The following is a 113,552-nucleotide window of genomic DNA, read 5'->3' as shown; positions in this document are numbered from 1 at the left end:
GTGAAGAGTGAGGAAAGGTTTAGGTCTGGGTATTTTCAATTAGATCCAGACTTTCCCCCTTTTCCTACAGGGCAGCTGGGCAGAGCTGGGTGGGTCTCACATCTCCAGGGAAATCAAGGAAGTCCCTGACTGCTGTGGCCTAAGGCCCTTTCCGGGGTGAGGCCCACACCCTAAAGTAACCAAGCCCAGAGTGAGCTCTGATTACTCATCATCCAGGAAATTGCCCTCTGTCTTGCAGAGATCCTGATGAAACTGGCCTGGGATGGGCGGCCTGGGTCCCCACCCCTAGGTGATCTAACAGGGGCTGGATAGCTTGTGGGAGAGTCAGGGATGTCCTGCCCGGGTCCTAGGGCCAGGAAAGCAGGGAGGGGGCAGGACTGTCTGCTTTCACAGTAGCTTAAGAAATGGGGAATGAAGCCTGGAATCTCTGTTTCCCAACAGAGTCACAGCAGTCACTCATCCCAGCATCTTCCACTTTAGGACTCCCAGGCAGCCTCAAAAATGCACAGAGGAAGGCAGGGGAACCGCCCTGCTTGGCGCCCAGGCTCAGTTATGGCAAAGGAGTTGCGCAAGGTCACACAGCCAGCCAGAAGCAGAAGCAAGATGGAATTATTGGAGGGGGCATGACTTTTACTCTACCCTTCAAGGTTCTTTTGGTTGGTCTAAAAATTAAATTGACATAAGCAAGATTAACAAGAGAAAAACAAATTTAATTCATACTTATGGGAGTTCGTAGAAATAAGAATCTCAGAGAAGTGACCAAAGTAGGCAGCTTTTATACCTTTTAGACAAAGAAACATAAATCTGTGAAGAATTGCTAGGACAAAGAAAACACGTTTCGGAGCTTCAGTTAGTAAGGAATTCTAAAGAGAATCTGGGCTTGGTAGCAAATTAGTAAAAGTAACAAGGTGTGTTTATATAGGCTTTGGCCCTGAATTCCATTCTCTGGTGATAAGGATGTCTCTTCACCTCCCGATAATCTTTCACTTAAGAGATTTATTTCTGGCTTTCACGGGTACAAAGCAAGGTCAGAGTGTCCTTTTTGTACTGGCTGTTTCTTAAATAACTTTAATTCAAAATAATCAGTATGCCAACCAAAATAGCATATTTTGGAGCCAGCCTGCCCTGAACTCCATCAGAATCCAGGTTTCACTCCCCACTCAGAGTTATTTTTTGTTTTCCCACCACATTGTCAGTTTCTTAAGGAGCAACACTTTTTTTTTTTTAAAGATGTATTTATTTATTTGAGCAAGAGAGAGAGAGAGAGAGAGAGAGAAAGTGCACTCGCCAGTGGGACAAGGGGCAAAGGGAGAGGGAGAAAGGATCTCAAGCAGGTCCTGCTGAGTGAGGAGCCCTATGCATGAGGGGGGTTGGTGTTCGATCTCACAACCCTGAGATCATGACCTGAGCTGAAATCAAGAGTCTGGCGCTTTACTGACTGTGCCACCCAGGCGTCCCAAGGATTGATACTCTTGTCCTGTGTCCTTGACTGCCCTTTCACTTCCACCAGGGCCCAGACTCCGGATCTAGTTCCCCAGCATTCTATGGCGGCCAGCAGATGGTCTTGGTCATCTCTATTAACAGTAAGGGCAATGCAGTGTGTGGGAGGAGCTGTTCAACTCACTGCTATTTCTTAAAGGGACCCAGCAATAGAGGCCACAAGGAAAGAGACCTATGTTGCCTAATCCAACCCCCACCTGGTGTTGGATGCCCTCTACAATATTCCTGCCTTGTGGCTGGCTGGCCGCCTTCTGTTCCCACACACTACCATTGGCCGACTGTTTCAAGTCTGCTGTTTCATTTCTGGAGTAAGGTGTAAAAAAGATTTTCTTTATCTTGATTGGAAACTATGTCCTTGTGCCTTGCTCCCACAGATCCTGGATCTGTTCTTTATCATCTACACAAAATACGCCTTCCCTCAGTTCTAACTCAGATCTGCAGGGAGTTGAAGATAGACTCATGTCCCCAGAAATGGATTCAAGTCTTGGTTTCATTCCTCTAGTTATATTTGTTTTATTTATTTTATTTTATTTTTTAAAGATTTTATTTATCTATTTGAGAGAGAGATAGAGAGCACAAATGGGAGGGAGGGCAGAGGGAGAGGGAGAGGCAGACTTCCTGCTGAGCAGGGAGCCCTACGTGGGACTCAATCCCAGGATCCTGGGATCATGACCGGAACTGAAGGCAGACACCCAACCTACTGAGCCACCTAGGCACTCCTAGTTATATTTGGTTTTAATTTCCTATAAAAATTATGTATTTATTTTGCTTTTATAATTTTTAAAAATAAACTCTTTATATTAAAAATTTGTATTAAGGTATAATTTCATATAGGAAGATGGACAAATCTAATTGTATTGCTCAATTTTTCCATATGTCTAAACCCATAAAACCTACACCCAGTTGAAGATAGAGAACATTTCTATCTCCTTTGAAGGTTCCCTGTGTCCTGTTCAATCAATACCCAATTCACCAGAGGTAACCACTATTCTGATTTCTATTACCATAGATTAGTTTTGCTTATTCTTGAACTTCTTATGAAGGGAATCATTTGTGTATTCTTTTGTGTCTGGCTTCTTTGTCTTAGCACAATGTTTTTGAGATTCATCTAAGTTGTTCTGTAGATTAGCATCTTTTTCATCTTGATTATTGCTGGTAAAATTCCATTTTACAAATATATCACAAACTGTTGTATTCTCCTTTTGTATGTTTGGAGTTTGTCCAGTTCTTGGCTATTATGAATAAAGTTGCTGTGAACATTCTTGTACAAGTCTTCTGATGGCCATTTAAACTAATTGTTCTTGGATACATGTCTGGATGTGGAATTGGTGCATCATGGTAGTTTATGTTTGGCCCATAAGAAACTGCCAAATAGCAACGTATGAGAGTTCCAATTGCTCCACATCTCCAGCAGTCCTTGATAATGAGTTTTTTAAAAAGTCATCTAAGAGGGTGCCTGGGTGGCTCAGTGGGGTAAGCCTCTGCCTTCAGTTCGGGTCATGGTCTCAGGGCCCTGGGATGGAGCTCCGAATCAGGCTCTCTGCTCAGTGAGGAGCCTGCTTCCCCCTTTCTCTCTGCCTGCCGCTTTGCCTACTTGTGATCTCTCTCTGTCAAATAAATAAATAAAATCTTTAAAAAAAAAAAAAAAAAGGTCATCTAAGGAACCTAAGGAATGTTTTAAGTATCTCCTGGTCTGGGGTGCCTGGGTGGTTCAGTAGGTTAAAGCCTCTGCCTTCAGCTCAGGTCATGATCCTGGGGTCCTGGGATCGAGCCCCGCATCGAGCCCCGCATCGAGCCCCGCATCGAGCCCCGCATCGGGCTCTCTGCTCAGCAGGGATCCTGTTTCCCTTCCTCTCTCTGCCTGCTTCTCTGTCTACTTGTAATCTGTCTGTCAAATAAATAAATAAAATCTTAAAAAAGAAAAAGTATCTCCTGGTTTTAGTTTGCATATTTTGGATGAGATATCATCTTATTTTATATCTTATTTTATTATGAGATATTATTTTAAATACCCTTTCATATGTTTATTGGCCACTTGAATGTGTTCTTTTGTGAAATGCTTGTTTATATCTTTTGTTCATTTTTTAATTGAATGGGTTTGGTTTTGTTTTTGTATTGATTTGTGGGAGTTCTATGTTCTGGTTATGATTCGTCAGCCTATACCTTTCCTAGCTGCATTCCTTTTGTATGTGTGGTTTTTTTAAAAGATTTTATTTATTTGTTTGTTTGAGAGAGCACAAGCAGGGGAGCTGCAGGGAGAGGCAAAGGGAGAAGCAGGTTCCCCGATGAGCAGTGAGCCTGCCTCAGGGCTCAATCCCAGGACCCTGAGATCAAGACATGAGCTAAAATCAAGAATCAGATGCTTAACCGATTGAGCCACTCAGGAGCCCAGTACTGTATCTTTAAGCATTCCATTCTTTGACCATCACTACTTATCTTTGTGGCTCACTCTCTTTGGTATTCTGAATCCAGTAACTTTTCAATTTCTTCAGTTCATCCAGCCCATTAACCCTACTACCTACCTTTTTGTTACCCTTCACCTTGTCTATTTACCTTAGGGTCCATGGTCTCATAATTATCATTACTTTCTTGCTCCCTTTCTCCTTTATAGATCTTGCCTGGATATATTCCTATTTCTTTGTTTATAAGATTTTATTTATTTATTTGACACAGAGAGACACACACACTAAGAGAGGGAACACAAGCAGAGGGAGTGGGAGAGTAAGGAGCAGACTCCCACTGAGCAGGGAGCCCCACTCGGGGCTCTATCCCAGAACCCTGGGCTCATGACCTAAGCCGGAGGCAGCCGTTTAACAACTGAGCCACGCAGGCGCCCCTGGATATATTCCTATTTCAATCCAAATCTCCTCTCTTGTCTTCATTTCCTTTCTTGGTTAATGCCCCCTATTAGACAAAATGTCCCTTTTGATTTTAATCTAATTTAGTTTCATAATGGTTTACCATAAAGAATGTCAAACATACAAACAAATGTAGAGAAAACAGTACAATGCATCCCCTTATATCTATTACCAGGATTCAGCATTTAATAATATTGAATTTGCTTTATCTATCTCCTTCTCCCCCAGGTGCTTTATCTTCCCTCTTTCTCTTTTTCTTTTTTCCTTGCAGAAGTATTTTAAAGCAAATCCCAGACACCATGTCATTTCATGCCTATATACTTCAGTATGCATTTCTTAAAGACATGGGCCATTTTCTCATTTAACCATGATGCCATCACCATACTTAACAAAACTTAAAATCTTTCGTCTGTATCATTTAAAATCCAGTCTATAATTACACTTTCCCTTGTGTCTCAGATATGCCTTATTACACAGGGTTTGTCCAGATTTGGATCCAAACAAGGTCTACACATTACATTTTGTTGTCGTGCTTTTCAGTCCTTGTAATCTCTAGCAATCCTCCCCCTCCCTCTATTTTTTTCATTCTGCAGAAACCAACTCAATTGTCCTCAAGAATGTTCCACATTCTGGATTTACTCCCTTTTATAACAAATCTTTTGTATTTTGCCCTTTACTGTCCTAAAATGAAATTCAGAAATAATGTAACTAGTGTATTAGTTAGGGCCTGGCAGGAAACAGATGGCACACTCAAGCTGAGTCCAGCTGAAGCCAATTTAATGAAGGGATTATTGAAAAAGATGTGGGCAAAGTTAAAGGAACCAACAAGGAATGAGGAAGCACTGGAAGGATTTGTCTGCCATTCCTAGGTCTGAAGGGCCAAGATGAGGGAGTAGTATTTCCCTTTGGCTGAACTCAACAGGAAGCCACTGGGTAACAGAGCTGATTGATACCATTCATTGAAGTCTGCCTCCTGGGGCAGGAAGCAAGCCACAGAAGAGCTGAGAGTGGATCAGGTCTGGAGTGGCAAGTGGAGAATACTCCCTTTCACACCAATCTACACATCGTTTCAAAGTAATGAACCTAACTCCCTGTATTATAGGGAGAACCAAGACGAAAGTAGTGCATAAAAGTGTTATATATTTGAATACATACAAATTATGCACAACTTCACCAGAAGCCCTCATGTAACTATCAGATGCTTGCAGCCATTCCTAGAAACACTGCCTGCCAAAGCTGCACGTGCAGACCGATTGGGGAGAACTGGACTGCCATCTCGAATACAGACAGCAGCTGTTTTTTGCAGTTGATTTTCTTTCTTTCTTTCTTTTTTTTTTTTTTTTTTTAGATTTTGTTTATTTATTTGACAGACAGAGACCACAAGTAGACAGAGAGGCAGGCAGAGAGAGAGAGTAGGCTCCCTGCTGAGCGGAGAGCCCCATGCGGGGCTCGATGCGGGGCTTGATGTGGGGCTCGATCCCAGGACCCTGGGATCATAACTTGAGCTGAAGGCAGAGGCTTTAACCCACTGAGCCACCCAGGCACCCCTGCAGTTGATTTTCTAAACAAGACAAAGCCCCCTCTTCCATCAGTTAATTACACAGAAGTGGTGTTCCTGGGAAACTCCATAATTATTAAAACCATACACGTGGAAAAGAGGTTTAGCCTCTAGGTTGAGATAATTAATAAGTATAATTTCCATCAAATGAATATCTGATAGGCCGTTTGAAAATTATGTGGAACAATTTCTGCTGTGCTGGATTGTTCTGTTTATTGCAGGAGGCCTCAGAGCCCTGGTCCCATACACAGAAGCCTTGTAGTGGTCCCCACCCTAATCATCATGCCTCTTTTTATCTCCAAATACAGTCTCAACCTGAGGTACTGGGAAGTGGGCTTCAACTTATGAATTGGGGGGAACACAATTCAGCCCTAACAACATCTTTATTTATATGAGGGATAGTTCCGTTATGTTTAGGGGAACAGCAATGTTGTTTGAAAGTTAAATACAGATAGAAGAATACATATGAGTTGCAAAAGGGTCGGCCTTACCATATTGTCAGCTCAGCACCATTCTCACTACCTTCTATGATTTTCCCTATATTTGGGGGGCTGGAAGCCTCAAAACTACATTTCCCAGATTCCCTCGCCAGCAGGGTTCTAGGTTGTGTCTTGAAAATAAGAGGTGCTCATGCAAGTTTGGAAGGCAGAAGGAAAGGAGAGCCCATTATTACTCTATCAGTGGCAAACAGGCCTAGGGCTTTGGCAGACACCAGACAGAGGTTTGGGGTGAGGCTTTAGGAATCCTCCTGTGAATCACCCACTTTGGTGTTTCTGGTAGCTGAGATCACTGATGTTGGTTCCTTATGATTTCCTAAATATTAGCAGACATTTTCGGCTGCAGGATTCTTTGCAAAACACTTCTCTTGAGATAATGTAAGACCTTGTCTTACATTATCATTACTAAACCCTCCTCCTCTTCCTCAGTTGTACAGGCATGGCGGCCCATCTGGGCAGGCCAAGTTGAAGTAGCCTTGTTCTCCAACCAGGAGCAGATGCAGGGAGCTGCTTCCTAATTAGATCTTGTAATACCCTCAGGGCTTGGGTTCTAACATTTTCTCCAAGGAAACTGTAACAGGTGGTTGATTGAGGGACATTTGGGGTGATGGACCAAACACTGAACTTAGGATCAGAAGACTTCAGTTCTAGGCCCAGCCTTACTCTCTAATTGCACCATGGCCTTGGGCAATACCCTTGACTTCTTGGGTCTTAGTTTCCCCATGTATAAAACAGGAGAAAGGAGGAGACGAAAACAAAGATGAATAATAGCTAACATTTACACACTGTTTTCTATGTTCCAGTCATTCTTTCTTTTTTCTTTTTTTAGGATTTTATTTATTTATTTGACAGAGAGACACAGCGAGAGAGGGAACACAAGCAGGAAGAGTGGGAGAGGGAGAAGTAGGCTTTCCACTGAGCAGGGAGCTTCATGTGGGGCTTGGTCCCAGGACTCTGGGATCATGACCTGAGCTGAAGGCAGATGCTTAATGACTGAGCCACCTAGGTGCCCCTCCAGTCGTTATTTTTTTTAAATTTTTTTTTTTAATTTATTTGACAGAGATCACAAGTAGGCGGAGAGGCAGGCAGAGAGAGAGGAAGGAAAGCAGGCTCCCTGCTGAGTAGAGAGCCTGATGAGGGGCTCGATCCCAGGACCCTGGGATCATGACATGAGCCGAAAGCAGAGGCTTTAACCCACTGAGCCACCCAGGCGCCCCTCCAGTCGTTATTTCTGAGGACTTTTCATATAACCACTCATTTAATCATCAAAAAATTTCATACAAGAGGGACGCCTGGGTGGCTCAGTTGGTTGAGCAGCTGCCTTCGGCTCGGGTCATGATCCCAGAGTCCTGGGATCGAGTCCCACATCGGGCTCCTTGTTTGGCGGGGAGCCTGCTTCTCCCTCTGCCTCTGCCTGCCATTCTGTCTGCCTGTGCTCGCTCGCTCTCCTCTCTCTCTGACAAATAAATAAAATCTTAAAAAAAAAAAAATTTCATACAAGAAAGGTACTACTTCTATCTTATAATGGGGAAAATAGATATTGAGAAACTTGTCCCAGTCACCCAGGAAGTCTTTGTTGGGGTTTTGGCCATTAAACTATTGGCCTCTTGTTATATGGAAATATGTGATAAATGATAATTTATTTATAGTTCCTTTAGTTTGGAAATGACTGGTTGGGATGTGGTGTCCTCTGCCTCAAGTTCTTTGGACTCCTTAAACAAAGTAGGAATTTACTGGATCCAGGAACTAAGAGCATTAGGAATCTCTTTCTATTTCTTCCTCACATAGGTCATTCTTCCTCTCTCTCAGCATCATTGCTCAGCTTTTTGTTCCACATAGCCGGTAGAAGACAGCTGGTGCCTGAGTGGCTCAGTTAGTTGGGCGACAGCCTTCAGCTCAGGTCATGATCCCTGGGTCCTGAGATCGAGGCCCACGACGGGGTCCCTGCTCTGTGGGGAGCCTGCTTCTCCCTCTTCCTCTGCCTGCCACACCCCCTGCTTGTGCTCTCTCTTTCTGTCAAATAAATAAATAAATAAAATCTTTAAAAAAAAAAAAAGATGGATGGCCAACACACAACTCAAGCATACTTCTCCGCTATTCAAAAGATCTCCCCCCGCCAAAAAAGATCTTCCCAGATTAAATAGGATACCTCCTGATTCTAATTATAGATTCCCGAGAGAGAGAGAGAGAGAGAGAGAGAGAGAGAGAGATCCTATTAGCCTGGCTAGAATCAGGGAGTGATTGTAGCATAAACTAGGTACATAGAACTGCGCACTTAGCAGTGAGGTGGCGGGACACCAGGGTGTGATACTTGACCGTAGACATATTTATATCCTAGATCATATTTTTCACCGGTTGAAGGACAGTAACATGTCTCTCTCCTTATGAGAAAACCTCTTCCTTCCCCAGGCATGGCAGCCAATCTCAGCCTTCCAGGGACAGCTTGGCTGTGGTGGAAAGAGCCCTCTGCCCAGTGAAGTCCTGGGACAGGCTGGACTTTTCGGCCCCCATTTAACTAGCTGCATGACTTCAGGCGAGTTATATAACCTCTCTGAGCCTCTGTGTATTCATTGCAGAAAAATCAGAAAGTGCAAACAATTGTGACTGGGAAAAGAAAACCACACTCTTTGTCCCTTCTTTCTTTCACCAGGCTCCTTTTTATGTAATGCGCACAAGCACAGACCGGAGGAGACTAAGGGTTTAGTTTCAAAGCTTTGGCAGGGCCTTTGTGTTTTTGTGCAGAAAAGGGAGAAGCTATGAAGAGGTACCTGACTCTTCAATGGGCCTGCTCATTATTCCCAGCAGGCCTAAGAGAACATGGTTTGGAAGGCCAAGGATCAAAGAAAGAAACAAAACTGTTCTGCATTGCAAATAGAAGTCCTCACTCCATTGCGAGAGAGGCAGCTTTGTAAATTATGGGGGTAGAGGGAGAGAGTAGCCAAGGCAGGAACAATTAGTGAAACCGAAGAAGAGTGCAGAACTGTATAAACCTCCAGGGGGAGGTAGGTAAGGAAATGTTATATAGGACAGGTATGGGAGGGGTCAGTTTTTCCTTCCTGTTGTGACACAGCCTAGGGCGTGAGGGCCCTCTCTAGCCCACAGGGCCTCTCAGAGGAAATTAGTAAATGGTGCCCCCTCTGCGTGGTTGCAGCTCTGTGCCAGTGTGCTGGGTTTGGTGACTGGAGCATGGACTGGGTCCCTTATGCCCTGAATGATCTCTAAGGCTATGCTCAGTGGCCCTGAGTGCCAGCCCTCACTGTAGACTAGGAGGCTGAGAGGAACATCTAAATAAGAGGAGTGGACCCAAACAGAGACAGAACAAGGGTGATGCCCAGCACTGTCCCCATCTCGTGACAAATCTGGTGAGATGAGAAAAAGAAAAGCCATGCACACAGGTTTTATATGTAGTCCAGATCCCTGCCTTCTGAAATTACTTAGAATTGCTTTCACCCTCCAATCCCACACCCTCTGGTGGAAATCCACAGACTCCTGAAGAATCCTGTGAATTCCCAGGGATTATGTTCTCATGCTATCTCTCTGGGTTCCAAGTATCACAAAAACTAGTCATGTTAAGTATTTGAGTATCAGGTGTTACAGAAGATTAAGGGTGCTGGGGAGCAGGGAGATGATGAAGACGTGTTTACGTTGAAGTGATGCACACTTAAACTTTGTATAAGGGAAAGTTCTAATGTTGAAATTCTTTTCAGTTATTTCTTTAGGTAGTCAATTTAAAATTTCTAAAAGAAGTCAATTTAATCACTTAATGACTAGGGAGATAGATTCATTCATTCATTCATTCATTTACGTTAAAGATTTATTTATTTATTTGAGAGAGAGAAAAAGAGAGGAGGAGAGGGGCAGAGGGAGAGGGAGAGAGAGAATCTCAAGCAGACTCCTCCAAATGCAGAGACAGATGTGGGGCTTGATCTCAGGACCCCAAGATCATGAGCTAAGCCAAAACCAAGAGACTGATGTTCAACAGACAGAGCTACCCAGGCGCCCCCATCTTCCAAGCTTTTAATTGTTTCTGCTTAGGATATTATCTCAAGCAAGGCTGGAATCTTTCAGTCCCAATCCAGATTCTTGGGGAAGGGATGATGTCCAAGTTCAGATCAGATCTCTATCCACTGGCTGCAGCCAGAGAAGTGAGACCACACAATATCAACCATACCTGCCCCTAGAACTAGAAGGTGGGCCTGGGAAGGGTAGAGTTCCCAGATAAGGGAGAGTTGACGGAGTCACTCAGGCACCCCGTGACTAGGGAGTTCTGATTGTTTTTTTGCTTTCAACCTTTGACCAAATTTATATGCTTGCAACTACATTAGAAGTTAAAAAATTATTTGGTTGAGGGGTGCCTGGGTGGCTTAGTGGGTTAAAGGCTCTGCCTTCGGCTCAGGTCATGATCCCAGGGTCCTGGGATCAAGCCCGCATCGGGCTCTCTGCTCAGCAGGGAGCCTGCTTCCTCTTCTCTCTCCCTCTCTCTGTCTCTCTGCCTGCTTGTGATCTCTGTCTATCAAATAAATAAATAAAATCTTTAAAAAAATTATTTGGTTGATTAATTATGCTACTGGATAAATATAGAAATAAAGATTGCAAAATGAAAAAAAAATAATAAACTCATGAAGAAAATTCTTATCAGTTCTCCTGCCATTCTTAGTGACCTTTAATCCCCATACACCCAATCCTCCAGAATTTTGTTGGTTCCCATCTCTCTTTTCTTATCTCCTTTGCCTTTGATACTCCAAATTTGTCTTCCTCTTTTATGCAGAGCAATTTCGTTCTCCTCAATTTTGAATATGCAATATGGATATCTAGATCCATTGAGTGGGAGTCTTATAGTTAATGGAATCCATCTTTCTTTCTTTCTTTCTTTTAAGATTTTAATTTTTAAGTAATCTCTCCACCCAAAATGGGGCTCGAACTCACGACCCCACGATCAAGAGTCACACACTCTACTGATCGAGCCAGCCAGGTGCCCTAGATCCATCTTTCTTATAATACCATTACATATGATACAATTATAAGAACCAGAGGGGGGGGGAAATGATAGCTTCATTTGACTATGCAGTTTCCTGGTGAACCCCCTGGACAATGTGATACTTTAAAAATAGGAGGCATAGGGGCGCCTGGGTGGCTCAGTGGGTTAAGCCGCTGCCTTCAGCTCGGGTCATGATCTCAGGGTCCTGGGATCGAGTCCCACATCGGGCTCTCTGCTCAGCAAGAAGCCTGCTTCCCTCTCTCTCTCTCTCTCTCTCTCTCTCTGCCTTCTTCTCCGTCTACTTGTGATCTCTCTCTGTCAAATAAATAAATAAAATCTTTAAAAAAAAAAAAATAGGAGGCATAGAACATTAAGTAAAGTTAGAAGCAAAGTGATTTTTTAGCCAGATTGAAAACTTGAGTTGTTACCTTGACCTCCACATTGCTGGGAAGTGCAGAATATTCTCATTAAGTATAGTCAGGAATATACTGATCTTAAATTAACTGGATCTTTAAATAGAAAGTAATGAGGGGTGCCTGGATAGCTGAGTTGATTAAGTGTCTGCCTTCCCCTCAGCTCATGACCAGAGTCAGGTTCCCCGCTCAGCGGGAATCTGCCCCTCCTTCCCCACTCATGCTCTCTCTATCTCTCTCTCATGCACTCTCTCTCAAATAAATAAATAAAATCTTTTAAAATAAATAAATAGAAAGTAATGAAATTTTTGATTTGCTACTCCCTGAAGAATGGAAGAGATACTGTTGGGTTTTGTTGGGTCTGAGGATCATATTGTTTTATGGGGTGCTATTAAAATGGTGGTTCTTAAACACTTAAAAAAATTATCATTAAAGATTAACTCAGCAAGACTTCAATGTCCTACTTTGGAGATGATGAAGCAGGAGGGTGCAACACCTGAGAAGTGCTAACACTCGTTCAGTTACTTTGTGCAATTTTGCCTCAAGATGTAGCTACCTAAGTCAGTGCAGATCCGGAGTGTTTTGATCATCCATGACTTGGGGGCAGAGATCAAAGCAACGAGTTTCACTTTTAGTCCAATGTATTTAATAAGTCAGAGAGTCTACTGTGTTCCAAGAAGTTGAAATACATCCTGCCAGGACTTTGGGGAGTCTCAGCTCTTATGTTAGATGGTACAGAGATGGGCCAAGTGGAACTACCTACTACAAACTAACTAGTCTCTTGCCATTCCGTGGAGAAGAGATGATTAAGCTGGTATATAGTTTCATGGTTAAGATACTTAAGATCATCTCTTTCAGTAGGGTCTCATGAAGGTCCATGCAATTGGCAGTTTGCCAGAATTCTACAGAAGGGCAAAAAGCAGTTAAAGCTGAGTCAAGGGTGTGGGTGTTGAGTGACTTGGAATGAGTAGGTTTCAGAAGGTTTCTCAGAGGGTTAGCAAAATAGAAAGTCCCAGGGACATAGCATTTGCTGCTCTTTTCTCCCAGCTCCTCATGTTATCCAAATCCTGAATCTCCTTTTTTCTGGTAGCTGTCACAAAACCTGGGAAGAGGTGTTATAAACTTGATTGCAAAGGTGGCGTTTTGTTTTGTTTTGTTTTGTTTTTAGGGGCGCCTGGGTGGCTCAGTGGGTTGAAGCCTCTGCCTTCGGCTCAGGTCATGATCCCGGGGTCCTGGGATCGAGCCCCGCGTCGGGCTCTCTGCTCAGAGGGGAGCCTGCTTCCCTTCCTCTCTCTCTCTGCCTGCCTCTCTGCCTACTTGTGATCTCAGTCTGTCAAATAAATAAATAAAATCTTAAAAAAAAAATTGTAAAAAAAATTTGTTTTGTTTTGTTTTATTCATTTATTTGACAGACAGAGATCACAAGTAGGCAGAAAGGCAGGCAGAGAGAGAGAGAGAGGCAGGAAGCAGGCTCCCTACTGAGCAGAGAGCCCAATGTGGGGCTTGATCCCAGGACCGTGGGATCATGACCCGAGTCGAAGGCAGAGGCTTTAAACCACTGAGCCACCTAGGCAGCCCCAAAGGTGGAGTTCTTTTTAAGAAAAATAATATGTGGGGCGCCTGGGTGGCTCAGTCTATGTGTGTCAGTGTTATCACTAGGTCAGCATAACCAAATTCTACTTCCTCTAGAGACTTTCAAGGTTTGAGAAAATGAATAAATATAAGAAGAAGTAAAACTCAAATGGCAACCATGTTTGCAGGCCAAACACTGGTAATCTAAAAGGCAAGACTCAAGGTCTAATTATCATCAACAAACAATTCTGAAAGAGAATCTTGTTAGAGGAAGGAAGTCTTCTATGTGCCTTTTCATTAATTAATTAATTAATTAATTAATGCAATAATCTCACATGCAAACAAAAAATGCACTCAATGCCTTCCAAAAGGAGAAACCTATGTCCATTTATGGCATTCATTCTTTCCCTGCTTGCATTCATGCATTCAACAAGGCATGTAATAAATGTCTATTATAGACCAGGCACAGTGCTAGATTGTGGGAACATAATGATGAACGAAACATCCTCCCTGTTTCTATGGAGCTTGCAGTCTAGTGGAGGAGATGGAAAAGTAAATACACAGGGACTTCCAACTTCAGCAATCTGAAACATTATATAAACTGAAAATGTTCGTATAATAAACACTTAGAAATGCTGACTAAAATTTAAGGAAACTCATAACTGAATTGGTAAGATGAAAGAGAAATCTCCAGGGTCCAAAGTGGAAAGAGAGCTGGAAACCAGAATAAAAGTTAAGAGTAGATGATGTAGATACCCTGTGGGAGGACTTAATCCCAGTAATAAAAAATATTGTAGGATCTACTCAGTGTGGCAGGGGACTATACAAGGGCACGAACACCTGGAGTTAAGAATCACTGGGTGCAACCTTGACGGCTGTCTACCACAACCCACCTGGCAAATCACTAGACCAACTGGTTGCTGGCCAACGACAAGAGAATATGGATGGGTAGGGGAGGAGAGAAGTCATAAAAACTATCATCAGCTCCATAAGTGAGGACTGTTGCTTCTACTTATTATTTCCTTCCTTGCTGTGTTATGTATATTTTCTCTTTTGTTGAGGTATAACTTTGTGAGATAATAGAATATATATATATATATATATATATATATATATATATATATATTCTGTCTCTGCTCCTGGTTCCTGGCACAGAGCTCCTAAAACCTTTCTAATTTCCGTAGTGATAAGAGCACTAGGAACATCTTTTGTTCTAGCATTTTGTCTTTTTTTTTTTTTAGAGATTTTATTTACTTATTTGACAGAGAGAAATCACAAGTAGGCAGAGAGGCAGGCAGAGAGAGAGAGGAGGAAGCAGGCTCCCTGTCAAGCAGAGAGCCTGATGCGGGACTCGATCCCAGGACTCTGAGATCATGACCTGAGCCGAAGGCAGAGGCTTAACCCACTGAGCCACCCAGGCGCCCCTAGCATTTTGTCTTTAACTCAAGTCCTGATGCAAAGTCCCCAAATCCCTTGGAATTTTGTGGGTGATAGCAGCATCTTTTGTTCTAATGAGGTGACTCTGGTGGGCTCCTGGCTGGCAGCTGGTTGTCAGAAAAACCGAGTCATGATTAGAAGCTTGGAATTTGGAGTGCCTGGGTGGCTCAGTCCGTTAAGCATATGCCTTCAGCTCGGGTCATGATCCCAGGGTCTGGTGATCAAGCCCCACATTGAGCTCCCTGTTCAGCCGGGAGCCTGCTTCTTCCTCTCCTTCTGCCCCTCTCTTCTGCTCCTGCACTCACTTGCCCTCTCTGTCTTTCTCTTAAATAAATAAATACAATCTTAAAAAAAAAAAAAACTGGAATTTTTACCAGAGAAGAGAGAGGGGCTAGGAATGGAATTGATAATTGATCATGCCTATGTGAGGAAGCCTCCATAAAAATCCCAATAGTGTAGGGTTCCAAGAGCTTTCAGGTTGGTGAACAGGTGGAGGTGTGGGGACAGTGGCGTGTCCAGAGAGGCATGGAAGCTCTGTACTCCTTCCCATATACCCTACCCCACACATATCTTCCATCTGGATGTTAATCTGTGTCCTTTACCACACCTTTTAAAATAAACTATTGCACAGCAAGTAGATGATTTTCCTGAGTCCTGTGAGCCACTCTAGCAAATTAACCAAACCTGAGGAGGGGATCATGGGAACCTTTGATTCACAACCAGTTAGACCCACAGGTGACAACCTGGGTTTGCTGTTGGCATCTGAAGTAAGGGTGGGAGGCAGTCTTGTAGGACTGAGCACTTAACTTGTGGGATCTGACACTATTTTTGGGTAGGAAGCATCAGAATGGAGTTAAATTGGAAGATCCTCGGCTAGTGTGGCAGAAAAACCCCCCATCTGGTGTCAGAAGTGCTGTGAGTATGGTAGTCATGTGAGAGTAAAGGGGGAAACACAGGAAGAAGATGAGGTTTTTCCTTCTTTAACTTACATCAACTGACATCCAGTAATATACAGAAAGTCAGATATATTTAAAAGTAGTTATCCTTCTCTTCCCTATTCCCTTCCCCTAGAATTGTGTACAGTGTTCGTTGGCAGTGTTTAAATTTGTCATTTTGTCCACAAGTTTCAAAGTATGGAAGGGGATCTTGATGGAACCAGAGAAGGAATGGATGCCATAACTGGACATGGGTTGCATCCAAAAGGAACTGAGTGTGTGTGTGTGTGTGTGTGTGTGTGTGTTTGCTTGCATGTGAGATAATTATATTATGTTAGGCAGAGGCATTTAAAAAATTGTGTATGGTATGAAAAAAAGTGGGAGGACGTTGCTTGGCAACCCCTGGTTGGAATGCAAGGACATCTGTTGTTTTTCTCTATCAGCATTCTAGCTCCTTCTTTTGGAGACTGTCTCCTCCCCCACTGCTTGCTGGCTTGGTGGGCTGGCAGTCACGGTTTTCTACCCTTCCCTAGTCAGAGCATGGCATCAAATCCCAACTAGGCCACTGGGAAGTGCTTTCTCTGGAAGGATATTTTAGTGGGAGACAGGAAGGACAGAAAACTCTTAGATCTGATTCATTCTGGGGCAGCATCCTCAATAGGCTTTCTATTAACTACATATCCAGAATTGCCCTGATTTCTAAGTATCTTGATACCTGGTTCCCTAGACTGTCTTTTCACATTTTCTTTCAATAAGTTCCTATATGTTCCCCCTTAAGTTAACCAGAGGCAGTCACAGTTGCTTGTAGACAAAGGACTTTAGTTAGTAGTTAATCCCTTAGCATTAAACTCAATTGGGAGGGACCCATAGCAAAAGGGCTCTAACCTCTGAAAGAGCACCAAAGATAGCAAAGAGAACCCCCGCCCGAGGTGATATTTAGTGATCTAGCTTTTTCACCACGTGCATAGAGTAATTTTCTCCCCACACTACTTCTATAGTACCTGGATGGGAATGGTCCCAGGAAGAGTACCAGTAGTTACTGAGACCTCATATTCAGAACCACGACCTAGGGCATAGCCTTACAGGTTTTGCACTACAAAAAAAAACTCCAGGGAGTGCCATTCACATTGATTGTGAAATGAATGGTGCCCTTGGCGTAGCACAGTTGGGTGACCTGGTACTCCCCTCTCATGGTCCCCGTTGCTGGATTCGGCTTTTTGTGCCAGCCTCATGCAGCCCTCTTCTCCAATTCCCCCTCAAGTGCACAGCGGAGCTTCTCTGCAGTCAGTTAGGGCCATACGGATCCATTAGCTAGCATTCAGATGTGTCTGCATCAAATAGTGGACAGAAATCAACACTGTTTCTCGGGAGGTTCTTTTTTTTTTTTTTTTTTTAAGAGTTTATTTATTTCACAGAGAGAGAGAGATCACAAGTAGGCAGAGAGGCAGGCAGAGAGAGAGGGGAGGGAAGCAGCTTCCCAACTGAGCAGAGAGCCCGATGCGGGGCTCCATCCCAGGACCCCGAGATCATGACCTGAGCCAAAGGCAGAGGCTTAACCCACTGAGCCACCCAGGCGCCCCTCTCGGGAGGTTCTTAAGAAATCAATGGATCTACGGAATGTTTGAGTCCCCTGCCCCCTCTTCATATGTTGAACCCCTAATCCCCAGTGTGGCTATATTTGGAGACAGACCCTTTAAGGAAATCATTAAAGTTAAATGAGGTCAGGAGGATGGTTTTCTGACCTGTTAGGATTAGTGTCCTTCTTTTTTTTTTTTTAAGATTTTATTTATTTATTTGACAGAGAGAGAGAGAGATCACAAGCAGGCAGAGAGGCAGGCAGAGAGAGGGGAGGCAGGCAGAGAGAGGGGAAACAGGCTCCCCGCCGAGCAGAGAGCCCGATGTGGGACTCGATCCCAGGACCTTGAGACCATGACCTGAGCCAAAGGCAGAGCCTTAACCCACTGAGCCACCCAGGCTCCCGGATTAGTGTCCTTCTAAGAAGAGACACCAGAGTACTCGCATTCTCTCCCCGCTCCAGCACCAAACAGCATGCACTGAGGAAAGGCCATATGAGGACGCGGCAAGAGGGTGGTTGTCTGCAAGCCAAGAAGAGAGTCTCAACGGAAACCGAATCAGTTGGCACCCTCAACTTAGATGTTTCAGCCTCCAGAACCGTGAGAAAAGTAATTTCTGTTTTTCAAGCCACCCCATCTATGGTATTTTGTTAAGGCAGCCTGAGCTGACTAAGCTTTAAATAAATGAGTGGAGGTGGAGAGAAGGGTATTAGGTATCCCACCTAGCCACCTTGCTACATAAAGAAGTTAAAATGAATTGATTGTCTTTTTGTTTGTTGTGGGGGAGAAGAGATGAATGAAAAACACGGGAGAGAATAGAACCAACTCTATATTTTGTTTTCTTCAACATATAATCCACAAATACCTCATCACTATAGAAAAGTAATTTCAGGGGCGCCTGGGTGGCTCAGTGGGTTAAGCCTCTGACTTTGGCTCAGGTCATGATCCCGGGGTCCTGGGATCGAGCCCCACATCGGGCTCTCTGCTCAGCGGGGAGCCTGCATCCCCCTCTCTCTCTGCCTGCTGCTCTGCCTGATTGTGATCTCTGTCTGTCAAATAAATAGATAAAATCTTAAAAAAAAAAAAGTAATTTCACACCACCACCACCATATACACACACACGCACATACACACACACATTAAAATAGAAAGAAATTAATCATTAGGGAAATGCAAATTGAAACCACAATGAAATACCACTTCGGACCCACTAGGATTGCCATAATCAAAGACAGACAGTAACAAGCTTTAGAGAGAATGTTGAGAAATTGGAACCCTGATACATTGTTGGTGGGAATACAAAATGATACAGCTACTGCTGAAAATAGTTTAGCAGTTGCTCAAAAAGTTAAACATAGAGTCCCCATATGACCCAGAAATTTTACTCCCAGGTATATACCCCAGGAAACTGAGAAAACATATGTTCACACAAAAACTTGTACATAATATCACTATGCATAATAGAAAGTGGAAACAACTCAAATGTCTATCAACTGATGAATACATAAACAAAATATGGCATATCCATAAATGAAATAGTATTCACACATAAAATGATTAAAATAGTGATATATGATGCAACATGGATAGACCTTGAAAATATTGTGCTTAGTGAAAGAAGCCAGGCCCCAAAGGCCACATACTATAGATTCCATTTATATGAAATGCACAGAATAGGAAAATTCATAGAGACAGAAAATAGATCAGTGGTTGTCATGCTGGGTGGGGGCTATGGGGAATAATGACTGCTAAAGACCATGGGGCTACTTTTTGAGGTGATGGAAATGTTCTGGGTGTGTGGTGGTGGTTGCAAGGACTGATAAATACATTTAAAATTACTGAATTTTGTATACTTAGAAGGATGAATTTTATAGTGTGTGAATTATATCTTTTTTTAAAAAAGATCTTATTCATTTGCTAGAGAGAGATCACAAGTTGGCAGAGAGGCAGGCAGAGAGAGGCGGGGAAGCAGGCTCTCTGCTGAGCAGGGAGCCTGATGAGGGGCTCGATCCCAGGACCCTGAGATCATGACCTGGCCGAAGGCAGAGGCTTAACCCACTGAGCCACCCAGGTGCCCCTGTGAATTATAACTTAATTAAGAAAACAAAAAAGAGGGGCGCCGGGGTGGCATCCAGCTATTGGTTTTGGCTCAAGTTGTGATCTCAGGGTCGTGGGATCCAGCTCTACTTCAGTCTCTGTGCTCAGGACAGAGCCAGCTTGGGATTCTCTCTCCCTCGCCTTCTGCCCCTCCCCCATGCACTCTCTCTCAAATAAATAAATAAATAAATCTTTTTTAAAAAAGGAAAGAAAGAAAACCAAAAAGGATAGCAAGCTGACTTCTATACTTCTACACCTTGGACAATCAGCTATCCGATAACACCATTCAAATTTGCATTTACTACACAAATGTTAAGTAAGAAGGAATTACTCAGAGAACAAGGAAAAAGAGTTGATTATAAATTGTGAAACAGGGGCACCTGGGTGGCTCAGTGGGTTGAAGCCTCTGCCTTCAGCTGGGTCATGATCCCAGGACCCTCAGATCATGTCCTGAGCCAAAGGCAGATGCTTAATGACTGAGCCACCCAGGCACCCTGATTTTATTTTTTAAAATAATCTCAACACCCAATATGGGGCTCAACTTACAACCCTAAGATCAAGAGTCACATGCTCTACTGACTGAGCCAATCAGCCACCCCCGTAATGGTATTTTTTAATGAAAATGGAGTCATATTATGCTTTGGATACTATGCATAGGTAGGTGGATTCAGAAATAACCTACACTTCTTTCACTGCCATCAGTATACATTCAGAATTTGAAATATAAAATTCAAACCTTGGTAACCTCAAACAGACATTGCACACTATTATTCAGATGTTTTTCATGCTGGTTCCGATGCTCCCCAACACATTCTTTCACATGCTAGCCTGTGTGTGGCTAATTCCAAGGAAAAATAATCGAATGGGGGCATTTACTTACTGAGGTTCATCTTTCTATGCAGTTGCCTTCTTTACTCCTTCAAAAGAAAAACTGACACTCTGGCTTTTTATATTATCTGTTATTTTTATTTTAACTTCAGATGCAGTTAATCATTTTCCTCATCTAATGGCACATTAACATCATTGGTGCTTGTAATGTGCTCCTATCTATCTATCTATCTATCTATCTATTCCCTTTCATTCCATAATCACTGCCTTTCCTACTCCATAGACAACCACTGTAGTTTTTGTTTTCGATATGTATCTTTGTGTTTGTGTTCTTGCAAAACAGATATTGTTTTGTGCCCATGTATTTTACATTTGCATAAGTGGTTTGTTTATGTTTATAACTTACTCTGACTTGTTAAAACCGGCACTGTATGTCTAATCCATTGCTCCCAACTGCTATACGGTACTCTTTGGCATACACTCTTTACATTTTATGTATTTACTCTTCAGATGACAAAAAGTCACATGGTCTCCACTCCTCTGCACCACAAATAATGCTGCAGTGAACATTCTAGTTCATGACCCCTTAAGGACTTGAGTGGGAATTTCATTGAGATACAGACATGGGAGCAGATTTGCTGGGTCATTAGGTAAACGCATACACTATTAAACTATGGGCCACCGTATTGCACTCTAGAATAGTTGCATCTGTCTTTATTCCCATCATGAAGAGTCCCTATTTCAACAAAACTCACCATCGTCTCCCTAATTTTTGCTGTCTGATTAGATGTAAAGCAATGTCTCATTGTTAATTTATATTTCTCTGATTATAATTTAGTTTAAATGTCTCTTCACATGCTTATTACCTTCCTGAGTTTCCTCTTCTGTGTATTGCCTACTTATACCCCTTTCTATTTTTTTTAAAGATTTTATTTATTTATTTGACAGAGAGAGATCACAAGTAGGCAGAGAGGCAGGCAGGGAAGCAGGCTCCCTGCTGAGCAGAGAACCCCATGCGGGACTCGATCCCAGGACCCTGAGATCATGATCTGAACCGAAGTCAGAGGCTTAAACCACTGAACCAACCAGGCGCCCCCCTTTCTATTTTTAAAATTGGACTTGATGTATTTTTCTTCTTGATACTCAGGAGTTCCTAGTTTTTTTCTAGATCAGGGATCAGCAAACTATGGCTCACAGACTCCATCTGGCCTACTTCCAGTTTTGGTAAATAAAATTTTATTAGAACACAGTCACACCCATTCACTTTCTGCCTATGGCCACTTTCCAGCTACAACAGTAAAGTTGAATAGCTGTGTCAGAGAACGAATTGGATCACAAAACCAGGCTAAAGTATTCACTGTTTGGTTGTTTATGGAAAGAGTTTGCTGAACTCTGCTCTAGATAAAAATCTCTTTTTGGCATTAGACATTGAAAGTATCTTTTCTCATTTTGTCATTTGTCTTTTCACTTTGCCCACACAGTCCTTCATTGAACCAAAGGTTTTGATTTTAACATAATCTAATCAACTCAAGTTATACTTTTTGGAGTTAAAAAATTTTTCTCCCTGCCTTTAGGTTATAAAAGTTGATTTTGTAGATAGTCTCCAGTGATGAACATGATTAATTCATTCCCTCTCTGGCATTATCCATCCCCTTGAACCTGGAATGGATTTAATGACTCACTTATTCAACATAATGCTGACTTGCTTAATCAGTAGAACCCAGAGGAAGTACTGTTCTGGGACTTCCCCCGATCATAAGAAACATTGCAGCTTTCATCTGGAATCTTAGAATGTTTTTTCTTAAGATAGTCCCTCTCAGAATCCAGACATCATAGTGTGAGAATCCCAGACCCTGTGTATGGGCTACCTGTAGGCACTTTGATTAACAGACCCAACTAAGCTCCCAGCAGAGAGCCAGGATCCACTACCAGTCATGTGAATGAGTCAGCTTGGATATCCAGCCCAGTAAAGACTTCAGCTGGCTCCTGTCCCAGCTACCATCTGATGGTAATCATATGAGACACCCCAAGTGAGGACTGCCCAACTGAGCCCAGTCAACCTACCAAAGCATAAGGGATAATAAGTTATTGTTTTAATTAATAAGCTTTGGTGTGGTTTCTTATTAATAGATAACTAGAATAGAAATTGATACCAGAAGTATTATGCTGCTGTGACAAAAACCTAAACCATGTGCCAATGGCTTGGGACCAATAGTGGTTGAAACAGAAAGGGCCTCTAGGAGACTGTTAGTGACAATTTGAAGGAAAAAAAAAAAAGGAAATTGTCATTGTAGTGGGAGAAAGGCAACTCCTGTTATACAGTTCTGACATTCAGAACGATGTCACCTGGGGACTCCAGTGGCATAGTAGGTTAAGTGTCTGACTCTTAGTTTTGGCTCAGGTCGTGATCTCAGGGTCATGAGATCAAGCCCCATGTCAGGTTCCACTGCTGAACATGGAGCCTGCCTGAGATCTAAGATTCTCTCTGTCTCCCTCTTCCCCTCTGCCCCCGGCCCCCTTGCACTCTCTCTGTCTCTGTCTCTGTCTCTGTCTCTCTAAATAAATAAATAAATAAATAAATAAATAAATAAATAAATTCCATCTTCTGTGATGGAACACAAAATAGAAAGTACACTTAATGTGTGGGTGCATTTGGCTAAGGAGATCTCTAGGCAGAATGTTCCAAGTTCCAACAGGTTTCTTTTAGTTGTCTATGATAAGGTGCAGGAAGAGAGAGATAAGCTAAAAGGGGAACTGTTTAGCTTCAAAGAATTGAGAGGGTATGTGAAGGGCTCAGGACAGCTTTTCTAGCCATCAAAATTTTCTCAAAAGAAGACTACTCTTAAGATAATGATGGAGTAAAAAAAAAAAAGATAAAGATGGAGTTGAGAGTGCAGTTTTAAGACTTTTTGTTAAGATTTTAGAAAGTTTTAAGTGGATGTTTCATAGATCCTCTCAAGTAAACGAAGTGGCCTCTAAGAATGTTAAAATACCTCTCACTGGGGCTCCTGGCTGGCTCAGTCGGAGGCCTCCCTCCGCCTCTGGAGTGTACAACTCTTGGTCTTGAAGTTGTGAATTTGAGTTCCATGTTAGGTGTAGAGATTATGTAAATAAATATTAAAAAATAAACAAACAAAATACCCCTTACTCTTTTACTTACTAGACAAGAGAAATTTTAAAAATCTTAAGGGTGTTGGGGCACAGGGTGGCTCAGTTGATTGGGAGTCTGACGCTTGATTTTGGCCCAGGTCATGATTTCCAGGTAGTGGGATCAAGCTCCGTGACAGGTCTGGGCTCAGCAAGGAGTCTGCTTGAGATTCTCTCCCTCCGCCCCTCCCCCAGCGTGCATGTGTACCCTCTCTCAAAATAAATAAAATAAACCTTTAAAAAGAAAGCTTAAAGGTGTTTTTCCTTTGTATACTGAATCTCAGACCAAGGTAGAAAGTGGACTTTCTTGAAGAAATAAATAAATAAATAAAATTAACAGAAAACATAAATAAAATTCAAATTCAAAAACACAAATAAAATTCACAGAAAACATAAAAAAAATCCACAAATATGTAAGAGAACTACGTTATGGAAACACCACCAGCTTCAAGTGAAAAGGACAATTCAAAATGAAAAGAGCCCTGGAAACTCCCAATTTTCATGGTCAAGAAGCAGTCTGTGAAGTCTACACAGCAGCAAATATGAGCCACATCCTTTTTAAAATGTTAATTCCAGTATAGTTAGCATACAGGGTTATATTCATTTCAGGTGTACAATATAGTGACTCAACAATTCCATACATCACCCAGTGGGATATGAGCCACTTCTTATGAGAAAGGAAGGATGAAGTGCACCTGGGTGGCTCAGCGGGTTAAGCATCTGCCTTTGGCTTAAGTCGTTTTCCCAGAATCCTGGGATGAGCCTCTATCAGGCTCCCTGCTCAGCAGGGAATGTTTCTCCCTCTCCCTCTGCCCACGCACCCCCCCCCCACCTTGCTCATGCTCTCTCCCTCTCCTTCTCTCTTTCAAATGAATAAATAACATCTTTTTAAAAAGGGGGGGGCGGTGCCTGGGTGGCTCAGTGGGTTAAGCCACTGCTTGCGGCTCAGGTCATGATCTCAGGGTCCTGGGATCGAGTCCCGCATCAGGCTCTCTGCTCAGCAGGGTGCCTGCTTCCCTCTCTCTCTCTGCCTGCCTCTCTGCCTACTTGTGATCTCTCTCTGTCAAATAAATAAATAAAATCTTTAAAAAAAAAAAAAAAAAGGAAAGGAAGGATGACTCAAAGTGAAGAATCACGGATCCACAAACCAGCTCAGAGCCACAAAGAATCATTCCCAGGAAGCAGGACTGGGTCATAATCAAGGAAATACACATGTATTCATGGGGTTTGGGGATTTCAAAATTGTGTGGAGTTTCAGAATTGCTATGAAACACTGACTTGTGATCTCTCTCTGTCAAATAAATAAATAAAATCTTTAAAAAAAAAAAAAAAGGAAAGGAAGGATGACTCAAAGTGAAGAATCACGGATCCACAAACCAGCTCAGAGCCACAAAGAATCATTCCCAGGAAGCAGGACTGGGTCATAATCAAGGAAATACACACGTATTCATGGGGTTTGGGGATTTCAAAATTGTGTGGAGTTTCAGAATTGCTATGAAACACTGACTGACCTCTTTTAATGTTTATTGCAATTATCCTAACCCCATAACACCGATGTAAACCATGTTTGTGTTGCAGACGACTCGATTATTCATTTCACAGATCTCTAGATCAAGAGGAACCACATCCAAGGAGCCACATCTGATGAGCCTCCTCTACAACTCGACCTCATTCAGAGGATGAGGTCCTGTACGTTGAGCTGACACCATAATGTGATGAAAATGTTCTGGCAAGAGGTTGAATGTCTTCTGCATATTTGATGGATGTGAGGTATGTTGGCTAGAGCTTGAGCCGTGGTAAATAGTTTGTTTGTTTGTTTGTTTGTAAATAGTTTTAAAATATGTTATTCCATCAGTCTCTGTTGTATCTGTTATGTCTTCTTTTTTACTTCAAATTTTTTTGTGTCTTCCCTTCATCATTTTACCAGTTTTGTCTATTTTATGACTTTCCCCAAAGAATCAGCTTTTTGCCTATGCCAATCTTTTTTTTTTATCACATGTATTTGTTTCCTATTTATTTAGTTTCTCCTCTTATTTTTATATCTCATTACTTCTATTTGTTTGGATCAATTCTGTTGTTCTTTGTCTAACTTCTTGAATTTAACACTTGGTTATTTATTTATTTACAATTTTTTTTAAGATTTTATTTTTAAGCAATCTGTACACCCAATGTGAGGCTTGAATTCACGACCCCAAGATTAAGAGTCAGTTGTGTGTTATACGGAATGAGCCAGCCAAGTATCCAACACTCAGCTTTTTAAGTAATTGGTTTATCTTCTAATATGAACACTCAAGGATATGCATTAAGCATATCCCACAAGGTTTAATATATTGTGTTTTGTTTTGTTTTTTTTTTTTAAATTATTACATAAAAAAATTATTACAGCCATGTCACTTTTAGAGATTTTCAATATTTAGAATTATGCATAAATTGTTCATAGTGGGGGCACCTGGGTGGTTCAGTGGGTTAAGCCTCTGCCTTCGGCTCAGGTCACGATCTCAGGGTCCTCAGATCCAGCCCTGCAGCGGGCTCTCTGCCCAGCAGGGAGACTGCTTCCTCCTGTCTCTCTGCCTGCCTCTCTGCCTACTTATGATCTCTGTCAAATAAATAAAAATCTTTAAAAAAAAATTGTTCATAGTATCTGTGTTCTGATCATCAAAAAATAGTAAAATACTGATAATGAAAAAGTGAATGTCAGCATAAAAATAGACTGAGTTCAGACATGTGTACATGTGTACACGAAGATTTTAGGAATAACAAAATGGTATGTTAATTCAGTGAGGAAGGTGTGGTTTATTTAGTAAATTTAATAAATGGCCCTGGCACAATTAGCCATCCACCAGAAAGAAAATAAGATTGGACTCCCAAACTCACTACATTCAGAAATAACTTCTGGGTACATTAAATTTAAAAAGTTAACAAAAATTAAATTTTAAGAAAATATTTTGCAGTCTAAACATACAATTTAAGATTTAGAAAGACATTTCAAACAGGAGAAAAGCTCAGAAGACCAAGGAAAAGTTAGGTTTATTAGACCTCAAAAACTCCATTTTTTTAATAAGGGAAAATAAGTCAAAGGATGAGTTGGAAAATGTTTGCAATGCATAGAATTGAAAAGGGATTACTACCTGTAATATATAATGAGAGTCTCTAATTAAAAAAAAAAAGACAATTCAACCATCTGCAGCAATGGGGGCTATAGTTCAACCAATTAACCTCCCTCTTCTAAGTTTTCCTTCAATAATAGAGGCCTGGAAGGAGGAGCTGCTTTCCAAAGATGTGTAGAAGACTGAATCCCAAGCAGGGCAAGGGACGGACTGTGTGCATGAGCTCTTAGATTTACCTTTCAGAAAAGAACTGCTGTGAAGAGCATAGGTAGCTGTCATTTGCCAACTGTCATACTTTTGGGGTTTGCCATGGCATTCATGCCAAGGCACACTCTCCCTGGATTAGTCCCAGCTGATGAGTAAGCCCAGTGGGCATACTGAAGCTGGGCTGTTTCTCCCTCATGGGGGACAGTAATGTGAAATTAGCCTGGCCAAGGCTCCTTCAGAGGTTCCCTACTCTGCTTCAGAAAATGCAACTCTGAACCATTTTCTACCCAATCTTCCTGTTACAGGTGTCAGTCCCACATCATGGTCTGAAGATTGTCCCTGTCTACTCTGTCTTCCTCTTATCTTTATCTTTCACAGGCATTGCCTCCTTGGACTTCTGATTCCATCCTTGGCATCTGCTTCTGAGAGGACTCAAATTTATACAGCTTCTAAATTTGGGGGTGATTTACTATGTAGCCATAATGAAACCCTTTGGTATGGATGTTGCCATAACAAAAGCCTAAAACATTGGAATTGGCTTTGGAACTGCATGGCAGAGGGCTGGAAGGGCCTTGAGGCTACCCAGTTGCTCACTGCATTTTCTTAGGAGAAAGAAAGGATGATTCAGGGGCTGGAACCAAGAGCCCAGACACTGGAGCCAAAACCACAGTGAACAAGAATGAGTCGCAAGCAATTGGACCAAGCTCTAATCAACATATGCTTGTTGGATTTCATATTGGCTCTTTTGTGTACCTTCCACATCCTCTTTATCTTTTTTTTTTTTTTTTTTTTTTTTTTTTTGAGAGAGAGCGAGAGCACATGTGTGAGCGGAGAAGGGCAGAAGGAGAAGGAGAGAGAAAAAATCTGAAGCAGCCTCCACCCCCAGTGGGGAGCTGGACATGGGGCTCAATCTCAAACCACAAGTCTCAGATTAAATAACATTTCCTCAGGGCAGCCTGCCATAACTCCCCAACCCCAGATTAGGTTAGCTCACTATGTTGTGTATTTTCTTAACCTTCTGAACTTCTCTGATGCAGCACTTAGCTTCTGATTCTTGTAATTACTGGACTGTTTCATGTCCGACTTCCCTACTAGGCTCCATGATGACAGACGGGACCTATTTTATCCAGTATTGTGTCCACAGTGCTCAGTAGTACCTGGCATGTAGTTAGATGCGCACTAAGTGTTTCTGGACTGGCTGACCATCAGGGAAGGCCGAAGCAGCAAAGCCCTTTGGGCACAGGCTAAAATTGCCCAAGGCTACACCCCTCACCTTTCCTCCCTTAAGGGAAGTTGTAAGGGCCAGGAGAAATGGACGTACTAGATGGCTTCATGCACTGTCTAGTACAATATGAAAGAATATACATCACAATTTAACTTACTAGAGTGAAAAATTAGGAAAACCTCAACAGCCTTAAATGTCCAATAACGTGGGAATGGCTTCATATATTACACCAGTGGTTTATTTATTTTTTTTTAAAGATTTTATTTATTTATTTGACAGAGAGAGAGAGATCACAAGTAGGCAGAGAGGCAGGCAGAGAGAGAATGGGAAGCAGGCTCCCTGCTGAGCAGAGAACCCAATGCGGGGCTCGATCCCAGGACACTGAGACCATGACCCGAGCCAAAGGCAGTGGTTCAATCCACTGAGCCACCCAGGCGCCCCATACACTAGTGGTTTAAAAGTACTGTCTAATATATCTCATCCTTATTTTTCAAACATAATCTGACATGGGGGCCCCAATATATAAAATGCATTAAAAATGGGACTATTCTAGTTGAATGAGGAATGAGGCAGAGTTTAATCTCTGAGGCCACCCCAGCTTTCCCTTTCTCTTCCTCTCCCCCATTTTTCTGTCCTTCCTCCCCTAAATCTTGAAGGCTTTCCAATTCCTGGCTCTATTCTCTCTTTTAAAGCCAGGACATCGTTTCCTTTTAGGCTTCCATGAGGCATTCCCAAAAGCTTTATAGTGTTGTTAAGCTGGCTTAAGGTGGTTTTCAGTTAGTTGTAATTAAAACAAAAACAGAAACCTCTAAGTAATACTGTTGCAGCTTGAGATTCACTTACAGAATGGAAAGAGAATTGGGTTTGGAGTCAGAAAACTGGTTTAAAATCTAGGTCCTGACTTTGGGCAAGTTAACCGTTTTTAACTCAATTTTCTCATCTGCAAAGGGGATTATCTTAACTTTCGTGAAATTTTTTAAAAACCCAATACTAATATATTAACAGACCAGGTATTGAGCAGACTTTTAACAAATGTTAAATAAATAAGATTAGGGATGCCTGGGTGGCTCAGTTGGTTAAGCGGCTGCCTTCAGCTCAGATCATGATCTCAGGGTCCTGGGATTGAGGCCCACATCGGGCTCCTTGCTCAGCAGGGACCCTGCTTCTCCTTCTGCCTCTGCCTGCCACTCTATCTGCCTGTGCTCACTCTCTCTGACAAAATAAATAAATAAATAAGATTAAAGTATTTTTATTTATTTTTTTTAAAGATTTTATTTATTTATTTAAAACAGAGAGAGAGAGATCACAAGTATGTAGAGAGGCAGGCATAGAGAGAGAGAGGAGAAAGCAGGCTCCCCGCTGAGCGGAGAGCCCGATGTGGGCCTCAATCCCAGGACCCTGAGATCATGACCTGAGCCGAAGGCAGAGGCTCAACCCACTGAGCCACCCAGGCGCCCAGATTAAAGTCTTTTTAGAAGTCACTCCTACTCCCTCCAACTTGAAGGAGTTGGGAACTATTCAACGCAGCCAAAATTAGCAAGGCTGCCATCTTGTGGCAATTTACTGACACACTGTCCGATGTCATTTAGCGTATTTGCAGCAAGATGTTCAAGAACCTAAAGCAAAAAAAAAAAAAAAAAAAAAAAAAAAAAAAAAAAAAAAAAAGAACCTAAAGCAAAATAAAAGGATGGCAAACACACCAGAGGGACACTGAAATGAAACTACATAATAACTAAAGACATGAGACAAGGGTAATTCATCAATAGAAAGAACAAGGAATAAAGAACCTAAGAATGAACTTTTAGGAACTATCACATGCAGCAGAGAAGTTAGGGAAGGGACAGAAAGAAATGACTGATGAAGAAGTGAGTAAGTTCAGTTCAGTGTAACACTCAAGCCAGGGTTGAAATATATAGATATATAGCTCTAGTTGTAGATATTTATGTTGATAGCTAACCTGTTACCTTTTCCCCAGACTTCAAAAACCATTAACTAAAGCCAGCTGACACCATAATCCTTATAATACCATTGCCACAAGCCATTCAAATGTTACCACTGTCTCTTAAGTCAATGCTTCACTTTTCTTGTACACCTTATTACAGTATGCCACAGGTAAGAATTTTAGTAATTATGAGATTACTGCACTGTCAAGGGTTATTACTGCACGAATCACCAGGAATGGGGTGCTCATTGAGGTCTGATCCAGTTCTAGAATCCTATGCTGAGAATCTGCTTTCTAGGGTCACTTCTACTACCAAATCTTTTAGACTTAGTTTCCCTCAAAAGCAGAGTCTGAGACAAGCACTTGCAAACAGGTGGTTTATTTTCAGGAGAGATTCTTTCTTTTTTTTAATATTTTATTTATATATTTGACAGACAGAGATTACAAGTAGACAGAGAGGCAGACAGAGAGAGAGAGGGAGGGGGAAGCAGGCTCTCCGCTGAGCAGAGAGCCCAATGCGGGGCTTGATCCCAGAACGCTGAGATCATGACCTGAGCCGAAGGCAGAGGCTTTAACCCACTGAGCCACCCAGGCGCTCCTCAGGAGAGATTCTAATGAGCAGGAGTCAGAGACTAGGAAGGGTAAAACAGGCAAAGCAGGAAAGCCAATACAAGGACAAATGATCCAAAAGGTCACTGCTTTGGGCATGTGGGTCTTGATTCTGCTGGAGATATTCTTCAGCACTGTAGACTGTGCCTCATAACTATCCAACCAGGGAAGGAAGAGGGAATATTTAATCACCGGCTCGGTTCCTTCCTTGGTCAAGGGTTTCCCAATTGCTGATTAATTCCTTTGAGCTCTCAAGTTGGCACTTTCAGGTTGACACGAGCATCAAAATCACGGCGCAGGTTCCCACAGACAACCCATAAGGCAAATTCCATGAAAGAAGCCCTGGGGCAGAAAGCAAGATACCTGGAGAAAGCAGTGGAAGCTGTGGGCTGTCAGGTCACACCTACAAGCACCTGGTAGCCACAGCAATGGCAGGAGTAGGAAGGTGCACCGACAGGCACAAAAGGTGCCTAACACATGGCCATTAGTAAGAGACAACACCTTGTGAGGCTGAAGTTCTACAGGAAGTGCTGTACGTTGTGAACTGGTAAGCAAATGTGCAGTAGCCTTTCGCGTAGAGCCGAAATAGATGGAATGTAGGAAGAGAGGGTAAATATGGAGTGGCAATTCTGTCCTACCTGACTCTTAAATGTTGATCTTCATGTCTCTGAGATTCTGAGCATGGCTCTTCACAAGTTCTATTACTCAAGGGAGGCATGCTTCCACCAGAGGACATGAAAATAGTACCACTGGATTGCACACGAAGGCTGCCATTTGCCAATTTGGGTTTGTCTTGTTACTAGGTAAGAGATAAAAAAGAAAAAAAGTGAATTCAATAGTGTTCTAGAGGCAGCTCACACAGGCTTGCAGGAGTTGACTGGGTGCCCATGTCAGTTTCCTACTGTTGCTGGAACAAACTACCACAAGTTTAGTGGCTTCACACAAATTTATTAGAGCTCAGAAGATCTGAAATCGAAAGTGGGTCTTCTAGGGCTAAGATCAAGGTGTTAGCACAGGTGTGTTCCTACTAGAAGCTCTGAGGAAAATTTGGTTGCATACCTTTTCCAGTTTCTGAAGGCTGCCTATATTCCTTGGTCGTATCACTAAGACTTCTGCTTTCATTGTCACATCTCTTTTTCTAACACTGACTTCCTGCTTCCTTCTTTCCTTATAAGGTTCCATGTTGATTGTATTGGGCCTACCTGGACATCTCCCCATCTCAGTACCCTTAATTTCATCACATCTGCTAAGTCTCTTTGCCATGAAAGATTGTATATTCACAGGTTCCAGAGATTAGAATATGGTCATCTTTGGAGAGCCATTATTCCATATACCAGAGTGCTTTTTTCTCAACTCTACATTCAGTGAGATATTGTTAGTTCAAAATTGGCCACGGTGGGAGTATTTATACTACAGAAATTGGCAAATGCTACAAATCAGAGCTTGGAGAGCCTATTGTTAAACTTTACCTGCATGTCTTGGATTATGATGGGTGGCTGGGGTGAATGAACCTATTATCAAGTACTGTTACTATGCTATAGGAAGGGAGGATAATGGTATAATCCAGGGGATCCTTAGAGGTCTTCCTACTCCTGCCATGTTTAGTGCAGAAAGTTACAGGAATATTTTATAGGCAGGACAGTTAAGATCTTCAATCCTTCAAGAGAAGTTTGAGTCACTTATAGAAAACTCATGGCCCTGGGGCACCTGGGTGGCTCAGCTGGTTAAACATCTCACTCTTGATCTTAGCTCAGGTCTTGATCTCAGGGTTCTGAGTTCAAGCTCTATGATGGCCTTAACTTGAAGAAGGAGAAGAGGAGGAAGAGAAAGAGTAAGAGGAAGAAGAGAAAGGAGGAGGAGGAGGAGAAGGAGGAGAAGAAAAACCTCATAATACCAACTACAAGCTATGTGATTATATTCTAGTTCATGCAATGTAGTGCAAGTGATATATGCCACTTCTTGATCAGATTCTTTAAGGCAGTTGCATGCTTCCTTCATGCCCTCTTTCTTTTCCAATCGCTGTGACCTCGATGAACTGAGGCGCTGGTTGAAGACAGAGACTATGGAATGGATAATGGATATGTAAAGTGATGAAGTCAAAACTATCAACTAAGACCTGTGATTGCTATAGAAAGGTTTCTTGCCATGTTGGTTCAATAGTTACATATTGTATCTAATTTTCTTTTCCTTTCCCCCCAACATATGTAGGATGTACAATGTTGTGGTGGTTGACTTTAAAGATTAGTCCTTAGGCTAAGAAACACTGAGGAAGCATCGTTATGGAACTGGCAGAAGACACACAGTATTTAGAGCTCTTGGACTTGGAGCTGGATGAAGGAACTGATGAGTTTTGTCGATTCCTTTTTTGAGGGGTGGGGGGTGAGTATGGTGATGACAATTTAGGTTATAAAAGGAGGTGTTGCTTTAGTGAGGAGTTTTGTTTTGTTTCATTTTTTGAAGTGTAACTATAGAAAGAAGGGTATACGTTGATGTTGGTCCAGGAGTTATTATAGTGGACATCTATCATTCCTATTGGACACTCACCACCTGCAACCCCTTTTTATATCATCCCAGTAACATCCCAGATAGAGAGTGCATCTTATAGCATCAAAACCGACAATACTATCGCTTTCTTAGGGTTGCAGATCCAACCAATCCCATTTTCTTTAGCTGGGATTCTATTATCACATTATTACTGAGACAAGTGACCTGGAATAGGAGAAAAGCCAATAAAAGGCTCATTAATGAGTGGGTTACTGCTGTGTGCAACCGGGGGTTGGTCCTTCTGGGGATCCTCAGAAACACTGTGAAATGTGCATCTTGGAAGTGTGCTTTTGAGGGACCAGGAAGCTGAAATACTTGTTGACTATTGGTTCTGGCATTGAGACAGAAAACAGGGTATACTTTGTGGAGTTCCTCAGAAAAAAGGGTTTCCAATTTCAGATGTTGTACCTTCCCCTTCCTTTTTCCTCTTTCCTTAAACATGACCTGATGGTTTGGGCTATGACAGCCAACTCGGAACTCTAAGGATAAGTCTAACTGAATCGCAAAGATAGTCAGCTGATTTTACTGAGCCAGTGAGACTGCCTACCTCAACTCTTCTTGGGAAAAATACACTTAAAAAAAAGTTACTACACCCATGTGTTCTGTTATCTACAGCCAAAAGCATTCATATTCCTTTTTTTTTTTTAAGGTTTTATTTATTTGACAGGCAGAGATCACAAGTAGGCAGAGAGGCAGGCAGAGAGAGGGAAGCAGGCTCCCCGCTGAGCAGAGAGCCCGATGTGGGGCTCCATCCCAGGACCCGGAGACCATGACCTGAGCTGAAGGCAGAGGCTTAACTGAGCCACCCAGGCACCTCCATTCATATTCCTTTTTAAAAAAATATTTGAGGGGTGCCTGGGTGGCTCAGTGGGTTAAAGCCTTTGCTTTTGGCTCAGGTCATGATCTCCGGGTCCTGGGATTGAGCCCCGCATCAGGTTCTCTGCTCAGCAGGGAGTCTGCCTCCCCGCCCCCTCTGCCTGCCTCTCTGCGTACTTGTGATCTCTGTCTGTCAAATAAATAAATAAAATCTTTTAAAAAAATATTTGAGAGAGAAAGGGCCCGAATGTGCAAGAGAGATCTCAAGCCCCGGGTCGGGGGGGTGTAGAGGGAGGATCATGACCTGAGCCACTTAATGCTTAATTGACTGAGCCACCCAGGCACCCCAGCATTCATATTCCTCACAGATTTATCTAGTCTCACTTGTAGCCAAGGGCACAGGCCAACTTTGAATCAAAACATAGCAATGTAAAGAAGCAGACACTGTGGAGAAACTTTCTGGTGATGGGGCAGTAACAGCAGTGGCTCTGGCTCTGAACCATCCAGACCTTATTTTGCTTTCTGGTGGCCTTCACCAGGAACACAAACAATAGACTCTATGTATTGAATAATAATTGTTACTTCTCATTCGTATTTACTGTGAGCCAAATGTTTTATAAATTCTCTCCTAATCTTCATATCAACCATTTAAGATGGGTAATATCCTTCTTTGAGGTTAACTGCCTTGAACCAGATCACACAGTAAGTGGCAGAGTGGGATTCAAGCTCAGGTCCAAGTGACATTAAAGCCAGATCTTAACCAGTCCATTATATTGCTAATATTTCTTTTGCTGATTTGTAATTTTTGGGCCTGAGACCCCAACTCAGGCTAGAGCTTGGGGCCCTATTCTGGGAGAGGAAGAAATATGGGCTCACAGAGATTGTTGTCTGTTATCAGTCCTTTCTGGCAGGGGGATACAGGATCTGCCCAAATGCAGACAGGCTCTGAGCCAGGCTGCACAGATACAGGCGATCCTCTGAGCCAGCCTGGGAAGGGCTCCAGATGAACCGCCAGACTTCTGTGTCTGAAACTCAGAGAGATAAGGAAGAATCTTGGGTGGCACCCTCAGAGACAAAGCGATTCTGCAGGTTTAGAATGTGCTGAAATGCAGACAAAATACAAAAGTGGCAAAACACATGAAGAAGGGAATTGTGTGAGAATCAATCAACTCTCTGTTGGTGATTCTGCTTGCAAAATGATTCATTGCACTCCTTTCTCTTCCCAGCCTGGATGATTTTGAACTCTGAGGCTCAAAACCCCCAAGCCCTGATTAGTCTTCTTGTCACCTTCTATTCATCCCTGCTCCAAGTCTCAGAGCCACCTTGGCCCCTCTCACCCTTTTCATTTAGTCCAATTTTTCCATAAATACTACTGAGTGTCAATTTTGTGTCAGAGAGGCAAAAACTCTAACCTCAGGTTACTTACAGGGAAAGAAAACATTAAAAGACAAGTGTACAGAAAATAATTTAATTAGGACTGTGATACCTGCCAGGAACGGAAACGTAGTATTCAATGGGAGTGTATACATGGGGAACTAGATCTAACCTGAAGGTTCATGTTCAGATCATCCCCCTGCCATTTGTGTTTCTCCTTCTCATCTTCCTCCTTACAATCCCCTTTATAACAAAAGCGTCTCTGCTGCATCCCCATGTCACAGGCTTCATTCAGACCCTTACTGCCTTTGTACCTGTCTTCTAACAGATCGCCCCACAACCCCCCCCCCCCCCCCCCCGCGAAGCCCATGCTTTACCCTGCAGTTAGAGTTGTATTTCTAAAACGTAATCTGACCAGCTCCTCCTTGCTTTCACATTAAGGTATTACCTCTCTTGTCAGGTGCAGCTTGCTCAACCTTTCTTCATCCTCATCTCCCATTCTTCTCCTGTTGGATCCTCTCACCTCAGCCAGTCACAGATTCTACCTCCACTACTGTTTACTCATGTTTGCTCTTCAATGTTCTCCTCACCCATCAGAGCCCAGGAAATGACTATTCTGAATTCCAGGTACTCATTGGACATGTGTCTGATGAGAACCCACTGTGAATGAGAAACTGGGCAAGATCAGTGAAGAGGAAAAAGCTAGAAGCCAATAGTCAGCACTTCTGAGGACTGCCCCAAATGGCAACACCTGTTTCCACGAAAGGTTATAAGCTCCGTGACGGTGGTATGAGTCCGACTTGTCCACTCACATATTCCTCCTTGTGCCTAGTGCAAAGTAGCATGGAGCCTAGCACAGAGGAAGAGCTCAGTATTTTTTTTCTCAGTGTATAAATAAATGAATAAATACAAGCGATAGATACTGCTCTTAAAGGGCCTTGCACTGGAGTTAGGAGTACATGTGGTTAGATTCCTTAAAAGATGAGAAGTTCCTTACGGGCTGGGGTTGTGACTTACTCATGTGCACTCTTTTACAAAGAATCACTTTACAATGTGGTTTCATATAGGTTATTGCTTCTGTTTCTCATTTCAACCCCACAAATCATTATCCCCACCTTCCTTTCTTCTCTTTCCTGTTTCTTCCTCTCTTTCTCCTTCCTCTGGGATGCAGTTTTAGGTATTTCCTGTCTCTAAATTCAGAAAGAGATTCAGGGCTAAATGTAGAGCTGCTTACAACAAGGGCCAGGGAGGATATTTGCCATAGGCTTTACATACATGAAGCACTCAAATATAACTATTTGATGTTATGTTTGAATAAAGTGAAAGTTTTTGTGTTTTGTGTGTGTGTATGTATGACAAAGTGTTTTCGTTAAATGTAAATATTTAAAATATATTTTTTTGGTACCATATTTTGTCATGTAGTCATTTTTCTTTTAAACACACTGGAAACCATAAAATTAACAAGAGGCCCAGGTTCAGCCAAGTCAGGTAACCTAGCCAACCTAACCCCTAGTAAAGTGTCCAAGCCACGAATGGAACCCAGGATGTCTCCCCATCCAGAGGCATCACTTTTCCCCCCATGCCCATACCAAAAGGGTATGGTCTATGGGAGGGGTTAAATTCATGCGATTTCATCAGATAGATGTGTTCCCTTCAAAGTTCCAAGTTACTCCGTGACTTTGGCAAGTAATTCGGCTTCTTCATTTGAAAACTGGAGATTATAATGGTACCTACCACAGAGCGTTCTTATTAGGATTACATAAAAATGTTCTTGAAGCGTTCAGCATAGGCCTGGCCCGTTGTCAGCACGCAGTAAATGGTAGCTGTTATTATAAGAACTGTATTTGTTGAATGACTGACTTTGGCATATAACGCCTGCATTCAACTTGAAGCTTGGAGCTGTCACAGAAGCTCGAGTAGCACTCGCCAAGGAGCACTTTCTGGAAATAAATCTTTGTGGGAGGATAATCACTGGTTGCAAAGTGCGAGCCTTGAGGGAACAAAGCTCTGATCCCAGACCCGGGGGAACAGGGAAGCGAAGTCTCTCCCCGGCCGGCTGCAGCCGCCGAGCAGGACTTCCCCGTACTGAGTGGCAGGAGGCAGGGCACGCCCCGCTCGCGGCGAGGCGGCCTCACAAACTGGGTTTGAGGGAGTGGAGCAGGATGTTCTCTAATTCCGCTCATCTTATTCTCGGGGACCACACCCAGCGCGCGGGGAGGAAGGACTCCTAAAGCGCGGGGCGGAGGCTTCCGCGAGGCCCCAGACCTGACCATCTATGGTCACAGAGCACACGGAACAAACAGGAAGTGGGGCGAGCCACCACCTTCCCAGCCCGGAGGCAGAGCGAGCGGGGTGATGGCGGACACGCCCAGAAACCCAGGGCTCGGCCCACGCGCCCTCACCGACCAGCCCCTCCGACTCTCCTGACGCCAGCCTCCGCAGGTACCCCCAGAACACGGTCCAGACCAACGCCCCCCCCCCACGTCACAAACGAGGCAACTGAGGCACGCACGCCCAAAGAGGCGGAGTTTAGCTCCGATCTCCTCGGAGAGTAAACGACTGCCGAAGACTCCCGCCCTCAAAGAAGCCTGCCACTTAGTCCCTCCAAGACCCCTTCCCGACTGCCTGACTAAGGCACGAGCCTCTGCCATCGAGACCGCACTGATAGGAGCACTAATTAGCCACTCACCTGTCCTCCTTCTCCGGAGGTGGAGCTTAGCCGGTAATTTCGGCCCTTCATTGGCCCGGATGATTCGGCTCCCGCCAGTTGGCGAAGAGGCGTGGCCTAGCCTCAAGCGCGCACCCCGCTCGCGCTTTGGGGGCGGGACTCTCTCTCATGGGCCCTCCGGGCTAGCGAGGATTCTCCCTTCCGGGCGTGGAGAATAGGGGGGCGGAGCCACGAGCGGGGCGGCCAGACTTCCTCCCCCGTCTCTCCACCACCTCGGCCTTTCAGCGGCCGTCCATTTCCGGTGGGGGTGCCGCGCCCAGTGAGGGCCCGGAAGTGGGTCGCGCGAAGATTGCTGGGCGGTTCTTGCCGGAAGTGAAGAGCGGCTGTTCGCAGTCGGGAGGTGAGGCGGAACTCTGAGGTGAGGGTACGCGGCGGGGTAGGGACTGGGGTCCACTCCGCGGCCCACCGGCCCCTGGCGTTGTGAATGGCCCTTCCGGCCTATGGGCGCGTGATGAGCCCTACTGAAGGGGCCAGAACGGAGGCCCTCAGGCCGACCCGGGTTCCTGGGCGCGGTCTCTTGAGGTGGGGCCAGGTTGACCAACTGAGCCGGGCTCCTCTGGGGAGGTCCCTCCGCTAGATTTTGCCGTCCTGGCTGTCAGCCTCAGCGGGACCTTATTCCTAAGGTGCCCAGACGTAGGCATTCGTAAGGAACCAGGGATACCTTAGAGTCTTCTCTATCCCCCAACTCGTCCCCATTGCACGGATGGGTAAATTGATCCCGGGACGAAGAGGCTGGTCTGCGATCTTATAGGGAGTGAGGGAAACAGTTGGAATCAAGACCTCAGTTCCTTAGATCATCAGTTCCAGATCCTTCCTACGACTATTTCCCAGGAACCTCTCTCTGCCTCTAGAGTGGTCTTCCGGTCGGTGTTGTCTCGCGGGCAGCTGCAGGTTAAAGACCGCCCGCTGCGTGTCTTTTCGTTTTTTGTTTTGTTTTGTTTGTTTAATGCAAACTGTTCGGAAAGCCTGGGGAGGTTTTCAAAAAAGAGTGGGGCAGGTCTTTGTATTTTCATTCGGTAGCCTCTCATTCTTCCAGGTTTGTTGCTCCTACTCTGAAAGGCTTAGTTAACTTTATTGAAGGTGTTGCATACTTCTGGACCTGAAGTCAGATGGCTCAGGTTTGGTCTGGCCCCACTGCTAAGTATCTGTAGCCACAGATGGATTATTTAACTTCCTTGAGCTTTATTTTTCTCATTTTTTCCCCCTCATCTTTTAAATGGAGATCTCCGCTTACCCCACAGAATTAAATTCAGTTTAACAAATTCTGTTTATTCAGTCAGGCACTACCATATCCAGGAAAAGCAGTTTTGAAACAAAACAAGCCAGACCTTGCCCACATGAAGCTAACAGTTTTTGCAGGGGATGTTTAAGAAGTAATTATGAATGTGATGAGTGTTAGGAAAGAGCAGGGTACTATGGAAATGTATAACTTGGGGCTCAGAAATATTCCTTCTGCAGAGCAGAATTTAAGATGGATTTTGAAGGATAAATAGCAGTAAGCTTGATGAAGAAAGGATGAGAACCTTTTAAGGCAGAAGTTAGTATTAGAACTGCGTTAGTTGAAGCTCTTTGTAGGGATTCCTGTTCAAGTGAAAAACAAGGTAGCCCAGCACATTCATCATTCACCACTAATTCATTGAGCCCTTAATATGTTTGAGGCACATATTAAATGAGGCACTTGGCCCTGGTGGCTAAGAATATAGTTGTTACAGGGTGAGCGGCAGACAGGTAAATCAGGGATGGCTTACCATGTCCTAACGCACTGTGAGAGCACAGGGCTATGCAAGAATAGAGGAGGAATACCTACCTGAGCAGGTTTCTATGCTTGGAGGAGGAGATGGAGGATAAGTGTAGCGGGACTTATTTAGCCATATGGTGAATCTGGAAAAGGGACTTATAGGCAGAGCGCAAGGACATGGAGATCTGGACATATGAAAGACCATGGCTAGTTCAGTGTGACTTTTCCAATAATGCATGGAGAAGTGAAGGAAGTGGCAAGTGCTGGGTCAAATATGAAGGACCTTGTAAATCATGCCGAGTAATGTGGATCTTACTTGGAAAGCTCTGAGGATGCTTTGTAGGGTTTTATATAGGAAAATGATGTGGTCAGATCTGTGTTTTAGAAAGTTTAGTTTGTCTACTTGCAAGGGACATGATGTCGAAGTAGTCCAGTGTTGGGAAGCTTTTGTCATAGTCATGGCTTGGACTAAGACAATGACAGTGGGAAGGAGAGGAGGGATCAGATCTGAGCAGTATTTAAAAGATGAAATCCATAGAATTGGAGGCTAATTGTTTATGGAAGTGAAGAAATAGGATTAGTCTAGGATGAATGCCTGGCTTTCTGGCTTAGGGAACTGGGTGGTACCATTCACTAAGGTAGGTAATGTAAGAGGAGAGGGGTAAATTGGGGAGGTGGCATGGAAAGAAAATGAATTTTGGACATAATTAATTTGAGGTGTTTGTAGCATATCCAGGCAAAGATGTCTGATAAGGTATCCCAACTAAAGGAAACGAAGAGCAAAGATGTGGAGGCAGGAAAGGGCTTACATTCAGTGAAGTACCTGGAGTATTGGAGTTTGTCTGGAGTTTGCAGCAGAAGAAAGGACCAGGGAGAAGGGTAGATGACTGCCAAGTTGGAAAGGGCTTTTGATGCCTTGTTTGAATGTGTTTGGGTTTTGTTCTGTGGTTGGCAGTTTGCTTATTTGAGTTGTCTTGGTCAAGCATAAAGACATTTCTGTAGGAATTTGCCTCCTTTTTCTTCACTAGAAATACTTCATTAATCGGGTAAACATAATTTGTGTCTGAGAGGAGTTTAAATAAAATGGTAGCAGTGAAAGTACTTTGTCAAGTACAACCTGTCATGAAAACCAAAACTGGTGGTATTATTAGGTTTCAGTGAGTGTATTTTTGCTCTGAGAAGGTTAGCTGTTTAATTTGTAAAATGCTTTGTTTCCAATTTGAGGGGTGATCTTTTTTCTCAGCCCTTTTCTTGGTTATACATGCATATGTTTAGTTGCGATATTTTTTTAACCAGGGACTAAGTGTTTAAAAAGTGACTTCCTTCTTTCGGTTTTCTGTGAAGCATTGTGAGTCAAAGATGCATTTTACTTAAACGAGCAAATGCAAAGTGTCATTGGAGGTTGAACCTTCTGGTTGGAAATTTAATCCTGAGATTGGAAATCTGAGGATCCTCAGGCCTTATCTTACTCAGTCCTAATGATTATGCCTTTGAATCGTCATCATCAGTTTCTTTTTTTTACTTTCTATTAACCTGGCTTTCATACTTAAATTTCACCTTTTTCTACCATAACTAGGCTAATCTTTTAGAAAGAGCCATTTTTGTCTTCTTATCTTAACTTGGCTTCAGATTCCTGAAGAATCAAATGTAAATACCGTTGTCCAGTTTACAGAACTCTCCACAGTCGTACTCTGACCTTAATTTTCATTAGATAATGTAGATTGACATTGTAATTTAGAAATCCTAAACTACTACATTAGCATTTTATTTCTACCCCTTGAGCTTCCCTTTTGCTCCTTACTGTTACTAGAGCAGGGTTTCTTAGAAACCTTGGCACAACTGGCATTTAGGTTGGATGGTTCTTCATTGTCGGGTTGTCTTACCTGTACATTGTAGGATTTTAGCAGTATCCCTGGCCTCTACCCATCAGATGCCAGTAGCACTCGCTCAGTTGTGCTTACCAAAAATGTCTCCAGACATTGGCCAATGTCTCCTCGAGGACAGAATTGCCCCTGATTGAGAACCGCCACTTTAGAAGATGTCATAACTATGATTGTGCAGCATCTTATCTTTCCCAACTAAATTTTCTAGGGCAGGCTTCGTGGCCATGCTTAGCACAATGCATGCACATGATAAACACAGCATATCCTGTAGTGAATGAATCATTTTTCATTGAGGCATCAAGAATTACTGTTTATTCAAGGGATTTCTGGGTGGTGGTACTTGAAGGAGTTGCCTTTTTGGTTTTCCTCAGAGGATGTGATCTTGATAGAGAAATGCCTCTGATTAGGCACTCACAAGAAGAAAGCTTTGGGCTAGTTGACAGTGGAAGTCAGCAGATTTATATATTTCTTATATTGGATGTATAAATTCCCATTACGTTCATGGTGCCTGCATTTAGACAGCTTGGTTAAGTGAACAGGGATTACCATTTATTTTAAATTGCTTATAGTTTATGATGTTGACACTCTGTTTATTTTGATTGATTAAATTGTTAGAATTGAATCATCTTTAATGCAACTACAGCATTCATCATGAAAGTGTTTCTTTTTTGGTATACCATTATGTAAACTTAGTAAAAAGAATCAAAACTCTAAAAATATTCCTTAGCTATAATAAAGCTTTGTTTGCCTTGTATTACCAGACCTGTAGTGTTCAACTTTTCCATTTGACTGGAAAATAAAGCTGAAATGTTTCATGGAAGGAGTGAGCTTGCTTTTTTTTTGTTTTTTGGGGCTTTTTCCTGCAGAGGTCATTTAAAATTCCTATACTTAAGTTTAATTATAGACTTACAGTCACATATCTTTTCATATCTCTTGCTGTAGCTGAATCATGGCTAGGGACAAACAGCATCCTTGGGTCTATCTTTATGCAGCTATCCAGCTGAAGTCAGCCAATGCACTTTTTCCTTATATTTGTAAAATATGCTTGCTCAGTGTTCTTATGTGGTTAATCTTCATAACATTCCTTAAATGTAAGAGAGAGAGGGGAACCCATGGCCACGTAACGTTGTTTATTTGCCCCGACCATTGAAACAGCTAGTTCCTAAGTCTGACTTCAGCTTATACATTCTTACTAGCTTTTACTCCTGGAATTTCAGATAGGGGACAGAACCGGAGACAAGTGCTGATGCTGGATTGGATTCTTTCCCTCCCTAGAAGTAGAAGATAGACCTTTCTCTTTTAATCTAAACCTCAGATGGCAGTGACTCAGACACTAAATGTCATTGGTTCCCTCAGTGAAACTAAATGCTTGGGGAAGAACAGTGGCTCCTGATTTGGGTTAGATTTGACGGGCATCTTTACTAGGGCAAAGTGCTATCTGTTCTTTGGTTTCTGGGTTAAAACAACCAATTCATAAATGTCTCCTGTTAGCATGTCTAGGTTTTGCTTTGTGACATATTAGAGCCTGGTGATGAGAATTAGGCTCTAATTTTCTATTGTTAGGAGTAAAACTAACTAATGCCTTATAGCTTCATGGTACCTTAGGAAAGATATCCAGGTGGAGCTGGGCTTTGTTCTATTATAAGGAAATTATCTATGTTAAAGTTTTGAAAAATAGGTTAATTGTCCAAAACCCTATCATGTCTAATGTGACAAATACTGTAAATTTTGTGTTCTCTTCAGATCTTCTTCCACAGTGCATTTAGCTATTCCTAAGTAGAAGTCTAGGCTTTTTTGTTTATTTGTTCTTTTTTAAAGTACGGCCCGTAGGGCACCTAGGTGGCTCAGTCAGTTGGGCATCTGACTCTTGATTTCAGCTCAGGCCATGATGTCACGGTTGTGGGATTGAGCCCTACACTGGGCTCCGTGCTTGGCGCAGAGTCTGCTTGAGATTGTCTCCCTTTCTCTCTGTCCCTCACCCCATGTGTACTCGTTTTCTTTCTCTCTCTCTCTCTCAAATAAGTAAATAAAATCTTTAAAAGAAAAACTAATAAAGTAAGCTCCACACCCAGCGTGGAGCCCAACACAGGGTTTGAACTCATGACCCTGAGTTCAAGACCTGAGCTGAAATCAAGAATCAGACGCTTAACCAGCTGAGCCACCCAGGCGCCCCCATAGAAGTCTAAGTTAACATTGCAGTGAACATCTTCTGCCTATCACTTTCCCCACATTCGTATTATTTTCTTAAGAGACCATCTCAGGAACAGAATTAAAAACTCAAGGTCAAATGAAGCATTTTGAAGCAGATCAGTTGGGCTGTCATAGTTGCACTATCATAGTGTACCAGCTGACTTGTGTAGTTGCTTTTCAGTTTTACTTAAGGGTAGGACTTAGAGGAACAGCAACAGACAAAGTAGAAAACATTTTAAGCATAGCAACTTCCAACTTAAGTGGACATTCATAACACTGGCTTAATTGCCTGGTGAGATGAGATAAGAACTTCAGGAGTAACCTGGTTCCATTTACTTCTGAACAACTTCCTTGATAGGCAGAAGGAATTGGATTGTTTGAACTGTTAGAATGAGGAGACTGTGAAGTAGTTTTGGCAGGAGTCACTAGCCATTTCTGATTTTTCTTGGTTTCAGACCACAAAAGAAATTGCTGGAGAATCATCCTCGTAGTTTTCTTCTTGCTTGGCATGATATCCGTCCAAAAGCCTATCCATTCTCATGCCTTTGTGATATTTCTTTGCCAGTAACTTGCAAACCATCTCCAGCCTTGATCCTTCCGCAAGCTTTATTTCTAAATACTTAACCACTTAGAAGCTTCATCTCCTCTTCAGACTCTGCTTATCCAAAACTGACTTCATCTTCTTACATGCCAGAAACCTGTTTCTGTGTATAGTGTCGTCATTCTCTTAGGCCCCTGGATTTGCAGTTTGAGTCATCTTTGACTCCCTTCTTTGAGTGCTACAGTACTCAATAGTCAGTATCACACAGTTGGTACTTGTTCTGTGTTTAATGCGCACTTGTTTTGTATGACCTCCAGGAGCAGTACCAAGATCAGTGGGTGGAAGTTCCAGGGAAGCAGATTTTGCCTCCATATAAGGAAGAACTTTTAAATACTTCGAGCTGTCTGAATGGAATGGGCTGCCTCCAGAAGTCTTGGGGTCTCTACACTGAAGGTGTTTGAACAGCAGTTACCTAATTGCTGAGATCGTTGAAGGGATTGTTCTGGCATCAGATGTTGTTTTTACAAGATGATTTCTAGAATCTCTCCTAATCCTGAAAGCCAGTGATTGTTGCTCCTGCTAGATTCCCTTGGGACAGGAAAACTATTTTACCATTCTTTTATATTCCCACTTAATTCAGATTCTGGTTACTTAGATACCTTAAACTGATTTTGTAGATTAATTGATTCTTTTCTTTTGGTTTCTGTATCTGGCTGGACACTAAATGTTGTGGTTATTTTTCCTTTGAAATATAAAAAATATTTTTTCAGCCCTCTTAATTTGCAGCTAGATGATAAGCGGCATTTCACACTAACTTAGACCCTGATAGTTTCCTAGTTTAATCTAACCTAGACCTTAATATCTCTCCCATTCCAAATCACATTCTGTTTATCAGACAGTATCTGTAAAAATTTTGCTTCTATCGCTTTATTCCTTTACTCAGAATGCTTAAATAGCTTCACATTTATCACAACATCAGATTCAGATACTGACTGGCTTTCAGTGCCCTTCATAACCTAGTCTGGCTTGCTTATCCAGCCTTACTTTTCATGATGCTCTATGCAGGTTAACCTACTGGCTTTATGTACATAGCCTTTGTATTCTCTCCTCCTTGCTTCTGATTGCTCTGGAGTGTCTTCACTTTTTCCATCAAGATGCCCCATTTTCCTCCTAACAGTCCTAATCAGTCCTCACTGATTTCTTCTCAACTCTCAGAGCATATAGTCATTTATACTGTATCACTCAGAACCATACGACATTCTGCAAAGAAAAAGCTTATGTATAGGCAGATACTATAACTTTTCCTAATCTAGGTGGAATTAGGAAAAGTTCCCTTCCTAATCTTTAACAGAATTTTTAAAAATGAAGTCCTCATTATTTATTCCATTGGCATTTTCATTTGTGTTGGCCTTCTCAATTAAAATGAAAGTTTCGGGAGGGCAGGGGCCATGTGTCTTCTGTGTCTTCAGTAGCTTCTAAGTACGATGCTAGGCACTTTGATTTTTTGAGCATCTTCTGTGTGCCAGGTTATTCTAGGTGCTGCGAATTAGTGGGACTGGGTGGGGAGAGGAGAATGGATAAATTCCCATTCTCCTGGAACCTGTTTTCTAGCACATGGCATGCAGTGATAACATTTTGCATTCAAACTGCATTTTTTTTTTAAAGATTTTATTTATTTATTTGACAGAGATCACAAGTAGACAGAAAGGCAGGCAGAGAGAGAGAGAGAGAGGGAAGCAGGCTCCCTGCTGAGCAGAGAGCCCGATGCGGGACTCGATCCCAGGACCCTGAGATCATGACCTGAGCCGAAGGCAGCGGCTTAACCCACTGAGCCACCCAGGCGCCCCAAACTGCATTTTAAGGCTCCCAAAATAACTTATCTCCTTTGATCCATCATCTCTGTGTGCCAGGTGAGGACCCATTATTAAATGACTGTCCTGTGGTTATACAGTGAATACATGGCTGAGTTGGGCCTCAAAGCTTGGTCTCCTGAATCCTAATTTTTCTCCTTAGACTTCTGTAATTAGGACTGCCTCTCTTTCCGAAGGTTTTATGATGAATGCTTAGATAGTTGGGAATCTGTACATTCATTTATGGAGGCTTACCCTTGGTTCTTGGCTATTGTCAATCAAATGACAAGATCGGGCAGAGCTATAGTTTTCCACTCTCACACTTCCAAATTCTTGTGGAAAAGCCTTATTTTAAACATTGGCCTTCCAAATATGTGTCATCTAGCCTATGAAAAAATATTGGCCTCCAAGGAAAAAACTGAAAGCAGAAAACTAAAAGCTGCTAATAATGTAACTAAGACACCATGAAGAGGCCTTGAACCCACAGTGCTGTGCTCAGCAAGTTGTAGGGGCTGGATGCTGTGATGAACCACATAGTCACTTACTTGCTTAAAAGTAATGTGGAGTGATGGGAAGAGCCTCAGACTAGGATTCAGAAAATTTGTGCTCGGAGCCTAGGTTTTCTACCCACTAGTTATTCCATATCTGGCAGGCTTTCTAACTTCTGTGAATTTCTTCATTCTAAAGGTGGAGATCAGTATCTTTATAACAGACCCCATAAAATTATTTTAAGTATCAAAGAAACAACAAATTGATGTTGTAAAGCACTTAGGACTGTAAAGGAATATTTTTAAAATTAGTATTATATAATCTAATAAACAAGGTTATTTTCTTTATGATTCTTGGTTTGAAGATCTCTTTATCATTGTGATTTATGCCCAAAAGATAGCATTTATTTGACAGGTGGAAATATTTGTAAGATCCTGCAGACAGCAAAGAGGGAAAAAAAAGACAGGGGGTGGGGGAATCTCCCCAGATTTGTCAGAGAGAAGACAGCCAGACTTGTTTTGAGGGGAGAGAGGGTAAAGGACCCTTATTAGCCTACTGTATTTATAGTGCCTACTACATTTATAGTGCTGGAATTGCAAAGACATGGTCCCTCCTATAGGGTGGCTAGTTCCCTATTAACTATTAAATAAATGATTTTAAACCATTATATTAAATGTGTGGTAGAGATAAATGCACAAAGTTATGGGAGCATAAACTGGAAATGCTTCTTGGGGAGGTGGTACCTTAGCTGAGTCTTAAAAGGCAGTAGGAGTTCTGGAGAGGGGGCAGATTGAGAAGGAAGAGCATACCAAACAAGTTTCCTAGGAAAAGTAACACTTCAACTGAGTCTTAAAAGGCAAGTAGGAGTTACGAGAGGAACAACAACCAAGCAGAGTAGATAGTATGAAGGCTCAGAAGCGAGAGAAAGCATGATTCTTTCTGGAAAATGCAGGCAGTCGTGGTGTGGCTGTAGTGTGTTCAGGAAGGGTGTGGTAAGAGGCAAAACTGGAGGAGAGTGGTAGGAGATAAAGCAGGATCAGATTATGGAAACCCGTATCTGGACTTTACTCTGAATGCCCTGGGAGAGTACTGAATGATACCGAGTAAAAGACTATCATAATTACATTTGCATTTGAGAAAGAGTATGGTGGTAGTATGGTGGTAGAATGGATAAACAAGGTGTATTACTGTAATTATAGGAGACTAGTAAGAAGGTTATTGCAGTAATTTAGGCAAAGTCATGAAGACCTGATTTTTGACAATCAGGATGAAGGCAAGGGGCATCTTTTCATGAGATAATCAAGATAGAGCCTATGAGAACCTATGGATTTTGATGACTGGCTAGATTTGCGGGAGTAAGGAACAATATAATATAGTTAACATGTATGGAATCCTTGCTGTTTTTCAGCGCTGATCCAGGACTGCTACATGTACAGTTGACCCTTGAACAACATGGGGGTTGGGGTCCTGACCCCCCAATGCATTTGAAAGTCAGCATGTAACTTTTGATTCCCCCCAGATTTACTAATAGCACACTGTTGACTGAAAACCTTAATGATAACATACAGTTGATTAACACATATTTTGTATGTTATATATATATTATACTGTATTCTTATAATAAGCTAGAGAGAAAATGTTATTAAAATCAAACGCAGAGAAAATGCACTTATAGTACTGTATTATACAGAATTCATATGTAAATGGATAAGTTCAAACCTGTGGTATTCAAGAGTCAAGTGTATTTCCCCTTTTTTTTTTTTTTTTTTTTTTTTTTTTTTTTTTTTTTTTAAATTTTATTTATTTATTTGACAGAGAAATCACAAGTAGGCAGAGAGGAGGCAGGCAGAGAGAGGGGAGAAGCAGACTCCCTGCTGAGCAGAGAGCCCGACGTGGGGCTCGATCCCAGGACCCTGAGATCATGACCTGAGCCGAAGGCAGAGGCTTAACCCACTGAGCCACCCAGGCGCCCCTGTATTTCCCCTTTATTGTAACTTTAGCCCTTTGGATTTTGTACTGTCGTCTCCACTATACTAATAAGGAAGCTGAGGCTGAGAAAATTTGATAATACTCATAGTCACAGTGCCTGTAAGTACAGTTATTCAAACCCCCAAACTATCTGACTTCTCTAAAGACCATGCTCTTAACCTCTACACTTTGGTGCTTCATAGTTCCTGGGTTACTAAGTTGGTCAATCAGGTGGTTGATAATAGTGCTGGATTACTGAGCCACTGGGGAGTGAGAGGTATGGGAGGACGATGAGTTCTTTTTTGGATACTTCAGTTTGAGATGTGTTCTGAACATCCAGGTAGGAGTGTCTAGAAGGAAGTTGGATCTAAAATTATAAATTCCAGAAGAGTGGCTTGAGCTAGATATACTTCTCTGGGAGTCATTGGTCTATAGATGGTTGTTGTGGTGCCACTCGGGAAACAGGCAGAATGGTGCTGCCATAATGCTAGTTGAAGGCTTGGGAGTGGACATGACCACCTGAAGAATGTGAATATGTGTGTGGGGATGGAGAGTGAGATAAGGTGTGTCTTTTGGTCCCTTCAATTTTGGATATTCTTTCCTGTAGCATCTCAGATTTCACCCTGCCTCTACCAAAAACAAAAAAACTAAGTACCATTCTCCTGTTTGGTTAATGATAGAATGAGATTACCTATAAATGATAGCTGTATTATCCTTTTACATTCTGTTTAAGTTAGACAGCAAAATTGTAGCTTGTTTAGCAATGAAAGCTTACAAGTCCAAGTGAAATACAGAAAAAAAGGATCCAAAAATCTCGTGAAGCTGTATTACTAAGCTTTTAAGATGAGTAAGTGTCCACCAACCCTGGCAGCCATTAGATACACTTCATTGTTTTCCATGTTGACACTAGCCTCAACTTGTAGTATCCATTGTATATGAAGGAATGTGTTTTATAACAGAATGGGTGGTATCCTTTTTTTTTTTTTTTTTTTTTTAAGATTTTATTTTTAACAGGGTACCTGGGTGGCTTGGTTAAACATCTGATTCTTGATTTTGGCTGAGGTTACAAGCTCAGGGTCATGAGATTGATCCCTACATCAGGCTCTGTACTGGGTATGAAACCTGCTTGGGATTCTCTCTCTCCCTCTGCCTCCTGCCCGCCCCCCCCCCCCCCGGCCCTCCCCCCGCCTTGAGAGAGCACACTCTCTCTCTTTTAAAAAAAGGGGGAGGGAAAAGAAAAGATTTTATTTATTTATTTTTTTTTTAAGATTTTATTTATTTATTTGACAGATCACAAGTAGGCAGAGAGGCAGGCAGAGAGAGAGAGGAGGAAGCAGGCTCCCCGCTCAGCAGAGAGCCCGATGTGGGGCTCGATCCCAGGACCCTGGGATCATGACCTGAGCCGAAGGCAGAGGCTTTAACCCACTGAGCCACCCAGGCACCCCTCTGATTGTCTTTTAAATGACATTCTTGGGGTTCTTGACTGACTCAGAAGACCATGTGACTCTTGATCCTCAAGGTTGTGAGTTTGAGCCCCACATTGGGGGTAGAGATTATTTAAATAAGTCAAAACAAAACATTCTGTGGTAAGTCACTAGGCCCAGAGAGACCAGAGCCTTGTACACAGAAAAGAATGGACAGGGATTATATTTTCTTTCTTGGGGTACCTGGGTGGCTCAATTAAGTGTCTGCCCTCAGCTCAGGTCGTGATCTCAGGGTCCTGGGATTGAGCCCCATGTCGGGCTCCCTGCTCACCGGAGAGTCTGCTTCTCCCTCTCCCTCTGCCTCCGTCCCTCCCCCTGCTGTGCTTGCTCTGTCTCTCTCTTTCTCTCTCACTCAAATAAATAAAATCTTCAAGAAAAATATACTGTCTTCCTTACTTTGTCTTGTAAATCTGCTTATCTCTTCCTCAGGGAGGACAGTGTGTTAGGTTGAGATCTTCTGACATGTCATTTTTGAGGACATTGTAATTGCTGTGGTCATTTTAGGCAATTTCAAGGGTGTTGAACTCATTCAGCTTAGTAACTGAACTAATTAATGAAGTAGAATCTCTCCTAAGTCAAGGCTTTGACTGAAATTTCACTGACTTATTTTTATGATATCACTTATGGTCTCAAACATTTCATGTGCTCGTGTATTGAAAACATTTAATGATTATTTGTGTGTATAGCATGGGCAACTTTAAGAACATTCATCCCTCTGGAGTTTTGAGATGCTATGCTTTAGGTTCATTAAGTAATAAATACTTACTGAACACCTCCTTGCCAAGCAGTGGCCTAGATGGTAGAGTATAATAGGGAACAAGCCAGAGAATATCCTTTCTCTGGTAGAGCTTACTTTCTTTAGGATTTAGACATTGAGTGAGACTAGTTTCAGATAAATTAGTACTTGTGAAAGATCTGAAAAAAGCTCTTCCAGATGTGTATGTCTTCCTACTTCCAAGTCTAGATCCTGCCATCCTCATTTGTGAAGCCTGGCTAAGTGGCAGCATGTCCATGCTGTCCTTACCTGATTTTTTCCGCTAATACACTCTTCTCCTTCCTGAAATTCTGTTACTGTATCTGCAACATTCTTATATCACCTTAACATTTTTTTTTCTATTTGTTTGTAGTTGTTAGTATACTTGTCAAGTACCCACTATTAGTCTGTAAGTTATTGAAGGCGAAATAAATATCCTATATATTGTGGTTTGGGGCATTCTGTAAGTAGGCAGCAGGATGTTGTAGGGAAAAAGCACTGAATTTAGAGCCAGAGGACTTAAATTTGAGTGCTGGCTTTCTAAACTAGCTGTGTGACTGTAAGCAAGTCATTTAACTTCACTGTAATTAAGTTTACTCTCTCTACAGAATGTAGTAATTAACCTGACATTTCTGAGTAATTGTTGGGAGGCACAAACTGAGATAATATATGTGACTGTACTTCGTAAATGCTGAATTCTGGCACAAATATTCTGTGGTGTCATAGTAAATATTCAGTAAGTATTTGAATGAATAAATGTTTGCTTTCAGTGAACACCTTTTTCTGAGTCGCTGTCTTGCTTAATGAAGTCTTTATGATTTTGTAAATATATTAGTCTGTTTTTCATCTTGTTTCATTACTAACTGATTCTGTTCAGATTTAGCATCCTCCTCACCCCATGAGTATTTTGTCTTTTCTCCTTAGGTGCTGTGTACTGTTAAAACAACAAGTGACATATGATCTCTTTCAGCAGGTGGTACACAATGGCTGACATGCAAAATCTGGTAGAAAGACTGGAGAGGGCAGTGGGCCGCCTGGAGGCTGTATCCCATGGCTCTGATGTGCACTGTGGGTATGGAGACAGTGCTCCCAAAGGTAAGCAGTATCCAACCAGCAGAATACTTTGAATGAAGACTCAGTGTTTTGGCCTAAAATTTTTCTGTCACAGTATATGCTCACCTTCAAAGTTAATGTCCCAAAATGCTTAATCTGCTAAGCTCATTGCCTGTGAACAGATAAGGGAGGAAGTGACTTGTGTAGTGAGGCCTGTGGTTATTTTAACATAAGAACTTCCTGATTGTGTGATACTTCCTGTTCTTTCTTTAGTAAAACCACTCTAGAAGTTGGGTGACAAGAGATTGGCAAATTGGCTGTTTTGCATATGCACCAAATGAATCATAGAATGTTAGCGCTAAAGGGGAGCTCAGGGTTTGTTTGTTTGTTTGTTTAAGTTTTCATTTTATAGATAAAGAAAATTAGGCTCAGAGAGGAAAAGGAACTTAGGGTCACACAGTCAGTGGTGGTACTGGACTCATGTTCCAGTATTCTGTTTACCTTATTACCTTGCCTCTCCACTTTCATGTGGAATGGCTTTTTAATAAATCATCTTTTTGGTGCAGGACTGATTCTCTGTGGTGTGTCTGTCTTTAGCAGGAGCAGCTCCATATGTGCAAGCATTCGACTCACTGCTTGCTGGTCCTGTGGCAGAGTACCTGAAGATCAGTAAAGAGATTGGGGGAGATGTGCAGAAACATGTAAGGATGTTTTGCCCCTTTTTCCTTCCTTTAAGGACTGGTGGCTGTCTTCAGGTCCTATTCCTTCTTGGTTTAAGAGCCCCTTGAGAGAGTCCTGGCTCCTCCTCTTTTACCTTCACTGAGGAGCTCACTCCAGGCACTGGAATAGTTTCTCAAATATTTCCAGGCCTTCAGCTTTTATCACATTTTCTGTGTGGGCTTCTTTTATACTGAAGACTTGCTTGGTGCATAAAATATGGCTTGGCGGGGCACCTGGGTGGCTCAGTCACTTAAGCATCCGACTCTTGATTTCAGCTCAGGTCATGGTCTTGGGGTCGTGGGATCTAGCCCCGCATTAGGCCCCATGCTCAGTGAGGAATCTGCTTGAGATTCTTTCTCCCCTTCTCCCCTCCCCCCACATGTGTACAATAAATAAATAAATAAGATCTGTTAAAAAAAATAAAATATGGCTTGGTTTATCTTAAAGTGAGAATATTCTCCCATTCTGATCCCAACATGTTGCTACTTTTTTTTTTTTGAAAGATTTTATTTATTTATTTAGAGCAAGATACAGTGAGAGAGGGAACACAAGCAGGGAGAGTGGGAGAGGGAGAAGCAGGCTTCCCACTGACCAGGGAGCTCAAAGTGGGGCTCAATCCCAGGACCCTGGGATCATGACCAGAACCGAAAGCAGATGCTTAATGACTGAGCCACCCAGGCAGCCCCACCAGCATGTTATATAACCAAGCCTAGGGTGGCTTACTCAAAGAAATCATAGTCATGACTTAGCATTTATAAAGCTATGCATGATAGTTATTAGTTATGCTAATGTGGTTATTTTCACACTTAGCTCACAGCAAGAATGTGAAGTAGGCAGTGACAGGTGCCTCTCCACCCACCTTGCTTCATGTGCTGCCACCTCCATCGTCACCACCCCCACACCTAGATAATATTCTGAATCTCTTTTTGGGACCCAAAATCTTTCTGTTAGTCCTCTGTAATCTCTGTAAGCAATAACCATGTTTAGGATCTTCCTGACCCTTTAGCAAGACTGGTTGCTTGATCTTTGGAAGATCTATTTTGAGTCTTTCATGTACCATCTGTTGGCAGTGGTGTTAGCACTTGTGAGTGGGACTGGGACTTAGATACAGGAGTGGGGACTTACATTTTTACTTTATACAGTATGTAACATTTGCAAAGACTTAAAAACATGTATCACTTGTATGTTCTAAAAACACAAATCTAGAAAAAATAGGTTACCTTATTTGAATTTTTGTGTTTAGATAGTGGTTATAGCCTCATATTTCTTAAACTCTCTTGACTATGACTATCAGTAAGAAATACGTATTTAATCTGAATGGGTTATGACCTAGCCTTTGAGAAATAGCTTTAACTTAAAGAAGTAAATACCTTGAGAATTCAGGCATAAATTTGGCCTTTGCCTTTACTTCAGCCTCAAGTTTTTGAGAAAAGAGCTTTTTTGGTGATGAGAGGCAGGAGGGATTTTTCAGTGCGCTTCATACCGCACTGCATGTACATTTGCTAACTGATTTCATCTAAGGCTAACCTTGATTATCTTCACTTCCTGGCTGCGTATCCCTGATGAGTTCCAACAAGAACAGCGGTATGTTTAATTTTCCTGTCACTCCCTGGAATCTGGAGTACCTGAGGAAGGCAACAGGATGTGCCTAGGTTGCTACCAGAGTACGTGGAAGTGGAGGTTCCAGGTTATTCTTATCAGGACCCTCTCCAGTTGTAATGTGTCATTGATAAGTGATTCTTCTTTCTGGCAGGCGGAGATGGTCCACACAGGTCTGAAGTTGGAGCGAGCTCTCTTGGTTACAGCCTCTCAGTGTCAGCAGCCAGCAGGCGTAAGTTCACTGCTAGTTGGTTTCCTTGTGGTTTGATGCTCAGGACAATTGAGAGGTTTCTGCTGTATCACAACATGCTAAAATAGACCTTCCAGGCCCGTGTACGTTCACACCAAGTCCCAGAATAGTCAGACTTAAAGTGCATGAGAATGTGTCATTGAGTAGTTATCGGACTCACTGGTTTAGGGTTGCTTTTTGTTATTTATTTATTTTTTTTTCTGTCATTTTATTTAGGACCATAGTTACTCCTGGACCTTGCTACGTCTCTCAGTGGTCTTTTTTAACCTCTTGGCTGAGGCCAAATTCATTATATTGTCCTCTAAGCTCTTTGGGTCATAGAGGTTCTCTTGCTTCGCTGTGGCTGGGCTTTAACAATGCTACTGTGGAGATCCTAAAACTCCTGAAGTATTGCTTCTCCCCTCCTCCTCCCGTGGTTGGGATTTCCCTTTAAGTTTACTCCTACCTCAAAATTTTATGGTGCTAAGGTATAAAGATCAGTTGGATAAAATGTGGATTTGAGTTTTGTTCTATTTGTTCTTTCTGCATTTGACTTTCCTAGGCAGAGGGTCAATAAAAGAAATCTTCCTGTTAATGCTTTATGAAAACTCCTGGACCCTCAGCATGCCTAAATAGTGTAAAAATAGTATAAGATAATGTTAAATATATTAGACTCTAATTCTTAATCTCTCTTGAATGGTTAAAGCATTTGTCTTAAACCTTTTCTTGAAACCTACACTTTCAACAACAAATCAGGCAACTGAGACACTGTTAATATTTCCCGCGCTTTAGACTAAGGGTTGATAAACTGAAGTCTCCAGGCCAAATCTGGCCTGCCATCTCTCTTGTAAATGAAAGATTTTTGGAACACAGCCATGCCCGTTCTTTCAAGTATTGTCTATTGCTGCTTTACGCACTAGAATGGCAGAGTTGAGAAATTACAGCAGAGACCGTCCGTATGTCCTGCAGAGACTGAATATTTACTGTGTGGCTCTTTAGAGAAAGTTTGCTGACTTCTGCTTTAAAGACTGTTTTTCGTGCTAAGATCTGAGAATTGAGAAGGATAAAACCGAAAGGATAAAACATGGAAACACCAGATTTATCCATTTTGCTAATAATCTGCCTGTTCAAATGCCAAGCCCCCTAATTGCATTTGATTCAGCAGATCTCTGCTCAGCAGCTGCTGTATGGCTAGCAATGTATTGAGGGCTGTAAGGACTATAAAAGAGGGCTGAGACAAAGCCCTTGTCTTTGAAAAATTAATGAGAAATTTCAAAAAACGTACTCACACGAGTCCATTAATAGTTTTTGCTGATGTGTGATGAGGTGCCAGAATTGGTTATGCTGATAGGAGCTGCTGTAAGTGGCCAATGTGGCTGGGGCAGGAGGGCTGTTCCTCATGAAGCATGGGGAACCATTTGGCTATCTGGAAAAAGAAGAGACCATCATGAGTAAAGGCTCAGAAATGAGCTAGTGTCTCTTCTTAGTGGGACAGAAAAGAGACAAGTGGCTGAAATGGTAGAATTTTGTGGTGTAGCTGGAGTATGGGTCCTGATCCTGAAGAACCACCAGATCTAGCCAGAGGAGAGTGAGATGATGAGCAGTATTTTAGCCATATGCAGGATGAATACAGAGTTTATTTGGGTGTTCATTATAGCTCATGAAGAATTCTTGCATGCAGAATCAGAGTTGACCAATACATAAAGCTTTTACAGAGAGACTAACCTGAATCTTCTCCCACGTCTTTCCCTAGAATAAGCTTTCCGATTTGTTGGCACCCATCTCAGAGCAGATCCAGGAAGTGATAACCTTCCGGGAGAAGAACCGAGGCAGCAAGTTGTTCAATCACTTATCAGCTGTCAGCGAAAGTATCCAGGCCCTGGGTTGGGTGGCTATGGTGAGCAGTGCAGCTTCCATGGGAGGGAATGGATGGAATGAAAGGGTAAGAGAGATGGCTGGGAGAGGCCCTGAGTCACTGACAGCTTCTCTTTCTCTAGGCTCCCAAGCCTGGTCCCTATGTGAAAGAAATGAATGATGCTGCCATGTTTTATACAAACCGAGTCCTCAAGGAGTACAAAGATGTGTAAGTCCAGCCTTTTCTCAAGGGATCAAGGACAAGCCAGCTGGTTGCTTTCCAGAGTCGCACTTGGGGTTAAGGCTGTTGTGTTGGTTCTGTACCCCAGGGCTGCTTTCTGGAAATTTCAATAGGTACTGGCTCACAGAAGCTGCATTTGCAAGCAGGAAGTGTTTCTGCTGTCACTTCTGCTTTTTCTCTAGAGTTTCTAGAGACCCGTTTAGTCTTCTAAACCTTAACCCTTTCAGATTTAGGAAATTTCACTAGGGGTAAAATGGACGAATGCCCTTTATTTTTTTAAAAGATTTTATTTATTGTCAGAGAGGGAGTACAAGCCAGGGTAGCGGCAGGCAGACAGAGAAGCAGGCTCCCCGTGGAGCAGGGAGTGTGATGTGGGGCTGGAGCCCAGAACACTGGGATCATGACCTGAGCCAAAGGCAGATGCTTAACTGACTGAGCCACCCAGGCATCCCAATGAATGCCCTTTAATTTGCCTGTTTAGACAAGGTGGATTTTGTTCCTTTGTTGAGAATTTCTAACTGGCCCTATGCCAAAAGGTTCAGTAAGATTTACTAGGAAATTTACTAGGTAAAGTGAGAGGAAGGCTGTTTTGGCAAAGCACAGGTATCAGGTAAGGGGTAGGGAGTCACTGTATGTCTAACCACATATGTTCATCAGTCCTAACTGAATTCTGTATTGCTAGTTTTGAGTTGGAGTGACAGCATGCAGCTGTGTAATTACCCAAACCCTTCCTTCCATCAATCATTTGTTGAATAACTACTCTGAAGGAATAGCCTTCATGTGTGTGAAATATGTCTCAGAACACAAGGCTCTTCCTTGATCCTTCCAGCAACCTAGAGTTAAGCACTGTAGTGTTTTGATTCACCCCACCATTAAACTCCATGCACTTTACAGTTGAGCAAATTCGGTCTTACGCTAAATAGCCATAATGTCGGGGTGCCTGGGTGGCTCAGTTGTTAAGCATCTGCCTTCAGCTCAGTTCATGATCCCAGAGTCGGAATGGTGTCCCTCATTGGGCTCCCTGCTCCTCAGGAAGCCTGATTTTCCCTCTCCCACTCCCCCTGCTTGTGTTTCCTCTCTTGTTGTATCTCTGTCAAATAAATAAATAAAATATTAAAAAAAAAATAGTCATAGAGTCTTCCAGCTAATATAGAAGAGGGGAGACTTGGACTATAGTGCAGTGCTCTTTCTATAATTTTATGATGATTATTTCTTCCAGGAAGGGTGTAGATTTTTGGTGGGAGGGACGTAAAGCACTGTGCTATAGAGCATTTGAGTTTCTTGAAGTCCTGGAGTTCCACAGTGATGCCTGAATAACCTTCTCTCTACTACAGCTTCATGTGCAGAATGTCTGCTTTTATTAGTTTTATATATTATGTTCTGCTTAAGGTCTGCTTAGAAAAAACGGTTTTGCTATACTTAAAAAAGTTGGAGGAATACTGCTGTAAGAGATAGGAAGAGATATGATCTGCAGTCCCTATCCTAATGGACTGTAGTCTAATTAGGGTAATAAAATAGGTTAAAAAAATAGTAAAGCTCAGTTATTTTTTTTTTTTTTTAAGATTTTGTTTATTTGATAGAGGGAGAAGCAGACTCCTCGATGAGCAGAGAGCCCAATGTGGGGCCCAATCCCAGGACCCTGAGATCATGACCTGAGCCAAAGGCAGACACTTCACCAACTGAGCCACCCAGGCGCCCCATAAAGCTCAGTTATGTTAGAAAAGCTGCCATAGAGCAGAGCCACACTACAGCCAAGATATGAGCTCATAGATGGGAGGGCTTCTGGAATCACTATTATAATGTACCCTGGCCATCTGTGATGAGTTCTTCTTTAATTCTCCCAGCGATAAGAAGCATGTGGATTGGGTCAAAGCTTACTTGAGTATATGGACAGAGCTACAGGCTTACATTAAGGAGTTCCATACCACTGGACTGGCCTGGAGCAAAACGGTTAGTGAGTCTTCCCTCCCTCCTTCTATCCCTTCGGGACAGGGTCCACAATTTTATTTTGTTGCTTCCAAGCTCCAAGAAGAAATGCTAGTCTTTTCAGTGGCGAGTAGAAAGAAAAAGGAGGGGAAAAAAGAAAAGAGTACAGAAAACAAGGATCAGAGAAGTGTTTAGTTCTATTCATTTTCATTACACATGGGTCAGAGATTATGGTCAGGCTAGAGGGCCAGAAGAATGAGTTACATTATCCCAGCCCTCTAGAAGCTTAGAAATTGAAATATAAAAATCCTAAGTACAAATCACCAAGCTAAATACTATACTAAAGATACAGAGTACAGAGTAGAAGGAAGAGTGAGTCTCACTGGAAGAAATTGTACTTTGAACAGGTGTACTCTGATCCAAGACTTTTTTCAAGTATAGAACAGTGAGAAGTGAGAGAAACGGGGATACTAGCAAATAGCAAAGCTTAAACAGAGTACATGTAACATGTAGAGTGAATGTAGAGATTGGTCATCTCTGTCTTCAGTAAGGAGAGAGTCAGATTTTTAGGAGAAAAGGCTGAAAAGGAGCATTGATTATGACTCTTAGACTTAGTAATAGGTGATAAGTGCCTATCATAGGTATTTGAGCAAGAGAGTGATAATGATCAGACTTGTCCTTAAGAGAGTCTGAGTGTATAGGTTAGGGATAAGGGCTCATGCTCAGACTGTGGAAGTGCTCTCATGGGGCTCGTGGGTGGTGCAGAAAAACTTGCAGGAGCTATAACCAAGGTAATAGAAAGATTTGATGGAATTGAGGGGGTTGCAGGGCTCCAGAAAATTGAATAGTCAAGCTTGGATGGCAGCATCTTTTACTGAAATAGAATCAAGGAGGTGATTGTATAGGTAGGGGAGCAGGTGGGAGATGATGACATCAGTCTTGGCCTCATTGAGGCTGAGGTACTGGTGACATACCTAAGTCAATTTGCACAGCTGGCTTAGAACTGGAATTAGAGGCCAAAGGAACAGTGGGAAAGTTGAAAAATGGAGCTGGGTTGGGTCCCTGGAAAAGGTTAAGAGGGAATAAAGCGATGTTGGGTGTGGCTAGGGAGCATGAATCAAAGCATTGAAGGCTCCAGTGGGTACCCCATGTCCTTGATTACATGTAGACCCTATTTGGGAAGGGTACAGAGGAGAAGAGAGGATGGCTGTGTTAACCTGCCTTTATTGTTCTAGGGGCCTGTGGCAAAAGAACTGAGTGGATTGCCATCTGGACCCTCTGCCGGATCGGGTCCCCCTCCTCCCCCACCAGGCCCGCCTCCCCCACCAGTCCCCGTCAGTTCAGGCTCAGATGAGTCTGCTTCCCGATCAGCACTGTTTGCGCAGATTAATCAGGGGGAGAGCATCACACGTGGTAAGTGAATATTTTGGCAAGAAAAGTTGGTACAGTAAGTTCTTTGGGCCAGATCTTACCAGCTAGAGACCTGACAGCTGATAAACCAGAATCCTGGTTTGTGTATGGGAGATTCCATTTGGGGTGTCACTGTCCTTCAGGTTGCCCAAAGGGACCTCAAACCTGGCTTAAATGGAAACTGAAATGAGTGATGATTACAGTTGAGGGAACCCTCTGCCCCATAGGAAAGTTATTTAATATTGAGTGGCGTATACAGAGTACCCTGTTGTACCAAGGCATGGTGCTGGCAGTTTACCCTAGAGCCTTTTCTGTGTTACCACATGGTCTCTTTGGGAAGTCACTGAGTGTATATATGTGTGTGTGCATGTGCGTGTGCGTGTGTGTGTGTGTGTGTGTGTGTGTGTGTGTGTGTCTGGGTGGGGGGTCAGTTAACTAACTCAGAAGATGATTGTTAGTCATGGAAATTTTGCATAAGATTTACCAATGTTGGTATAGAGAAACTAGACACCCTTATACACAGCAGGCAGAAGACTAAATTATACAGCCCTCTTCTAGGAATCTACCTATAAAAATATCTAAAATAAAAAACAAGTATTATATAGTATTATTTGTAGTAGCTAAAAATGGTATAACAACCTAAATATCCAGCAGTAAGAGAAATGGTTAACTGTGGTGTGTCCTTTTAATAAGATATTACGCAGCCATTAAGTCTTTTTCTGCAGCCAGCTGTGCAGTGTTGAAGAAGGCATCTAGTATAGCCGCAAGGAGTGGTGGGGCTGAAAGGGCCAGTGCGCATTGGTTATTTACGTTGGGCCATACTCAAAAGCAAGGGCTGTATCAGCCTGCAAGAGGTGATTATGGAATTTTTTCCTTAAAAAGAAACAAAAAAGAAATTTTTATAAACTATAGGTTAACATGAGAAAATTTTTATGTTTTAACTGGTTAAACCAGACTTGTTAACAGTGTGTGTGGTTATAACCAAATACAAAACTTCTATCAGTAGGAAAACTTGTGGAATGAGATTTCAAATACAGATACTGAGTAGGAGGTGTGGTAGGTCAGTTGTGGGTGAGGTTTCTTTCTTTTTCTCAAATTTGTTTTACTATCATGTATTACTTTTCTTTTGTGCTTTAAAAACTCTACATATATTATAAATATATATTTGGTAAGTGTCTTTCAAGATCTTCTGTGCATTCACATACCCAGTCCTTTCATATCCACACATTCCATGTTTGTTTTTTTAATGGAACTGTATAATTGAACATTGGGGTAGAAGGGAAATTCTAAAAGCACTTCCCCAAAACTGACTGTGAGAGAACATCTTCAAGGGCTTGGCTTTGGCTTTAAAGTTTTTGTTAACACTGAGAGCAGAAGTTGGTTATTGCCTTAGCCCAAAACCATGGTATGAAGGACAGGCCCAAGGTAGCTGTTGTTCCTACAGCCCTGAAACATGTGTCTGACGACATGAAGACTCACAGGAATCCTGCCCTGAAGGCTCAGAGCGGTCCGGTACGAAGTGGCCCCAAACCGTTCTCTGCACCTAAACCAGGAGTCAGCCCATCCTCCAAACCAACCACAAAGAAGGAGCCAGCTGTACTGGAACTGGAGGGCAAGAAGTGGAGAGTGGTGAGTTAAAAATGCCAGAAGGAGCCAGAAGTGGGGACAGGGGATTTAAACAGAGCACCGCCAAACAGTGCAGGGTTCTGGCTTAGATTACAAGAACAGAACTTTGGGGCAGCTTGTTTTGGGGGGTAGGGTGTATTAGTGATGGGATTCCTGAAAGGGGTATTTCTTAAACAGGAAAATCAGGAGAACATTCCCAACCTGGTGATTGATGACACAGAGCTGAAACAGGTGGCTTACATATACAAGTGTGTCAACACGACATTGCAAATCAAGGGCAAAATAAACTCCATTACAGTAGGTGAGTTTTTGTCATTGTCCTAGGCAGGCTCTGTCCAAATGCTGAGAGGGCTGGAATCATGCCTACCCTATTCCTAAAGATTGTTATTTATTACAGTAGCTTCCTTTAAAGTTACTCTGTTGATGGGGCGCCTGGGTGGCTCACTTAAGTGTCCAGCTCTTGATCTCAGCTCGGTCTTCATCTCGGGGTTGTGAGTTCAAGCCTCGTGAAAATGTTACACTGTTGATCTGCTCCCTTCTAGATAACTGTAAGAAACTCGGTCTGGTGTTCGATGATGTGGTGGGCATTGTGGAGATAATCAACAGCAGGGATGTCAAAGTTCAGGTAACTTGATATCTTGGCTCCTTCCTTTGGTCCCTGAGGAATTAATTGAAAGACATGGCTGACCCACAGATGTTGCTGTGCTGGGAATTTGATTCTACGGAGTCTGTAAGCTGAGCTGCTTTGGTGGCAGGAAAGGAGTTGGCCCTTTAGAGTGAGCCCTTTCCAGCCCCCATCCCAGCCCACCTCCAGTATCCAGTATCTGCTGTATACCTGTGAGCTTGCGTGTGATTGCTGAATCACCTAAAATAGTGAAAGCTTTTTCCTGAAATGTACTATTGTTCTCCTCAGCTACTGGGACTAAGCTTCTTGGTTTCCTCTGTAGGTAATGGGTAAAGTGCCAACCATTTCCATCAACAAAACAGATGGCTGCCATGTCTACCTGAGCAAGAATTCCTTGGATTGCGAGATAGTCAGTGCCAAATCTTCTGAGATGAATGTCCTCATTCCTACAGAAGGCGGTGACTTTGTAAGTTTCTTGATCTCTTGATATGCTTTAAAAACAGGAGGGACTGAAGATTTCTTGCATCAGAGAAAGTTAGTTCATGGCCACTCTGCACTGAATGGGTCTAGCCTAGCAATACGCACCTCAGACACCCCACCCATGAGTGTGAGGTGGTCTCATGAAGTAGAGCTCCAAAGGAGGTGGCTTTTCCTTCCTTAGGTTGAGCAGACGCTTAGGGTAGTAACAAGGAATGGGACTGAGTCACAGCCCCAAAGGACTGGCACCGTGCAGTATATACGAGAACGTGTATATGTTCTCATCTGTGCCTCCCAGGTTTGTCTGTCTGAGATTGCTGATCCAGTATCAGTGGGGAACACACTCACACCTCTGCCTCTCTGGCCTTGGGGCCGTTGTTCTCACTCCACTGCAGCGCCCCTTTGTTATGTCAGCGGCAGGGAAGCAGCGCCCCTTTGTTATGTCAGCGGCAGGGGAGCTGGGTCGTAGGAGATGTGTTGCCACTCTCGCAGCCAGGCTGCTGTAGGTGGTTCGGTCTCGCTCTCAGGACATCCTTCTTGCTCCAAGAGTTTGGTGGAAGCAAGCGTTGGGAGAAGAGTGTAAGATTTAACCTCAATTTATTGTGTAGCTTGGATTTAAACATGGTTTCTTTATTTGCAGAATGAATTCCCAGTCCCTGAGCAGTTCAAGACCCTATGGAATGGGCAGAAATTGGTCACCACAGTGACAGAAATTGCTGGATAAGCGAAGTGCCACCGGGTTCTTTGCCCTCTCCCTCACACCATGGGATAAATCTGTATCAAGACGGTTCTTTTCTAGGTTTCCTCTACCTTTCTGCTCTTCAACTGCTTCTCTGCTTTGAGAAGCACAGCTACCTGCCTTCACTGAAATATACCTCAGGCTGAGATTTGGGGCGGGAGAGCAGGTCAGTTCATCTTCTGCAGGAAGGTGCGGCTTTTCTCTATCGGCTCAACCACACCACCAGTCCCTCCTTAAGGAACCGCACACCAGCACTGGTGTGTCTAAGCTTTCAGCCTTTGCAGGCTATTTGACCAACAGTCTTTGGGAAGACTAAAGCAGTCCCCGGGGATTAACAGATCAGAATGTTCACACAGGTTCACCTTTTTCTAACAATGAGCGTGAAGGTAGCAGAGGCAGGTGTGATTCTAGCGGGTTCTTCTAACCGAACTAATTTTTCACTATTGACAAGTGAGGCAGGGGTTGTACCTGACCAAAGGCTGAAGCTGGCCAGCTAGCATTCCAAGCAGAATTGTTTCCCATAAGCATTCCTTTCATTCTGCATTCCATCCTGGCTCTGCCTGAACCTGGGAGAGTAGGTTCTTCCATGTCAGCCGCTGTGGCAGTGCCCTGTACCCAGGCCAGTTAAGGGAGTCTTGGCCCCTTCCTTTCACTGGGATCCCTGCCCAGCACCTTCCTACAGAGATGACTTAAACAAGAAAAAAAACAAAAAAAAAACCGGAAAACACACCATTCCAAGGGATCTGGAATTCCTTCCTCCTTCCATGCTGGGTGCCTGTCCTCCACCTTCACTGCCTCCTTTGCCCTGTCATGCTCAACTGCTTTTGGCTTCTGTCCAGGCACCTGAACAAAGGACTAAAATCTCCACTGCAGCCTGGTTTTAGGTCTTATGTAAGAATCTTGCACAGCACTGCTAATGTAAATTACAGTTTTTCTCTCTAGGACACTTACCAAAATAATGCAACTTTTTTGGTGGGAAGAGAGATTGTCCTGTGACTTCTACCCATTTCCTGAGGCCTGTGGAAATAAACCTTTATGTACTTAAAGTTATACAGAAAATAGAATAAAATTAATACCAAACTTGCTTAGTATCTACCTATGATGTTTACTGTACAGAGATGTAAGAATATTTTTTTGAAGTGAACTCTACCTCAGCATGGGGCTCAGAACTCACAATCCCGAGATCAAGAGTCGCATGTTCTACCGACTGACCCAGCCAGGTGCCCTGAGAGGTATGTAAGAGTATTGAGAAGGAAAAGGACACCAAGGATAAGAAACTAGTCTTTATTTTAGACAGTATCATAAAATTTTTTTCACATTCCCCCCACTTGCTACCCTTAATCCTCATCTTCTAGTTGAGAGAAATAAGGCTTGAGAGAGGGGAGAGAAAAATCATAAAGCGTAAACTTAGCAGCACTAACAAGGTGCTTCCCTCTGCACAGCTGTCGTCCCTCACATGGGCATTCTGCACAATAGTCTTCCAGGAAGTGTTGATAGGTTTTCTCAAGGTGGAGTAGTGGGAGGCTAAGATGTCCATGCTCACATAGTATGGGAAAACAGTAGCTAAAGGTTAGTTGTTGTTTTTTATCGTAACAGGAGTTCTCAGTCCTTAGTATTCTGAGTTGATCTCAGGAGATCAGGAGAAAAGGGGTATGCAGTATTCCCCAAGCTTTCTGAGCAAATAATCCTTTTTTTCATCAAATACATCAGAAATAGTTTTGAGTGTACTGTAAATAGTTTTTTGAGATGGGGAGTTAGAAAGCCTGATCTCTTTCCATTCTTCCATTGTCTGCTAACACCAGCAGCACAGTGACTCTAGAATGTAGACCACTGGCCACACAAGAAAAAGGGACAGGTTAGTCAAGGATGGAGTGGAAGGGACCAGCTGTGTCCTCACTTATCATTTCTGCTTGTACATTGTTCAGCTGAGGTGTAGTTGACATACAGTGTTCTGTCCACTTGAACATTTGTCTTCATTTCCCCAAGTTAAGCAAGATGTACTCCATCCCCCACCCACCGCCACCTTAAGCAATCCAGTTGGGTGCTACTCCCCCCCCACCTTTTTGTGACAGAGCAACTAATTTATCACTACCTGATGAGACAAGAGTGCTACTGAGACAAGATGGTGGCCCAGCAGAAGATGTCAGTGCTAACGCACCACAGGAGACAACATACTGAGAAAAGAGGGTAGCCTCAAGGAATTACACAGAAACACTAAACAATACTTTCACAAGCACTGGTTGGCTCTCCACCAGCAAAACTGAGCAAGCATTTATGGTCCCCTCAGGCCTGGATACTGGCTGCCTCTTGGCTTGAAATGTGGCTAGGCTTTCCTGAAAAAGGTGTCTGCCCTTAAACTCTAATTGCTTTAGCTTCAGACTCTTCTGGGCACAGTTCTGACACTGATCAGCAGCAGACTTGCCTAAAACAGCCTGACCACATTGAGGGATTGTAAAATAATCTCCATGCATGGTTATTAACTAATTAAACTTGCATTCAACACCATATGCTGATAGGAGGAGGCAAAGGATAAGATTCGAATCTTAGATCTTTCTGAGCAGGGCGTATTAGGTGATAACCAGAGGGAAGGATTAGTTGCAAGCTGGATGTGAGCTCAGGCTTAGGCATGAAGGGAACGCTCTCCTACTGGTGTATAGAAGCGCTAGGGGCTCCCTGAGCTCTGGGGCAGACTACAAGGGTTTCACTCCAGGAAGGGTATGATGTGAGCATAAAACCATTCTTGAGACAGTTGAAGATGGTCCCCTTCCACAGCCAGGAACACGAGCTGTCCTGCATTGTCCATTTCCTTTAGCCCCAGGCGGTCCTGCAGACAGAAAGATCATAATTAAGAGGCTTCACGAAAAATTAACAGTTGTAAAGAAACAATGTTCATTTGAGATACGTGCTCAAAAGTGTAGTTTTTTCCCGGAGTAGCAAAATTTAGGTGTTAACACTGTTGAAATTGCTAAAAAGGATACCTCCCTGTTTTCTTCCTGAGCATTCAAAACATAGATATAATTGAGATTGTTGTTTACAGAGTTCTATATTCAGCTTTCTGAAAAGTTTCCTAAAGCTTCTGGAGGACCACCTGTGTGGGTGGGCAGGCCACAGACAAAACTGCCTCAAAATGTCAGTCAAGTGAGACTGAGCCAAAAACAGAAAAAGCTGAAAACATCTAACCCTTCAAGAACACACCTCACTTTTCATATCCTGGCACTACCCACAGTGGCACAGAACAAACATGGCTGGGAGGACGAGCAGCTGACAGAGCCGGAGTGTTGCTTCTGCTGCAGCTACCATCAGTTTGACTTGGACGAGAGGGAAGTTCTTAGCTGTAATTTCCAAAACTCAACAGACCTGAGCTTCCCTTTCCTTTGAGCTCACCCAAGCTGGGCCATCAAATGCTGGAGATAAGCCAAGAGAGGAGACAACTGGCCCACGAAATTACTCAGGAGAATTCTTGTAGAAGGCAAGTGGCGCACATAGCACTTGTGCCTTTTGGGAGGGTCCAGTTCCAATATCCGTTCCCTGGAGTGCGGAAGGTCTCAGAACTAGAGGTAGTGAAATGGTGAAACCTCTGCTGGAGAAACAGGGCCTACCGTGCTCCCCCCAGGCCCCTGCAGGAGGAGCTCCCCTCACCAGTGCTCTAATTTAAAAACAGGACTTTCACATCTGTTCATGTTTTAAAGTTAACACCTCTCCTATGTGTTCACGATGCACGGGGGATTCTTGGCTTTGCCATCTGCATGTCAGCAAAGGAAGCCAGTTCTAAACCTTTTCATCAGCAGGCAGAAACTGGAGATGAGGTGATCTTTGTACATACGGAAAGCCATGAGGTCCAGGTCCTTCATCCTTCAGGATGTACACTAATATAACCCAGCGCCCGAGACACTGGGGTCACAATCAGCACCCTCACCGGCCTCACCCATATTAGACCAAGTCACGGGCCTCCGAGCACCCACTGCTCTGCGGCATACAGGACAGCCTCTATCACCAAAGAATCGAGCAGCTTTGGGAACCAGGAGCTGAAAAAGACAGCACCTCTCTCCTCTCTGGTTACCTGTGTGTACAGACTGGTCTCCTGCAAGGGGATGGTTTCCTTGGCTTGGCCACTCCTGTAAAACCCGAACCACTGCAGGAGAGGAGGGCGAACGAAGATCAGACACAAGAGCACATATTGTCAAGTTAAGACTGCCAACAAACAACATCACCAAGCTGTAGCAAAGAGTGAAAACAGAATATGTCTTGAGTCATCTCTTTTTAAGGGTAGATCCTGAGGGATGAGTTAATCTTTCCAAAGCGCTTTCCAATTCCGCAGAATTCCTGTTTCCTACAGTGAGCACCTACGCTATGAAAATCCTTGTGCTAAATCTGACATCGAAGATAAATATATATGTGGTCCCTGTTTTCTACAACTCTGGTCTGGTGAGGCAAAGAAACAACTGTTTAGCATAGGAATCAGCCAACTTTTCTGTAAAGGCCAGATACAAAATAGCTTAGGCTTTAAGGGCCACATGAGTGTAACTCCCTAGGGCTACCCTTCTAAACAAAAGCAGCCACACACAATATATAAAAAATGAATATGGCTTTCAAAAAGGTAAAAAATGAATATGGCTCTATTTCAATGAAATTTCACTTATGGACCTTGAAATTTGAATTCATATAACCTTTGTCATCAGATATTCTTTTGGTTTCTTTCTATTAAAAAATGGTTCACAGGCCCTGCAAAAGCAGATGGCGGGTCGATCAGGCTGTCCCTGATGGCCTGACATAATGTGATGATTTTGCAAAAGAGGGAGCAAAGTCTGCTTGGACTAGGGATGACATCCTGGATGGAAGAAGTGACGTTTGAGCTTGGCCTTGACAGATGAACTTTAGCTTGTCAGGTGGAAAAGCCCAGGGAAGGGCCCTCTAGAGACTGAAAAGCATGAACAAAAGCACTAAGAGTAAAAACACATGCCAAGTCTGGTGCATTTCAAGACTTCATCCTAGAGTATATGTATGAAGTGGGACATGAAGGAAGATTAAGTTGGAAAGGTAGGTCAAGGCGGACGTTAAATGCCAAGCTCAGGGATTTACAGACTGGGCTGATGGTTTGGGTCACAGGTCTCCTGGATAATGTAAAAGTTATAGACCCTTCCTCAGACAATGCCACTACATAATTTTGCAAACAATTTCAGGTGTTGGGGGGGTGTTATAGCCCCAAGTGTCCCATTTGTAGACCTCGAGTAAAGAAGCCCTGCTCTACACAGAAGGTGGAGGAAGGGACTGAAGGTTTCTCCCCAGCAAGTGGCTGTATTGTAATGCCATTAACTCCTTTGGTCTCCCGGTGTGGTGTGGCCTGCCGGCACAGCATCTCACCTCAGAGTCCACAGGGTCCACAATGGAATCATTGAGAAACTTGACCATCACAAACTTCTTCAAGGCCATCAGGTTCTTCTTGTAGGACTCATTGACTCCCTGGAAGAAAGGCAGTAGTAGTTCAGGGACAACACCGTCAGATTCCAGCAGGGATGTTAAAGCCTTTCAGTGCTCTGGCCTCCCCAACCCTGGGCCACCGTATTTCCTCCCCATGATAATGGGTTGGTTTTCCAGCTCCTGGCCCAGAATATACCTTATAAGCCTTTTCTTACCATCCTATCTAACTGGCAATGTCCCCACCAACCATAGTCTATCACTCCACAGGCATCCGTCACATAGGTTAAAGGCGACCACCCAGAGAGAGCCAAGGCAAAATAAGAAACCGCACATTCAGAGTGGTTCTGCTATAACACTTCCGTTTCTTCAACACCAACTCAAGTTTTGTTTTAAAAAACAAAACAAAACAAAAAAACCCTGCAGATGGGCCCAGTACAAATTGGTCACTGAGTTTACCAGAATCCCACAAACCAAACCAAGCTTGTGCCTGGGACATGTTCAGTCTCCTCTGCCATCTCTCTTCTAAGTAAATCTCACTTCTGAGAAAATCTGACCCCCAAGGGACCCACGAGGAAGGCTGCCCTCAGTAAGACAGCCACTGTGACGCTCCATTTAAGCCAGCCAGCAACCTACTGAGCTTACCCTGCTTCTTCAACGCAAGGCAAGGAAAAGGACCTACGGGAAGAAAGCCAAATGAATTTCAGCTTTCCTAAAAGGAACTGACGCTCATAAGCACTGCCTTCCCAAAACAGAACTTCTGTTCCCCAGGGTGTGTGTCCAGGATATTCTGGGTAAACGGTCACAGCTCATCTGCGTGCGGCGCCCCAAAAGCAACCTGAACGCACAGCAACAGCAGCCTGGGATAGGAGCTTACCCTCTCCTGATTAATATCTGCCAAGAAGATGCTGTGGTTGCGGTACATGTCCTCCTTGATGGGGTCGTGCCAGTATTCTGCTTGCACCAGGCTGCAGGAAGAAGGAATGAATGAAGGTGACCGAGCCACGTGGCAGTCAGCACGCTGGGGGCACACCCCTGTGTGTGCATGTGCACATTGTGCACTAAGAGACTTCAAAAGGACAAAAAATCAAGAGCTACCACGTCCCTGGCCTTGACCTTAAATAGGGCAAACAAGACTTCTACTTACAACACAGTTCGTTAAGGACACACCAGAGACATGAGAGTGCTATGCAGCACAGTACAGTCCCACAGGTTTGGGAAAAGGACTCATCGGTATCTGTTCCCCAGGGACTTGAGCCTTCCTTATCAAACTTCCGCCTCCGGGTCACCGTGGCCCATGCTGTCCCCACCCAAAGCCCCCCCTGCTTCCCCCTCCGCTGCTTCCTATTCAGATATCTGCAAAGACTCAGCTCAGCTATCACCACCTCCGCATCCAGCCATCCCTCTCTTCACCCATCTGGCCGTCCTCAGGCTCGGAGGGAGGTCTACCCCTTCAATCCCAGAGCATTCCTCCTATTGTTGAATGAGGATACTAGTTTTCAGGATTCTGGAAGGTCATAGATTTTTAAGGACAAAAGGCGGGGATCTGACGTTTATACTATTATTTCAGACAGGTGTTCAAATGCTTCTACTTTCTCCCCAGTCTCTCTGCTCCCCCTATCCTCCCCTCCCTTCCCTCGGGGGCCCTTCCCCATCAAAACTGAGCCCTTCCCAAGTCCTCCCAGCTGGCACCTCCACAGTTCCGAGTAGCTCCTTCCTGCAACCACACAGCGGCATTTCCACTAAGAGAAAGTGGACCGGCTGGCGGAAGACCTCTGGGGGAAGGAGGAGTCGGAACACGGGTGGGACTCTCTAGCCCAGGCTGGCAGGGGAGAGAAGAAACGTTTTTACAACAGGCGCTCCCCAGCCTGAGTGGAAGAGCTGCCCTCAGGTGGTGGTCCAGAAAGCTCCACTCAGCAGGGCAGGATGGCATAAAGGCCCAGAGGAACCAGCTACAGTAGAGAGGTCAGAGCTCCTCACGTCCAGGGCAGGTGCACCCGAGGTCAAAAGAGGCCAGGCTCCGGCTCTCTGTTCGGCAGGGAGCCTGCTTCCTCCTCTCCCTCTCCCTCTCTCTCTCTCCCCGCCAACTTGTGATCTCTGTCAAATAAATTTTAAAAAAAATCTAAAAAAAAAAGAGGCCACGGTCAGCCTGCTGGCGGTCACAGGAACAATCGATCATCTGTTTATAAATGTATTTGAAAGATTTCAGTGTTTAGTTTCACTGATTTTGTCAAAATGTGATGAACTCTGACCATTTATAAGATACTGACATTGCCCCTGGTCTTGTGCTTGCATTCTACCCCTGCTGTCGCTCACTGGGGGCGAGCTGACTCCCTGGTTCTCCCCCCGGGGACAACAAGCTCCTTGAGCAGTGACACGCAGGCACACGGCAGATGCTTAGCAGGAAGGCTCCGCAGAGTGGAAGGGCCCGGTGCAGGATGCCAGACAGGCTCTGAAAGAAGTGGCTGGCACTGAGGGAGGGGAGGGGTTGTGAGATGTGAGCAGAAGGGAAGGCAGTATGGCTAGGAGAACAAGGGAAGAAGCTTCGGGAGTGGGTGGTCAATAGTGTCAAACGCTCAGAACTGGTGAGCATGGGGCACACACATGGTCACGCAGGTGGCCAAAGTTTCCTCAAAAAATGTTCAGGGAATAAATACAAAGGTCTTTGGATCTTGCCCGACCAGGTTCCGGTGACCCAGAGTTACAGCAGGGAGCCCAACGGCTGAAAACGAAAGCAATAGTCCTGGGGCAACTTTCTGTGTGAAAAGTGCCTCAGAAAGGGCAACAGGAAGAAAGGAAAGGCATTTTGTTTTGTGAGAAGCCTGGTGCACACGGGGCACCTCCGGGGAAGGACCTACGGGTGAGCAGAAGCTGTGAGTGTCAGGGAGCCAGACAGAGAAGAAGAAACATGGGTCTGTACTGTTCTCGCCTGGTCACCAGGGCGAGGCCAATTTCAGAGGTTTAGTAACGCTCTCAAAACTGCTCAATCATCGGCTCCTGGGTGGCTCAGTGGGTTAAGCATCTGCCTTTGGCTCATCAGGATCCCAGAGTCCTAGGATCCAGCCCCGCAAAGGGCTCCCTGCCCTGCAGGATGTCTCCTTCTCCCTCTCCCTCCTCTGCTCCCCCCGCTTGTGTACGAGCTATCGTGCTCGCTCTCTCTCTGACAAATACATAAATCAATAAATCTTTAAAAAAACAAAAAACAACTACCCAGCCACGTCAACGGTGACTCAGTTAAGCATCCCTTAATGCCTGGTTTCGGCTCAGGTTATCTCAGGATTGTGGGCTTGAGACCCACATGGGGCTCCATGGGCAGTCTGCTTGGGATTCTCCCTCTGCCCCTCCCCCTGCTTGCTTGTGGGCACATACTCTAAATACATAAATACGTAAATACATAAATAAAAGCTTAAAAAAAAAGACACAGTTGTAGACAAGGTAAGACAGGAGCCTAAATTTACCCAAGTCCACACACTTTCCAATGCAGCCCGCTCAAGAGGTAATCAGCTCCCCAGAAACCAGAGCCTTTACCCCTGAGGCCGGCTGCAGCCCCTGTGGCTTAGACAGCACTTACTGGGCCTATTCTAAGCACTTTACACACATTAACCTATTTAATCCTGAAAAGAATTCCATCAGGAAGGCACTATTATTAGCCTTCTGTTTACAAATGGGGCAACCATGCCCAGAGTGATTAAGTAGCTTGTCCTCAGTCCCTCTGCTGGGAGCAAACAGAGCCTGAATGGCCTAGGCAGCCGCAGGGGCCCTGCTCTCGACCACCACATGTACCACCCCCACCCCCGGCCTCTGTGGACCGCGTGGCGCCCACAGCACCAGCTTCACAACACGAAGCCCTGTGCTGGAGTCACGGGCACTCGTCTCTTGGAGCTGGATTCTTTCCAGGGTTATTGGGAAAATTAGGTATCAACCATAAAGCTCACTAACGTGTCCCTTCATGGCACAAATTCTGCAGAGGTTACTGCTGTCGGGCTCGTCACCACTCTGTTCTGTCCCTCCTGGCCCTGGCTCCAAACCCAGCCGCTGCTGGTACCATCTACACGGGGAGATGCTGTTCCAAGTCCTGGAGGGACAGGAACAGCAGCCTGACGGGGAGGAAAGGAAATGCAGAAGCACAGGTGTCAAGGCGATGGCCGAACCCTAAGTCATTCTAACCTAAATCACAACATGATTTTTGGTGGAATCTGACAAACTAATTCTAAACTCCAGATGAAACAATAAAAGTCCAAGACCAGCCCAGACTTGAAGCAGAGCCTCCCAAAAGTAGCACAGTAACTAAAGCAGCGTGCGCGAGGTGGGGAGACAAATATGTGAATGGAACGGACCAGCAGCCCGGAAACGGACTCAAGCAGCAAAAACCCCAGGTAGATGAAAAACACGAGAATCAAAACAAAACTCAAAAATAAATTAGAAGAAAATACGGGATCGGAGAATAGCTTTGTGCTTCAGTCCTGAGGACTGACAACATGGCCTGAATCCAAATTGGAAGCTGCTGAACCTGCTGCTATTTGGGAAGTACCTAGTGCCCCAAAACCGTACACTTAAAAATGACTGAAATGGCAAATTCTGTTTTACACACACACACACACACACACACACACACACACACGTTTTACTGCAACTTAAAAAAAAAAATATGTCCCAAACCAATGAATTATACACACTAAATGACAGAACTGTATGGTATGTGAATTCGTATCTCAATAAAACTGCCCCCAAAAAATCTGCTAAAAGATACGCCACAGGCTGGGAGAAGTGAAGTATAACACACCTAGCAAAGAAAGGCTTAATAATCCTAATACATGGGTGCCTGGGTGGCTCAGTCGTTAAGTGTCTGCCTTTAGCTCAGGTCATGAGCCCAGGGTCCTGGGATCGAGTCCCGCATCAGGCTCTCTGCTCAGCAGGGAGTCTGCTTCCTCCTCTCTCTCTGCCTGCCTCTCTGCCTACTTGTGATCTCTGTCTGTCAAATAAAATAAATAAAATCTTTTTTAAAAAAATTAAAAAATCCTAACACAGATGCATGTGTGTGTGTGATGCTTACACACGAGTAAGAAAAAGAGCGTCCAACAGAAAAACAGGCAAAGACTAGAAGAGGTAATGAATAGGCAACTCAGAAAAGAGAGACCTGAGTGGCCAACAAACACGAACAGATGTTCGAGCTGCCTAACAGGAGGCACAGATGGGAAAGCGAAACCATCCCACACACACGTGACTGGTGGACTCGCAACAGACACAGGATCCAGAGTAAGTAAGACTGGAGAAAACGGGAACACTCACACTCTAATGGTGGGAACAGAAATTGGTACAACCACCTTGGCAACATCGAGGCGAGTTGTAATCGAGGGGCTCAGTGTTGTAATCTGAGCAGCTAACAGGACGGAGTGTCTCCAAAGCACTGTTCTAAGCACTCTATCTACATCTGTATCTCATTTAACCCTCTCTACAGCCCATCTGCCCTTGTTTACAGATGATGAAACTAAGGCAGAGAGGTTAAGGAGCATTCCCCAAACTACCTGGTAAATAACTGAGAGTCCACATGTAAATTCTACTAGTACGTAAGTTCTTGTTCAGTGGTTGCTGGGTGACAGAAAATACATAGACTGATCTCCAACCCCGGTTCCTGGCACAGAGCTCCTAAGACCCTTCTAATTCCTAAGTGGAAAAAGCACTAGGAGCAGCTTTTCTTCTACTGAGGTGGCTCTGGGTGGGCTCCTGGATGGCTCCTAGATGGGGCTGGTCACCAAGCCTCCCTCTGAAGCTTGGAATTTTCAGCCTTGCTTCCCATTCTCCAGAGAGGGGAGGGGAGTGCTGAAAATGGAGTTAGTAACTGATCATGCTTATGGGAGGAAGCCTCCATAAAATCCTGATAGTAGGGGTTCAGAAAGCTTCCAGGTTGGCAAACACACCCACACCAGAAGGGTGTACACCCCAGCTCCCACGCTCAGGACCCTCCCAGACTTCGTCAATCTATCTCTTCATCTGGCTGTTCATCTGTGTCCTTTTTTTTTTTTTTTTAAGATTTTATTTATTTATTTGAGAGAGAGACAGTGAGAGAGAGCATGAGCGAGGAGAAAGTCAGAGGGAGAAGCAGACTCCCCATGGAGCTGGGAGCCCGATGCGGGACTCGATCCCGGGACCCCGGGATCATGACCCGAGCCGAAGGCAGTCGTCCAACCAACTGAGCCACCCAGGCGTCCCTTTTTTTTTTTTTTTTTTTAAGATTTCATGTATTTGACAGAAAGAGTACAAGCAGTGGGAAGAGCAGGAGTGGGAGAAGCAGACTCTCCCCACTGAGCACAGGACATAGCCTGATGCAGGGCTCGATCCCAGGACCCTGGGATTATGACCTGAGCTGAAGGTAGATAACCGACTGAGCCACCCAGGCACCCCTCATCTGTGTTCTTTATCACACCCTTTAATAAAGTGGTAAACATGTTTCCTTGAGTTCTGTGAGCCACCCTAGCAAATTAATCACACCTGAGGGGAGGGCCGTGGGAACCTCCACTTTGTAGTCAACATGGGACAGAAGTTGTGGGTAACATGGGGACCTACTACTGGCAATGGGCATGTGTGTGTGTGTGTGTGTGTGCGCACGGTGGGGGCAGGCTTGTGGGAGTGAGCTCTTAATCTGTGGCATCTGACGCTATCTCCAGGTGGGCAGTGTCAGAACTGAGTTAAATTGTAGGAACCCAGCTGGTGGCCCAGAGAATTCCTTGGTGTGGGGAAAATCTCCACACATGTCGTGACCAGAAGTGGTGTCCTGTATGGGTAGAGTAGTAGCGTAAAAGTAGAGGAGACATGCAGCAACACAGGCTGGGCTTTTCAACACAGGGACGATCCCTCAAAGTTGTCTGTCATCACGAGAAATTAGAAATCCCGAAACGTCTGCAGTATGGAAATCAATACACGGTGGCGTAGTCACAGAATCCAGAAGGCCAGGTAGTCGTTAAGAGGAATGAACCAGATGTGTAACAACGTGTTATTAAATGTGATACTGATGAAAAACTCAGTTGCAGAATGAAGTGCACAAGATATCCATTACATAACATTTTAAAATACAAAATAAGGCTACATACTGATGGAGGATATATATGTATATAAATAGACAATTTTCCTTTTTTTTAGAGGACAGAAAGGATCTATTACTCTCATTTCTTTCTTTCTTTTCTTTTAAAGATTTCATTCATTTATTTGACAGACAGAGATCACAAGTAGGCAGAGAGGCAGGTGGGGAGAAAGAGGGGGAAGAAGGCTCTCGGTGGAGCAGAGAGCCCAATGCGGGGCTTGATCCCAGGACCCTGAGATCATGACCTGAGCGGAAAGCAGAGGCTTTAACCCACTGAGCCACCCAGGCGCCCCTATTACTCTCATTTCTTGACAGTGGTTGTCACTATGGAGGGAGGGAAGGGAATGGGACCTGGTAGAGATATGTAGAATTCAGTATTACCTGAAATGTTTCAGTTCTTAAAACATCTGATGCAAATATGACAAAATATTAATTTTAGGTCTTAGATGACATTACTCCCTCTACTTTTTTGAACAGTGGAAAAGTGCCTAAGTAGATACCTCAGTATTTCCAGAAGGGGAGTGGCGAGTTGAGGGCAAAGGTGTGGGGAAAGCAGGACACCTGGGGATAAGCGTGCTGTGAGAGCCACTGGGGGGCACGGGCCCCCTGAACATGCTGGGCATGCAGGGCTGAAGGTCGAGGACCAAGGGCAGGGCCACCTGGGAGAGCAGAGCTGGCACAGGGGAAGAGAGGCCAAGGCTGGGGCGACACTGCTGTATTCACTGAGGTAGGGATGGGCTCAGTGAGTAGGATAGCAAGGAGGAAACTGGAGGAAGAAATCCAGGAAGGGCTACCAGTATCTCAAAGGGGAACTAGAGGGCGGATTTCACATCCACAAGGTGAGAGAGAACTGTCACACTCACCGTTCCTCACTGTTGCCCCCACCAAGCCAGGAGCTGGCGCTGGAAAGTCCCTCCTCACTGGCTTCCCAGGGAACTAGATCAGATTTGCTTTAAGGTTGAATGATCTGAACAGTGCAGAAGACACCTCCTGGGGTCTCTGCAACCTTCCTGTGTCCACCTTCTGATTACAGGGGTGGGTATGGTCGGTACCATGTGGTCTCACTTTTCTGGCCGCAGCCAGTGATGGAGATCTGACCTGAGCTGGGACATGGTCCCGTCCCCAAAAATCTGGACTGGGACCAAGAGATTCCAGCCTTTCCTGAGATAATATCCTAAACAGATACAATGAAAAACTTGGAAGCTGGGGGCGCCTGGGTGGCTCTGTCAGCGGAGTGACAGTCTCTTGGTTTCAGCCCAGGTCATGATCTTGGGGGTCATGGGACTGAGCCCCAAGGTGGGCTCCGTGTTCAGAAGGGAGTCTGCTTGAGATGCTCTCCCTCTCCCTGCCCCTCCCCTGCTCCTGCAGGCACTCTCTCTTTCTCTCCAAAATAAATAAATAAATCTTAAAAAACAAACAAAAAGTTTGGAAGCTGGGCAAGGCCACCTTTTACCACATGGGTGGCCGGAAAGGCCAGTGTTCATGTCCACAGAGGCAACAGAAATGCCAGTGGGAGAGACAGACCCAGCGCTTGGTGGCTCCCATTTCTTGATTCTAGTCCCTCTGAAACCCTGGGTAGCAAAAGACTATGAACTCCTTTAAAAATTTACTTTGGGCTAATGTGGTTATTTTCCTACATCCAGAATCCTCCCGGATACAAAGGGCAGCCTAGCACCACACTACCAGAACGTGATCTCCCTTTGTGCCTTTCCACCCTCCCCGCCCCCTTCCCACCTCTATTGGGGCTATCTGCCCTTTTTTTTTTTTTAAGATTTTATTTATTTATTAGAGAGAGAGAGAGCACAAGCAGGGGGAGGGGCAGAGGGAGAAGGAGAAGCAGACTCCCCACTGAGCAGGGAGCCTCATGTGGGGCTCGATCTCAGGACCCTGGGATCATGACCTGAGCTGAAGGCAGATGCTTAACCGACTGAGCCATCCAGGTGCCCCATGTGTACCTTTTTAAATCTCCTACTGCCCATATGCTAAGATGAGATGTACATAGAAAAACAAAGAAACTTTAAAAAGAAAAAGCAACTCCATAAATTTAGAAAAGTACCGATCTGTATTTGAGCCACTGAGAACGCAGAAAGCATTTCGGAGGGAAACCCTGTTATAAATGCTGGGCTGTATCCTGGCTCGCCAGTCTCACTGAGCTACGTTATGGAACTTACCTCAGGCCATTCCACTTCTCTCCAACTCACTGTGGTCACCTCAGTGTCCACGCCATCATCACCTCTTACTGAGACACTGAGGAAGCCCATTGCTTTTCCTCTGCTTTCCAGTCCACTCTCCACAAAGCAGTGGATACCATCCAAACACCTGAATCTGGCCATATTTGCTTGAAACCTCCCAAAAGCTTCTCTTGATGTTTAGAAGGAAACTCAAATGGCCGATGTGATCTTCCCGTCCTTGCGGGTGTCACCCCTGCCAACTCCCGTCTATCACTCAACTTGTCACCGGGGCCTAGAATAAGCCAAATGTGTCCTAGGATCGGGCCTTTGTGCCTCCTGTTCCCTCAGCCTAATGGCTCTTTCCTCAGCTCCTCCCATCCTCCTTCTCATCCTTCGACCCCAGCTTAAATTCCTCTTCTCCGAAGGCAATTCTGTCTGGAGTAGGCACTGCCTCCACGCCTCTCCACCACTGCATCCTGCTTACTTCCGCCACAGCCTTAGCATTGTTAGAGGTGACCCAGCACCTCTGTTTGCTTGGAGCTCCCCCGTTCCCCACCAGAACGTCCCTTCATGGGGACAGGGTCGCTAACTGTCTTATTCTCCGCTCTGCCAGACCTACCACAGGGCCTGGCAAATTGCAGGGCGACGTTTGATGAAATGATGAATGAAATACTTTATGACTGCAACCAAAAAGAGAAAACAAAACCACGGCAATGCTTATAAATAAAGGAAACAGGAAGCTCAAGCTGAATAAATATTTTAAATATGGCACCACTAGCGGTAACGGCCCCAAGCTGCCTACTTAGTGTGAGCTGAGGGCCCTGCACTGAATTTCCATGTGGGAAAGTACTGACGGGGGAGGCCCCAGACCCCAGGCCACGCAGCAGATGGGCAATCTTTTTTTTTTCTTTTTTTGGTGTGTCTGAAGAGGCCTTTATTTTCCCTTCACAAGTGGTTGTACTTAAAGGTCCTGCACAGAACTCTAGGATGGAAATCACTTTTCCTCAGAAAACTTCTAGCAGGTGGTACTGCTGACAGGAATGCATGGTCCTTGGGATGGACTCTGGGGGTGGCCTCCCCGGAGCCCACTCTTTCTCCTCGTGCTCTGAGAGGTCACAGGAATGCACCAGTATGAGGCTTTTTCTCATCCCTTGCCCTGATCACTTAGTGAGCCCTTTCAATCTGGAAATTCATGTCCTGTCATTCTGAGAAATTTTCTTGTATTACTTCTTTGGTAATTTCTTTTTTTTTTTTTTTTTAAGATTTTATTTGACAGGCAGAGATCACAAGAAGGCAGAGAGGCAGGCGGAGAGAGAGGAGGAAGCAGGCTCCCTGCCGAGCAGAGAGCCTGATGCGGGCTTGATCCCAGGACCCTGGGATCATGACCTGAGCCAAAGGCAGAGGCTTTAACCCACTGAGCCACCCAGGCGCCCCTTCTTTGGTAATTTCAATCCACCCTTTCTCCTCTGGGCTCTTTTTGGAACTCCTATCAGGCAGATCCTGGACTTCCTAAACGGCTCCCTTAATTTTATCAGTTTTCTCTTTTTTTTTTTTTTTAAACCTCTTTGAGTTTTTGTTCTCATTTCTAAGAGATTTCCTCAAGTTTATAGTCCCATATTGCTCTCACATTTATTTTGGTTGTCTTATTTTTAATTGCCAGTTCTCTCTTACACTCCGATTGTTGGTTTTATTCATTCTTTTCTGGTGCCACAGAGGTAACTGCTCATCTCTAAAGATACTAATTCTGGGACGCCTGGGTGGCTCAGTTGGTTGGACGACTGCCTTCAGCTCAGGTCATGATTCCGGAGTTCCGGGATCGAGTCCTGCATCGGGCTCCCAGCTCCATGGGGAGTCTGCTTCTCCCTCTGACCTTCTCGCTCATGCTCTCTCTCACTGTCTCTCCCTCAAATAAATAAATAAAATCTTTAAAAATAATAATAATAGGGCACCTGGGTGGCTCAGTGGGTTAAAGCCTCTGCCTTCGGCTCAGGTCATGGTCCCAGGGTCCTGGGATCGAGGCCCGCATCGGGCTCTCTGCTCGGCGGGGAGCCTGCTTCCTCCTCTCTCTCTCTCTGCCTCTCTGCCTACTTGTGATCTGTCAAATAAATAAATAAAATCTTTAAAAATAATAATAATAATAAAATAAATAAATAAATAAATAAAGATACTAATTCTAGGCTTCTTTTTTTCTTTTTTTTAAGATTTTATTTATTTGACAGACAGAGATCACAAGTAGGCAGAGAGGCAGGCAGAGACAGAGGAGGAAGTAGGTTCCCTGCTGAGCAGAGAGCCCGATGCGGGACTCGATCCCAGAACCCTGAGATCAGGACCTGAGCCGAAGGCAGAGGCTTTAACCCACTGAGCCACCCAGGTGCCCCCCCCCTTTTTTTCTTTTTAAAGATTTTCTTTGGCTCCTTGAATTGTCATCATTTCCTTCCAAGTTGCTTTTTACTTTTTGTTCGTTTCGGTCTGCCTTTCATACTAGAAGCTTTCCTCAGATGTCTGGCTGGGGGTCCCAGGCTCACGGTTCACGCTGAAATGAGACACTACAAACTGACTGGAGCCTTCTTGTGTGACAACAGAGCTTACCTCCTGGTGGCTTTACCTCACAGTAGTCAAGAGGAATCCTGATTTCTTGAAGGACTCAAAAACCTCAGTCTGGAGATCTTCTCTCTGGGGCCACTCAGGTTTTCCAGAGACAGGTCCACTGAACATCAGACTAGCAGGTTATAAGCCTAGTGGCTATCATTCTGGGAGCTAAGTGGGAGGAAAGGGGAGTGGGAGGGCCTGGGTTTTCAGTGGGGTGTCTCATCACTATCCTTCACTTATTACCTCAGAGTCTTGTACTTCTCTAGTTAAATTGCTCCAGAGAATAAATTTTGCTTCTCTTGTCACAGTGGGGGAGGAGCAGTCACTTGGATGTGCACTTACGGGAACTGGGGGTTTGATCATTCCTTATATAGAAATGATTTTTTTTCCCCCAACAAGAAGTCCTGTTTTTAGCTCCATGCACCGATCTCTACCTTCCAAAGGATATTATGCATCTAATTCCTGACCCTCTGTGGAGCTATAAAAAGTGAATCTGCTCCCTTCTTGTCAGGGCATCTTTCTACAGACACAAAGGTTTCAGCTTTTTTGCTCTGCTGAAACAGTTATCACTCCTTCATCTGCTTTCTTTCAAAGACATGGTGATATCTTTTTTTTTTTGTCTCCCCTCTCCTCTCCTGTTCTCTTGGCCCTTGTGGGTTTTCTCACTTTCTATTCTTTTGCTATTGGTTATTATTACAGTTTAAGGAAGAAGTGAAAAAACACATCAATCTGCCACTTTTAATCACTACTTAGGTGTTACTGTCTCCTCCCCATGACTGCTCATTTTCAGTAGCTAACAATTCTCATTGCCATGGGTTGTGCTTGGTTCACAAAAGAAACACAAAGAAATAAAAGGATGAATTTTTCTGAAGCATCTGGGCAAGAGTTAGAAGAATACTGAGTAAAGAATAAAGAACAATGGGGGCACCTGGGTGGCTCAGTCAGTTAAGTGTCTGCCTTCTGCTCAGATTATGATCTCTGAGCCCCACATTGGGGTGTCCCTGTTAGACAGGGAGTCTGCTTCTCCCTCTCCCTCTGTGCTCTATCACTCTCAAATAAATAAAATCTTAAAAAAAAAAAAAAGTATCTTAGTTTCCCTCACTGACCATTAGGTGGCACTACTGACCTGACACAGCTCTGTGACTCTGCGTGTGGCCAATGGGTAGGAAACAAAGAGCGAGTTAGGGACAGGTTGTTTCCACATGCAGAGTCCCTGGCAGGGCTGAACCTTGGAAAATGGCTTCAAGGAAGTGTTGCACTGAATAACTGTTATTAGACAAGAATGATATGCTTGGGAAACCTGTAGGATAGCTGCTGTTGTCATACTAGTCGATCCCAAATCTAGTTGTCATCTAGAGTACTCCAGGGGCACCTGGGTGGCTCAGCGGTTAAGCATCTGCCTTCAGGGGGTGCCTGGGTAGCTCAGTGGGTTAAAGCCTCTGCCTTCGGCTCAGGTCATGATCCCAGGGTCCTGGGGTCGAGCCCCGACTCGGGCTCTCTGCTCGGCAGGGAGCCTGCTTCCCACTCTCTCTCTGCCTGCCTCTCTGCCTACTTGTGATCTCTGTCAAATAAATAAATAAAATCTTAAAAAAAAAAAAAAAAAGCATCTGCCTTCATATCAGGTCATGATCCTAAGGTCCTGGGATCCAGCCCTGAGCTGGGCTCCCTGCTCAGCAGACAATCTGCTTCTCCCTCTCCCTCTGCCCCTCCCCCTGCTCACACTCTCTCGCGTACGCGCTTTCTCTCTTTTCTCAGGGATAAATAAATAAAATCTTAAAAAAAAAACTAAACCCTTCCTTTTTAAAATTTAATATTAGAGCAGTTTTAGGCTTATAATATAACCAAGAAGACAGCACAGAGATACTTAAGAAAAGGCTCTCATGTGCATACCCCCGGCCACTACTCCTGGAATTTCTGTCAACGTCATTTCAATGTCAGCATGATATTTTCACACACTGACAGTTCCACATGCTTTCCAGCCAACCATACGTACTGTTCTTGAATAGCTTTGTTGTAAGCCCCAGCATTCAGCGTCTTCCTGATCAGGTCACAGATGTGAGAACTCTCCCCTGGGCACCGGGGGAGTCCATAAACACCTACAGCAGCAGAAGACAAAGATCCGTTCCTTCAAGAGCTGTGTACTGAACACCTACTATGTGCAAGGCATGGTGAGGAAGACAATGAACCAGACCTAGCCTCTGATCTCATTCATCTATTCCTCAAGAAAATAGCATATTGAGAATTCATACCATAGCCAGCTGCGCTCCCATTCGAGTTTTCCGCCTAAGGGCCTTGGCACCAGCTCTTCCTGGTAGATGCGCTCCTCTCACTGCCTCAGTGGTCGGGCTCATTCCCGCTTTCAGGTCTTAGCTTGGGGAAGTCACATCTGACAACCCTAACTCAAGTAGTCCCCAACCCCCTTCCTTGCCCCTCCCCCAGTTATACCTTCCATCTTCATCAGCCTCAGCAATTACATTTTCAGTGGTACCAGGCATAGTTCTAAGCATATATTGGCAGTAATTCATTCAATCCTCAAAACCAACATGTGGGGTAGAAATTATTATTCACCCCATATTATGGAAAAGAAACTTCAAAATGGAGAGGTTAAATACTTGGTCTCAGGTTGGACAATAAGCGTAGAGCCAGGATATGAACACAGGTAGTTTGGCTCCAGAGCCCATATCTTTCTTTTTCTTTTCTTTTATATTTTTCTTCTTATTTTTTAAAAGATTTTGTTTATTTATTTGTCAGAGAGAGAGAAGGAGAGCATAAGCAGGAGGAGCGGCAGGCAGAGAGAGAAGCAGGTACACTGCTGAGCAAGGAACCCTATGCAGGACTTGGTCCCTGGACCCTGAGATCATGACCTGAACTGGAGGCAGCGGCTCAACCAGCTAAGCCACCCAGGTGCCCCTTATTTATTTACTTTTTTAAAAATAGGCTCCACCCTGGGGCGCCTGGGTGGCTCAGTGGGTTAAGCCTCTGCCTTCGGCTCAGGTCATGATCTCAGGGTCCTGGGATCGAGTCCCGCATCGGGCTCTCTGCCCAGTGGGGAGCCTGCTTCCTTCTCTCTCTCTCTGCCTGCCACTCTGCCTACTTGTGATCTCCGTCTGTCAAATAGATAAATAAATTCTTAAAAAAAAAAAAAAGGAAAAAAAAAATAGGCTCCACCCTCAGCATGGAGCCCAATGTGGGGCTTGAACTCATGACCTTGAGATTATGACCTGAATGAGATGAAGAGTCAGATGCTCAACAGACTGAGCCACCCAGGCGCCCCCAGTGCCCACATCTTTAACCACTATTCTGTCCTTCAAGTATTATCCTGGGGCGCCTGGGTGGCTTAGTCATTAAGTGTCTGCCTTCGGCTCAAGTCATGATCCCAGGGTCCTGAGATTGAGCCCCACATCACGCTCCCTGCTCGGCAGGAAGCCTGCTTCTCCCTCTCTCGCTCCCCCTGCTTGTGTTCTCTCTCTCACTGCATCTGTCAAATAAATAAATAAAATCTTTAAAAAAAAAAAGCATTATCCTATTTCTCTCTCTCTCTCTCTTTTTTAAGTAGGTTCCACGTTTAGCATGGAGTCCAATACGGGGCTCAAACTCATTGTCCTGAAATGAAGATCTGAGCTGAGATCAAGAGACAGACACTTAACCAACTGAGCCACCCAGTGCCCCATATCCTGTTTTTTTCTTGATCATAGTTCCCACTATCTGTATTTATTTATTTACTTGCTTCATTGTTTATTTCTTACCCCCCACACTAGAATGGAAGTTTCCTGAAGACAGGGACCTTGTCTGTCTTATTTATAGATTTACATACATATTTGTTGACTGAATGCTAAAGTTGTTTTTACCAACTCGCATTTGAATATTACTTGTGTTTTTAAAAAGTATTTTGGGGGGCACCTGTCAGTTTGTGGCTCAGTCAGTTAAGAGTCTGCCTTCAGCTCAGGTCATGACTGCAAGGTCCTAGGATGGAGCCTGTGTTGGGCTCCCCGCTCAGCAGGGTGTCTGTTTCCTCCCTTTCTCTCTCCCCCTCCACCCACTTGCGCTCTCTTTCTCTCTCTCAAATAAATAAATAAATAAAATCTTAAACAAACAAAAGAAGTATTTTTCTACTTACTATCTCACTTCATCCTCTGAAAAATTCCTACCAGAAGGGCAAGGCCTTCTTTCAGTTTCCCTCATCTGTGAAAGGGATCTAAGTACCAAATTATTTGCCCATCATCAACAGTTAACTGGGTGAATTCCTGATTATAAGGAGAATTCTTCTGCCCCTACACTATTCCACCTGATAGCCACAATGAGAACAGAGATGATACTCTATCCCAAAGACACATCCTTCCCCAAAAGTATGTAATTCTGCCTAAACAGAAAACCTGTTGTTTTTCAAAGGGTTTATTTTCTACTGTTAACTTTATAGACAAAAAAACCTCAGATGTTATTGTTTGCCTGAGTCTAAATTCAGTAAGACATCACAATGTCAGAAAACAGGAAAAGCAGGGCCCTTGGATGGCTTAGTCAGTTAAGAATCTGCTCTCAGCTCAGGTCATGATCTCAGGGTCCTGGGATCGAGCCCTACATTGGGGTCTCTGCTCAACAGGGAGTCTGCTTCTGCCTCTCCCTCTGCCCCTCCCCGCACTTGTGTGCATGTGCTCTCTCTCACTCTCAAATAAATAAAATCTTTTAAAAAAGAAAGGAAAGACTGTTGGTCCTTACTGACTCCTCAATCACCACCTGCCATGTGGCTGCAACCACCTCACCTCCAGGAAATCATGTCATTTAAACTGGAGAGAAGCAGTTGGCAACCTGATTCCCCTGTGTTCTTGGCTTCTAGAATCCCAAGTCTCTTCCTATTTCTTTAATTCTGGCTAGTTTATTATAACGGGACTTTCCAAGGATGGCTGACTTCTTGAACAAATAGAGCTGCTGGAATGTTTTAAAATCAAGTGGTCACATGGATTAGAACAGAGAAAAAAAAGGAGGCAAAGAGACCAAAGTTACCTTGATGTTGTCCCCCAATCGAGATCAGATTGATCATGGGAGGTGATGGGCATCTCTGAGCCACTGCCCTCCTGGGGAAAAAAAAAAGGATTATCAGCTCCAACAGTCAGATAAAAATGTATCGTTAACCTCCAAATTCCCAGATTAAGCTACTTCATCCTCTGTGATTCCCCAAAGCCATGGAGCATCAGGATTTCCCCCAGTATGGTCAAATGCAAATCTTTATTCTTTCATAGAAAATAAATTAAGTTTCATAAAGCTTTTTACATGGAGACAATTTAGAATACCTTTCCTTCCAAGAGAGATGAAATGCTCAAAAGAATTAGAGGAGTGGATCTACTCCTCTAATTGAAAAGATCAATTCCATGTAAATAGTACGACCGAACAGAAAGGAACTTACAGAAATTGACCTCCTTGGGAGAATCCCATTGCATTGTAGCCTTGCTGCAATTTAGGATCCTTAGCAAGAATCTCACACACTGTTGTTACTTGGGAATTGACATTCAAGAAGAAGCTGTTCTCCACATCCTGAAAGAGGAGCCACAGAGAAAAGTCACGATGAAAACCACCAATGACATCTTCCCTAAGAGGCCAAACAGATTCAGGTTGGAAGCCTCACATAAGCCACTCAAGAGTTCAAGTATCATTGTATGATCTACTGCTAAAAATGCAAGGCAAAGCATTTTAACAGTACGTTCTACGAAATCAGTCAGCAAACCTTCAGAGGAACACAGCTGTGAAGGGCCTTACCTCCATCAGGGTCTTTCCAATTTCTAAGGATAAGACATAAATTCCGGGTATTTTCTTCTCAACCATTTTTTTAATAGCACCCATGCTTAAGGGATTACAACAGCTATCTCCTAGACAACAAAGACAATGGGAGATACTCATGAGCCAAAACATCACACATTTTTTTTAAAAAGTTCTATACTTCAAAGGGCTAAATTAAGAATGTGAAACATATAGAATGGGAGAAAATATTTGCAAAACATATACCTGATAAGGGTTTAATACCCAGGATATACAAAGAACTCTTACAACTCAAAAAGAAGTTAATCTAATTTAAAAATGGAAAAAGGACTTCAACAGACTTATCTCCAAAGAACACAAGCACATGAAAACATGCTCAACATCACTGGTCATTAAGGAAATGCATATCAAAACTATAACGAGATACCAGTTCATACTTACTAGGATGGCTTTTTTTTTTTTTTTAAAGATTTTATTTATTTATTGGACAGAAAGAGATCACAAGTAGGCAGAGAGGCAGGCAGAGAGAGAGGAGGAAGCAGGCTCTCTGCTGACCAGAGAGCCCGATACGGGGCTCGATCCCAGGACCCTGGGATCATGACCTGAGCCCAAGGCAGAGGCTTTAACCCTCTGAGCCACCCAGGCGCCCCTAGGATGGCTTTAATAAAAACATTTTAATTAAAAGATGGAAAGTAAAAAGTGTTACAAGGACGTGGAGAAATAGGAACCCTTGTATTGCTGGTGGGAGTGTGATATGATGCAGCCACTGTGAAAATTTTGTAGTTCCTCAAAAAGTCAAACCTAACAATTACACATGACCCAGCAATTTCACTTCTAGATTTCTACCCAACAGAAATTAAAACATGCCCACACAGAAACGTGTACATCAGTGTTCGTAGCAGCATTATTCATAATAGTTAAAGGGTGGAAATGACCCAAATGTCCATCAATGGATGAGTGGGTAAACCAACTGTGGTATATACACACAGAGGAATATTATTCAGCCAGAAAAAAGAACGAAGCACTGACATGTTGCAATGTGGATGAACCTAAAAATCATTACTGTATGTGAAATAAGCTAAACACAAAAGGTCACATAATACATGATTACCTATGTATATACATATATCCAGAATAGGCAAATCTATATAGACAGAACGCAGATTGGACATTTCCAGGGAGTGCTGGGAGCGGGGAACAGTGTGATTACTTAAGGGATACTGGTGTTTTGTAGGGTAATGAAAAAGCTTTGAAATTAGAGAGAAGTGGTAGTCGTACAACATAGTGAACCCACTAAACGCCACTGAATTGTATATTTTTTTTTAAAGATTTTATTTATTTATTTATTTGACAGACAGAGATCACAAGCAGGCAGAGAGGCAGGCAGAGAGAGAGGAGGAAGCAGGCTCCTTGCTGAGCAGAGAGCCCGATGCGGGGCTCGATCCCAGGACCCTGAGATCATGACCTGAGCCGAAGGCAGCGGCTTAACCCACTGAGCCACCCAGGCGCCCCTGAATTGTATATTTTAACACGGTTAATTGTAGGTTATATTTGTTTCATTCCAATTTTTAAAAAAGAACATTTTTTGCTTGGCTCATGTTTATCAAATAATAACAAACTTTAAAAGCCCATACAATATAACTGGTACACGAAATTCACAACTGAAAAATAAGCAGAGATGCTTATTATGCTCCCTTATCATCTGGAACATTTGGGAATAATAGATTCAAAAGCACTTAGGAGCCAGACTGGAGGGCTGGGGAAAGGCAAGGAAAGAACCTGGGACACGAAATTTGAGGAGGTACTCACTCACAGGTTTGTGCAAGTGCTGACCCTAAGCTTCTACAAACTAGAGAGTAAATGCCTTCTTTTTTTAAAAAAAATTTATTTATTTATTTATTTATATTAACATATAATGTATTATTAACCCCAAGGGTACAGGTCTGTGAATCGCCAGGTTTACACTTCACAGCACTCACCACAGCACATACCTTCCCCAATGCCTGTAACCCAACCACCCTCTCCCTACCCGCCTCCCCCGGCAACCCTCAGTTTGTTTTGTGAAATTAAGAGTCTCTTATGGGAGTAAATGCCTTCTTAAATTTTGCACTTTGGGGGTCTCCCTGCTCACCCTACTCCCAGTCCTGTTTCCTGTTTCTAGGAACCAGAACTAAAAACCAGAAGCAGAGTGACCAGCCACTCACCCGGAGAAATAGGCAGAGGTCATCCTCCATTTGGAGCTGAATCATCAGGTTTCTAACCTGAGAGGAAGGCTTGAGAATTCATTTTTAGGGGAAAAGCTAAGGCTTAGAGCGTTTTCTATTTCTCTCATAACTTCTTTTAAATCTCTTGCGATAGCCCCAGAGCCCAGCACAGAGCACTGAAAAAACTGTATTTGCCGGCTCTAATTGCTCTTTGAGCACTTTAACTCAATCCAATAAGGCTGTCACCTTTATCATGTTCCCCAAACTGCCTAGGTTAAGGTCATTAGTGATCTTCAAACTGTTAAACGCAATAACCTGTTCTCAGTTGCCCTGCTGATAAAATTCCATACAGCTGATTGCTCCCTTTCTCTTCAAACATTTTCACTGGACTTCCTGGACACTGTACTCTTCTGACGTTCCTCCACCATCACTGTCTCCTCAACCTCCAAATGTTGGTAGTGTCTCAGGACTCCACCTTGAGAACTCTTTCCTCCTGTGGACACTAATGCCCATGATCCTGTCCAGTTTCGTGGCTCTAAATGCCAACATACACGGAAGGCTCCCAACTTAAATCTCCAATTCATATCTCTGTCCTATACTCTGCACTCCAAATGCCTCTAGATCTCCTGAATGTCTAATGAGCATCTCAAATCTAGTAAGTCCAAAAGCAGACTCTTCATCTTCTCCCCACCCCAAATTTGCTGGCCCTACAGGCTTCCTCATTTTGGTAGAACGACAACTTCTTCCTTCTACTTGTCCAGTCCCAAACCCACAAAATCATCCTTGACTCTTTTCTTTCTCTCTCATCCTGAATCTAACCTGTTAACAGATTCCATTGGTTTTGCCTTCAGAAGATACCGAAACTCTGACCACTTCTCAGCATCTCCCAGTACTATCCTGTTTTATGCCACCCACCATCTCTTGTTTAAATGGTTGCAGTAGCTTCCTAACTTGTGTTCCTCCAAACGTCTATAATCCCCTACAATCTATTCTTTTTGGGTTTTTTTAAGTAGGCTCCATGCCCAGTGTGGAGTCCAACACAGGACTTGAACTCACAACCCTGAGATATAATATACAGCAATTAGAGCGGTCCTTTTAAAATGTAAGTCATATCATGTCACTCATGTGCTCAAAATCCCCCAAGGACTACCCATCTCAAATTCTAGCCAATGCCCTTAGTAGGCCCAACACTGGCACCCTCCCAACCTAAACCCCTATTTTCTTCTCCTTGCTCACTCAGTTCCCACCCCACTGACCTGAATGTTGTTCCTTCAACATACCAGACATACTTCCACCTCAGGGTCTTTGCATTTACTGTTCCTTCTACCAGCTATCCACAGGGCAGCTTCCCTCATCCACTTCAGGTCTTTGTACAGATGTCATCTTCTCAGTGAATCCTTTCCTGACCTTCCTTATAAAATCGCAAGCCCGCACCTCCCATTTCTATCCTCCTACTTCTTTCTTTTTCTCCATTGCACTTATCACCATTTTACTTAAAACGTATTATATGTTTTGCTTATTTATTTCTTTATAGTCTCTCTCTCCCCCTGGAAAGTAAGTTCCAAAAGGGCAAAGAATTTGGTCTGTCCACTGTCGTATCTGCAGCATCTAGTAGGTGCTTGATACCTACTAAAAGGAGCTGCAGGTACCTGACAAATCTATTCAGTGTGTCAATGAATAAAACGTTGGATGCCCCGGTCATGCAGCCACAGCCAGGACTGCCCAACCAAGTACCAGACGCTGCACTCTGACGCCACTGCCATTGAGGATTAAACAAGAACAGCACGAAATACCCTAACGCAATGCACGGCTCTGTGTGAGCACTCACCAGAGGACAGTCCCTTCCCCCTCTCCCTTTCCAGTGCAGAGTAGCCCCCCCAAATCCTCAGACGTCGGGCCAGCCGATCGCTGTGCAGCCACGGTCTTCGCCCTCCACACTCGCACTCTGCAGACGCGAACCCAGTCTGGGAAAGAAAGGAGTCGTCAAACCCTTCTGACTCGCTTCTCCCTCACTCACCCATCCCATGCCAGATCACCAGCGGCAGCGGCGCGGCCAGGTCGAGATGCCCGAGCGCCCGTGCAGCACAGGACCCGGGCAAGAGAGCGACGGCCAAGAACCACAAGCAGCTGGGCGACGCCATCTTGACCCAATCACGTGACCGCGCTCCCCGGCCTGGACCCGGCGCTCGCTGGGGCGGACCGCCAGCTCCACACTTTCCGCCACCGCCAGTCAAAATGAATGTCCAGGTTTATCTGGCGCTTACTACACATCAGACATCCTTCTAAGTGCTTTATACCTGTTAACGGATTTAGTCCACCTAATAACGCTGTGTACCCTTCTCCCCATTTTACAGGTCTGGACACTGAGACGCTGAGAATTTGGGTAACTTGCAAAGTTCACAGAGCTAGCAAATTGGTGGATCCAAAGTTGTGACTGAGCTACTGCACTGTACTACCTTGGAGAGAAATTGCTCTGTGGAAGGAGGAAAGGAAGGAGGGATTCAGCTCGCTATCAGCAATGGAAGGGGAGAGATCATTTCCAGCCAGGGCTAATAATGACCAGGTGTGGTATTTGTTCTTGATGTTGAAGGAAAATTAGGATTTCAACAGGCAAAGATGAAATGTAGGCGGACTGGACTGAGCCAAGATGGACAGGGAGAAAGGAATGGTGTGTTTTTTTTTAATAAATGGCAGGGCAGCCAGAGAGATAAGAACATCTGTTGGATGTGTAAACCACTGCCACTTTCTGGTTTAATTTCAGAGCTGGATGAGTGCAGGAACCATTTCTCCCTTTTCCATTCCCCCCTACTCTTTAATCCACTTCAAGTTCCATTGCCTGATTCAATATCTTTTTTTAAAGATTTTATTTATTTATTTGACAGAGATCACAAGTAGGCAGAGAGGCAGGCAGAGAGAGAGGAGGAAGCAGGCTCCCCACGGAGCAGAGAGCCCCTTGCGGGGCTGGATCCCAGGACCCTGGGACCATGACCTGAGCCAAAGGCAGAGGCTTTAACCCACTGAGCCACCCAGGCGCCCCCTGATTCAATATCTTAATCCACTTTCACCCTCTCAATTCCCTATTCAAAATATTTTTTCAGGAAATTTTCAAAATAGAGAATTTGGTAAGCAAATTAGGATATATCCACTATACAATAGTGTATTATAAGGTGAGTTTTATAAAGGATAAGGTAGATTTTTTTTAAGAGATAGATTTATTTATTTATTTATTCATTTAACAGAGAGAGAGAGATCACAAGTAGGCAGAAAGGCAAGAAGAGAGAGAGGGAGAAGCAGGCTCCCCGCCAAGCAAGGAGCCCCATGTGAGGCTCAATCCCACTACCCTGAGATCACTACCTGAGCCAAAGGCAGAGGTCCAACCCACTGAGCCATCCAGGCGCCCCCACATGCTAGATTTTTATACAGCTACATGAAAAATGTCCTCAAGGGTGCTTGACTCAGTCCCTTAAGCAGCTGTCTTGGGCTCAGATCATGATCCCAGGGTCCTGGGATTGAGCCCCTCATCAGGCTTCCTGGTCAGCTGGAAGTCTGCTTCTCCCTCTGCCCCTCCCGCTGCCACACTCAAGCGCTCTCTCGAAAAAATGAATAAGTAAAATCTTTTCTAAAAAAAAAAGAAAAAAGAAAAAAATGTCCTCAATATATTGTAAAGGAAAAGCTGGTTGCACACCAACCTGAGGTCCTTTTATCTGATGCTGTTGGACCTGATGGTTAGTTGTTACTTGAAAAAAAAAATTAAAATGCAGAATTATGGGCGCCTGGGTGGCTCAGTGGGTTAAGCCGCTGCCTTCGGCTCAGGTCATGATCTCAGGGTCCTGGGATCGAGTCCCACATCGGGCTCTCTGCTCAGCAAGAAGCCTGCTTCCCTCTCTCTCTCTCTCTGCCTGCCTCTCCGTCTACTTGTGATCTCTCTCTGTCAAATAAATAAATAAAGTCTTTAAAAAAAATGCAGAATTATAAAGCATTATACAGTATACGGTTTTGTTTATTTTAAGAAAAGTAAGTTTATGGGCACCTGGGTGGCTCATTTGCTTGAGCATCTGCCTTCAGCTCAGGTTAATGATCCTGGTATCGATCCCGCGTTGGGCTCTCTGCTCACCAGGCAGCCTGCTTCTCCTTCTCCCTCTGCCTTCTCTCCCCCATCCTGCTTATACTCTCTGGCTCTATCTCTATGTCAAATAAATAAATGAAATCTTTAAAAAAAAAAGCAAGAAAGGTAAGTTTATGGTATATTATAAGTCACTCTTTTCTTTAAACTTAAGACTTGTAAAGGTAAATTGCTTCATCAATCTTTTGAGATAGCCTCAGGCTTTATCTGTGATTATGGGGCCAGTGGTTGAAGTGTTTCTTAGAGTGATTTGTACTTCTTGCCTTTAACAAATCACCCATAATTTCTTTAAAGGTTTCTTTAAAGTGGAGCAATAATTGGAAGACACTTGAGAAGCAATCTGAACGCAGTTCTTCTAGATGTGTGTAGTTCTTCCAATCACAGAATTCTCATCTAGGCCTAGTGTAATAAGTTTTTAGCAATTTGATTTTAACAAGCTTTCCAAAGCATCCAACTTAGTTTTCATAGAAACCTCTCTTTCTTTATGCTCACATATAAATTTTCCAAAATTTAATTAAATTACAATAGCAGATTTCACTGATAAGAAAGTGGAATGAACCCAGCTGGTATTTGATGGTCAGGTAGCTTAATCTGCAGGAAGAGAACTACCCAAAAGCTTTCAAAAGAAGCCTCCAAACCATGTTTAGCATGCTGTGGGCATCGGTAAGTACACTTTAAAGTTTTGTGTTGTTTTGTTTTAAAGTAATTTCTACATCCAGTGTGGGGCTTGAATGCATGACCCTGAGATCAAGAGTTGCATGGTCCACTGACTGAGCCAGCCAGGCACCCTTTTTTAGAATTGAGAGACTAGGTTAAATAGGAATGAAGAAAGTTACTGTTTATTTTTCTAAAAAATATATATGTTGTGGTAATGGTTACACCACTCTATATTTACTAAAACTCACTGGATTGTACACATGAAACAGGTGATATTTATTGTATGCAAAACTTACCATAAAAAGCTGTTCTTAAAACATCTATGTATTCCCCTATTTCTAGATTTTCATCGAATTTTTAATTTTCACTGAACGGCTAAAGCACTGACAAGAAAACAAGAGTTTTCACTATTCACTTTTTGTTTTTGAACACTTCACCAGTCTGCGAGTCATCCTTATGTATGAGCCATGCCAATCTCCTCCATTTTGTTCCAGTTTTAGTATATGTGCTACTGAAGCGAGCACCACTTTTTACTTTTTTTTTTTTTTAGGATTTATTATTGGGGCACCTGGGTGGCTCAGTCAGTTAAGCGTCTGCCTTCGGCTCAGGTCATGATCCCAAGGTCCTGGGATTGAGCCCCTCATCAGGCTCCCTGTTCAGCAGGGAGCCTACTTCTCCCTCTCCCTCCACCTGCCATTCTGCCTACTTGTGATCTCTCTCTCAATCTGTCAAATAAATAAATAAATAAAATTTCTATAAAAGATTAAAAAAAAAGATTTATTATTTGTTTGAGAGAGAAGGAGAGAGCACATGTGCATGCATGTGGAGGAAGGGGCCAAGGGAGAGGGAAAAAGAGAGAAGCAGACTCCCTACTGAGCGCAGAGCTTGACTCAGGGCTCAATGTCACGACTGAGATCATGACCTGTGCTGAAACCAAGAGTCAGCAGCCACTTAACCGACTGAGCCATCCAGGTGCCCCATCACTTTTTACTTTTTATACTTTCATATGGTTTGAATTTTTACAACTAAAGATATGTAACATTTATTTTGTTTTCCCCAGGGTTTTTTTCTCCAGTTTTATTGATATAATTGACATACAACACTGTATTAGCTTAAGGTGTACAACATAATGACTTGATATAGGCATAGATACATAACTTTTTATAACAGAAAAAATTAAGATACACATATATCAAATGTATAATGAAAAAATGTATAATGTATATGTGCATTAAAAATTATTTTTTTTAAAGATTTTATTTATTTATTTGACAGAGAGAGATCACAAGTAGGCAGAGGCAGACTCTCTTCCCCCCAGAGAGAGGGGGAAGAAGACTCCCTGCTGAGCAGAGAGCCTGATGCAGGGCTTGATCCCAGGACCTGAGATCATGACCTGAGCCGAAGACAGAGGCTTAACCCACTGAGCCACCCAGGTTCCCCTAAATTATTGTACTTTTTGTTTAAGATAATGAAATAGAGCATTCTTATAGACTTTGTTTCTGCCAATACCTAAGAAAGTTAAAATTTCATCCACACCAAACAAAGGCTCACAACTCAGTATCTTAAATATCAACAAATAGCAGTCAAGCCAAGATAGAAGATTCTGGTCTGGACTAAGTCAAGGTTTCCAATCCTGCCTACATTCCATCAAAGTTCATATTGTTGTGTTCACAAAATCCTGGGAGTTAATACATACATATGCACATATATTCCAAGAGAAAAGAGAATTAAGTAGTTTCTTTATCTTCAAGCTCTTCTCTCTGGAAAAGTAAAAATGACTATTGAGGAGAAGGTAAAGTGAGAAGTGGGGAATAGGCTTGGTGTTTTAGGTGGCTGTGAGGACTCCAGGAAAGCACACTAAACTGGGGGAGGTTTCAATGGTTGAGGCTCTTTTGTATAGGAATGGGATACAACAATCCCTAGTCAAGTGAACTTTGAAATAGACTCCTCAAACTTCAGAAAACATGGAGGAATTCTAGCAAAGACAACAAACCACTCCCCCTGAGTTCTGCCCTCCGCTCTTTTAGACAAGCTTATAAGTAATAGAAAAAGTGCATATAGTATAAAATAGCTACTTTCAAGCTGCAGTTCATTAGAAAACCAAGTGCATTTCAGATAAAGTGAGAAGGAATTCAGGAGGCAGGTAGAGAAACGGAAAACATTCACCCCAAGTGCTTTAAGCTCTAGAATAACCTAAAAAGAAAATGAGCTCAGTAGACTAAGAACTCAAAAATGAGGTAATTAAACAACTCAAAGAGATGAATAGGGAAATTGCACATCCTATAAAGCAAAGACCAAAGCAATCCCATTTTAGAGCTAATAATACATCAAAACAGCAAGGAGTAGAGTAGACATAGTTGGAAATGGAATTATTGATGTGGAAAGAAGGCTTGAAATAAACACAATAAAAGCAAATGAAAACCGCAAAGAGATCACCCCCAACCCAAGCACTTTTTAATCAAATAGTTCGAAGTATCCCTGTAGAAAAGTACCAACAGAGTTCTTACTTCCTCTGGATTTGGTTTGAAGAGGAACCATTTAGTGAGAGACAAGTAAAGTTCTTTCAATTTAAGTCAATGCCAAGTTGTTATCTTAATAAACAGCCTCTGAAGCTTATTAATACCGTAACAGCAAGTGAGAACTTGCAAAGCCTGAATTTCAGTGTGACTTCAAAGAGTACTGAAAGTAAGATGCATACCTATTCCCCAAATAGACAAGGAACAGTGGAGTAGTACATGAATGCTCATAGGTTTCAGTTGTGTTTTGTTGTTATTATTATGGGCTTTTTTTTTTTGCACACAGGAAATGAAACTGCTTTATATAAATTAAGGGTTTTGTTGTTGTTGTTGTTTTTATTTGACAGACAGATCACAAGTAGGCAGAGAGGCAGGCAGAGAGAGAGAGGAGGAGGAGGCAGGCTCACTCTCTCTGACAAATAAATAAATAACATCTTTTTTTTTTTTTTTTTTTGACAGAGAGAGATCACAAGCAGACGGAGAGGCAGGCAGAGAGAGAGAGAGAGGGAAGCAGGCTTCTTGCTGAGCAGAGAGCCCGATGTGGGACTCGATCCCAGGACCCTGAGATCATGACCTGAGCCGAAGGCAGAGGCTTAACCCACTGAGCCACCCAGGCGCCCCAAATAACATCTTTTTTTAAAATTAAATTAAAAAAATTTTAAAAATACTTGTTAACAACAACAACAACAACAACAAAAACCTGACTTCTTTGTTGCCCCAACATTGATGCTTATACTTTCAGGGTTACACAATTTCTCTTCCACATCCCGAAGGAAACAGGGAGTCTTTGGTCTAGCATTCCTAAAAAGCATATGCTTGGATTGTATTAGATCACACTCCCACCCCTGGACCTATTGGTGTGGCTAAGTATGTAGTGATATACTCCACTTGTGACTTAGAGTCAGCTTCCTTGGACAAAATGAATGCTATGAAGGGAGACAAAAAAAAATGTTTTCTATTTTTTTTAAAGATTTTATTTATTTATTTATTTGTCAGACAGAGAGAGGGAGAACACAAGCAGGCAGAGCGGCAGGCAGAGGCAGAGAGAGAAGCAGGCTCTTCACTGAGCAAGGAGCCTGATGCGGGACTTGATCCTAGGACCCTGGGATCATGACCTGAGCCAAAGGCAGTGGCTTAACCCACTGAGCCACCCAGGCGTCCCAAAAATGTTTTCTATTCTTAATATCTGGTCTACTGTATTGCCAATTCTCAGGGGACCCTCATCTCTTGTACAGCTGGGACTGGGCACAGGGGCTGCCTACATGGGGCGTCACTGGATAGATATAGACCCTGTAATGGAGGACACATATCCAAATGACTCCACTTGTGGGAGAGGAGCCTGCCAATCTCAAGAACAAACCCCAATCATTTTCCAGGCAAATATATTCCTTCCCTGGAACCAGTGTTGATAAAGAAGAGAGTATGCCCCCCTCTTTTTTGCCAACCTCTTCTATGCTAACCTCTTCCTTGGTTGTTCAGACAAACCACAAGAGGCAAGTCCCGGGGTCTTTATGATTTCCTATAGCTTCTGAAATGAGTGATCTAAAACCCTAGATTCCACTTGTTTTACCTACTCCATAACATAGCTCATTAATTTATTCCCTTTTACTTGTACATCATCAGGATGTACTTGACTGTTTCCATGAGGGTATAAATACACTGTGATTTCTCCTATCATAAAGATGTACCTCCTTCAAACTTTATATCTTCCTCTGGTCATTGCCCTATTTCTCAGATCCCCCTTTTCAGAAAAAAGATCCCTTGTAAAGTTGTATGTGCTTCAAGTCTCTGTTGCCTCTCCTCTCATTTTTCTCTTTAAAACATTTTCATCAGGGTGCCTGGGTGGCTCAGTGGTTAAAGCCTCTGCCTTCAGCTTGGGTCATGATGCTGGGGTCTTGGGATCGAGCCCTGCATCGGGCTCTCTGCTTGTCAGGGAGCCTGCTTCCTCCTCTCTCTCTGTCTGCCTGCCTCTCTGCCTGCTTGTGATCTCTGTCTGTCAAATGAATAAATAAAATCTTTAAAAAAAAACATTTTCATCAAGCTCATATGCTTACAACTCCACTAAACTGTTCTCATTAAAGTCACTGACAACACCCCTTTGTTGAGTCCAAGGGTTATATTTCAGTCCTCACATCTCTCAATGGCATTTGGCACAATTGATCACACCCTCCTTCTTGAAACTCGTTTTTCAGTTGGCTTCCAAGACTGCATGCTTCCCACATCTTTTCTGCACGCCTGCTCCTTCTCAGTTCCCTTAGCTTGTTCCTCCTAACTTCTAAAGGCAGATTGTTTGTAGTGATGATGAATTGGTCCTCATAACTCTTCTCTATTTACACATGTTCTCTGGGTAATATCATCTGGCCCCATGACTTTTAAAACAGTATTTTACATACTGAAGTGTTTACAAGGAGAACAGTAAATATCCAGAATTTGTTTCAAAATACTCCAGCCTTGGCGGCACCTGGCTGGCTCAGTTAGAAGAGTGTGTGATGACTCTTGATTGCAGAATAATGAGTTAGAGCCCAATACTGGGGTTAGAGATTACTTAAATAAATAAACCTAAAAATAAAATAAAATAAAATAAAATAAAATAAAATAAAATAAAATAAAATAAAATACTCAGCCCAGGGAGGAATGAAGAGGGATGGGACAAAACTAACAAAATATTAATCATTGACAAAAACCAGGTGATGGGTACACAAATATTCATATTATTCTCTTTACTTTTGTGTCTGCTTAAAATTTTTCTGTAGTAAACATAAGTGAATAAATAAGTACAATCTGTATACTGAACACTTCATTATCATGCTTCCAGGCCTTTTCCCCTAAATTCCAAACATATATTTTCAACTGCCTCCTCAACATCTCTACTTGGTTGTTCAACAGTCATTGCAAACTTAACATGTCTAAAATGAACTACCTACCACCACCCCTACCCCCACCACATAAAAAACGCTGCCTCTCCCAGGATTTGCTGTCTCTGTGACATTACGTTCTCCAGTTGTTCAGACCAAAAACTCTGGAGTCATCCTTCCCTCCTTTCTCTCACTTTTAATCCACATCCAATCTCAACAGCAAGTTACACTCATTATCTGACAACTTCTCACCACCTCCAGTGTTACCATCCTTTTCTGTCATTATCTGTACCCAGTCTCCAGCCTCACGTCTGGGGCTGCGTCTCTCCCTGCTCTTACTGGGTTCCAGTACCCTGGCCTACTGTTCCATGAGCCTATGAAGCAGATTTCCACCTCCAGAGATCTGCTGTTCCTTCTGCCTAGAATGTTTTCCCTCCAAGCATTTGCCTGGCTTAAACTCTCTCCTCAATCCAAACTCTAGTCAGTCATTACCTATGTAGAGCTTTCCCCAAACAATATATGTAAAACAAATGTATTCACTGACTATCTCCTTTCCTGTATAAATTTCCTCCTATTGTTTTATGTATTTGTTTGTTACCTGCTTTGTAAACTACATAAGAACCAAAACTTTGTCTTGTTTACTGCTGTATCCCCAACACCCAATGACTTGTGTTATGGCACAAGTAGTGTAAGTAAACCGTATTTGATGAAGAAATGAATGGATGAATGGATATCAGATATGGGTGGAAGACAATTGTGTATTTGATTGTTTCAGGATGAGAGGATATGACTCTTCCTTTCCCCACCCCAGCTTCTGTGCTCACCTGAACCACACTTTAACAACCAAAAGGTTTTTTCTTAGGGTGGAATCAACTAAGTGGGTATAAACTTAGATCTTTCAGGAGGCAGGCAAAGAGGATCTCTCTCTAGCCCCGTGAAAGTACCAGCTGACCCAAGTGAGTCCAGCACCTGATCCAATAATGGAATTGTGAATGCTGCTAGCGGGTCCCTCAACTCCTCTATTTGTCCTGGCAAGCCCAGCTTTTATAATACCATCTGCTACCCATTTCTAAAATCCTGGTCAGGCAATGCAACTCTGCTCTGCTTCAGGATCTCAGGTGACTGAATACACAATTCATAGCCTCAAAAACCTAGCCAAATGTCTTGGCTTCTCCACAAACCTCAAGACCAGCCATCCTCTGAAGATAGGAAGAGGGTAAAGTTAAGACAGGTAAATCCAAGCTTCTTCATCATGACCTCGGAACCCCACAGATTCTGCCTCCATCTGTCTCTTCAAACTCATCTTGGACCACTTTCCTTCTTGCTCACAAAGTTCTAGCCGAAATGATCTTTCTATTTCTCAAATACCCCAAGGTCATTCTCACTTCGGGGCATGGGCGTCTCTCTCCTCCTAGAACGTTCTATCCCCAGATCTTTGCATGACTGGCTCTTTCCTTTCATTAGTTTTTCAGCTCAAATATCAGCTCTTCAGAGGTGCTTTACCAAAGACCATCCATCTCTATGGCATCATTGTCTTTTTTTTTTTTTTTTTTTTTTTTTTTTTTGACAGACAGAGATCACAAGCAGGCAGAGAGGCAGAAGCAGGTTCCTTGCAAAGCAGAGAGCCCGATGCAGGCTCGATCCCAGGACCCTGAGATCGTGACCTGAGCCGAAGGCAGAGGCTTAACCCACTGAGCCACCCAGGTGACCCGCATCATTGTCTTTTAATTTTCTTCATAGTAATTTCTATTCTTGTCCATTTTTGTTTACTTGCTTATTGTCAGACTCTTTTCTCTTAAATAATGCTGACCAGTAGAACTTTCTGCAGTGAGGGAACTGTTTCTATATCTGAGCTATCTAGCACAGTAGCCACTAGTTGCCAAATGACTTAAGCAGTTGAAATGTGACTGGTGCAACAGAGAAAAATAAGTTTTAAATTGTATTACATTTTAATTAATTTAAATTTAAATAGCCTCACATAGCCAGCCAGTACTGGACAATGCAGTTCTAGAAAGTAAACTCTTAGAGAACAGAGACTTTGTTTATTTTATGCTTTGCTGCATCCCCAGAAATTAGAACAATTAAATAGTCCTAACCAAGATATTCTCTAGAAGATGAATTCTTGCCAACCAAGGTCTAGGGTGTGAGTTGGATACAGCCAGCACTAAACCCTCAATTGCTTTGACTTTTGTCTTAAGAACATCAAAGTGAAGGTCAAGATCCCCTTTCTTAAAAACAAAAAGTTGGGAAAAGTCAGTATAACAATATTGAAAAGGACTTTTAAACAAGTAACTTCACAATTCTTCCAGCAAACATTGCAACTATTTTTATTTTTGCATACCATCTTCAGATTTTGTCCACATGCAGATAGATGTCTTTGCAACCTTTCACAAACACAGAAGACACCATCAAAATTTTGCACCCCCCCTCCAAAAAAATTCTGTCCCTGGGGAACAACTCCAAGGCCAAGGTCTGTGGCTCAGGTGGAGCTTGATTCCAGAGTCATTTGCCTGTGGCTCACCCAGGGAGGAGCTTCGCTTCCCACAGGCACTAAGAAAACACTGTGAGTGGAGACATGGGAGTTGGCCCTGGATTTGCAGCAACTAATGATCCTGTGGAGCCAGACATGGACCACAGTGGGGGGTTCTGCTCGTTTATTCATTCATCCAATAACCTCTATACTCTGCTGCAGAATATCTTAAATATTCTCTTTGATTCTATGAGCTCTACTTTTTCCTCTTATCATGGCTGGGTAGTAGACCTACCACAATTTATTAGACCTACATGTACTCATTTTTGGACCTTACAGAATTTTGCAATTGATCCTTCCTACACGGAACTTTTTATTTTAATTGTACCATTACCTTATAGTGTAGCAGTTAGGAGTGCAGGTTCTAGAAAGAGAATGTCTGTTTTTTAACACTAGTTCTATGACTATCTGTGGTGCTTTGGACAAATTACTTCTCTGTCTCAGTATTTCCTCACTAAAATAGGGTCACTGGGATGACTGGGGGGCTCAGTCAGTTAAGCATCTGCCTTCACCTCAGGTCATGATCTGAGGGTCCTGGGGGATGGAGCCCCGCATCAGGCTCCTTGTTCAGCGGGGAGCCTGCTTCTCCCTCTGCCTGCCACTCTCCCTGCTTGTGCGCTCACTCTCGCTCTTTCTCTCTCTGATAAATAAATAAAATCTTAAGTAAAATAAAATAGGGTCACTAATACCACCATACTCGTACGTCCTCATAGGACCAACAATCCCTTTTTAACAATTTATTCCTTAGTATATCTCATTTGGTCACAGGAGTCAGTTGGTCTCTAACAGGGGGAGCTTCAGGGAAGCCCATTGTTTCTCTGCAGAGGACTCCTCAGTGTTCCACTAGACCCATTCTCCTCATTAACCAACAATCTTCCCATTAACTAGAACCTCTCCCAGCATAGTCTTTCTATTACGAAGTACCTGCAGCATTTTATCTGGGGCATGTACTTTAAACACAGAACAAGAAAATTCCTTGAATACACGCTTTCTTCTTGATCTTTACAACTGCTATTCGGGCCTGGGAATTCTGCCAAGGCAAACATGTCCTCTATTTCAGGGAAGTTCGAGGTTCTTCACCATCTTTGAGGTCTTTGAGGGTCCTACTCCAGCCAACAGTTCCCCAGCATGCTCACAGGATAGCTTCGGGTTGACAAGACCCCCACTTTACAGACAATAAAGCGCCAACTGGAAAGAAACCATCACTACCTTTTCCTAGGAGGACAGTGTTTATTAAAATATATGGAATGTTGTCATTGTTATGGTTGTATCTTTTTTTGAAGATTTTAAAAAATATATTTATTTGATTGAAAGAGAGAGAGAGTGAGAGAGGGAATGAGAGGTCGGAGGGAGAAGCAGACTCCCTGCCAAGCAGGGAACCCTATGTGGGACTCCATCCTGCCACTGCATCATGAAGGCAGTTGCTTAACCAACTGAGCCACCCAGGCGCCCCCTATAGTTGCATCTAAATAAATGGAGTGTGATAAGCAGAGAAGTTGGTCACGTGCCCAAACAGGGGCCTCCCAGTCCAGAGTCTAAGCTCTGTCAGTGCACCACAGAGGATCAGGATCATCACAGTAACCAGATTCCCAAGAGTCTAAGCCTTCATAAAGGAATTCTGAAGGTTCTTGTTTGTGATAGTCATGCCCTGAGAGATGAGAAGAGGAGTACAGGTGTTCATGTGGGAAAAGGGGATGGTTCGGTGGCTGAGGAGACTGGGTGCCCTGGGAGTGGGCTCCTGTTCGTGCATCCTGCTTGTTCAGATGATACCCTGAGACCACAGATAACTCAGTGGCTTTATTCCTTCTAAAAATAGTCCAGGAACATCTGTAGTCCAGGAGGAGCCACTCTCAGTACTTCTAGCCACCCCCATCCTGAGGGAGAACTCTGTTGGGAGAAGCATGAGCAATTAGGGAGAATGAGGTTATTGGTCTTAGTCCTTCTTCCTTTGTCTACTGGTTCCCAGTAAACAAGCACCCTTCCCCATCTTATTAATAGCCTCATGTTAGGCGGGATCCATTCAATGGTCTCTTGTGGGTGAATTAGAAAGAATTGGAAGTTCTTCTGTCTTTAATTCTTCTAGCTCATTTGGGAGCCATTTAGGACAAAACAAATGCTAACTTATTAATAAATATTCTCTTTGATGAGATAATCTTGTCTGCTGAGAAGCAAAATAAAAGGCTAGCCATTTAGCCCTGAAAAGCCCTGGGATGCTTCGGGCTGGGCTTTATTGGAGATCAGCCAGAAACCTAGGCCATTAGAGTAAACAGAGTCTACTGAAGTGGACATAGTTCTTTCTTAGAAAAAAAACCCTGTTATTTCTAAGTGAAATAGAAAATGCACACAAGATTATTTCACCATAAGAACAGTTATCAAAATGTACAGACTACCCAAGGTAATTAAATTATGCAGAGGTCAGCAATCCCTGATTGCTTGCTAGTTGCCCTCAGAGTCATCACAGTAGGAAATTTGGAGAATGTAGATTGTCTCAAGTATACCTCCTATTTAGGACTCGTTCTTTTTAAAGTCACTATTGCCAGCAAATCAGAAGGTCAGAGAGCTACAATTTTACCAGAGAACACAAGCTTCAACTCTACGCTGCCAACACCCATTAAAAGTCTATTGTAATAACTGTAAAGCATATTTTTCAACTACAAAATAATTTTTAATATTAAGTCTAACAAAAAAACCTTATATTTATGGATGATTCCATGAGCAATATTCATCTTCAAAACACGTTTTTAAATTCTTACTATATGCCAGGCAGTATGCTAGATCCTGGAGATGGAGAGGTGAGGGAAAAAGAGTAGTAGGGCCTTGCCCTCTTGGGACCTGCACTTTTGTAGGAAAATGGATACAAATGAAATAACTATGTAAAAAATAATAAAATTACACTTCTGGTCAGTTCCATAAAGAAAAGATATAGGAAGGGGATTTGACTTAGACTGGGAGGTCTGTGACTTTTCTTACTGAAGTTACCCTTGAGCTGATCTCAAAGATATGTGTACTTCCCAAAACTTGAATTGGAGATGAACACAGTAGCATTTTTTTTTAAAAGACTTTGTTTATTTATTTGAGAGAGTGAGAGCACATGCAAGAGCACAGAGGGAGAAGCAGACTCCCCACTGAGCGGAGAATCTGATGCAAGGGCTCGATCCCAGGACCCCAAGATCATGACATGAGCCTAAGGCAGATGCTTAACTAACTGAGCCACCCAGGCGCCCCATAATTGGATTTTTAAGACAATTCTTGATTTTTTTAAAATAGTTTTTTTTTAAAGATTTTATTTATTTATTTGACAGAGAGATCACAAGTAGATGGAGAGGCAGGCAGAGAGAGAGAGAGAGAGAGAGGGAAGCAGGCTCCCTGCTGAGCAGAGAGCCTGATGCGGGACTCGATCCCAGGACCCTGAGATCATGACCTGAGCCGAAGGCAGCGGCTTAACCCACTGAGCCACCCAGGCGCCCCAATTCTTGATTTTTAAAATCTTTTGGAAATTTGGGATTGGTAGTAAATAGAAAATATCTATATTTTAAAAGGCTTTCAGGGTGCCTGTGTGGCTCAGTCAGTTAAGTGTCCAACTCTTGATTTCTCTCAGGTAGTGATCTCTGAGTCGTGAGATCAAGCCTGGCATTGGACTGCCCTCAGGTGTGGAGCTTTCTTAAGGTTCTCTCTCTTGGGGCACCTGGGTGTTTCAGGCGGTTAAACATCCAACTCTTGGTTTCCTCTCAGGTCATGATCTCAAGGTCCGGAGATCCAGCCCCGCATTGGTTCTGCAGTCAGCACAGAGTCTGCTTGAGATTCTCTCCCTCCCTCTGCCCCTCTCCCCTGCTTGTGCACTTGCTCTTTCTCTCCCAAATAAATAAATAAAATCTTAAAAAAATAAAAAGATTCTCTCTTCCTTTCCCTCTGTCCCCCCCACTCTCTCTCTCTCTCAAAAAAAAAAAAAAAATGGCTATGGAAATTATCAGGTTCATCCATTTAATTCATTCAATTAATATTTTTTTAAAGATTTTATTTATTTATTTGACAGACAGATTACAAGTAGGCAGAGAGGCAGACAGAGAGAGTGGGGAGGCAGGCTCCTCGCTGAACAGAGAGCCCGATGCGGGGCTCTATCCCAGGACCCTGAGATCATGACCCGAGCCGAAGGCAAAGGCTTAATCCTCTGAGCCACCCAGGCGCCCCTCATTCAATTAATATTTGTCGACAGCTCCTATATGCCAGGTATTGTTCCAGGCACTTGGAACAGGTGAGTGAGCAAATAGGACAAAAATTCTTGTGATGCTTATAGTAGGGGAAACGGACAACAGCAATAAAAATAAGTAAACAAACTAACTCAATAATATGTTGGAAGGTGATAAATACAGTGGAATTTAAAAAATAGAACAGGGCAAGAAGGATGTTAGTGCCTGCGAGGGTCTTGTCATTTTAAATTGGATGGTCAAGTTAGGTGTCATTGAGAAAGGATATTTTTTCAAAATCTTTTTAAGGAGGGAAATTTAGCCATGTGGTTCTCGGGAGGGGAGGGGAAGAGGCCGTTAAGCAGAGGAACTAATATGTGCAAAGCCTCCCAGGCAGAAGTGTGTCTAGTGAGTTTGAGAAACAGTGAATAGGCCAGGGTGTCTGAAGGAACAGGAAGCTGAAAATAGAGATGACCAGCACCAGATCAAGGAAGGAGAGCTTCATAGGCCATTGTAAGGACTTTGCTTTTTTTGTTCTGGATCAAAGTGTCTCAGTCTTAGCACTGTTGACACTTTTGGCTAGATAATTCTTTGTTGTAGAGGACGAAAATGTGCATTCTAAGAAGTAAGTGGCATCCTTGGCCTCTCCCCACTAGATGCCAGTAGTACTCTGCCAATGAGACAACCAAGAAGGTCTTCAGACAATGTCCAATGGCCCCTGGAACAGAACCTTCTTCCTCTCCCTGGTCAAAAACCACTACTGTAGATGCTATGGGAAGCCACTGGAGGGTTGTAAGCAGAGGAGTGATATCTTACGTATTTTTAAACAGCTTTATTGACATATAATTACATATCATAAAATTCACCTGTTTAAAATGTATATTTCAATGCTTTTTAGTTTACAGTTATGTAGTCAAACCATTTGTTGTAAAGACCGTTCTTTCTGATTTGTTTTGATACCCTTGTCAAAATCAATGGACTGTAAATATAAGAGCTTATTTCTGAGCTCTCGTTTCAATTCCATTGATCTGCTTGTCCATCCTCATGCCACTACCACACTGTTTTCATTACTGTAGTTTTGTAGTAAGTTTTGAAATCAGGAAGTATGAGTCTTCCAACTTTGTTCTTCCTTTTCAGGATTGTTTTGGCTGTTCTAGATCTCTTGCATTTAAAAAAAATATTTATTTATTTATTTGAGAGAGTGCCAATGGGGGAGGCGCAGACCAAGAAGGAGAGAATCTCAGGTGGACTCCCTGCTGAGTGCAGATCCTGATGCAGGGCGGATCTCACAACCCTGAGATCAGGACCTGAGCCAAAAAACCAAGAGTAAGACACTCAATTGACTGAGTGACCAGGCGCCCTGAGGGCTCTTGAATTTGCAAATATATTTTAGGATCAGCTTGTCAATTTCTGCAAAAATTCTGGCTGGGATTTTGATAAGGATTGCACTGAATCTGTAGATCCACTTGGGGGATATTTCCTTCTTAGCAACATTGACTCTTATGATTCACTAACATGGGCTTTTTCTTGTTGTTTTTTATTTATATCTTTAATTTTTTAACATTTTTAGGTTTCTTTTCTTTTTTTTTTAAAGAATTATTAATTTGGGGGGCACCTCCCTGGCTCAGTGGGTTAAGCCACTGCCTTCGGCTTAGGTCATGATCTCAAGGTCCTGGGATCGAGTCCCACATCGGGCTCTCTGCTCAGCGGGGAGCCTGCTTCCTCCTCTCTCTCTGCCTGCCTCTTTGCCTACTTGTGATCTCTCTCTCTGTCAAATAAAAAATTAAAATCTTTAATAAAAAAGATTTATTTATTTCTCTGAGAGAGAGAGAGAGCACAAGCAGGAGGGGCAGAGGGGGAAAGAGAGAGAATCTCAAGCAGACTCCATGCTGAGCTTAGAACTCGACATAAGGCTCATGACCTGAGGTGAAATCAAGAGTCATTCACTCAACCAACTGTGCCACCCAGGTGCCCTGATATTTTTAGTTTTCATTGCACAAGTCTTACACTTCTTTTGTCAAATTTATTCCCAAGTATTTTATTCTTTTTGGTGCTACTATAAGTGGGCTCATTTTCTTAATTCTATCTTTGGGATTGTTCATTGTATAAAGACACCTGATTTTTTTATATTAATCTTATTATCTTGAAATCTTGCTCAGTTTGTTTATTAGTTCTAACAGTGTTGTGGTTTTCCTTTTCTTTAATAAATCTCTCTCTCTTTTTTTTTTTTTTTTTTTTTGAGGCACCTGGGTGGCTTAGTCAGTCGAGCATCCGACTCTTGGTTTCAGCTCAGGTCACGATCTCAGGGTCCTGGGATTGAGCCCTGCACTGTGCTTAGCACTCAGCATGGAGTCTGCTTGTCTCTCTCCCTCCCCTTTTGCCTGTCCTCCTGCTCGCTCTCCCTCTCTTTCTCAAATAAATAAATAAAATTTTAAAGAAAAAAAGTTTTCCCTCTTGTGTTTGTCTTCATCTTTCTAAATAATGCACTATGTCATTATTTCTTTTTTATTCTTTTTAAAGATTTTATTTATTTATTTTAGAGAGAGAGAGTGAAAGAGAGCACGAGAGAGTGGAGTGAGTCAGGGAGGAGCTGAGGGGCAGAGGGAGAAGCAGACTTCCTGCTGACCAGGTAGCCCAAAGTGGGGCTCGATCCTGGGACTCTGGGATCATGGTCTGAGCTGAAAGCAGACGCTTAACCTACTGAGCCACCCTGGTGGCTCAATGTCATTATTTCTTGATTTATCATCTATTTTTGGCTAACTGCTATGATAAATAGGGGTTTAGCTTACTACCCTGCTCTCTTCTTAATTAGTAATTCTAATCAATATTTTACATATTTGTTTTATGTCTAGGCAACAATAGAAAGATATCTAGATTCTACATTTTTGTAAAACACAAATATTAGCAACCTTCCTTCCCTTCAGCATTCTTCACCACATTCACCTCCCAACTTCTAACATGGGTATGTCTACTTTTATGTGACCAAGGTGAAAAATGTTTACATTCAGTTTTCTGTGCCTTGTCTAGAAGTTAACTCCAAAAGCCGAAGTCAACAACATAATATTTCTACTGTTTCAACTGTGTACTTGTCATTCATAGCAAAGCCAAATCATAACTTGTAATTTACATAAATTAATTATATTTCCCGTCTTGCTTATTTTTTTACTTTTCTGTTTTTTTAAATTAAATGATTGGCAAAGCTGTTTATGATGTTCAAAGGAACTCATTTCCCCCCTATTAATAGGAAATAACCAAAGTAGGGTTTTTTTTTTTTACATGATCTTCTTGATGTGAAAATTCAAGAGAGGTGAAAATAATTGAAAGGTTTTATTCACATAGTAAAAATAGCATAAATTTAAGAAATATGGTTAATTATGGGACATCTCGGTTTATGTGTTAGCACCGTGTTAGTGACCTAGTCTAGTTCATAGGCAGCTGCTTGTTTTGGTACAGATTTTACGCAGTGATTCAATGTTTCTTATTCTATGTAGTAATCTTTTTTTTTTTTTTTTTAAGATTTTATTTACTTGACAGAGAGAGATCACAAGTAGGCAGAGAGGCAGGCATAGCGAGAGGGAAGCAGGCTCCCCGCCGAGCAGAGAGCCCGACGCGGGCCTCGATCCCAGGACCCTGAGATCATGACCCGAGCCGAAGGCAGCAGCTCAACCCACTGAGCCACCCAGGCGCCCTGTAGTAATCTTTCTGAATCAAAAGTATATTGTTTGTCAAATGACTCTATATGCTAGTTCAAATGTCTAAAAAAGTATCTTATTGAGTCCTATGTACGTGACCCTGAATATTTCTTTATAATGTCCTTAAATAAGATCAATTTTAATGAATTTGATATTACTACTAACATCTTTTTTTTTTCCTTTTTATTTGACAGAGAAAGACACAGCGAGAGAGGGAAAGGGAGAGGAAGAACCAGGCTTCCTGCCCAGCAAGGAGCCCGATGCGGGGCTCGATCCCACAACCCTGGGGTCATGACCTGAGCCGAAGGCAGACACTTAACGACTGAACCACCCAGGCATCCCTGCCACTAATATCTTGAACCCATTGCCTATGAATATATTAATATTCAGTTGAGTAAACTGGAAAAGTTAAATTCAGAAGTCTTATGAGAATAGGCAACTGGCCAAAGGAAATGAATAATCATAGCATAAATTTAATGGAAACAAGCTGCCATATTGAAAATGGAATATAAATGTTTCTGAAGTTTTGGGTTACACTGTAATTTAAACGTATGAATTGGTGTGTGTCAGTGTCTGTCAGTGGGAGACCAGAAGGAAAAACACCTGTAGTTAATCAAAGCAGGGTTTATTGGCTCATTGCCATCTGGGAGACAGTAAGCCATGGGGTCCATGGGGTGTCTCCATAAGATGTCATAAAGGACTTACAAAATGTGAGCTTGGGCTGGACGATTTGGGAAAGGGTTTAAGGAAGTGTGGCTTTGCTTTGGTTGGATACTTTCAGGAAGCAGGAATAATTCTATGATTGAGTATCTTAATAATTTTTATCCAGAAGTCAGAGGGAACAGAGCAGAGTTAAAGCTGTACTGGTAAAGGAGCAGCAGTCAGTCATATTATCTGGGAAAAGGGGCACATACTCAGTCGCTTTTGTGATTTTGTGTCACGTAGACGACATTATTGTTTTCGTCTACTCAGTTGTAATCATGGAGTAGTCTTGTTTCGTCTGCCTCTATCACAGAGTGGCCTTAGCTGATGTCTGTATTCTGCAAAGTGTTTTATGGTCAGCAGGAGAACACCATGGCTGAGCCAGGTGGCCAGCTCCCAGCTGTGTTGAGGCCTAAGTGGGAGTACCAGCACAGCTCCCCATGGAAGGAGCCGCTTGTCTCTTTCTCATGATATCAAGAATGTGTATGGTATGGGGGCACCTGGCTGGCTCAGTCGGAAGAGCTTGCAACTCTTGATCTTGGGATCACAAGTTTGAGACCCCCATTGGGTGTCAGGATTACCTAATAAATAAATTAAGTAAAAACTTTAAAAAATGTATATAGTATGGATATATCACATATTATAAATTAAGCAGCTGACAGTTCAGATAAGAAAATAAAGTGAAAACTGAAAGAAGTATATTGAAAATGTTTAGTACCATGGTAAAAATAGAGCAGATAAGAGGAAATGTTATAGAATAGCACTGTTAAAGGATCCAAACTTTTGTGTAAATTTTAATTTGTGTTTAAATTATTATTTGTATTAGACTAAGATAAAAATAATGAGGTGAGGGTTAAAGGCAACTCACGACTGAATGCCTTCCACTCAGTCCATAAGATGATTAATGTCTGCTTTGTTCTGGGCCAGCTGACACCCTGTAGTTACTGAGAACGATACAAATGCAGCCTTAGGTCCTAAATCCCCCACATTCTCCTTCATGAAAAGAAACCAGGGTTTCTTGGAGGGCAGCCAGTGCCAAATCTCCAGGCAGAGAAACTCCTGGTACATTTTGTTACTGATAGGAAACAGCAACTCTTTGAGGATCTCACTCCTGGCGTTAGAGGAGGCAAACAGGCCAGTGTGAGAAGAAGATGTTCATGCTCAGGGACAGTTATGCCATGACAAGCTGAATATTGGAATCAATGACTGTCATCACATGGAACAAGCCTATAAAAATGCCTTAAATCCAGGATAATATGGAAAAAAAGAATTTTTTTTAGATTTTTAAAAATTTATTTGGCAGAGAGAGAGAGAGACAGTGCAATGAGAGAGGGACCACAAGATAACCAGGAGCCCGATGCGGGACTCGATCCCAGGAGCCTGGGATCATGACCCGAGCCCAGGGCAGACACTTAATGACTGAGCCACCCAGGTGCCCCTGAGAAAAAGAGATATTAACATGAAGTAGATTTGTTTTTTATTTCAGTCTTTTTTTTTTTTTTTTAAAGATTTTATTTATTTATTTGACAGAGAGAGATCACAAGTAGACGGAGAGGCAGGCAGAGAGAGAGAGAGGGAAGCAGGCTCCCCGCTGAGCAGAGAGCCCGATGCGGGACTCGATCCCAGGACCCTGAGATCATGACCTGAGCCGAAGGCAGTGGCTTAACCCACTGAGCCACCCAGGTGCCCCTATTTCAGTCTTTTTTTTAACATGAAGTAGGTTTAAAATATAATTGCAGTGTAGAGGTAAATGATCAATGTATGTTTATAAACATTTGGAAATATCATTTACTGATTAAGCCAAATCATGAGAAGTCTACCTTAAAGCTAAATAATCACAAGTTGTGACCCTATAAGGCAGCATTACCAAACAGACATAAAATGTGAACCACATATGTAACTTTAAATTTTCTATAAGCCACATTTAAAAAGTAAAAAGAAACAGGTAAAATTAAATAGGATATTTATTTCATCCAGTATATTCAAAATACTATGACTTACACATGGGATCAATGTAAAATTATTAACCAAATTTTTTCATTCCTTTTTTCATGCAAAGACTTTGAAATCTGGTGTGTACTTTATCATCAGAGTTCATCACAATTTGTACTAGCCACTTTTCAAGGGTTTAACAGCCATAGATGTCCACAGGCTACCATGTTGAACAAAACAACCACAGGCCTTGAAAGCCAATGGCTTGGATGAAGATAACTGTGGAAAGAACACGATGCTTGTTATGACAACAAATTCCTCATAGGTCCAAACTGTGAAGAAAGGCAAGATGCACCTAATAAAGGGGTGGGCTTCCTAGGAAATCACAAAAATATCTGTTTATAACAATCATCAACATGTATTTATAGCACTTTCCAGGTGCCAGATGCCACATCAAGACCTTCTGGGGGGGGGGTGGGGGGGGGGGGGGGAGGGGGCGGGGGGGGGGAGATCTCATTTATCTTAATCATCTCAACACCTGATAAGATAATAATAAGAGCTGACGTTGATATGCCATTGTTTTAAACATTTTGCATCTATGAATGCATTTGATCTCAGGCAACCCTGTGATGTAGTTTCTGTTAATATTCCATTTTAAAGATGTAAGACAAAGAGATTAAGAGCCTTATCAAGTAAGTGTAGCATTAGAATCTCTAAAGCTCTTCGTAAAATATACATTATTTATGATTTTTCTTGTCTTAGAAAGAGAAAAGTCATGGTGAATGCATGTCAAATGCATTGTTTGGACAAATGAATCTGAGATCACTTTACACTGCTAAGTGATAATGGGCCATAAAAGACATTGTGATTTTGTAGTACTTGTTAAAGTTTTTTTTTCCCCCAGAGGTAAGATAAAAGGAATCCTATCAAGAACCACTAAATTCCTCATAGCTCTGTAAAGGCCTTTGAAACAAAAAAACCAATGAGAGATAAGGTCTAGTTCTGGTGTAATTGCCTTAGGAAAGTGGACCCAGAGTGTTAGTGAGCCCTATTTCTTATGGCTACAAACCAGGGAAGGGAGATCTTGTAAAATGCTGTCTTGGGCTTTTCAACTTTTTCCTTACGGGGATCCAGTACCATTATGACGTTTCTCTAAAGGGTCCCTAATTTCACAACTGACAAATTTTTTTTTTTTAAGATTTTATTTAGTTGTTTGACAGACAGAGATCACAAGTAGGCAGAGAGGCAGGCAGAGAGAGAGAGGAAGGGAAGCAGGCTCTCCGCTGAGCAGAGAGCCCGATGCGGGGCTCGATCCCAGGACCCTGAGACCATGACCCGAGCCGAAGGCAAAGGCTTAACCCACTAAGCCACCCAGGCGCCCCACAACCGACAAATTTTTTAAAAAAAGATTTTATTTTTAGGTGTAGGTCATCTTTATGTCTAACGTGGGACTCCAACTTACAACTCCTAGATCCAGAGTCACATGCTCTACAGACTGAGTCAGCCAGTCATGACCATTTTAGGGAGAACTTCGAATTATAAGAATGTGTACCATTTCATTCGACAGAAAAATATCTTTCAAACTATGTGGTTTTATAGAAACATCCATCCTCAAATTATATCGAATCACAAGGGACCCCAAATAGTCAAAACAATCTTAAAAAGAACAATATTGTGTGTCTCAAAGTTCCTAATCTCAAAACTTAATCCAAAACTTCAGGAGTCAAAACAGTTTGGTACTGACATAAATACAGGCATAAAATCAAAGGAATAGAATAGAGGACCTGGAAAAAAAAAAAAGCTCACCTATACAA

General features: G+C 43.2%; 2 protein-coding genes, 1 long non-coding RNA gene and 1 other non-coding gene across 11 annotated transcripts; 1 reads left to right on the top strand and 3 right to left on the bottom strand.

The window, feature by feature from the left end:
* Positions 1–30,457: 30,457 nt before the first annotated feature.
* Positions 30,458–38,008, bottom strand: LOC125098351 (uncharacterized). The gene is made up of 3 exons (XR_007126802.1): positions 37,908–38,008; positions 31,123–31,283; positions 30,458–30,826 (listed from the first exon to the last, which is right to left on the bottom strand). It is a non-coding gene; the product is annotated as an uncharacterized LOC125098351 (long non-coding RNA).
* Positions 38,009–38,148: 140 nt separating this feature from the next.
* Positions 38,149–64,426, top strand: CAP1 (cyclase associated actin cytoskeleton regulatory protein 1). Of its 8 annotated transcripts, none has more exons than XM_047727080.1 (13): positions 38,149–38,286; positions 51,814–51,938; positions 52,497–52,597; positions 54,370–54,447; positions 56,198–56,341; positions 56,442–56,527; positions 58,384–58,489; positions 59,701–59,878; positions 61,320–61,504; positions 61,679–61,802; positions 62,044–62,126; positions 62,449–62,592; positions 63,244–64,426. In XM_047727080.1, the coding sequence occupies exons 2-13, from the start codon at positions 51,827–51,829 to the stop codon at positions 63,325–63,327; spliced, it is 1,425 nt and encodes a 474-aa protein (XP_047583036.1). In that variant the 5' UTR covers positions 38,149–38,286; positions 51,814–51,826; the 3' UTR covers positions 63,328–64,426. The 8 variants fall into 8 exon arrangements, with proteins under 8 accessions (XP_047583036.1, XP_047583032.1, XP_047583037.1 ...); XM_047727076.1 differs by having other exon boundaries at positions 52,494–52,597; XM_047727081.1 differs by having other exon boundaries at positions 38,153–38,286; positions 51,817–51,938.
* A 186-nt stretch (positions 64,427–64,612) lies between these two features.
* Positions 64,613–90,708, bottom strand: PPT1 (palmitoyl-protein thioesterase 1). Its single transcript, XM_047727085.1, has 9 exons — positions 90,565–90,708; positions 86,344–86,453; positions 85,994–86,121; positions 85,594–85,664; positions 82,589–82,691; positions 69,635–69,725; positions 68,704–68,802; positions 67,403–67,474; positions 64,613–66,166 (listed from the first exon to the last, which is right to left on the bottom strand). Exons 1-9 carry the CDS (start codon positions 90,686–90,688, stop codon positions 66,044–66,046), a joined length of 921 nt encoding a protein of 306 aa, XP_047583041.1. The 5' UTR covers positions 90,689–90,708; the 3' UTR covers positions 64,613–66,043.
* Positions 90,709–93,744: 3,036 nt separating this feature from the next.
* Positions 93,745–93,851, bottom strand: LOC125099515 (U6 spliceosomal RNA). Its single transcript, XR_007127233.1, has one exon. It is a non-coding gene; the product is annotated as a U6 spliceosomal RNA (small nuclear RNA).
* Positions 93,852–113,552: the final 19,701 nt, after the last annotated feature.

Source organism: Lutra lutra, chromosome 4 (genome assembly GCF_902655055.1).
Source record: "Lutra lutra chromosome 4, mLutLut1.2, whole genome shotgun sequence".
Lineage (NCBI taxonomy): Eukaryota > Metazoa > Chordata > Mammalia > Carnivora > Mustelidae > Lutra > Lutra lutra.
The sequence above is the reverse complement of the archived record's forward strand: the minus strand, read 5'-3'. Positions and strand labels throughout refer to the sequence as shown.

What these genes read in the sequence shown, in the direction of transcription:
- CAP1 (XM_047727076.1), top strand. Translation starts at nt 51,827, where the DNA reads ATGGCTGACATGCAAAATCTGGTAGAAAGACTGGAGAGGGCAGTGGGC. An exon ending in GGGGAGATGTGCAGAAACAT is followed by an intron (nt 52,598 to 54,369) that starts GTAAGGATGTTT and finishes TCTTTCTGGCAG; the next exon opens with GCGGAGATGGTCCACACAGG. An exon ending in GCAGGGATGTCAAAGTTCAG is followed by an intron (nt 62,127 to 62,448) that starts GTAACTTGATAT and finishes TTTCCTCTGTAG; the next exon opens with GTAATGGGTAAAGTGCCAAC.
- PPT1 (XM_047727085.1), bottom strand. Translation starts at nt 90,688, where the DNA reads ATGGCGTCGCCCAGCTGCTTGTGGTTCTTGGCCGTCGCTCTCTTGCCC. An exon ending in TTGGAAAGACCCTGATGGAG is followed by an intron (nt 86,122 to 86,343) that starts GTAAGGCCCTTC and finishes CTCCTCTTTCAG; the next exon opens with GATGTGGAGAACAGCTTCTT. An exon ending in GATTGGGGGACAACATCAAG is followed by an intron (nt 82,692 to 85,593) that starts GTAACTTTGGTC and finishes CTGCTGCTGTAG; the next exon opens with GTGTTTATGGACTCCCCCGG.